Below are 144,179 nucleotides of genomic sequence, written 5' to 3'. Positions count from 1 at the left end.
GTAATTAACTGCGACAATCTATACATGACAATCGGATCATCGAGCAATTTCCTGGCCATGATGTTTTATTTACTATCTCGTCCTATTTCTAAACTCCACCGACTAACCAGTTACAGCTATTATTATGCAAGCAGGGTAAGAACCCACATGCCAAGGGGAAGCAGACCCATCCCCCCTTCAATCTGACACAAAATTTAAAAGTGGTTATTAGATTGTAACTGCTTTCACCATGGTATACGTAATAGCATGGAGGTAGTCTACCTCCATGGTAATAGGAATAACTGCCAGCATTGCAATGTAAAATAAAAAAAAGAGAGAAATTTCACTGTGATGGATTTGCTGGAAGTACATGTAGTGATGTTTAGCTGGGTAGCTTTAGATCAAGGGAAGATTTTTCTTTTACAAAAACATGCCAAGAGGTTAAGGCCATTGGTTACACTTCGTAATTCCGAAGGTTCTTTATTCCAAAGGTTCATAATTCCAAAACACGTAAATTGCTTATACCTCGATGTTCGTTAATCCGAAAACGTAAAACGGTTCGTTAATCCGGACATTTGTGGCGTTATTCCGAAGGTTTGATAATCTGAAAACGAAATAAGGTTCAAAGTTCCGAAGGTTCATTAGTCCGAAAACGAAATAAGGTTTGTTGTTCTGAAAGTTCGTTAATCATTACGTTTTCGGAATAATGAACCTTTGGAATTAAAAACCTCATTTCGTTTTCGGATTAACGAACCTTCCGAATTACGAAACTCGCTTTGTTTTCGGACTAGGACTAACGAACCCTAAGAAATACGAACCTTAGGAAATACGAACCTTTGGAATAACGAACCTTCGGAATATCCGAAGCTTCGTTATTCCGAAGCTTCGGAATTACATATGTATGCAAAGGCCATTACATAATGCCATAATGAAATATTTAGGAGGCTTACATCAGGCTTGAAATCATTGGTGTAATGTCATAAATGATGTTGATGTATTTGGGGTAATCAAGCAATGTAGGTGTAATATTGGTTCACAGGCTGATTTTGACTTTAGCTTTTAAAGGTTTAAGAGATAGATTTGGATAGAAATCCAGCAACAAGATTGCCAAAGAAATGGTTTTCGACAAATTTGTTTACCAATGATTTTATCACTCAATGGAGATATGGAAATGTTTACTGTGTAAAAGATGGAACAAAGTAAAAATTTTATGCACCTGCATATCATCTCACTACAAAGATAATGCATCTTCAAATGACACTGTGATGTGCATGAGTTGTAGTGTGGAACCATCCATAAACTGTGAAGACCATGTCTTAATTGACTGAAACTTGTTTACTGCAAGACCTGCAATTACTATGGACCCCATGGAAGAACAGTATAGTCATGTCGACTAAACTGAAAATGGGCAATCCATCCGTTTTGCTTTTTTTTTTGCTGTTTTTTTTTATACGGAAAATAAATACTATACTATACTACTACATCAAGGAAAGATGCGATGAAAATCGGCGCAAGCAGCATGAAAAGACAATGAAATGCATCGATATACTCATATCTGTTCTATGAAACCTTTAGGCGTTTCATCACAACCACTTACAAGATTTATTTTTGAGGTTAATACAATAGAATCCTTTCCTACTTCTCCCAGTTCCGGCAGATTCATCATGTGCTATTAAACCATTTCTTCAGGGTTGGTGCGCAGTCAATGGAAGGGATGCTATCTTCATAACAAACTAACCGAGGTCTGCTTCTACACTTTGTACTGCATCTTCTAGCTTTCAAACGCAATCTAATTAGCATCTAAATGGAAATGTCATGAAGGAGAAACACAGCCTTGGGCTCATTGACAGTTGGTTAAAGTAGGCCTTCTATTGTATTCAGGTGTCTTAACTTTCCCTGGGAACACATTCAGATTGGAGTTTCCTAGCTCATGTCTAACCTCATACCAGGATTATCGAGCGAGTCTTGAGGTTGCAGTGGTGACAGTAATTGCAATTTATTGCCTGGATGGTTTTATGCAAGACCACAATCAGTTCTTTTCACTCAGAGCCATTACTCCAGCCAAGAATCTCTGCACATTTATTTTCAATCCATATCTGTGAAAGCTGCTGGAAATCAGATCAGCATGTTGCAAACAAGCATTTCTTCCCTAAATTTTACTGTCTTATTATCATTTCTTTTTCATCACTGAACGCTGGTGGCAGGGATCACCTGGTTTTGAATGGCTAGATTTCATATATATTGTAGAGTTGGATGCATCAGAGAAGTCACTTAACAGACATGCAATAATTATGGTGTCAGGAGTGGGATTTGCAGTTGACCTCCATATCCTCTTCAAACCATCTTCCTTCACAAATCAATACCTGCTGATTACTGAACTCTCCTACAATGTTTATTACAAAGTCCTTACGTTTTCAAAGCCAATGAACCATACAAAATGATTCTACGGGTCTCCCAAAGTCTGATTTCTTTTTCTGCTATCTTAAATGTAGTTCGCAACAAACTGCACTAGGGAACCATCATCACAAAAGTTGTCAACTCCAATACACAGTCCTTCTTTGACAGTTACCATGGTAACAGCCATATGCCAGAGCTTCTCAGCAAATGCAAAGTTCATTCAAAACAATGACCAGGAACCTGTAATTCATCACATTTTTGTAATAATACCATCCAGCTCTCAGACATCATCTAGATTGGATCTTGATGAATGTCTTCTTTTTGTCCCCCAATTCAATCAAAGACCTTGCTTTGGGCAAAATCTATAGGCGGTGCTGCACCGTCCCGAGTTTCTCAATCTCGAGATCTTAGCCCGATCAGCCCTCTTCGCGAATAATCTCGAGATTCAAGAAACCCTGTCTCCACAATCGCAAGAAGAGCAATTCCTGCTCGAGCGAAGCATCGATGCATTATGGTCTGATGCCGTGAATAAATAATCTCGAGTGCGTCTGCACCTACGAATTAGTGCGATAATTTGTAAAATAGAATAATCCCAAGTTGACTTGGGATTGCAATCTCGAAATTAATCCTACGAACTAGCGCGATAATTGCATCTCCATTGCAAATAATCTCGAGATTGTTCAGATCGGGATAATTTTCCGGATCAGAAATAGCGCGCTAATTTGACAACTCGGGATGGTGCAGACGGCCTTAGGTCAATAAAGCACTCTTTTTAGCTTCCTGTTTGATCCAGTTCTGTACAGGTACAGTTCTCAAAGAAACATAACAGGTCCTTGATAACTGACTCACTACAAGACATGCTGTGAAGGAAAGTCAAGTCCTTTGATATTGGCTGTCAATCCAGAGCATTATTTGTTACGGAGTGTCACTGCTGATTTCCTGGGCCAAGCTCTATCAATCCATCCATGATACTCAGATTTATGAGGTTCTTGATTCCTTCTGTGGCTCCCTCCGTCTATCCAATCCCGCATGTAGCTCAAATGTACATACTCGTCTCCTTGGCCTATTTTCAATGAAGGTTTACAGAGTAAAACCAAGATTTGAATACCAAATTTTGAAAAATGTTTTGCTAAAATAAAATTTGATATATCTGCCAATGCTTTTATTAGTTCAATTTCCCTGATCCTCACAAAATGTGTTATATTTCTTAAAAGTGCATAATCAAAGAACTGTTATACATGTAACCTTGTGTGACATTATATACAGATTTAAATCATGGTTGAAACTTTAGCACATCATTGCAACTATAGCTTATATGCCGATGGCTTTGTAATTAAGAAACTTGGAGTTTTTTGTTCATTTAAAAAGTAAAAATGTACAGGCCTTATCTCACCTTATCAGCAACATCAATGGTAGCACCTTTATCTTGAAGATACCTGATGATGTCGACATGACCGTAGCCTGCCGCAAGATGGAGTGCTGTTTCTCCATGCTGAAGATAAAACAAATATAGAAATAGACAATTCTGATCAATAAATTTCGAAATGACAGAAACTTGATCAAAGTTTTTGCAAACTCGTAAATTGATGTGGATTTTAATACTCAAAGTTCATTTAAACAGGTAATAACAAAAATATTTCACTGAAACAAAAATAAACCATTCGAACAAAAGTTTATGATAATGTTGAACTATAAATTAATCTACTTTGCGATGAAACTCTGTAAAAGAAAATTGCACCAATGCATAAAAAATGATTGAAAATATCAAGGAATATCATTTAAATTCAGTCAAACTGTATCCATTCATAGGAAGTATTATTAAAGGACTAAGAAAAAAGGTTATCATTAAAAATGAAATCTAACTCAAGTGAATACACATGTTCATCCCTTCATTTACTCACATAATTTATAGTCAGAAAACATATTCCAAAGGCAATAAATAACCCATTTTCAATAGGAAATAAGTTTGCAATACTAATCTATATTTTATCATCATTCTCTGTGTGATGTGCGCTGTAACATACTATCATAAGAAAAATGAACAAGGGAAGGAAATCTATACAATCTCGAGAGATAAAAGTTAATGCATTATTGTCCTACAATCAGATAAAATACCAGAGAATAAATTGGCGCAATATAAGAGACCTTTTGAAAGCTTAATTATTCATAATTTGGGCCCACGTTCAATGAATTCAATGTTATGTTAGCTTTCCTTTACTCTTTTGAGATTTAATCAGGGCAATATGCACTCATTTGAAATTCATGAGAACCTACATTCCATGTAGGATATCTCTTCTTTCACTGTAGTGCTTGAACAAAATGTTCATAGTAATATCAGTTATAGTCTGCATTACAAAGCAAATCTTGAGCAATCTACCATTGCATCAGGATGAAAATTGTTATCTATCACAAGACTTGCAATGGCCATACCAATTGGCAATTGAATGCACATATTGTTCAATGTTTCAAACAACAACAAATAATATTGGCAATGAATGACAGATGTTTGCGGTACATATACAGAGCCCGGGGACCCGTCTTCCAAAGAGTTTTGACTAACCCCATCAACCACAATCATAGAAAGCCAGCAACGTCAAGGCCCGGGACTTTCGGGTATTTTTGTCTTCGGGTACCCGCTGTAATTTTTTGGTGGGTACCTGGATACCCGAAAATCATCTAGCATGAAAGACTGGTGGAACAACCCCCCATAACACAGTGGCATAGAATCGTCATCCAGCCACTGCCGCAAGCAAATTTAAGAATGAAAATATAGTAAGCATGCACATTGCAAGTCTCCCATGCCCCACACAGTATTTTATCAAAACAAGTCCACAATATCACCTCGTACCTAAATCGATCTAGAATTCCACTTTCCTACTTTTTACATGAATTATGAAAGATTTTCTCAGAGGATCCGTTTTCTCACAGATATCACACGGGTAAGCAAATTTTGATTATTTCTTGCTTTTCTATCGAAATCTTACGAAGTGGCGTCGTATTGCACTGTGTTTGTGAGTTTGTAGAATCTACCGCTACATGCACAAAGTCAATTGATTTCCGGGTTTCAAAGCGTCAAATGCGCCAGCCAATCACGACCATGTTACCATTTCGGATAATGATGTACTGAAAAGGGTAACACGAACGTGATTAGCTGGCGCTTCATATGCTCAAGCGGCAAAAGTAACATAGCAACGATTGAACGATCTTAGTCACAACTTGAAAAACTTGTTGATTTATAGATATTCCAAGGGTAATTGGTGAGATTCGAAATGAGACTTGTGTACTTTTGTGATGAGTTACAATCATGTCTTACACCTTGCAATACAAATGATATACATTTACATGTATGTTATATTGGTAAGCAATTTCGGGTATCAGATATTGATTTTTTTACCAAAGTACCCGAGGCTTCCAGGCGGGACCTGGGTTTTAGTCCCAGCCCTAGCAACATCAGCATCAAAAATGCATGTTTGTTCAAAATATTTTCTAGATACGATGTATATTCATACATTGTTTTCTTGAATATTAACTGTGCTTCTCTTTGTTTACTGAGGACTTTGCACAAATTTCCTGTAGAATAAATAATGACATTGATGGATTTCCATATAAATGAGATTGATTGGATCAATCGTATCTCTTTGAAAGACGGGACCCAGCAGGTGTCCTTAGAACATATGAATTTAAATACGTGTCAGAATATATCAAATTTTATATTTATGTTCATGTTGCCAGGAAAACAAACTTCCCTAACTTTGAATGACTTTGTAAACAGGCTTTTGTACATGATGTAAGAAAATATAAACACACTTTGGCATCCTCCTGCTTTTAAAGCCACTGTTATGAATTATGAAATCTCATCTGATTGGTTCACATCAGGGGCCCATCTTACAAAGAGTTATGATTGATCAAATCAATCGCAACTATGGAAAGCCAGCATAGTCAACATATAAAATGCATGTTTGTTCAAAAAAAATTCTAGTTATGAATGGATATCCATAAATTCATTGATTTCTTGACAATTTGGTGTGTTCTCCTTTGTTTAAAAAGGACATTTTGCAAATTTCCTGTAGAAAAAATTATGACACTGATGGATTTCCATAGAGAGTTACAATTGATTGGATCAATCGTAACTCTTCGTAAGACGGGGCTCAGAAGTTCTGATCAAGCCTGAATTGTCTTTTTATTACTTCGATATAATACCCTTTATACTCCAACAGATCAGGAAAAATTAAGTTCAAATGTTTTTTTATAGTATTAAATGGCAGCAATTTCCACAATTTAACATGTTTAACATAATACCTTTTACGCTCTAATAGATCAGAGAAAATTAAGTTCAAATGTTTTTTTTTAGTATTAAATGGCAGCAATTTCTACAATTTAACATGTGAAAGATAAGCAATCGCCACTGCCATTAAAAGAACCACACATAAAGCAAACATTGATTTAAAAAATAACCTTATTTTCCCCTCAGATTCAATTAAACTTGAAAGGTAATATCTGATTGTGACTTGGCATCTGAATTCAAGTGCCTTTCACTCGGGAGATTGTACAGCACTGAGATACAAAAGAGATCCAATATCAATATCAATTTGCTCTTCAATCCACTTAACTTAATCCACTAGATTGATCAATGTTCACAATGGATAATTCATGTACTGTGACATTGTACAAGCAAGACAAGCTGAGAGGCTCTTAAAATTGGTTGCATTATTATGTAAAAATGCAGCTTCTAATTCATTATCATAGGCCTGTTATAATTTTCAAGAATCTACTATGCCCTTTTCTACTCTAGAAATATTGAAAATGCCAACATTTAAAAAAAATCTTTAAGCCCCTAAGTTATGAGATTAAACTCATTGCTTTTTGCTTCTTATAAATGTCATCACCATTATCACTTTTCTATTATATATGGTAGATTTGTAGATGTGGTAGATTTTTCTCAAAATTTAATCAAACTCATAAAATCCAATAAAAAAAGAATAATTAACACCACTCGAAAGTACAATATTGCATACAATCTACATACTTCTCAATGTTATTTTATTTTAAACTTAGAACCTTCTACTATCAAATTCATTTTCCTTTTTTGGCAATATTTTCCATTTTCCCCAATATTTTCTGAGAGCTAAAAAGTGCACAGTTCAAGAACACATCAACCAATGTATTCCGACAAGTTGCAGTATATTTTCCCAAATCAATGGAATGTTTTCACATAAGAAAACTTGTTAATACTTAATACTTTGAGCCAAATTCGTCTCTACCCATATCTTGTTACTGCTGATACGACTTATATCGAGCACTCATGACACAAACCTTGCTGATAAATTGAGCTCTTTACAAGCCAAGTATAGCTATGGGGTAACCACGGAATGAATTACAGTTGGACCTCTAAACTTGTGAACTTTCCTGCTTTTCCAGGTTAGAGGAAGATGATAAATTCTCACTTGATCGCTTGAACCAAGGCAGATACTTTAACTAATTGCCATGCGAAAGGCTATCCAAGAAAGGCTACAATATATGGGGAAGTAACTAGAGAGGGACAGAGAGGAGGGCAGAAATCGTAAATACAAGGAAACACATTTTGAGAGAAACCTTTAAAAAGAATAAAATAAGTCGTCAAATGTAGTGATTGTGAAAAAATGAAAACTGAGTAGCACCTTGTTAACAGCATCGTAATACTGGAAATCACAAAAAAAATACCGAGTTAATTTTCCTTTTTATTCCAGAACCATTTTGTTTATGATTTTAATTATCAATGGAAAGATTTGAACATCACATTTTTTTTCTTATATCCAGTAGATTTGAATTCATTGTGTGGTCAATAAAATTGGAATTTGAATGGACGTTATCTCCAATTGTATCCTACTGATTCAGCAAGGCTATTTTAATGTATAAGCTATCGATTCTCTAAAGCTATCTGACCTTCTGCATGTCATTCATAAGCCAATGCCACCCCACCCCTACCATTGACCTCCATCCCCCTCCAACCCCCTCCCAAGCCCCTAGCACTGCCTATCAGCTGAGAGAGTCATTTTTCCAGGTTCGCTTCCCAGTGACAGTGCAAAGCCTTACTCATCTTCCTGCCCTCGTCTGCCTCTATAGCTGATTCATTCCTACCCAGGCAAACCTGTGTTAACAAGTGTCTAATTTTATTATCTATATCCCAATTGAAGGCATACGCAAAGACTAGAGGCACAATGCTATCGATCGACATGACTATTCAACATGCGATTCATGAGATTCGCCCAAAAGGCATCACATAATCACATAGAGCTGCGAGTTAACTAAATTCAATAAACAAAGTCCTAACCAAAAGCAGCAATCAGTGGACACATTTCCATTCAAACCAGTTGTATTTAATCAAAATGTTTGTCAGTATTTTTTTCTTTATAAATGCAAACAAAAACACAAAAATAAGGTGTATTTTCGAAAGCAAATGCTGCAGAAAAAAACGAACATTAAAATCTGATTGAATGCCTCAATTACCTCGATCATAATTCCATAATGACCTTCTTCTAGAAAAGACATGCATAGGATACAGGCAAAGTTGGTTCTGGGGTCAAACTAAAATTAATTCGGTAGAATTGACACAGAGGAGAGAAAAATGCTTGAAAATGGCTAACAGTGACTGTCTTGTGTTTACATATTTATTTGTGATTCATGTTTGTGACTCAAGCTTTAAGAAGCTTTGTGGGTGCGTCGTGGTCTAGTGGTTCTGAGTCTCGCCTTTGAAACAGAGGGTCATGGGTTCGAATCATAGCCATGGCGTGTTTTTTTTCAGCAAGAAATTTATCCAAACTGTGCTGCACTCGACCCAGGTGAGGTGAATGGGTACCCGGCAGGAGTAATTCCTTGCATGTACTGAGCGCCGGTGATGGTAGCTCCAGCTAAAGCCGGAGTAATAATAGCAGCGCTTAGTATCCTCTGGCAAAAAGTGCTCTATAAATCCAGCTATTATTATTATTATTAAGAAGATTCATCGATTGCACCCTGAATCAGATTCAAACGTCCAAGAAAATACAGGCAACATGTTTACCCCATACTTTTGAAAATTGGACTTCTGTCCAAATGTCTCTTCAATGTCATCTTCATTAGATTAGAACACACCGAACTGTCTTTGTGCAATCAATATGGATAATATTCTTTGCCATTCTTCAAAAAAAAAGAAATAAAATTCTATAATCATGTGGATAATCATTGATGGCAGAGAAAGAAAAAGGAGATAATGGAAAATATTAAATATCTTTTTTGGTTGCTGTAATTTGCTATGATATTCTATAATCTATTTAGGAAAATAGCATTACACCTTTTTATGACTATGAACATGTGCATAGCTTGGGGAAAAAATTGCAGACAGTTTTCGACCAGCATAGTGATGCTGGGTACGCTACACCATAATGGAGTGTCGTACGACGCCTGCTGAAATTCACAAGTCTTTCAAAAAAATCAGTCATGTCTCATCATCATCGTGTGGATAATGAATATTACATGAGGAGAGATGAGTAAAAAGCACAACCACCAGTATCCCAAGGCTCTACAAATGCAATGGAGTAAAGTAAAAGTTAAAGTTGAAATGACTTGGTGAGTCAGTGATATTTACAAAACATGCATCCCCCTCCCCTCCCCCCCCCCCCACTCTTCATGTAAATTTCATTTGGCAGCATATTCAAGTACTTTGGATACTTTTGTCAGTTCGCTTTCTCCATTTTCAAAATGCACGTAGCATAAAACTGTGCACAAGTCCATTTTCCTATGACGAGATATATTTTCGCTGAGGGTATTTTAATCTTCTGTGAATCCCGACTACTAATTCATTGCTCTATTATAACTGTTAACTGATTTACTAATTGGTTGAAAGACTGATCTACTAAGTATCAATCCACTGTTTGATATAGATGCTCATATTATAGAGTGTCTCCCTCACAAGTAGAGGAACATATTGGTTTAATACATGGCAGAGTAATTCTGATGACTTACAAAATGGGACCTTCTTCCTTCTTGTCATGGTAAGGCACACAGCGTTTTGCAATGCAGAAACGTATCAAAACAGGTAATTACAACATGTTAATAATGTAAGGCCACTGGAAGACCGGCTAATAGCTGAAGTAGCTGCTAAGGTAAAACAGAGAGTTGTTCTGAGAAAATCGACTGTACTTACTTTGTTCTTCTGGTCTGGATCATAAGTGGTAAGGTTTTCCACCAGTTCTTTGATACCATGGAGGTTACCCTCCTCTACGGCATGGAAGACTGCCATTAATACAAATGATTCATGTTCATCCTCTATCACATCACAACTCTGTAAAGCAAGAGAGGAGAGAAAAATGGAAACCAAAATGTAACGTTTCTCAAAATTGAATAGCAACAATAAAGGTGATAGATAATATCATTCAATCAAACACTACACAGCATATATATGAAAATATTAGTGACAAAGATACTTTAGTGAAAAACATGAAAAGAAAGAAAAAAACACTTCCGGGCCCTGAAACACAAAGGTTAGCAATTAATCGCTAAATGAAATGGCCTATCAAGATCATCGTTGCATGCGTAGTTTGCTAGGTAGACTGACTATGAGCCAATCAGAATCGTTCTTTCATATAAGCGATTAATCGCTTATCTTTGTGTAACATAGGTGCATTTGGGCATTTGTAGATTTTGTTGATATCTATAATGAAGCTTTTCTCCCTTCTCAACCCCCATTAATTATTTTATTTGTACCCCCCTCTTTATCTCCTTCTTTCCTTCCTTCTTTCTCTCTCTCTCTTCTCTCCCTCCAAGAATCTCAACCTGTTGAATAGACTTGTTATTTTGGTGTAAACTAGGTTAAAATCAATAATATTTTGCAAAGGCTCGAAAGCAATGTTTAGCAGCAGCTGTCAGGATTCTTAATAAGACTTGTTATCTCCCTCTTTACCCTGTTAGTGAGTCCAATACTAACTTGAGAATTGGTTATCTACATTCACAAACAGGAGAGTAGGTACTTCAAATTTGCTTTGCCTTAGTATTCTAAACGCACCAACAATAACTGGTAAAGGGATTTTCATGCAAAAAGGATAATGTGTGTTGACTCGCATGCTACAACTTGTGAGTTGTCATGAGTTGCAAGAAGAGATCTCTGTGAGTTAAACGTGAATGTTTCTCAAAAAGTATAACAACTTTAGACAAACTGCCATAACTCGAAGTAGCAACTCTCTTAGGTGTAAACGTGATATTAGGAGTTGACTGTTGGCCATGTGCCTTCATTGGGGGCAGGAAATTAGGCAGGTGATGTCATAATTGACTCAAAATCCTTGAAGGATGGTGTTTCAGAGCCAAAAGGCTTTGAAAGCATAACATACTGTACCCCTTAAAGCTCATACGCCCTTTTGATACTCTTCAGAGTACTGATTCTTCCACCGTTCGCTCCCTCCATCTAGCTTTCAGACATCCCCCCCTTGTGCAATAGGCTTTATATGAATTATTATGTTGTATTTTGCTCTGATTAGCAATGAAAAAAAATGGAGGAAGAAAATAGAAGAGAATAAGCGGAAGGAGAGGAGGCCGAGACAAAAAAAAATTGGTGAATTAAACAACACTAGATCACAGGAGGTATCATTCCTAAATGAAAAAACAAGCATAATCATTACAAATATCTGACGAAGAGAAGCACTTATAGATGTTACTGAAACTCCTCATGCGGAAGTCACTCAGTTACCATGGTAATGGGATAGTAACACAAGTTACCCAATCCTTCTTACTCCCATACGAGCACCTAGTACAGGCAAAGTATCTCACCCCCGGCCCCCCACTCAGTGTTATTTAGGGTACGCTTATGCTTGTTCCCTCCCTTTACGAGCACCCCCTATCTCATGTCTGCCAAAATTTCTGAACCCCCCTTTCGCGGGCTTTTCCTGCCTTGGAGACCCCCTAAATCCAATCCGGTCCCTCCGACCCCGGAGGGGGGGGGTGGCCGGGATCTCACCCTTTTCTCAATCTACTGAAAGACATATCAGAGAAGATCAAATAAGGGGTGGGGGCATGAGAGAAGCAACAAACACCAAGGGGGTGATGGGGATGGGGTGGAGGTCTGCCACATATCATCAGGAAATAAACATTATTGAATCTGCAATTTAGTCATCTTCAGATGCCAATTTGGTGCATGAATGGTGGCAACTGAACATAATCAATTTGTGTAAACTTCAGTGAGGCAGATGTGTGGCTACCGGAAAGTAGAAGGGAAAAGATCTGAAAAGAAGGATGAGTGGATGACAGAATGAAGAGGAGACCATGTTGAGATGAAGAAAAAGAAATGTTTTCAAAACGAGAAGAGCAGAAAAGATAAAGGACAGAGATCAGCAGAGAGAGAGAGCATGCAAGAAAGAGAGAAACCAAGAGATAGAACGTGGGAGGAGGGGTGGCAAAATTCTTATAAAGAAGTAAAGAAACAGTTGGATATAGAGAGTATAAAGAAGAAATACCATCAAAGCATCTGACAGCATCATGTATCATCCAGGCATAAATTGCTTTCCAGGGTGACCATGGAATGCATCTTTAAGTGTCTTATAATAGTTTGATGAATGAGTACCTCACCAATGAATCCATCTTCTCCCTACTTATTCAACTAAAAGAACAATTAATATCAACTAGAAGAGCAATAAAATAGGTTTCAAAAGGGATGATTATTTTCACCCAGCTGTAATATCGGTAACATGACATTTGCTCCTGCGACAATTTCTCCAGGCTTTATTTTGTCTAAGAAATATGGTTAGGGTTGCAATGGGGTTTTATGTTAGCTCAATGGTTAGGTTTAGGATAGGGTATAGTGTTAAATCCAGGGTTGAAGTTGGTTGTTCCCTTTAATGTGTGGAATTTACAGCAGAGCAATTATCGCCAGAGCAAATATCTCGGAACCGTAATATCATTATACATTTCTGCATAATCACTAGGAAAAACACCGCCATGTACCAAACATTAGTGTATGGAAGAGTTCACTGCCTGGTTACACTGTTAGTTGGTATCAGAGTATTTTGACTTTAAAGGTATTATTTAACTTTGTGAGCAGCCAATTTAAAAAATTCTCAAACCAAGATGAAACATGTGTACAAGTACATGTATTAGAACTAATAAAAATCCCTAAAAACAACCATTATTGAGAATGAAAAGCTAAAAATACAAGGCAAAACCCAATTTGTAATTAGGCGTCTTAAAGATGCTTAAATAGAACACATAAGTGTATGGGATGAAATTAAGATGGTGTTTCCGGTTACTTTATATTTCACTATTTGAAGCACTAAATAATGGTTTCCGGACGCGATTTTTTTCTGGGCTACATTTTGTAACATATCCCCCACACAGGTGACAAGTGTGACCTTCTAGCTCAGATTTTTTACAAGTCAAATCAATGTTAGCCAATCACTTTAATGCTGTGGTCTGTGTTGTGCTCTACCATGTGGAATATTCCGTCTGTTCGTGCCCACACAGTTTCACTCAAAGATAATCATGTACTTGAACATGGGCAATGAACAGAATGTACAAGGAAGCTGCTTAGATTTTAAAGGGATGGAATGACTTTGCAAGAAATACAGTCATTTTGATTCTGGCAGAATGAGAGTTCTAGTTTAGTTTTCAGCTTGTATATTCAATGATTTTTGGAATTTCAAATGGAAGTCACCATCTAAAATACAAAAATATAATTTAAATTATTTTTCTGTACCCCATGCCTACTTTTGTTGCTTTATTTATACAGTTTACCTTATATAACCAATCCCATCCTATAAATTGGGACCTGAAAATAATCTGAAATAAAAAGTTGAAATTCAGAAACTTAACATAATGACTCTTATCAGAGGTTTATGTATTTGTTTTTATAAGACCACGCTGACTGTGTGAGTGCTGGATTTTCCAACCACATACAATCTATGAACAACATTGTTTGGGTATTTTATTCAAGTCTGACTTAAGCGAGTTCAACAGTGTATATTAAGTTAATGCGGATGCATGCAGGTTCATCTTGATGCAGCACCTCACTGAAATGAAAGACGACACCCAAAACTCAATTAAAGTAAACCCAACTCTTAGCAGGTAACTTAATATCTCACATAGATCGCAGACAGAACACAGTCACACATCACTCTCTGTCAAAGAAGAAAAAAATGTCCTTTAAATGTCCTTTAAGGTGTGGTTACAAAATAACAGAATCTGATGTTAGAAAGTCCAGCTTCTCTTTTGTGTCAAATGAACATTCTGAGCTCTATTGTTTTCACACTTCACATTGTGTTTTTCAGTGGCATGAATGTAATATCATCCAGATAAATACTGCAAAAAAGAATGCTTTTGAGAAAAAAAAGCCAACTCATATGGTTCACCAATGTGGAAGGCCTACACAAGGCGCAATCAGAGACCAATGTTATCCACATCAGAATCCTCCCCTGGTGCTCCAGGGCCCCGTCTAACAAAGATTGATCCGATCAATCGCAACTATGGACGGCCAGCAACGTCAACATGTATTATGCATGTTTCTTCAAAATATTTTCTAACTATGATGTATATTCATGCATTCATTATTTTCTTGAAAGTTCACTGTGCTTCTCTTTGTTTTCAAAGGATATTTTACCAATCTCCTATAGGAAAAAAATATGACACTGATGGATTTCCATAGAGTGACGAATGATCCAGACAATCGTAAATCTTTGTAAGATGGGGCCGAGGTGTTCCGGGGGTTTCCCTCTCCTTTTTTTTATGGTTCCCCTGTATTTCTGTATTTCAAATTTTAATCAATTTGAGTGTGCTCATTTTCTGCAAGTAACTGAATTTCATGCATCTGTTATTTTATGACATCAACTTTGTTTTCAGTACTGAAGAAAAGGAAGGAACCAATCTATCACATATGTAATATGTAAAGCACTGACACTGATTCTACTTAAGTTCAGAGATCTGATAATACCCAAGTACTATTAATGGAGCACACATTAATTTCTCTTTATTAGACCAGATTACAAAAAAAAGAGGGTAATTAATAATGTCTCAAGGACCTCATTACATTAAGTTTCAGTTTCCCTTCCACATAATTAAAAAAGCACTTGGCATTTGCATAACAGAACAGTCACTGCCACTACCTTTCCCTAAGTATCTAGAACATTTCTTCTTATGTCTTCTAATGGTTTTGAATATAGATAGGTGTTATGGATATCAATCCCAAGGCTCTACTTATAGTTTCAAGTGATTTGGCCAAACTTCATTTGATGCAAAAAGACACAAACATTTTGACATACCTATTGCAAGCACAGGATTTGTTCATAAAATGACCCAAACTGCTTTTAACATACTTAACATAGGTAATGGGTGTTTCATTAATTGCAAACTCATTATTTTGTTCTTTAACCTTTAGACATTTTGTCGAGTATTTCAATAAAACCTATTTCAAATTGAATTTTTATTTGAATAGATATTAGAGCAAATCACTAAAACAGAATTTTGTTTTTAACAATGAATGTTTTTAATAGGAATATGCACGTTACTTTTGAAGAAATGTGCTGGTCTTTGCAATTCTCTTATTCTAAATGTCAACATCAATGCAATATATACGCTTACAGCAGGATCAACGGCAAGGATTCATACTGAATTTGGTCGTATATCAAATCATTTACAATTTCAAATTTATCACTATTAAGACTATTGAAGATTTGAAAGCATGATGTGCACATGAACATCATCAGGGAATGTAGATCCTAGTTTCAAATCTTGATCTACGATGCATATTACTGTCATGATACTATATTGAGTGCTATAACAAAACAAACAACTAAAACTCTGTTACAGGTTTTAAAATAACAATTGCATAGAACATTAGTGATAACGATTTCCCCTGTAGATCAAAGCTGCTACATTCATACTTGATTTCTTTTTTTGCTGAAGAAATAGTCCCTTCACCATAAATAGTAAAATGAAAATACAAGCCATAATAATCATGAATCTTAGAGCAAGTTTGAAATGGATACCATGCAGGAAATAGATACTGGAAACCACTCATCTTAATACATGTTTATGTAATAATTCCCACAGGACAGCAACACAGGTGGAAGAGTTCTTCTCAAAATAGAATAGAAAATAATATATTCATGCAGCACTTCCAGGCTTTGACAGTAACTGATTTAGGTGGATAAATAGGTTAGTCAAATAAGCACAAATGAAATATTCACTTTGTGGATCTGCTTTGATAAATGTGATATTAAGTTACTAAGTTCTAGTAAGCATGGTAAGTCATCTATATATTTCTGCCTGTTTCTACTTTAATCTTGTTCTTCAAAAAATATTTTTAATTTATGTAATCATAAAATATCCTTGATTAGAAAATCCTTCTGTGCACATGTTCCATGGCTTTGGAGGATACATGCACATACACAGCCTACTCCCATCTCATATAATACCCCCCCCCCAAAAAAAAAATGAATTGGTTTTTCAACCAAGGTCTATTCCGAATGCTATTCTAAAGCCAGACATAAATGATAGCAAGAATGCTTGTCCCCAGCAAGCCATTAGAAGACGTTTTCTCCCCATTGTTTATCATCTCCCATACACAGGTCTTTATTCCTCTAATGGAAGATTACTGGAAGCAACTATCTGCCATCCCACTTTTAAAATGTGGTATAATGTCCAGAAATAGTCACGCTCTGGAATTTGAGTGATCACCGCAAAAGGAAGAGCTTAATTTTAGATGATAAATCCGCTTTTGATGAACCTGAGTGAAAAACACCCAAACACACAGCACATTAAAGGGGGTTAAGCCTTAAATTCTAAACTTCATATAAAATCAAAATTATTTTGAATTTCAATGTTTTATCCCTGGAAGTGAAAGCTAGTTGATCTGTTGTCCTACAATAATGGAATAAGTTTTACCACACCTTCTCTATAAAAAAGAAAATCATCCTTTACATGCAAAACGTCTTCAATGTATTTTCATCAACTTGAACCTCACTTTATTGGTGCCTTGTCATTTTGTGGATCTATGCTAGCTCAGTCTGACATTTTCTATTTGTCGTCTACGGGGCCTAAATTAAGCGGTGCTCAGCCAAGCACGAATGCATTCAATTTCCTGGCGTGGACACAGCCCAAACGCTGAACCCAAGCCCCAGAGAGAGAAAGAGCAGAGCACAATGATATCAATCACAAATTTGATCACCGATCATTTGTGAATAATGAGGATGGCAAATTGAGCGTGCATTACTCCCCGTCCATTTCCCCGGCGAGAAGCTGATGAAGACAAATCGAAAGAAAATCAATGGAGGTTTGCTTGGTTCAGTCGATGTTCATTCTGTTTTCGTTTTGCAAATCGATTTCAACCGCCCTACAAGTACATGCACTGCCCTAATAAAAACCAGGAATTAGAATTTGTTTGACATTTTCTTGTCATTTCCTTTAATTTATAATATTTGAACTGACTTGAACCTTAATGATGTTAACCTTTCATGGTTAATTGGCTCATCAACAACTGTTCCACAACTCTTGATGGACAATCAATATTTTTTTTTAATGCAAAATGCAAAAAAAAAATCGTGGTAGGGAAGGAGAAAATGGTACAGTGGTGGCAAAGTCCTCCCCCCCCCTAGTGTATTGGATTTAAAGTTTATAAACATGGTTCGCCATGAATCTAAAGACATTGATGATGAATCAGGGAGGTAAAGGAAAAGTACGAGGGATGAAAAAAGAAGTGCAAGGAAGGCCACAAATGGAGGCAAGTAAATACAGACAGAGAAGCAGAAAGTCAGGGTAAGTGAGGAAACTAAAAAGTAGAGTTTTTTTTCCTCTATCTCCTAACTTCGTAGTATTACAGTGCTGTAATATTTTAAGACTTCTGACAGAGATAAGAGCTTTAAAAATGCACCCTCAAACTTGCTAACTCACAGGAATAATCGTTTCAATAGGCGGTGCTGCACCATCCCGAGTTTGCTCAATCTCAAGATTTTAGCCCGATGGCCCGGCGATGGGCCCTCTTTGCGATTAATCTCGAGATTCAAGAAACCCCGTCACCACCATCGCAAGAGCGATTCCTGCTTGAGCGAGGCGTCGATGCATTACGATCTGACGCCGTGAATAATCCGGAGTGATGCACCTACGAATTACCATGATAATTCGTAAAATAGTGCGCTATTTTGCAAATAATCCCAAGTTGACTCGGGATTGCAATCTCGAGATTAATCCTACTAACTAGCGCGATAATTGTGTCTCCATTGCAAATAATCTTGAGATTGTTCAGATCGGGATAATTTGACGGATCAGAAATAGCGCTCTAATTTGAAAACTCAGGATGGTGCAGACGGCCCTTAAGATTCTTTGTCTGATCATACATTTCAGCCGCAATGATAAACAATATCAAACATTACAAAAACGTTAAAAGATAAATCTACATGACATTTGTATGACTGTTTGTGATACATGACAATCAGTCAAATTTACTTTTACCCTTTTTACACAGGATTTTCTTAACCCCGGACTATCGCTAACTCCGTACTATCCTTAACCCCGTACTATTTCTTTTCCTTTTCACAAATGCCAAATTGTTATTGCTAACCCCGGATAAGGAATGCTTGCTTTTTACACACGAAACTCGCTAACCCCGGACTAGTGGTTTTTGTCGATCATTCGTAGTACAAGTACTTCACTTGTACACTTTTTACACACGCTAAAATTTCCTTAACCCTGTACTATAGGTGGGGCTAAATTGCCATTTAGCCCTACCTATAGTACGGGGTTAAGGTTAGCCCACTTTCGTTTTACACTAGCGATCTTAACCCTGTACTATCGCTCTTAGCACCGCAATTGCTGGGATAACCCTGCTTTTTTGCAGGGCCAAATAATCCCGTACTATAGGTGGGGTTAGCCCACTTTGCAAAAATGCTGTGTAAAAAGAAAATGGGACTATAGGTGGGATAAATGGCAATTTAGCCCCACCTATAGTACGGGGTTAAGGAAATTTTAGCCTGTGTAAAAAGGGTATTTATATAACACATAGTATCCAAATGCCGTCCACCGTGGACAATAGATAGTAAAAGAAGAGGCTTTAATAGGAGGAAATCAGTAGATGGCAGGTTTGAATCCCACTGGTTCCAATTTTTTCTGACTTATGGTTTTCATTACAGATCGAGCTTAATGATCTTAAAACAAATAGGAGTAATGCCGAAAATTTGTAAACAAATTATAATTTCCTCCTATTAAAGCCTCTTCATTTACTATTATAACACATAGTATTATTGGTATAAGAAATATGAAAAAATACAAGTAAAATGGATTATTGAAGATCCCTGATGAAAATATCTCAAGAAGATACACTGTAGTATTGTACTCTGTTATTGCATAAGAAAATTAAATACCACCAGGGTGGTCAAGATTTAGACATCGCTTCCAACAGTAAGGTCCAATACTCTCCTTGTAGAGTTGATACTTTATGGAGATGTATATGCTGAAAAACTATACATATCAACAAAACTGAAACAAAAAGCAAGTAATCATGACACCGTGTCATACTTACATATACACTGCAAGAGTAAATCCTAAGAATTAACCAAAGTAGAGAACACGACTGTCGAAGAGTGTTTTCAAAGCAGTGAAAATGTGAATTCCATTTAAATGCATTCCAGAGAGAGTTCTTTATCTCGATCAAAAGACTAACCGACACGCATCATTGAAGAAATTGAAATGCAAGCCCGTGCCAATCCAATATACCAGTATTTCCTTGTAATTTATTTATTTGAAGAGAGAAGTCTGAAGTGCAGGTACATGTAAGACCAGTCATATAACCCTTGCCTTTCCTTGTATGTTCTAATCCTCTGTAATTACAAGAGATCCTCTCTGCTTCTGAGGAGTGAAGTCAAAGTGCATGGCCAGCACATGAAGCTCAACTGTGTTCCATTTGATTCCATCAGGCCAGCCACGGCGTGAGGCAAGTGTGAAGTGTTCGTAATCGCTTGAAGCGGTAACGTGATCAGCGACGCTTCTTGTTATTACAATCGGGGCACGGGCAGTCAACACTCTCCACGGACTCACCACTGCTTGGTCACACAGGAAGGGAAATGATCATGGGGGTGGGGATGGGGCATCTGTTGTCATTAAGGAGCAGGCACGTAGGCCAGGGGAGGGGGGGTGGTGGCCAACCCCCCCTAAAAAAAAGTCCCCAAAAATAAAAAATAAAAAAGAAGGGGGAAAAGGGAGAAAAAGAAAAATTAAGCAGAGGGAGAAAAGGGAAAGAGGGTATAGCTTTATTGTTTTTCCTTCATATTTTTTTCAAAAGAATAAAACCTAACTGAGACATTCTTCTCTCTCTTCATACAAAATTTTGTTTCCACGTTCCGTGCAAAATTTTTCTAACCAAGGGAGGCATTTTTTTACCACTTCTGTTTTTCATTTTTATAAAATACTTTCGCTTCCGCGTTTAGCACGGGGAGACAAATAATTTCATATTCCTCAATCTTTTCCCATATTTGGGGTGCTCATAATTTCTGTCGAAAACAAGTTTCTTTTATCTCAGCATTTCAATTAAATTCGGTACTAGAGATGCAAGAGACCTCTTTTCATTTAAATTTGACGAGATATAAAAACTTCATGTTTCGCACGGGAAGGGGCTTACTCCAGCCTCCCTGCACCCCCTACCCCAGGAGCGCACAAGGCAGTTGCTCATAATTTCTGTCGAAAACAAGTTTCTTTTATCTCAGCATTTCAATTAAATTCGGTACTAGAGATGCAAGAGACCTCTTTTCTTTTAAATTTGACGAGATATAAAAACTTCATGTTTCGCACGGGAGGGGGCTTACTCCAGCCTCCCTGCACCCCCTACCCCAGGAGCGCACAAGGCAGTTGTTCAAGAGGAAGGGAAAATTGGGTATGTAATAACAAATACCTTCATTGTGGGAGGGGGGCATGAGACCTGTTGAAATGAAAGAGGAAGTGGGTATGTAATTACAGAAACCTTGATCGTTGGAGTGGGACATGTTGTATAAAGAGGGAGAGGAAATGGGTATGTCATTACTTAAATCTTGATGGACGGGGGGGGGGGGTCTTTCATAATCAAAAGAGGAAAGGGGCTTGATTTGTAATTACAGAAACCTTTATGATGACTTCCTTTGATAAATTAGCTATTTACAGACAAGAAGAAATAGAAAAGGGAAAGGAAGGAGAAATGGGGAACTGAAGGGAAAAGAAGAGAAAACAGGAAATATGAATACAGATGGGTTAAAGAGGATATGATATAAAGGGGCAAAGGTATAAGGGGTGTTACAGGGAAGGGAGAAAAAGGGGGAAGGGAGATAGGGAGAAGAAATGAGTGAAGGAGAAATTGAGGAAGGAAAAGAATGGCCAAAATGTAGAAATGAAAAAAAAGGGAATGTGACAAGGCAAGGAGAAAAGGGAAAAATAAGTAAGGAAAATTAAGAGGGAATGAGAAAAGGAAGAGAGTATAGAGGGGGACGGAGCCAGGGAAGGGCATCAGGACCACAAAAGAGGGGTGTCGGAAGAGGTTAAGGGGCAAACAGGAAGGGGGAGTCACTGGTCCCTGGGAAGGAGACAGTTCTACCTTCACTTAAAATGGTGTCACAGCCAGATCTGGAGAGGCAATGCACTGGGTTATAATAATATTGACTCATAACTACATGGAGGCTACGTGATATGACTACCAAACCACGTTATGAAGCAATTGAATAACCCCTCAACGCATGAAAACCACACAGATCATAATCCCAGTGCTTAAGGCTTTAAGATAGGAATTACGACCCAGCTTAAAGGGAGGCAATATTTCCATATCTGATTAGTGTACGATCTACGAGTATACCCAATATCAAATAAAGCAATCTGATACATACTAGTTGAAGGTTCATCGGGATACACACAGCTAAACATTATGACTGAATTCTAAAAAATGTTTTTTGCACACATCCCAAAACAAAAAAAAAAAAAATTAGTGAGCCCCCCCCCCCCACCTTCCCCTCCCCTTCCCCCACATCAAATTTATGTCATCCATTCTAGATGCATAAATTCTTGGAATAAATAGGCCCTGTGAAGTGTTTTTTATATTTCTTCAGAAAAAAAATATTTTTCTAGCCTTGAAGGCTTCTATTCTTCAGCGCTTTGTTGATATTGTGTTTATATTACAAACAAGTTGGGTAAGCCAAGTTTCTCCTCTTAAAATAAATCAGTCAAATTGACTAGACCAGTAGTCAGCTGGGGGCGACTGACATGTCTAGTCACATTTCTGACATACATTCTAGTCAGGAATAACTCTGTTCTAGTAAAATATGACTAGAAAATAGTGAAAAAATGACTAGAATAACAGTTGCACACAGCTGACCCTATTAACTAGTCATGTTTGATTGATTTGTTTTAATAGTGCACAGGACTATGCTAGTTTACTTTAATCAACTCTCACTAAATAATATAACAGAAGCTATGGCAACCATTATGATAACCACATAAACAGTTAGTGCAAGGGGGGCAGCATGGACAGCACTCTCTCAAAATGCTCATGTTTTTTAGCATTGTACTGATTACGACATAATTATTACATCAATCCATATAGAAGGCCGGACATTCATCAACGGATATGATCAGGGAAAAATAGAACTATGAGAGAATATTGTGCTGATTTATGGCATAAATAGTCGGTCAATCCAGATCAAAACAGCTGTTTCCTGTGGTCAATTATGGATGAGTTTATATCCTTGTCCTTTGAAGAAAAAATGAGAGATGAATTATAGATTCCATGACATTTGTTCCAGCAACAATTGCTCCTATGGGAAATCAGTATTTGATGTAAGCCAAACATAAAACCTAATCTCCGAAATTAAATAAACCAAAATCCTAATCTCTTCTGTTCTGAACAAAAAACTCTATGACAATCCCAACCTAACCCTATTCCCTAGCTCTGAAACAGTAAGGAGCAACATATGTTGTGTCACTGGATAACAGCCCATAAACATTTCTATACGAAGGATTTAGAGAAGCGCAGGGAGGGGGGGTAGGCTCTTTAATGATTATGATTATTTAATTAGGGTTTATATGGTTCAGAAGTTTCTTACAAGCAAAAATGTATACGGAATCCTTGTCGGGTTGTTGTGTTAATTTTGTCCCCATCCCCACCTACTTGGTAACCACCATAGTAATGCGACTTGGGAATATGCTGATAGTTAAACAAGGTAATTGGAAAGAGGAATTCAAAAATACTAATATTGCAAAAAGATACATGGTAAATAACCAACCAAAACCCAAAATGCAGTTGAATTTATGAAGAATAGGCATTAACCACTATCAAAAGAAAATAACGATAAGTGTGCAACTGTACCCCCTCCCCCCCACCCACACACACATACCTCTATCTTCACCCTTAACCTACACCTTCATTCTTTGCAAAGTACAGATTGTGTGGAAAGCCTGTAAAGAGGTGGATTATTGATTATAAAACTCCAGCTGTGATTATTTTTGAAGTACAAAATCAATATAACTTCATAGGAATATTTTAAGCAATAAAGTTGTTGATAAACTGTGAACCTACGAGTTACTTTGGAGTCACCTACACATCACCTCCCTCAACACCGTTGCAAATGTTTGAACAAGGAGGTAGAAATTTCAACCTACATGGTTCGAATATGGAAGAAGTAATTTACTGCCTTTATTTGACTAAAAATACAAAAAAATAAAAATGATGTAAAAAAATTTAATTAAGAAAAAAAACTACCCCCCCCCCAAAAAAAAAAAACAATCTTACCATCTTCTGATTTAAGGGAAAATCAAATGTGATAAATGAGGAGCTGCACATGGGTCTATAATTATATTATACTTACATCTCAGTTGCACTAATTAGCTAATTAAAAATAATTTTACACTCCATATTTTAGGAAACATAATGCAAAGTGGAATGTCGGATGTCAGCTCCCAAGGCTGGGAAAGGAAGCAATTAGTGTCATTAAACACCAATGGAATTGAGGGGAATTAGGAATGTAATCTGTAAACCTGATTATATGATACCATTCTGAAATCAATCCACTTGAAATGAATATCATTTTTTCCATGTTCCTATTTACAGTGTTCCTATTTTCCCCCCAAAGCCCTGATAATCACCATTTCACAGGAATATGCGGGAATTACATGAAAATCACCACACTTGTCATTTCAAATCCCCATCAGCCGGTCTTTTCCCTTTTTTTTGCTTGATGAGCAGTTGCCTATCTAGGGGGCAAAGGAGGGCATGATGTGCCCCTGCTGGCAAGTGATTCATCTTGAGTAAAATAAAGTGAAAATGGGGGAGAGGGAAAACAAAAATTGAAAATTCTAATCTCCTAAACATCTAAAGAAGTAACATCTTCAAAGGTTGGAAGGGATAAAATTTCCAGTTGTTAGGAGGTTGTGATATCAGCACTTGCCTTGAACATCATTTTCACCCAGAAATGCCACTTGTGGCAAAAAAGTTGTATGAAATATATTCTACAGGCAGGGTACTACATAATCACTTGCCCAATTGCCCGGGGAAAGTAAAAGTAAGAGTGGGGCAAGTAAAAGTAAGAGTCGGGCAAGTGTTTTGAAGTAAAGACCAAAACTACTTGCCGCTTGCCCAATTCGGGCAAGCAAAAATTCTCACAGTAGAATGACCAAAATTAGGGTCAATATGATATGATATTGACCCTAATTTTGGTCGTGGCGGGCAAGATAAAATCACTTTGGAAAAAGAAATGCAATAATACAATAACAAGGTAGATCATATCATATCAAAAGAGAGAAAAAGGTCAATGGTTTATACAACCACAAAACTTTCTTTTGAAGAGGTAAAAACTCTTTTTTTCAAGGATTTTGTTCGGGCAAGTGAAATAGATTTTTGGGCAAGTATATTCAAACTATTTAAAAATTGCTAGCCTGACAGGGCAAGTCCTTAAAAAAAGTTCTGTAGCACCCTACCTACAGGCTAAACCAGAATCACTTATTTTATTTGGCCCATTGAAAAAAAATCAAAACAACTACTTTCTTAGAGATTCATCCTATTTCCCAAATAGATCTTACTGAGTACATAATGTGGAGCATTGTGGCCCAGTGGATTAGTCTTCGGACTTTGAAACAGAGGGTCGTGGGTTCGAATCCCAGCCATGGCGTAATTTCCTTCAGCAAGAAACTGATCCACAATGTGCTGCACTCAACCCAGGTGAGGTAAATGGGTACCGATAGGAAGTAATTCCTTAAAAAGCTGTGTGCGCTATGAACACCTAGCTTAGCCGGGTAATATAGGAGCGCCTTGAGCACCTAACAAGGTGGATATGTGCGCAATATAAATACCCTATATTATTATTATAATTCCGCACTTAATATTTGAATTGTTGAAAATGGGGGGGTAGCATATCCCTTAATGAAATGACTTGTCACATGTTTTCTCCAACGAAGTATTTCTATCTTGACAATTACTATGTTAGATCAGAGAACTTGTCAAACCTTAAGTCTGTTTACAGAATTTAAACTGAAGAGCAAAAGGTCTGTGAAGCTAAAAATTACTTGTCCATAAGGATATTACCAGGCCGATCGATCAACACAGAGTAACATGCCTCATAAATTAAGTTTTTGCTGGGACTATATCATTTTGCATGATCATCATGTTAGCTGATGTGTGGCCAAGTGTACAGGAGTGCTATATGGGGCCTCAGGAAAGGTGACCCCCTAGCTCACAGCAACTGCACGTTCCTGATTAAAGGCAGAGTTGAGGATGATTGCTCATGCAATAAACCACACACCGACTAGCAACTGAAATGTATTAATTATTCTCATTCCCCTGAATTGGCCAAAAGAGTAGAGTAAAATATGAAATTTACCTATAACATCCCTTGATGTTACACAAGACAAAAAAAAATTTGGTAAACTTAAGAGATTTTTCCCGTATAGGACTTCGTGAGAAAGAAGTTTGCTTTTGCAAGACTTGTTTAGGTCGTGAGGACAAGCAAAAAATGTAGATGTACATTATAAGTGTAACTTTGTAAATGTAAAAGTTTAGAATCAAAACATATCATGGCCCTGTACTTTAATACTTCTGAATAGAAATATTACAAATGGAAGAGAAAAAATCACACAACAAATCTGTAACCATGCATGACTCAACAAAGTCAGGTTCATGGGAACGGCACTGTATCAGAGAAGAGATTTAATTAACAGGCGAGCCTGATTGACCGACACATATGGTTCTCATATGGCGGAAAGCTAGAGGTCTGACCTCATTATCAAGGAAACAGATTTTAGAAATAGGTGAAAGAAATAATACTTCCTGACTCAAGCAAATTGGAAATGTATTTGCAATTATTGTATTTTCAGAGGGTAGCCATGTACATGTATTGTAGTATTCACTTTATAACAGGCATAGAAAAAATGGACACGCATCCAAACATTCAAACTCCATATAGCTTATAAAGGTTGCTTTGTTTGTTTTTCCAAAAATTGCATTCTAATAGTCGCATTAGTCTTTATTTTCATTTTTAAAAGCAATTTCTCTGCATGCCATAAACTGCACCTAAAAAAAATTCTCGAGCACATTTTTTTTGGGTATGAAATTCAATTATGATACAAAATATTAATAGGTGAACACTTATCCATATCCCTACAATAAAACTGATTACCTTCTTTGTTTTATTTTTAGGGGCGGGGGGTCTTTCATGAAAATATGTGAGTTAACCAACAATGAGGAAGAATAAGAAACATTCATTACCTTGGATTTCTTATTATATGACCGAAATCATTGCTCAAGTTCAAAAGATCTTAAAATAGTGTGGCACTTTTTTTACATGATTTTTCCTTTTCTTTTGTTCACATGCAAAAACAACAACATAAAACGCAGCAAAAGAATCAAAGACAAAGCTCAATTCATGTCCGTCATTCAAGGCAACACCGATTTACCCTCTTATTTTTATTTTGCTCCGTTTTCGACCTAACCTTGGTTATCATTCAATTAACGAACAGACTCTAATACGATAGGTCAAGCACGCTTATCATATCACGTCTACTTGAACAGTGAAGTGCTCGGAAGAGTAATGTTTTCAAATGCATGTCATGATTATCAACAGGCCGGTGCCAGGGGGGGGGGGCAGTGTACTTTCAACGGCTTATGTATGTTTTGAAAATAAACTGGCAAACAGGTTGTTTGATTCCCTCCATATCTTCTGACACACATGCTTTTTTTATTTTTCAATTTGAAATGCTAATTTCCTACGATCAGTTTGTAAATCGCTCAGTTTCAAAAATATTTTGTTCTGAATCCTAAGGTTGTTGTTATGACTATTTACTTGAAAATATTTTGAAGTCATCTTGATGAGGGACATGGAATATTTTCTCAACTATGAGAATGCCATTTTACCAAACACGTTGTAATGAAAATATATAACACTATTGAACTGGCAATGTGAGTATTCAAATTAGGTTTTCTACAATGATTGTCAAATTCTAGTATGCCACGTTCAGTTTGAAGGGAGAGAGAGTATTGTTTTCATGTGAAAACAAGGTACAATCCCTTTCATCTCTTTTTTTTGCATTCGCACATTAATGATATGCAGCAAACTTTGGCCCCAAAATCTGAAAAACAAGCTTCGAGCCATGCAGGGTACGGTGCCTTCAGACCTCGACAGGCTGTCGCGATTCATCCCATTTTCCTCGAGAAGCGCAAAATCACTCAGTCTAACCATCCCGAGGGAGACACTCCCAGTCGATAGACTGACGTAGAGTGTATCCAATCTCAAACAAGAGTTCCAATCTCAAACAAGAGTTCCTCTCAGATGAAGAGATGAAGTTGCTTTGGAAAGATCAACTCGATGATGGTTCGATCAGACCACAGATAGCGTGTCTGTTGCATTTTTGTTTGCCTAGTGCTCAGTGTTTACCGGTGTTGACAAATTGAGATGCTTTTCGAACATCAGTACTTAACAAAAGTTTCTATACTGCAGCGTTTCTTGTATGGATAAGCTGCTGTCATAAACGATGTTTTATAGTGCATGTAATTCACATCTATGCATGCAGTCCTTATGGCATCTAAAATTAGAGTTTGAATATCTGAATACACACAACAGTTTAGGCCTACACTGTATATGATATTCTGCAAAAACTAGAAATCATCCATTTTCAATGTTTGAATTCTTTATCAGATAAAATATTACATTTCAAAGTGCTTTACTTATAAAGAACAAAAAAGGATGATCCTTAAATGTTGGAACACACTGATACCAATAGCTCTATGCTGATACTTTGGTTAGCAAATTATTCAAGCACATGTATTTTCTAACAATTAGCAAAATACATGCAATTCACAAACTAGTTATACAAACAATCTATATCCAATAAGTGTAAAGATCCATTGCATTGTAAAATAGATAAATGACGTTATATGCAGCAATATGCAAAAAGTCGAAGACCGAATAACAAGCTCCAAGCCATACAGCTGAAGACTGCTGATGGGACTGAGCTGTCACGGCTCATCCAATTTCTTTCTTTTTTCTCTGGAAGCACAAAATCACCCAGTCTAACCCTCCCCAGGGAAATACTCCCATGCAGTTGATATATTGAATGTACCAATCTCAGACAGAAACTTCATTTTGGATAATGATGATAAGTTGCTTTGCAAAGCTCAACTATGTGATGGTTCGATCAGACAGGCTATTTATATGTTTCTTGCAGTTGTGGTATTTCTTTAACATAAATTTAACTGTACAAATATTATGTAATTCTTATCTACTAATATAAATAAAATTGATGAGCAGCTCAAGATATATCAACATGAGAATTCAAAAAGAAACAAAGATGGGGAAGACAATGTTCATATCTTCTGATGATTAGCAGTCAGCAAAGTATTCCATAACCTCTAACTATAGGATTCAAAATTTGTTGAAATACAGATACAGAACTGCGACAGGGACTTCTGGTTATACAATGGCAATGGAAAAGGAATACTAATCAAGTTTAAGGAAGTACAATTCATCAACTACTCAGATATAGCTAGCCACGGCAGCAGAAAATGTGTTGAAGATGCATCCCCCGACCCCAGCATCATCACCGCACATGAAACCGATATTGAAAGTGATTGATCATTCGTACAGGATGGCACGGGTGGGCACCACGGAAGATGCATTTCCCCTGACAGCTTTCTAACATTCCTGGTACATAGTTATGCAAGGCAATCAAGGTGCTGGATTACCGTTATGTTACACCATGGTGGCAGACATCGATGTCTTGGAAGGAACCTGAGACAACCATTAACAACAACAGTCCTGCCATTATAGCCCTATCACAACCACCATTACTGCAAACCGATGAAGATCCTTTGCTACAAACATTATTGTCATAGGGCTACACAGTCTAGACTCAAGTCAGATGATTATCAACTGATCTAAGAATACCAAGGTTTTGCCATATGCTGTTTTCTTTTTGCTCTTGATCCTAAAGATGTAGGTCATCATTGCTTTCCATGGCATGCTATTTTCCGAACCCATAAAAATCTTGCAAATAACGCCTTCTTTTACTACATCTATTCACAGAGCTGTTAACACAGAATAGCTCAATGATCTATTAATCTGATAAACTTTGTTAATAAAGAAAACATGGACAGCCCTGACATATGGGTTGCTTGGAGAATGGATTTATCCAGATTAACATTTTAATAGGGAACCATCAATATTGTATACAACAAAAGGAAGAGATTATTAAAACTGAGAGCATGTAAATTACCTAAAATCAGTAAAAACTGACCCACCAATTCATGCATACAGTGAGACCAGGGGCCCGTTGCAGAAACAGTTGCAATCAATCACAACTCTAAATAATCAACTTGATTTTCAACCAATCAACAGCGCCCATTTGGGATTTGCGATTGATTTTTTGGGCTTGCGTTTAAACGCAACTCTTTCTGCAATGGGCCCCAGTCTTTACAGAAGGAAGGGGTCTATCATTTTAAAACTAAGAACAGTTTTTTTTTTTTAACTCAATAAAGAATTCAATATTTCTGGGGGGCAACCTATTGTTGGTTTCGGGGTGGCGGTCACATACATGCTCCTGATAATATAATCAGCACAACAACAACAAAATCTCTGAAAAATAGCAAAAAATAATACCTTCATATTCCCTCCAACTCTTGCACTTCACTTGGCGTTGTTCCATGATTGTATGAGACGAGAACAAAGCACAAGTGATAACACAAATTGGCAACTTGAGCGATAAACCACGGGCTTTCACACCCAAGCTCTATGCTATATCGGTATTTGATTAAGTATCCACTCAGTACTCTGACATATCATGTCCTTGGAGGTGTCAGATCAACGCAAGGAACATGGGGGTGACACCCACAAACAGCTGGCCATGAAAAGGGTTTTTATTCAATCAATATATTACATTTATATTGATAAGTATCACTTGTAAATTAACCACTCTGTCTCCCCCCCAACTGATTTCTGAAGTTGCTCCTTGGAGAGTGAAAGTATATCTGAAAAGAGTGAAACTATCATTTTCCAAAGAACACTGCAAATAAATTGTTATTCACTCCTTAAACATGGCTCTTGATTATCTATAGTCTAAAATAAAAATTATCCCTCAATAGCGTAAAAAATTACAATATTTACACATCGTATTCTGCATATACTGAACATGATCCTTCTTTATTTCTAAATCTGTCTCCTGTAGCCTTAATATCTCCTTCTCTTTTTCTTTCTTTCTTTCTTTCATTTTTCTCTTTTAAATCATTGACTTGCATGCTTGTGGAGCTCCATTTTACAATGAAAAAACAAAATATTTTCCCGTTATCAGTCTTCACTCTCCTATTACCCCCCCCCTCCCTATCCCTTAACCTTCCAACTCTTCCGTTGCCATGGGTGATGATAGAAAGACCAAAGGACTATTCATTCACATACCCCTCTAGGCAGTGCTACACCATCCCGAGTTTGCTCAATCTCGAGATTTTAGCCCAATCGGCCCTCTTCGCGATTAATCTCGAGATTCAAGAAACCCTGTCTCCACCATCGCAAGAAGAGCGATTCCTGCTCGAGCGATGCATCGATGCATTATGGTCTGATGCCGTGAATAAATAATTCTGAGTGCGTCTCCACCTATGAATTAGCGGGATAATTCATAAAATAACATGCTATTTTGCATATAATCCCAAGTTGACTTGGGATTGCAATCTCCAGATTTATCCTACGAACTAGTGCGATAATTGCGTCTCCATTGCAAATAATCTTGAGATTGTTCAGATCGGTATAATTTGCCGGATCAGAAATAGCGCGCTAATTTGAAAACTCGGAATGGTGCAGATGGCCCTTCTGTCGTCCCCGAAACCATATCATCGTTTTTCCCCCCTCTCTCTCAAGTACATGTAGCTATAAAACTCCTGGCATGACACATGACATTATAAAGAATATATCGGAGGCCACATGTGGCCAATTAAACATCCCCAGCAATATGTCACAGGGCATGGGTAATGTGAAATCACTAATAAGTATTAGTTTGAGCTTTAAAGAGATTGTTCAAGTTAAAAAAATAATTTCTTGCAATGTTTTCATTTACTGCTCTTGGTGTAGAAACCTGGAAGAATATAAAATAGTTAAAATCTGTACAGCAAATGAATGCAGTTTTCCCCCCTTCTTATTGTAAGAAGAAAAACTAAAGAAGGTTAAGTTTTTAACATATTTAAATCGATCCAGATGTTGATTTGATGCAAGTAAAACTTACAAGCAAATCAAGTAAGTTTCTCATATTGATAAAACCAATAGATTAGAGCTGTAAATAGACCATGAAGTTGAATATCTGCACAACCAGGCTTCCACATGATACCTCCCTGCATGTGTTACTTTTATTCAGGTCCATACCTTTACCAAGTCATAAAATATCTGTACAACAAAGGTTGAATTCACTTCCATACCCGGGGACCGTTTTATAAAGCTGTTTGTAAGTTAAGAGCGACTGATGAACCTTTCTAATGCGCTAAACCATCGCCAAGTAACATTTTGGTGTATACCATCTACCACAAGAAAGGATCACCAGTCGTTCTTACCTAACAAACAGCTTTATGCAACCCCACCAGGGTTGATGGGGGTTCAAACCATATGGTCAACATACGGGCATGTCTTCTGTTGTAGTCTTAAAGTGAAAAAGTCCATTGCCGAACCATATGCCCTAAATTCTGTCTCTCATTGTTTAAAGGTCAATATGTCATTTCAATGAACAATATATCTTTATCTACTTTTTTTTCATTTTGTTTGTTCATTATTCTGTTTCATGCGGAAGGACACTTCAGTCTACTCAAATAAACTTTCAAAAAGTATAATTAATACCATAATCTTAAAGAGGTTCCTAGTACAGCACATATCTATGGCAACCAATCATTATGAATCCATAATTAGAAATCTAAGGATGAAGAGAAGCACTTCTTCAGTATCAAAACCAACCCAAGGGGGTCAAAGGGTCAAGGGGCCATAAATCCTTCCAAGGAAGCTACTCCTATCTAAATAAGATGTAAACATGTTTTGGTGGGACGTTGCACCATAAGAATCAATCAAAATATGGTCTCATGTCATCTCAAGAAGTTTAAGGTTATAAAAGAGAGACTGGTTTCAAGTAGCTCATATTCTGTTGAGAGGAACTGAAAACCAGGTTTTTTCCATAGGTTGAATCATTAAAAAAACAAAATACCCTTTTTCTCTCAAACAATCCTTGTTATTGCACGCTTTCTTTGTCTCTATCTCTCTTTCTCTCTCTTTACCATCTCTGCTCCATTTTCAATCCTCTTTTTCTTATCCTTCTTCACCTTTGTGAATTATTCCTCATAACTTCTTTTTCTTCCTTACAACCAACTTATTTTTTTTCTTGTCTCTCGCTCTCTCTTTCTTCGTTTCCCAGCCTTTCCATTCTTTATCCCACTACCTTTTCCAACCAACCACTGTCCACCTACATATTCCTTAAAACACTTTTCCTCCTTTTCTCCACCCTCCTTTCCATCCCACCAAATCCTCCTCCTTCCTTCCTTCTTTCAATCTTCCCTCCCTTTCCTCCTTTCAGCCTCTATTAACCAGCATACAAGCCCGATTATAGCAGCATTATAGGAGGCGTTTGTCTTGACACATTTCGTGCATTCTACACAGCTGGAACCATAGGCCAACTCAACTCCCTCCCTACTCCATTTTTAGATGCAGCTGTCCTTCAACTTAGCTGCATCTAGGCCTATGTGTATACAGGCCACAGCGCATTAATTCAACACAATGAAACAAAAGTATTTCATCACGTTGTGGCAAACCATAACAGTATTTTTCTCAGTAATGAGTATCATGTTCAATGTTTTCAAAGAATACTGTCCTATGACTGGGTCAACAGTAAATAACAATGACCATTATAATACAGCACCAACAAGGAGCACATACTTAAAGGGGAAGTTCACCCTGACAAAAAGTTTATTGTAAAAATAGCAGAAAAAAATTATAAAATATTGCTGCAGGTTTGAGAAAAATTCATCAAATAATTAAAAAGTTATTAGATTTTTAATTATTTGATTTGTGACGTCATATGCGAGCAGCATTCCTACATAGCGAATGGTAAAACATCAATAAAATGTAATTTTCTCAGAAAATTGAAAATGGTTTTCACTGTACCTTTTCAATAGACAAATCATTTCACACCCGATAATGAATAGAAAACAAAATTAAGTCATCAGGAACCATACAAAATTTGAAATTCATGCATTTTATATTACATAACACATGGGGCAGCTGCTCGTTTATGACGTCACAAATCCAAAACTTTGAACTCTAATAACTTTCTTGCTCTTTCACGGATTTTCCTCAAACCTTTACCAATATTTTTTACTATTTTTTCTGCTATTTTTACATTAAAGTTTTCTTCAGGGTGAACTTCCCCTTTAACAAAGTAGTATACTACTGAATGCTGTTATTCTTCTATATATAGGCTTTGGATATGATAACCTCATATACCATATCACACAGGTGAATTGCCAATTCGTCTACTGCCAACTCGTTCACTCACCACATGGTCTTCTTTCATTTAGTCTAATGCCATTCCATCCATCAACATTTCGTCTAAACACTATTTCGTCTATGACCATTTCGTCTCCAGTTGGTCTAATATCCATTTCATTTTCATTCATTTTGCACAATTTGACACTTAGTCCAATTAGACCAAATGGTATATGGACTAAATGGCTATTGGACCAACTCGTTTTTACAACGATAGTGAGTGGACGAATTGGCAATTAAACCATGTGGATAAACTGATGTTAGACCAAGTGAGAGTAGAGGAGTTGGTAACTGGATGAATTGGCATTTAAATTGGAAATAAACCATAACACATGGTTGAGATATGATATTTGCATGGGCATTAGTTAATAGTATTAACCCTATGAGGTGACAGGTCCCAACCAATAATCACAGATCACCAATAAATTTTTCTTGGTGTGTATTATTATAGAAGAAAATATATGAATGAAATTTCAGAATAATCTCATTCTCAATTTAGTACTTGTTGTTGGTTAGCAAATGTATCATATTTCTTAATGGCAACGCTATGCATCTTTTACTCAAAGGATGGAAGATTTGTATCAATTATACGATTACTGCACTGGTACGAACAGATGATTACTATTCCCATCTCATTAACCATTTGAGATTTAACAACATCTCAATTTCATGTTTCCATTTGTCCTTTGGTAGGAATAGGACATAAGCAAGCATTACTCAAATCCTATCTCAATTGGCTTTCAAGCTTGATTATGTTTCATTATACCATCATTAATCTAGTATGAACAGGCCTTTTCCAACATTTCATCTTGAAGGCATCTGAGACAGGAAATCAATTTAATATTGCTCATTATACCATTATTTTTAAGTGTGGACATGCCATCAGTATTACATTTCATTCTATCTTATCTAACATCTGAGGCTCAAAAATCATCTTAAATGAAATAAAATTTTCTATAATCATTCACGTTCCAAGTAAAAGTTGCGGACTAGGACGCATGATCCTTAATCCCCCATGACAGGCCTTTTCCTCTGTCCCTTGGATTAAGATATTACAGATTACGACAGAAGAGGCAGGTTAATGCTGCAGTGACCAAAGTCTTAATGAACGATGATTGACTGACATTAGGCAGAGAGTGTGTGTGTGAGAGAGAGAGGGGGGGATTTGGCAATTGGTATTAATGAGTAGACTATTGCAGAAATCAAAGTGACACATAACAAATGCATGGACTAGATACTCTGTTGCTTTTTGGTCAATCAAATCACAAATTTTGACAATTTTATACAGAGCAAATAAAGCTGCATGACATTTTTGAAAGCGAGAAAGAGGAAGAGAGAGAGGGGGGGGGGGACTTTCATCAATGCATTGGATAAGACAATGAAAAAGGGTTTTAAAAAAATCTATTAGTGAGTTATCTTTACTAGCTTTCAAATTATTCGACTGCACTTGTACATGTATATGCATAAAGTTCAGGAAGGTAATTTTTCAGTAATTGCACAAATTAAAGTCAAAGATGATTAGACCTACACAGCACCTTGCTTGCTCTAGTCAATGCAATTCACACTACTCAATTAGTCTTCATCCAAAGATTGTAATGAATAAAGTATTAATGAATTACAAAAAAATCTCTCCAGCTGCCAATAATAAGGCATGTGTAATATTTATGTTCATAATCTAGAATGCATTACCCTGTAAACCCCAATTAGTATAATTTCTCATATGCGGCAGTGAGGGATACGGCACCAGTGTATTTTCACAGGATGTTATGATTTCTATTGCAATGATAGAATTATACACCTGCCTCGTTCTGATGGCCATTAGACAAAATTATTAATTAAATTATAAAATCACCTGTTCTTATCTTGAATTTACCCCCCCCCCAAAAAAAAATGGCCTGTTTGCATGTTTGTAGATAATCTGCAAAAAAGGCTGGTAGCACTCTCAATGGTAGTTTTATTCACCCCTGTTTAACTTTATAGACCACTATAGACCACTTTATGGAGTAATGATAATGATAATAATATATGGAATTTGTAATGCACCAAATCCATACAGCAGAGTGCCTAAGGCACAGTGAAAGAAAGAAAGGAAGAGAAAAGTACAAATATATTAATAATAGATTCAGGGACAATTACCGGTAAGAGTAGGAAGCATTGAATAGACGTGTCTTAAGGTAACATTCAAATGTGTCATTGGAAGTGCCAGTTATAAACTTATTCAACTAGTTCAAATTATTTGAATCCTACATCAAACAGGAGAAAATAATTGAGTTGTGAAAAAAGCATTAAACTTGGAATGCTAGATGAATCCCTCAATGCAGTCAGTATAACAAGAAAATCTTTGAATATGACAACTCTCCTAGTATTTCATGTTTTATTTTGATAAAATTTTCAACAATACACTAAATCTCTTAATTCATTCATAACCTTTTTCTGGGGGGTGGACTTGAGGGAAACTTGCGGAGATAGGTCTATATATCACACAATGGAATATCAATATCAATCATTTTGATCAACGCGAAAACATGACTGTGAATATTTCCCAAGGCTCATCACCAATACTTCAGCATAATTCTTTTATTCTCATGATTATAAAGCCATTGCTTTTACTTTATTCAAGAATTTGCACGTGGCAAATTTACAAAATTCATCGGATAATTGATCTTGTACAGGTGAGGGCATATCCCCTATCATATCAAGTGGGAAACAGATCATTTGTAAATGCTCCTGTGTAATTACCGACAGAACTGCAATGAAATACAACACAGAATGAGTGATGCAAAAAATGGCTTTGCTGATCAGTTGAATAAACAGGACCAGGTGCAATGATGACATGTTTGCATTGTTCTATTTGTTCTATTATCAAAACGATAGCTCTATTTATGTGTAAAGGGATGACTATATTGCCTGCATTAGAGAGTATTGGAGATGAAATATAATATTTTTGGTATGTAGTCTTTTTTTCTTCAATAAAAGTCAGAAATGGATATGTTTAGCTTCATCTCAATCCAAGAAATATGAGACATTCTGTACAAAAAATGAAAGAATGATATTGATAATGGTAATTATAATAATAAAAATAATTAACAGTAATAACAACAATAATAATGATAATAATGATGATGATAATAATTATAATAATAATGAAACTGAAAATGATGATGACGAAAATAACAATAATGATAATCAAAAATAATAAAATAATCATACAAACAAGTATAATTCATGATATTCACGATGATATTATAATTATTACAAGTTGTTTCTTATCAATTTACCAAGAGGATTATAATTAAAACAATTCAGAATAGACCTAACCAGCTCATCTGTCGAAAGCATTAGCTTGATCTCAAGCTAAAGTTGACCAATAATGAATCTTAGAAAAATATATATTTGTTCATCAATATTCATTTTACTATAATTACCACTGTTGTTACTACTACAATGCACAGCAATTTTCAGTGGGGGACAAGGTGATCCTATCAATTTAATTAAATTCATCAAACTATCAGCAACATCGTTTTTCTTTTCTTTTTACTAATATTTATATTATGATCAATATCATTGATATTAATAGCACTGCCATTTTGATTAACATTAATTATCAATATAATCATTATTAGCATTATCATAATATCGTTATCATCACCACCATCATCTCCAATAATAACCAATGATTCTACTGAATATCAAATATGCATACCTTCAATAATGACCACGAATGAACCTCATCAGCTGACCAAATATCTCTCAAATTACTTTACCATCCACTAAAGATATTAGCAAAGTTCCAGAATAAGCAACGATGCGTAGCAAACACACACAAACTGTCTGTTGACACTCGAGTTAACAGAATAGCATTCAGCACATTTTAATAAAATTCATACACTAAAGCCCATTGGAGAGCGCATCCGTAAGTGATTTACTGCGAATCTGTTGCTTCTGTTTACTTGGGAAGAACGTGGCACTCATCATCCAGTGAAGTCGGCAGACCCCTGAAAGGCTATTTGCATGCTGCTTCAAAATGATTGCTAATGATGAGAGAGGGAGAGGGTCGAACGGGCGGACGTGCCGTGCTCCATAAACAATGTTATCCCCGACTCACATGCATGTAATGCCATTGCAATCCAATAGACACGGCGGTAGTGCAGTTACTTGAGTATGAATATGCAGAGGAGGAACTTGTGTGTGCACCACAAACGTGTTGCATGGTGTGTGTTTGGGAGAGTGCCTTAAATCACTGAGGATTATATTTACTCAGACAATGTATACAAACAATTATCATCATAAATACCCATTTACTCTGACTTGTCACATCTGTTTTGTTTATTTTTCTGCCCAAATAGATATGTATGTCTGGGAACCATCTTTGAAAAGTAATTTACATATCAACAGATAAAGAATAAAGTACAGTATATTGGTTATCTTTGTGTAATTATTAAACATCAAACATGAGTTTGTTCTTCAGCATTTCACAATATGACATACTAGGTGGTTTCAAACCGCCTCGATCACAAGAATCCCCGTTAAATTACGAGAACTTTTTTTTGGCTAAAAAATACCATTAATTATTCCTGCATTCACACCGCCCCGCGACGTACCCTTCGGGATAAGTTCCCGAAGTTACGAGCATGCGCAGTATGGTCTGATAAGCAGGCAAGGCGCGAGATTCAAAATCACTAGCCCAGCAGCCACCCACGCTGCCGCGCCCAACGACACGCTGGGCTAAAAGTTCCTGTAATTTGCTTTCACATCGCCAAAATACCTGCGACCTTGGAAAAATCCCTGCGAAAGTTCTCGTAATTTCGCCAAGTACCTACTATTTAGCGGGTATTTTCTTTCGGGGAAATTACGCGTAGTTTGCTTTCACATTACCAAAATACCTGGTATTTTCTGATCGGGGTAAATTTCCCGATCAGAGAATACCTGGAACTGGCGAACTTTGAGGCGGTCTGAAACCACCTACTGATCAACTTTGACTTTAAGTTCTTGGTGAGGTATAATTCCATCGCAGACTTATAAATTATTTATAAAAAAAAGGGACCCTTAACACAAAGCTTAGCAATGATCGTAGAACATTTTTTACGATTGATTCCATTGACTACAGAGTACAATCAATCGTGAAAAACGAAATACGATCAATCGGTAACCTTTGTTTTACGGGACCCAGATCAAAATTAATACGCAAGTTAATATGAGGTCCCCTGGAGAAATTTATGGGGGAAATCATAATTGAAAGCAGAGAATAAAGAATCAACATACATGTAGGGCTTAATTGAAACTATCAGATGGTTCATCAGGTTTGATAATTGTGAGATCTATAAAAAAAAATTACATTGAAAGGTATGAATTAACGGGGTTGAAGAATGTTGACTATTTTCAACAGTGGGCACTGGCATTAACTATTTCTAGTGGCAAAAATGAACTAAATGAAAATGAATGAAAATAGTGTTTGAGAAACTTCAATAAAGACAATTTGTGGTTACAATTTCAAAATGACTTTGAACAGAATCCAATGATTTGACCACCCAAGCGTCTGTTGTATAAAAATATGTGCCCAAGGATTCTAGAAGAAATTGCGTAATTGCTGAAAAATATGTAAAATAATTGTTTGATTTTTCCCACCAATAATAATGCACTGTCCGACGTGTGCTTGTCAGTGTTGGCAATCTTCAGTGTGATCGTTTTTCAGGTTAGATTTCTTGACTTCACAAAGTTCAGTCTACATAACTGTAACAGATCTGATGAGAAATAACTTTGGTTTTATAAATTTCTCATAAAATCTTTGTTTACTGCAATTTCTTCCATTTATCTTTATTAAATGGTGAAGCATCAATTAAAATAATCTACATTGTGTGATCGGTACGAAAGAGGATCCTATGTGTGCCATTCACAGATTAAAAGGGTACATTTCTCAAAATGGTAGACTCCACCTTCAGAAATAAAAGAAGAAATTTCCATATTTCAACATGCTGAAGATCGAAAATCTAGCTTACGAGTTGCATAAACTAAAATCTCTCAATGAACTGTAGATAGCAAATTTAGAAGTGATGTTGCATTTAGGTTCCCCCTGATCATGTTTTTCATCAAAAAAATCCAAATGCAATATGATCAACATTAACAAGAATAGAATAGGAAACATATTAACAGTGTTTTGAGGTGAACACATTTCAAAATCTTTTTCACTGAAATGAGATGAGCATAATTTGACACAGCCTTTTAATAAAAGATGGTTCAATACACTTATAATGAAATTGAATGTAAGAGCATGACTCGCTGAATTATGAAAATGGGGGGGGGGGCTCCCTAATGAAACCAAAAGCAAAGAGGCGGGTCGCAGTAAACAAGCAACTGAGCAAGTAGAAATGTGCTATGTGAAATATTTTGTGAATGAAAAACAATGGACTGAGAAGAAGTTCAATATGAACTAATTTTGTCATTTTTTACATTACCCCTAAATGTATCACACATTAATCAGCATACTGTAAATAGCGATTTTCTTTTTTTTATCTTGGCTGCATGGGCGGGCATGAATGAATAAACACCTGTAAGTCCTCTCCATCTAGTTCTCCACGTAAGTGAATATGAAATAAATCAATTCAAACCTCAAAGTTTTGAATTCCAGGATCACCTTTTATTGCATATATCATTGTTAAAAATTACATACGTTTATATGTACAAAAGAATGAATGAATTTACAGGATTATTTAAAACATGAAAATCATTATGTAAATAATTACAGCTTCCAACTTTATTATAGGGGAAAACAATAGAACTCAGAGAGAGAGAGCACAGATACACAAACGTGTTGCTAAGGATTATAAAAATAATAGCATCAATAAAATGGAGAAATAGTAAAAGTCATATCACAATCCTTTCATGATATACAACTAAAAGTATATTTGGCCATGCGTTTTAAGTTGGGCCTGCAAATAGGTGGTATCGTTACATTTGCACGACAAGCTCAGAAATAATTAATGGTATAAAACTTGAAATACATGTGCTACATGGGTATATTTGGTATCATATTAAAGGGAATCTTTATACCAATTACTTAAAAGAAAAAGAAATACTTGAAATTACTTCGTTTACCAGTAATTAGCAATTATGTAACATCAATTGGCCATTTTTGCATGGTGGTAGACGAGGGGAGCATGACGAGGGGAGCATAAATTTTCATTTCATTAAGAAACTACATGTGTAACATCACAGTACCTAAATATGTAATAGTTTGGGGGCTCACTATAGCTTATTCTTCAATCATAAGTGGGTCAAATTTGAACTTTTAAAGTTTAAAGGGTACCTAATTAAGCTAATTAGTATAATTAATTGATGTAAAACATGAAATTAACATGATTGAAATTGTGATTATCTGATGTATAGGAAATAAGGAGAGATAAAATACATGTACAGTTGTGGGTTACACCTGAATAAAATTTAGAAGCTGCATAAATTTCAAAAACACAAACTAATTAAAGGCTTCAGAGATAAATCAATCTACATGTATTGTTTTAATAATTATGACCTCATGGTTTCAATATTGACAGCGTAGACTGATAGTGATAACTTTGTGTCAGAATCTTCAGATTACTCTGGTAACATAATAGATATAAATACACATTTTATGCAATTTTAATTAATGAAAACTTGTTTGTTGCAATAAAGTCCTCATCTGATTCTATTTACTTTTTTCTTAATGTTACATCACACTACTTCTATAAATCAGTAAATGACACATATTTGGCTGGCACAAAAATGTTCAGAGAATATTTTTCCAAATTATAAAAAAACTAAACAAAAAACTACTTGAGAATGAAACTGGTACAAAGATTAAACTAAACAGCTCTAGGCAAATGTACCCATAGAAATATGTTCTGTGCATTGACATTCAATTGACCCAGTACCAAGAGACCATGTCCTGCAGAATGTTGAGCAAGAGGGTATATTTAAAATATAACACTCTAAAATAACATAATCAAAGTATTTTTGCCAGGTGTCTGGATTTATTTATAACTTGTCAGTTGTTTTTGTTCACACTAATTTTAAATAAGCTTAAGCAGTAATGAGAACTTTTCATTGTGCATTCACATTTTCCTATATTTATATGTTAAACCTGACTCTCAGTTGTCAACCTGTGGTCCACCGGTCTTTGAGCCAAGAGGTGACAAATCCCACAATTTGAGTCAAATGAAATCATTTTTTATTCATAATAACCACAGTAAATATATTATAATATACTGGTTAGTGTTTGCAAGTGTATTTATGCAACTAAAGGCAAGACTAATTAATATTTTAGGGGTAAATCAAGCATTGATACATATTTACCCGCAAAAATTGTGATGTGAAATTTGGTCTTAAAAGATGATTGCGCCCAGTTATTTTGGTAGAGTTATCCCCAACAAGTTATATATCACTGGAAAGGTCTCACTCTAAAGAGTTGAAATATGTATGTTATTTCCCTATAGGGTGTAAAGTTTATCTGATTCTCAGATTTATTGGGAAGTATGTTTTTTTCACAGTTTTCCACATATTTTGACCTTTAACTTTTTATGACATTACCCTATGCCTTTTCTGATTGCATTTTTGAATTCCTCAGACAATTTCCTTTCAGAATATATATACTTTTATGGGTAAAGGATGTCAAACATAAGAAAAAAATACAATTGTATAAAATGGTGCGATTTTCGAGGAAAATTTGAGTTGTAACAGAAATGGGCCCAACTCAAAACGCATGGCCATTTACATTAATAATCTAAAGAAAAAAATGATATTTTACAATTGTACATTAATTTTTAAAGAAAAATGGTAAGTGGGTGAAAATCAATTCACAGCAACAAAATCAATTTATTGATTAATAAAACACCTCGATGCAGGCAAGGATCCAGAATGGCTGAGCAGCAGGTTTTGGCCGAAAAAAATGTATGGGGGAAAATGGATACCATAAGCGGTAATAGTTCTTTCTTTTTTTGTCAAAATAATTTGAATTGGAAAGTGATCTTTAAGTTGAGATAAGATAATGTTTTTTTCAACAACTCATTTTTCTTAAAAAAAGGTGTCCCCTTCCCCCTTTCAGGTAAATCTTGGATCCATGGCTGCCTGCATGTTGAGTTGTTTGTGGTTTCTTATACAAGAAATAATATACACAGAATTATGTCAATTCACTTCTGCTATTTACATATCACTAATGACTACATGTATCATTATTGATGGTGATTGAATCATGTCATTGTAACATTAATGAATTCATTCCATGTTGAAACATGAACACACACATCAATAATGATAAAAAAAAAATCATTTTAAAAGTAAAAAATTACTTTTCTAAGAACTCTATAAGTGTTCATTGAAAAGTTTGATAATGATGGAGATACTGGATATTAATGACAGAAATATGAGAATTCCTTTTTTTTTTTACTTTATCTTTAAAAAGAAGCGGAATGAATAAAAGGTAATTGTTTAGGATGTTTTCAATAAATTCTTTTTTGCTAAATTGGTTTTGTTTCAATAATGGTACCATTTTCAAATACATCAGATTTTTTTTTAACTTTTTATGACTTTAGCAATAAGCTCTCAATTTTATTTTGTATAAGACGGGACAAACTAATTACAAGCCTTTCATAAGAATTCAATGATTTTGATTTTTTTTCGCAATATCCAAAAGTGCACTCCAAATGTCTCACAGTGAAAAATATATTATCAAATGTACTCAATGTACTTCAATATACTATTCAAAATTTGTCATTCCATATTTTTCAATCCTACTCATCTTTCCAAATTAAAAATCTTCTCTTGGAAAGACATGCTAAATCTTGAAAATATTGTAATATTAAGCTTAAACCTACACCAAAACATAAGACTTGGAGCAATCAGAAAACAATAATTATATGCAACTTTCGATGACTGCGCTGCAAAAACTCTGGTGTTGATATCCACACCAGAGAAATGAAACAACACCAGTTTGGAATCAAACTGATGCTGTTTTAATACTAATCGGTGATGTATAAACACCTATCTAGTGTTAAACCAAAACGAAACTGGTGTTGTTTAACACTTCTCTGGTGTGGACATATATAGATTCTGGGCTGGTGTTAAATCAACACCGGAGTTCTTGTAGTGTACTTTTAGGAATATTAGTATTACGTAAAACCAGTGAGGTGTACAGATTTGTACTAACAACTAAATAAGAATTAACTGGTTGACATATATATATTATTGTTATTAAAACTTCCCATTATCTGTCCATTTGTAATGGTATTATGTTGGGTAGAAAACTCCCATATCTTATACTCCCCTCTACTCATCTCACCTTAAAAAAAAAAATGTATTAGTTTCTTCCAAATATTTAATAACAGATTCCCTTTTTCGTAATCATATTCTTTAATTCTCACTATATTCTTCAGAAAGGGTGGTGTGTATTCCTATTCTGCTTTCAAAAGGTTTTACTTTTCCATTGTTTCATTTTAAAATTTTACACGAGTATAAATATATGCATTGTAACTTTATCAAATAAATGAATGATATGCAATAAATGCATGACATTTTCTTGAATAATAGAAGGTATACATTTTCTGTATTATTTGAAGACTCAGTCCAGGATATAAATTCTACTTTTGAACTGGTACATTCAACATATGTTTGAAAGTTAGTTTTCATGTTTTTAGTATAAAATTTGCAAGAATAAACATTTTGTATGACTCCTTTTCAATAAATAATATCTATAATACTAATTTTACCAAAAAAGTGAATCTAAAAGGATATATACTTCCTTACTATAGTGAAGCAAAACTTACAATTAACTTCACAAGAATATAAAGAAGCATTTAACTAATGATGTTTGTTATAAAATATTGCAAGTGTATTTGATTATATACATTACCTGAGCAACATAAAAAACATTATAAAAAATTGCACAGTATAATGATGTTATTCTTGGTTTTAAGTTGTGCAAAAGATGTGCATTTCGGTGGGGTTGTTGATTTTGTCTAAAGGAGAAATATTTTTCTGCAAACTAATTCTATTCTCTAATGTGAGCAAGCATTGTGAGATTCAAATGATATTGTGTATAACTTTGGCTGAAGTTTGGATCTCTATACAAGTATCATGTCAGTTTTAATACTACTTTGGGAGCATGATAAATTAAATTAAAAAACGATTTGTCACTGTTCTCAGAAACTTTTCTCAAAGGGTATCAGTGGACAGAAACACGGTTGAAATAAACATGTTTGAAACTTATATTTTGGTATGTGGTAATCAAATGAAAAAATATGTGTTTGAATCTAATTCTTGGTACTATGAATAAGTGCAATATGTAAGAATGAGTGAAACCCATCAAAGCTCAGATTTTTGAGAATATAGACATTTAATACTTTAATTCAAATATATAATTTAAAATATCATTAATGAGTGTTCTGGGAACATTTCATGAAAACCTTGAAAATGTTTATTTTTTTGTTTTGCTTTTTCTTTCTTTTTTTAACAAAGAATGAGGTTGCTAAAGTTTATTGGTACTTTGCGAATATAATATGTAGTTAAACATTGTTTTTGTGTTCGTTTACAGCATATACTAATGGTTCATCACAAGAAAATGAACATGTTTCCTAATATTAAAGGGGGAATTAGAAATAAATGAATTGAAAATTCTCATCATATAGAAATAAATGAAGGTGGAAATGGGACAAACAAACAGATCCTAAGCCCCCCATAATAGAAAATGTTGAAAATGGCCCTCACAAAAAAAACCCGCAATTAATAGAATTAGGATAAATATCCCAAATTATACAAAAGTGAGTATAAATTTCCCAGCCTGTACTTGATTCAAACCTCTTGCTTTTAAACATATTGATTAATTCCTCTATAATGTCACATGTAAATTATCTGGGGCCAACTACTAGTATTATTCACTACATGAGGCGTCTTTTGTCTCTGCAATATTGTTTTCATTGCTATCGGTGGGGAGCTTTTGTTTCAAAATACAAAAGACACATCAAGGTGAAGGGCAACAAGACAAGCAGATGGTTGATATTGAGACAAAATATATATATATATAGTAATGGGGAGAAATAGCAAGAGAGAGACAGAAAGAGACAGAGTGGGAGAGGAGAATGGAGAGATGTGAGATGGTGGTGAGGAAAGGGGAGAGAGAGAGAGAGAGCAGACAGGGGTAGAGGACAATGGAGAGAGGGAGAAAGGAGATGGTGAGAGGGGGATGGGAGAAAGAGGTAAGAGAAGGGGAGAGGGAGAGCAGAAGGGGACAGAGGAGAGGAGAAGACAGGAGATTATGAGAGAGGGAGAAAGGGAGAGTGAGGAGAGAAAGGTAACAAAGGAGGGAAGATGGGGAGATGGGAGGATGTGAGGGGGGAAGGGGAGAGGGAGGTATGACAATGGAGAGAGTACATATAGGAGAAGAAAGGGAAGGAGGCAAAGAGGGGGATAGAGGAAAGAGAGAAAAAAAACAGTGTATATAAAAGGAACAATGCAAAATGAATAGGCAAGAAAAGAGGGGAGAGAAGGGAAGTATAAGGGAAGGGAAAGAAAGTGAAAATAATGAAAAGGAAAACAATGAAATATTGTCGCTTGGATACAGATGAAATACAGGGGAAAATACAAATTAGAAATATCACAGATACAATTTTCATGGAAAGTAATAGAGAGGGGAATGTTGGAAGTATTGCAGGAAACAATCAAATATGCATGACATCTCAACAAAGTTAATGTCAAAAATACATTCATGTAGTCATCATGATATAACACAATGTATGATATGGGATAACAATAATATATGAATATCAAATCAAAATAAATGGGTGATGGAATATATAAGTGAATAAATGTGAGTGATCATGTGTCAGGGCAACAGTTGTATGGTTGTAATAGGAAAAATCATGCCATTTTATGTGTCAAAATTTATGAATAAGTTGGGGGTATCATTTAGATGAGGCATGCATTTGGTATTTGTAATATTGATATAATATAAAATTAAGCGTGAGATGAAAGAAGCTTAAAGGTTTACAAAGGATGACAGGTATAATGGATGACAAAAATTAGATTCAATTTTATAATGTAACAATATTAATCATTATTGTTCATTCCATTAATTTTTGGGGGGAATGGAAGCAGTATAGATCATAATGGGTATTTTTATGACAGAATGAATGATTGCATAAATTTGCAGTGAGTTGGGGATGGGGGTAAAGATGATTTAAAAAAAAACAGAGAAAATACACAGATTTCATTCCATGATGGCATGAAAGAAAGATTGGAAAGAGAAAAATATTGAAAAGATAGAAAGAGGGAAGTTGGGAGAAAAGAGAAATAAAAACAAAGTAAATCATGAGAAACAAGGCAAAACATCAAGCTGAAATACGTAACATTTTACAATGAAATGGGGAAATTCACAAAACTTTCAGCAAATTCTTGTGGTTGTATTTTATAGGAAAAATACAGGAAGGGACATGAATAGGAATAAAAGAATCATATTTTTCATTTGAGATTCCGAACACATGCACCATGTCTGTTGGATACTAGAGATCTCCATTCCAAAATTAAGAAAATATGCAAGCATCCAGTATTTGAAAGTCTTTATAGGTATTTAACCTTATAGTCTTGATAGCATGAAGAAGACATTTAACTTTCCCACACTAATCATATGGTATTTACTATAGACAATTCACAAATGTCTTGTCATTCACCATGAGGTGGCATATTCAGATGAAATGGGATAAAATAGTAATTTCAGGTTCAAAGGGAACAAATGCATGCTTATTGGAAGGCATGAAATGATAATAATAAGGGATTATGATCATAAAATGACAGAAGATAATACTCATAGCATCACAAAAAATGTAATCTAACAAAATATAAAGGAGACTATGTCCACATAGTTCATGTGAGACATGCAGAACTGCATGCAAGACCAATGAGACTTTCCTATGAACCAAATTCAAAGTCTTGCTCATAAATTCTGAGTGTAAATAAATGACTGTGATGCAAAGATATTGGGGCATCATATACCACAATAACTCTCCTTTGAGCTGACTAAATCTTATAAATTTCAGTCAAACTCTATGCCTTGAATTTGTAGGTGGTTTAGGTAGATTAAAGATGTCAAGTGTATTTAATTTAGAGTCAGTGTATTCATAAAGAGTTTAGAGATGGCTTTGAAAACTAGAATAAATCTTTGACTATTAATACATGTTTTACAAAAAAATGTAAATCATTAATTTTCCACTAAGAACAAGCAGGTTCTCATCAAACATGAAAAGATATGTCGTGTGATGGTGTAAACAATATTAATGTTTGAATTTGAATTTCAAATCATGTGTTTTGACTCTCCTCCCTGTATGTGTACACATATACTAGTATAGAGGTAGTGATAATCCCAAAGGAGGCCCTCTACAGCTAAAAACAGTATATAGTACCAACAAGAATGAACTAGGGAAGAAACAGTTTTTGCATTGTTTGGTCTGTGTGTATGGGAGGGCGGACATGTATGAAAATAGACCCTTCATGTATATCCAGTAACAAGATTTAATATTTTCGGTTTGTTTGATTATTTTGCACCTAGAAAAATCCTTTGGATCCTTACGATTCTGTCCATTGCAGGCTGTATACGTATGCGACAATCAAGTGACACACACCAAAATGTAAGTGCCTTCTCTTTTTTTTCAAATTCATACAATGTCTATTATATCTATTACAATAATTTTTTTTCATTCATGCCATGGACAAAATACTTCAATTGGTAAAAGATGAAGATTCTGTCCATTGCATTAACATTCATACTAATAGGATTTCCCTCAGGCTCTTCAATTTCATTATTACAGGCGAATGCTCAAGTATAGGAATCGGTTTAAAATTAGAAGTTTCTTAATAAAAATAACCCACTATGCTTCAAGTACTGTCCGAAAGTGGAAAGGAAGTTAAGAAATACTTGAAATATAATGGAAGAGGATTCTTCTTTTCTATATCATGCAATTGTGCAATTTTCAAGGATCATCTTCAAGAGTGATATTGATGTTAAGATGTTCATCTTGTAAAAAGTAACAGATAATTACATCTTTTAAAGAATCAGTGATCACATTTTAACAGCATTTTGCATAATGGATTTCACACTCATCTAATAAATTATCATTTTCAAACTGATTGCTAAAACTATCATAAATAACATTTGAATTAAGAATTAAGAATGATTTATACAAAATTATTTCAGATCTATTGACATATTTGTGATCACAATTCAAACTTTTATCAACTTCAATAGAAGTAATTGCATGATTTTGATTGTCTAGTAGGATGCTGATTATTCCTTTTTCTGAACTTAAACTATAAAATTCCATCTAATAATATACACGTACCCACCAATTAAAGTAAAAGTGCAATTCATTCAAAATTATGTAGATTATTCACATGTGTTATGACAGCAAAATTTTATAACAAAAAAAATATATCCTATTTACATAACAAATAATAACCTTGCATTATAAGGAAAAAAAATGAATTTCATTTCCTTCTTTGTACTATCATAATTTACTTTCAAATTTGTTCCACAAATAAAAACTGATTGAAACTTAATAGTAGATTATTCTTCTAAATTGACTCAATTATTTCTCAGAAAATCAGTATAATCTGTTTATTGTCATGTTATTTACAAGATAGAACAATGCATCAGACATACACTCCACTAATTGGCATTAATCAATCAAGAAAATGAATTACACACAAAAAAAATATTCATCACTGAGCAAAAATATATCAAATATAATTCACTTTATACAGCATACAGTATTAAGGATCTATCAAAACCATTAACCTCCAATAAAATATTCAGTATAATTCATGAATAAATTAATCCGTGGCCCTCCCATATCTGTGTCGTTGATCTCTGATCTATTATACCACAGGAAGAACACAAGAGCATATGTATTTGTGTGAAAAATGATGACATGGAAGTCAAAATAATGGTGTTCCATGGACTAGGCATACATGTAGGACATAAAAGCCTAATTAAAAGATGTACAATTTATCAATTTCTATCACATATACATTTAGCAAGGAGCAATCTGATTAATTTTACAATAATAATCATTACGATTAATATTTCAAGCGATAGAGTGAGTGACAGAACAAGGCAGAATTATACATGTAATCTACTATTGTTAGTTCAACTCTGGAAGACAACAATGCAACAAGTGTTCTATCCAATACAAATGAAGTTTATTTTTCCATATAAGCACAAAATAGACATCAAAACACACATTTCTTCAAAAGTGGAAGACAAACAATACTTCAGTTGTACGTGCATTTATTGAAGACAAGATTATTTTATTCATAACATATAATTATTAGATTCTTGAGAATTATTTCCCCTCCTTGAATCTATCAATTGATCATGGTACTGAAGAGCCAGGTAAAATATAATCTGCACATAGAAAAAACATGAGTTTTATAATGAACAACAGAGGGCTCTATTCAACTTTTCATTTATAAGATATTGAATGCTATAAAGCATAGCTCCATGTTGTTATTAATGAAATCTAACTTTTCAATAAAAATAATGTTTTTTTTAGTCAGCAAAATAATAAAAATAGATTATGACAGTCATAATAATTCAATAGGAACCCAATCTAAACATTGTGAAGACTTTTTTCCCCATTAGAAAACTCAGACTTGTGCCTTACACAACTTTCAACAGTTATGTACATGTTTATTGATGATATATCAAATATAAAAAAAATTAAGAAAAAAAATAATCTGCAATTGTTATCAACAATCAAATCTAATGGCCTTCACCTTTTAACAAGGAATCTAGGCATGAACTACCAAGAAACATCCAAATACTACAACAACTCCTACCACAATCATCAATATCTCATCTTCACTCAGTGCCTGTGTGTTGGGTTGTAACTCAGACATCTTCCCAACTATCTCTTTATCTTGTTTTTGCTCTAAAGGCTCCGATATCTTACATTCACCCTTCCCATCATTCATACTTTTATCGGTCTTACGGCTACGTGCATAGTTAGACAAGTCATTATTGCTGTTATTGTTATTGCTATCGTTAGTCAACACACGAGATGGAACAGTAACATTCATGGTGTTAGGCTTGAGTGCAGTGTTATTACTGATTGACACTACCTGTGCCTCTGGTGTTAGTTGGGTGCTCTCAGAGTGCAAGGCGTTCTCTACAGAACTAACACTTCGTTCTACACTTTCTATTTTGGTGGGTTTCCCTTCTATCCCCACCTCCTCTTCATCTTCATCTTCCTCCTCCACTTCCTCTACAATACTATCTACAATCCCAGTGCTATCATATTCATCATCAGTTGACACCGGTGCTTCATCAAAAGGTGTTAGTGCCATGGAAGCCTGTTGTTAGAGTGCAGTCACGTTACACCAAACACCAACACCAAACGTGAGAGAGACCACCACCACCCAGATGAGCATTAAGTGTTAAGCCACAGCAGCCATTGCAAAGCAGAATAATAATTTTTTTTTCATGATTTTCATGGTTTTTTTTTCAGATGTTTTGCAGAGAGATGCAAGGAGCGAGAGAGCCGTGTGCGTGAGCAGCCAAATCATAAGACATGGTGTGAGAAAATATAAAAGAAACAAAAACAAAATAACTAATAGCAATCAAATTATATGAAACATTTGAAAATCAAATGAATAAAAACATATTAGAACATCTGAATTGGATGACATTAATGAAAATGGATATAAGAAAGAAATGTTGGCTTCAACAAAAATGAATATTGAATGAAAGAAAACCAAACTCCCACAGAATGTGACTTAGACCGTATTCACTCAAATTTTTTTTAGGATGCATTCATACACGTCTTTCCTCTTAGTTTGATAATTCAAAAAAAATCAGCTGCTCACAAAGTGAAACGATCCCTTTAATCATGACTAATTAAGAGCACAATAATTACAAAAAAAATAGTTAAAGCTTTTTATCAAGGATGTTTACTTTTTTTACTTCCTGTTTTCCTATTATTTGAGAATTTTTAGAAGTTCTACATACATGCCCCATGAAGCAATTATGTAACCACATTTCCCACATATTGATTGAAAGGGAGCCCTTTCTGACACCAGCTTATAGCATGTATATATGCTTTGGAATTTGGAATGGGGGCATAAGAATTCTGGTGATCCGCTTTTCACGTAAGTCCCAAAGCATGTAACTGCAACACCATGTAATTTTTAGTTTGTGAACCGATGAGTGCGTGAAAGGGTGATGATGTGTGATGATAGTGTGATAAATAATGAACATTGTATGAAGAGTACAGCCAATACACAACTGAAAAATCAACTACTACTGGATTTAAAAAGAAAGAAATACCTCGATAACTTTGGTAATATTTGGGGGAGGGGAAGGGGCTCCTTAATTTAAAATATATATAATATCATAGGATTTATGCAAAGTGGGAATCTTAAGAAAAGAAATTAGGGATTTTTCAATGATTCATTAACAATTTTCAGAAGAAGTTTTAAAGAGCTTTTGCAAATATTTTTCTATTTGACATTTAATTGAAAGTATAGTAAATTTCCCTAAATTTCAATGGGAAATAATCAAGGCTTTTATTCAAGAAAAAACAAAATTCAAGCATTTGTAGAGTGGCTTGTATAGAACTAATGTTATGATACTTTCACTTTGGGGAAGTTTGCCAAGTTTTTCATAAATTTCTTTCACAAATCCAGTTGCAGCTAGGCTGTGACGTTTGTTGTGGTCTTAATAGTGAATTAACATCATTTCTAAGTGAAATTTGTTTCTATTGCATGACTTACACAGACTCACAAACGGAGACTGCCAGCTCCCGCCAAGCATAAACAAAACAAATAAAAACACAAAATCAGATGAAGAGAAAATAACATAAATATGAAAGGATTTGAAATGAAGCTCTTTTATGAAATGGTTGCAAACAATGCACAATAGCAAGGCAATGAAAGCACAAGCAAACTAACAAGCAAGCAAGCAAGAACTTTTAAATGCATGATTACAATGCATAGGCATAACCATGCCGGACAGTTAATGATTTATACGACAACTATTTCTCTTTTAGAGTCATATCTTTCATGACTAGTCCCTCTTGATGTGAAGCAATTTTACTTAGAGACTGTGATGTGCATGCATTTGTTTTAGAAAAGACATTAAAATACCAATACTTACAAGTTTTAATTTTCAAAACACATTGGCCCGAATTCACAAAGATGGTTTTGAAAACCCACGGTTGAATTCATGGTTTATGCAAATTTCCTGTATAAATTACGCTTACGGGCGCGTGTATAAAAAATGTCCAATACTGATGCGCGCTTTTGTCAAAGTGCAAAAATTTGACACCTGTTACCATGGTTAGACACGCTATTTTACTCATAAGTCCGCTGTTTGAAGAGTGGACTCATGAATAAAATAGCATAGATAACCATGGCAACAGGCATCAATTTGGCGCACTGTGACAAAAGCGTGCAACAGCATTGGACATATATTATACATGCGCCCGATACGTGGTTTATCTACATAAACCATGGATTCAACCGTGGGTTTTCAAAACCACCTTTGTGAATTCGAGCCATTCTGATCTGATTCTATTTCTCATCAAAACTTCAATAAACACTCATCACTCCCTCTTTATAACTTATAATACTGTTCAGCAAGAAACTGTTGAATAACTACCATGAATAATAAATGAGGAGACTGTAAACAATACTATGTGACACCCCACCAGAAACTCACACCTAAATTTCATTGGTGTTGCTGCCATCTACTGCTGACAATCTTATAGTGAGTTCCCTCATTCACTCTTCTAGAAACGACAAAAAATTAAAACATACAGACAATGCTCCGAGTTAAAGTTACAACCAGTAGGATGAGAAGCTTCTGGAATTGATGACCAGCAATTATACTGAAGTACCTTCAAAGACCTTTGCTGTAGAAATCATCTCTCGTCAAGTAAAACCAATACAGTACATGTATATGGAGCTCCAACCAGATCAAGGAAAATCACACACTTTTCTTTATTCAAGAAGAAAGCGGGTAGAAATATATCTCCTCAAAAGCTTTCATGGCAGGACTACACTGAAGCTGAAATGTATTTTCCTTTCCATCCCTCTTTTGTCTTTTTTTTCCTCTCAACTTTTTTATTTTCTCTCTTAACTCGACCTCCCTATATCTCTCATTCGCTCCTTTCTCAATCTTCTCTTTCTCTCTTTTTTTCCACTTTCTATTTTAGCCACAATTCATTGCCTTGTCACTTTATCTCTCTCTCTCTCTCTTACTTTCCTACTTTAAACCATCCTTATTCATTTCTTGAAGACAAATCTCATAATTCTAGCACTCTTTCAGTTTCCTTGTAACTGCCCAATGAAGTTTGAAATCAATAATTCACATTCTGAAATTGTGATACAATAAATCCAATGTCATCCAATGCACTGAAATCTAAATTTTCTCCTGTACATGAATAAATGATGCTTTAATGATAGCTATATCAAAGCTAATAATTCATCCCACCCTCATTTGTTTTGCTAAAACTAGTTTAATTGCTTTCTTTATTTTCCCAAAAATAGCAACTAACATATAAAGAGCCTCTTATTTTGGCAAGTTACAGTATGCTGCAAGGATGTAGCAGTCATATTAGGTGCCTTAAATCACAACATCATCATGGGATATCTGTTTAACCAAAACATGACTATTACATGGATAATGCCAAATTCTAGCCTGAATCCTGGCTTCTGCTTACATCCTTGTTTTAGCCAAATTACCCTCTGGTAGCAATGAAGCATTATTTCCAGCAATCAATCTAATACACCTGACTTGAAAGAGGCTACTGTATACAAAATGTACATTTATTTTGTAAGGAAACCAACAGGCAGCTTGTGGAACATAACCAAATTGAAAGCATTCAGCTATTAAAGATATGAATAATTCAATACATCAGATACAAAACAAGTCAAGATATGAATTGCATTTTGAACGGCCACACCTCACAAGTAATGTTGGCTATTCATAAGCTGCCTATTGTAAAATACACTTTTTTTGTAAAGGGTGAATGGAATTATGACATTCAGGCACTTTACAGAAGCGTCAAGTATTGGAACATTACCAAAATGGCCTGTAGCAAATAATACACCTACTGTATGCATGACAAGCAGTTAGATTCAAACCAGTCCCAGAGTAATACTAATAATCATCATCATAACTATTTCTATCCAAGAGCTTTCTGAATGCATTAAACAAAAAACATACCTTTCTCAGAACTCGGATTCGTCTCTACATAAAAACAAAGCGGATGATGCGAAACAATTACAGATGAGAGGGTAGATTGGACATGATGTAATGACAACTTTTATTATTTTCTTGTACCAAAGGTATATTTCCACGAGAGATCCACGATGCAAATGGACTTGGGCAACTCAAGATGCAAACATCGGTCATGTTGTCAGGGGATTTTTCATGACAGAACATAAATACAAACACCAAACAACAAAGACAGAACTAGAATTACAAACAAGTTTGAAGTATAAACAAAGACTGATATTTACTTATTACAAGCACTCTTTTCTTGTTCAATATAAAATATGCTGTCAATCCCTAATCACTCAGTTCATTCATTTCTATTTGAGAGTCAAAGAGGAGTGAATGGAGATTGCGGTTTGCTGAAGGGATCGGAACTCTAAGCCTTGTCGGTCACCTACTTCACCTACTACTGGACCATCATATGATGTATATGATATGTCTGAATATGCTCATGATCAGTCAAATGAATTTGCAATAATGATAGCAGTAATAATCGATGTGACTTTTCCTGTGCAAATCCACTCTGTAGAGCCCTCAAGGTACAATTAAAGGAACTCCTATATAAAGGACTAACAGATTTTTATGCTTCTAAGGAATGGTGCCATATTAGCTTTTAATAGCAAAGAAGCTTAATTTGGTGGAAATGAAATAAACCTGCGGAGTTCAAAGCAATGTGTTACTCACAAACAGTGGGAGAAAAGAGATAGCACAAAAATCCATGTGCCAATTCTTCACTTGTCAAATAGATCGGGAACTCCCTCTTACATCATCAAACCTTGCAATGCTATATCAAGAACATGACTAAATGGGAATGTGTGTATGTGGCAATTATACCGTGGCAAAGCACCCAAGCCAGGTTGCTTGCCGGGCCAATGAATAATTGGAGTATCCTACAAATGTTGGCTTGAATATAACGGTAGTTAGTTAAAAGAGGAACTTATGTTTGCTAAATCACATGGCCTGACACATTATCCTAGATAAGATAAGACTTCTCAGCCATGGATTAACAAACATTACAAATACTAGATAGGGTATACATGAACATTACAATACTACAATGTACTTATAAAGTTATATGTATAACATGAATGTAGAATACACTTGCAGTTAACTGTACTATAACAAAATGAGGGATTCCACTGAAATGATCTTGAAGGTACACTGGGAGGTAGGAACGACTACAGAACAGTGTCAGAACAACAGACCGACTACAAGACATACTATAAGTTGTTAGACAATACAACATAGAACAATTGATGTGCATGGAACATTTGGTTATACATCTGGAGTGTTGAATGCATATCTGTGCAAATCTGGTAGATTTATGTAATGTTGTGTATTTCTATTATATGATACTCAATTATCGTTCCTTATTTGTGGGAAATGTCATGTAGGAGAGATGGATGTTTTTCAGTTAGATCTAATTCATTGAGACAACACACTCACAGAAATTCCAAGACAGGAATTTTCTAATGGCGCTCATCAGTGACCAAAGCTACATGCTTAGTATTCTCTACCCATTCTAAACCAAACCCACCCTCTTTGCCCCCCCCCCCCCCCCCTCAGTTAAAAATCTGAAAATCAACAATTGTGAATTCTGAAAAAAATGATATACCTGCGTAATGTTCATGATTTTATGAAGTAGTTCTTTGTTTCATATGGATTTTATCAATATCGGTTACCCTATAGGAATTATATTTTTGGGGGCCAGTCCAATTGAGGATATCACTAAAAGAAAATATCAACTGACAACCTGTCATTGAGTAAAACACTTGTAAAATGTGGATCTGATGATTCTTTTCATGGACAGTCATTGCACTGACTTCCAATGAGAAAGTAATAATATTTTTTGCAATGATAAAAAAAATCTACTCACCCCATTAACATCCACTGCTGTGCTGGCACTTCTTAGCCTGGCATTCTTGGAGAGTTTATTGCATATCGATACCACTTTCATTGATTGCTAGGGAAAAATACAAAGAAAAATAGAGGAATAAAATAATCTCAGTGGATTAAGCTTCAGCCATCATGAACAGGTTTTTCTATTTCTATATGGAAATGGGGCATCTAAATGGCAAGTTGCATAAAACTCAGGGAAAATGTATGCAATTTGATTTCTAGCCAACCACAAGTTTGCACTGGAAACTTGAGTTTGATTTAAGTTTTGATCAAGCCTATAATTCCATAAAGATTCAATAGAATAAGAAAGGAAACTGCTAAATGTGGACACTGTGGGGTCCTTGTAAAGGAAAGTCTCCTAAAATAACAACTGTTTATGTGGAGGCTACTTCACATATCATAATAATAATATGAAAAAACATCAGTGACAAAAGTAAGGGGTGACGAATAAACTTTCACTAATTATCTTCTGACTGTATAAAGTCGTAATAAAATTTAGTAGAGCTAAAGTATGTACCATCATGTCTATTCGACTTAACTTTTCTTGTTGGTTGGGTCATCCTCCATTCCCCCCCGCCTACATTTGAATTATAAATTATGTACAGAAGCCTATGGGAAGGGGTCATCTCATCGTCGCCCCACCCCAGATGACCAAAAATCTCATAAAACCAATGACATATTTTAAGAGCAAGATATGCCACAAGACTGTCAACTCCAGTGTGGCCCCGGCTAGCTATGATAAGACTTGGTCCGGATCTAGTCTAACTGGACTACCTTCCATCTCTTCTTTGCATTGAATTTCCTCAGGTTCTCCATGTTGAGGTGTGAGGTCTGTCGCTGGACCTTCTGCTTCGTGCTCCGAGGCTGAAATCAAACAAAAGGAAAAGCGATTGTGAAGATGAGTGGAAACCAAACTTTACACATGTTACACAGCCCTACAAAATGGTGGATGCATGGTCAGTATGAACTATGATAAATCATACTTTTTATCTCTACCACTTTCTTTTGTAAATTCCACTGAACTCAAAGATCTATCTACAGGGCCTATAAGTGGTATTGGTAACAGTTCTTCCTCTCTCTTTTGTGCATGGTATCCCAGCATCGCTATTCATCCCAACATCTCCTCCTCCTCCACCTCGCTACCTCTTGCTCCTCCTCACTTCTTCCTCATATTTTTTCCATCTTTCTCTAATTCTCCTTCATACCCCCTCCATATTCCCCTCTGCCCCCTTCTCTTCCTTCCTCTCTCCTCTTTAGCCCATCCTCATTCCTCTCCACCTCTTCTTGACCCTCTACTCTCTTTTTCCTCTTCCCGACCCTCTCTGTCCTCCCCTTCCTCACCTATTTCCTCACCCCTTTCCCTCTCCTTCTCCCTCTCATCCTCTCCTACTCCTCTTACCCCCTCCTTAATCTTCATCCCTCTCTCAACACAATAATACTCAGTTGTCCTTTCTACAAATCCTCAGACAAATCACCAAAACCAACATTCAATTTCAGCAGAATCAAGTTTCCCATAGCCAGTTTTCAACAATCCTTTTTTACCCTGATCCTATAACCACACCCTACTATCTCCAGAGTACAATCCGGGGCAGCAGGTAATCATGATCTACATCATCCACATGACCGCAGAGCCATCTCATTCAACAATCAAACAAATGTAAGGAAATATCAAATATCCAAAACAAATCACCAAGACATTACTTTGGGTGGTTGTCCATTTTGTGGTAGACTTTCTAATCTAAATATATTCTGTGATTAAGTTTAGCCACAATGCAAAACAGCTGGAAAGTGGGATTTGATTTCTCTCGCTTTGACTTGCCCTCCTCGAATAAAAGGAATTACTATAGCCATATGTACTTTATCATATGGTAAATTTCTGAAGATGCTCCAGCAAACTGAAACTTTTGTTTCTTTTGTTCTTGCTTTTATATCACAGTCAAATTTAATTTTCAGGTGTTGATATTTGAATAGGAAAGGTTCATTTCCTTTAATACTAAATACACCCTGAAGATAGAATTGTTTTTCAACTCTGCAACTATATGTCAACATCTGACAATGCTTATTTCATTTTATAACCTCTAATTTCTAAGAAGTACATGTATAACAAGGGTGTATATTATAGAGATTATGCCATTATGGCTTTTAAGGCTTGCGCAGCTAAAAGTATCTTTTTTATATTACTAGCTAAGACATGCTACTTTAATAATTATCTTACCATAATCCATGGATGCGATAGGCACTGGTCAACAGTTGCACGTTTTCTGATTAAATGAGAAAAGTAACAAATACATCAATGTATGAAATAGATAACACAAAGTAACAACAAGAAATTATCATTATCAAACTTATCTAAGAGTACAATACATACATATTTGGTGTGTATAACTGCAAATTCATTCAATTTGCATGAACTTCTAATTTCCCAAGGTGGTGGGTGGAAACCACAATCTAACAATCTACGTTTGACCAACCCCACACCTTTCTAAACAAGAGGACAGAGCTGGGGCTTGAGGATATAAATCACAGATTTTTTTCCCCTAGACCATCCTCGTAATCTAAAATAAGAGTGGATGAGAACGTTTCCTCCAATTATGGTCTACCCAGGGGCTGTAGATGTGATAGGAGAAACAAGGGGTATGGGTGCGTTCAGACATGGTGAAAAAGGGCTCAGTATCAAAACAAAGATCAGCATAATTTGTGTACAAGTTGAATGGGATCAGAGATCTGAAGTGACCACCCCCCCTTAAAGGGATTGATTGATTAATTGATTATTGTACACAATCAAATATATATTACTTCTACAGTTTTAATGGATTGAGTGATAAACCGTATCTATTTCTTGTAAATTAATCAACAAATTCTTTTTAAAAACTTAGTGCAAAAAAGGGAAAGTGAAATTGCTTTCTCATATTTCTGCTATGGGGCTCTTTTTTTTAACACACGATATTTAGGTTTGTTTGTGAATTTGAATCAACATCATTAACACTTTCCCCATGAAGGGTAAACAGAGAAGCAGTAAAAAAAAAGAAAGTAAAATGTAACTTAAGAATTAAAACCTTGGGTCTTTGATGAGCAGACGATCGATGAAATCTTTGGCAAGCTCGCTGGTGGAAGAAAAGTAATCCTCGTCAAAGGAATAATTGATGGCTGTCACATTCTCGTATGTCTCTTGTTGGTCGTCCCCGAGGAACGGTGACAATCCACTAAGTCTAAAAGGGGTCAAGGAAGAGAGAAATTGATTTAATGATAGCATCGCTCATTAGAGTGACATTAAGATCGATATCCAAGAAGGGGGTGGGGTAATGTTGTGATGTCGGGTGAGGTACTAGGATAGTGTAATGTCACCATGATTGGGGAAGGGGTTGGGTATACCTCTCTGAAAAGGTAAGAGGAAGATATAAACTCAGTCCAATTTCCATGACATCCATTTTCACAAATATCAAAATTCACATCAGAGTGTAGGAACAGTGACGGTCACTCAATCCGACAGAGGTCATTAAATATAATGAAATTACAATCGATACTCAAGACATTATTTTCATCATAACTAATGAGAGTATTCTGCATGGGGGGGAGAAATTGATCCATTAAATAATAGTAACATTTATTCTAAAGTCATTAAAACACATATTCAATGAGTGGAGTAACGGTATAACTCGAGGGGGGATATTCTGTAAAAGTAAAGATGGATAATTGATCAAATGAATTGATTTACAAACAGAATAATTCATCATATTAAAGGTGATTAAAATAATGATTAAAATAACAGTTCAAGAAGGATTGGGATATAAAAATGATAAGGGGAGAGAGATATTCCTTCTGACAGAGAGAGTGATAAAGATACCAGATTATAATATTATAAAGATATTTAGATTTGTTCAATAAAGGGTCAGTCACTCATTGCCAAATGGGTAAGAAAACATGGAAATTGAATTAAAAGCTTTATTTGATCATAATAGCATAAAGATCAATGGAGGGGTGGGATAATGTTTCTTTGATTGTGGTTGGGAGTATTCTATTTGAGGATAGAATGGGAAGTGATGAATTGATTAAATTATAGCATCATGTATTCCAATGACATTAAAAATCATCATTCAATAAGGAGTAGATTAATGTTATGACTGGCTTGTGGGCGGGGGTATGACAAGGTAATAGAAATTGATTTAAAGGTATCAATCTCATTATAATAACATTAAGATGGATTTTCAATGAGAGATGGGGTAATGTATCATGACTGGTAGAGAGGGGAAATTCAGAATGAAAGGTGAGAAGGAAATGATAAATTCAATTCGATTTCCATGATAACCCGTTCCATAGATGTTGAAATCAATTACTCTTGAGGGTAGGAAAAGGTCGACTGGAATTCTGCTGACAGAAGTGAAAGAGGACTCGGTTTGAAAGGGGGGAGGAAGTAAATCAAATTAATTCATAATGGGTGCATTTATCAACTCCTTTCTGGGGTAGAATTTGTTGTGTCAGTGCTAGAACGCCCTTAAAACCACACTTTTGAGCATCCTATGCGTGCAAAAACGCCCTTAGCAGCTCGCATAAGTGCATTGCGTAAGGGTGTTTCTGTACTGATGGAGTGCATGGAAATGTTTTGCTAAGGGCGTTCTTGCTCCGACATGACAAGGTTTTTAAAACATATCAAGGTATATATTGCACATGACAAAGTCCTCCGGGATGTGGTTTCGGGAGCGTTTTCACCTGGATGCACAAAATTTATCAGAGATAATCTAAAAGTGAGCGTGCTGAGCTGCGTGGAGCAGTGAACAGTTTGAGAACAACTGGATAATTAGCGAGTTTAATTGAATTATCATAATTAAAAGACTTCCATGCATTTTCGCCTGTAAGGCTTCTGTGCAGAGATACTGCACTGCCATAATCACTGTACAACACACTTCACTTAAACGTTTAAAAAATATTATTTTGCCAGATTTAAATGAGTGACTGATACAATTATGAAACCATAATATGTCTCCATATCTATCTCCCTATAATGACTGCCATTTGCAATCATGAGAAATGTGAAGTAAGAAAATACTTGCGAAAATGAGATAACATCCTAGATGAAATATTCATTTATTAAACAATATTTCAATAGGGTGCCCTTTCAGCAAATGCTGGTATCAAAATGGGCCCTAAAAGCATAAATATGAATAATGAAATGAAATATTTGGAGTTCAATTGATCCATGCATGTACTTGTTTTTTTTTAATAAGGTGAACATAGCCTGCACTTAATACTCACAATGTTGATAATACTGACTAAAATCATAAATGAATGTTAAACTACCTCAGATAAGGGGATATGATATGATTTCCTGCTTCATGTGCCTCATTTACATTCCCATTAAAAGCAAGCTATGCAAGTGAGACAAGAACACAAGGCTGTCTGCATGCAACAAAAACACATCTTTTATTCCTAATCTCCTTTTTTTTACAGAATAAAAGAGCTGAAAGGTAGAATGTTACAAATATTTTCAACAACAAAACACCATTCAAGTACTTAAATGACAAACAAAAAAATGTGTTTCAATCCAGCAACTGGAAAACATGATGTGATTTGAATTGGAAAACAGACACAAATACTTCCAACAAATAACATAAATATGAAGATCAACAAAGTCAGGAAGCAATTCATCATAAACAAAATGTAGCTGGAATGCTTTAAACTCATTAATGGTCTTTAACATCAATCGGTGCATTCATATCCACCTCATCACAAAAAAATACCTGGTTCTTTCTGATTCTAACCAACCAGAAATAAGCCCAAGTAAGTGTATTTTGCAAGTTTGAAAGCAAATACAAAAATATCTTAGAAACTAAGTGGCTAAGTTCCAGGTACTTTCCAATATCAAGAAAATCTTTCCAGGAATTTCTTTAAGCACTGTCACAGGAATATTTGCAGAAGGAATAAAGTGAAAGCAAATAACAAAAACTTCAGATGAAAAGCAGGAAGAATATAGATCCATTGTAATAATGATTGTGGTTTTGTTGGCTCATAAGTAAAAAAGATTTGTCGGTTCCAGGTAGGTATGAATGCAGAAAATAATCAATGGGTATTTTGATCCCCGAATAAGCTCCCATAATCAAAAGTATTTTTTTTTTGGTGGGTGCGAAATTAGATCAGACAATCAGGACAAAGCATTGAAAGTCAATGGCTGCTGGGCTAATGGTTATTGATTTGATGACAAACACCATTGACACTAATGAGAAAATGAATGGTTCAATGTTTTCTCATAATGAGCAATACATTCTTGCAAAACTGAAGAAAAAACATTATTGTGGGAGGAAATTTTATAATGTACATTTGAATGACACTGCAGTCTTCTTTAGAAAATTTTTAAGGGCTTTTCTAGGGGATTTCTGGTGGGGTGGAGAATGTTATTGGCATTTGGTTTTGAAAGAAATTTTTTGTTTATTTCTTGGGGTCTGAAGGCTTGAACACAAACATAATTTGGAGCAATGGGAGTAATGATGCAAGCAATAGCATACTAGTATTAAAAAAACAGAAACCCCAGCATACAAAAGCATTGAAGCAACCTATCTCTACAAAATACTTTGTAGACATCCCCCACCCACCCCAATCTCAACTTCCCTTTCTTTATTGATCAATCATTCAACCTATCAATGATTCTTCTTCTCTGAAGCTAATTGTTAAAGTCCAACCCAAAAAAAAAAATAATTTAAATAAAAAAAGAAAAATCCAACAAGCATCAAAATCGGATGTAAAATAAGAAAGTTATGACATTTTAAAGTTTCGCTTATAATTTAACAAAACAGTTATATGCACATCCTGGTTGGTATGCAAATGAGGAGACTGATGATGTCATCCACTATTTCTTTTGTATTTTATTATATGAAATTTTTATATTTTATTATATGAATTATTCTAATTTTCTCCTTATTGTCAAGTGAAACAGTGATTAATTTTCTCCTTACTGTCAAGTGAAACAGTGATTAATTCCTCCCTATACATGTGGAATTAGCATTGTTTAATACTATATGGTTCAGTCAAGTCGGTCCCTATGGTCATATCTGTAAAAAATGAAATATTGTATAATATTAGATAGCCAAGACAGATAGCCAAGCGCGATTGGTCAATTGCGCGTCACGTGATATGATCGAAATCCGTGTATTTTCCCAGCCGGTCCACCTTCGATGAATATATTGACCAACCGGTCCGTGAATATATTTTTCTACGTGTATCGCGCCCTCTTGTGGATTAGATGTTACCAACTACACGGAAATAAAATACGTGGGACGAAAGTATCTGGACTGGACTCTAACTTAGATCTAGGGCTAGGCCTAAAACAAACTTGAGTTGATTAGAAAAGGGCCATTCACTGCATTAGAGTAGTAGTAGTAGACTAAAGTTACATCTAGATCTATACCAGTTCCATCAATCACTGACTATCGTAAACAACAGGCTGCACGCATCGTTAGGCCATTTCTTCATCATTAAAGGCTATCTAATATAACAGATATTGACTGATGGGATGTGTAAAAAAAAAATTCTTTGGACCGCCTAAAGGATTAATATTTTCCCTCGTGATCATATTTTCCCTCAGCGCTGCGCGCTTCGGGAAAATATGACCCCTCGGGAAAATATAAATCCACCGGTCCAAAGAATGTTTATATTACACACCCCATTAGTCAATATCTGTATAATAATTCAAACAATAAAAAACAAAAGAAATAGTGAGTGATGGACATCATCGACTGACTAATTTGCATGTCACGGAGTTGTGCATATCAATGTTTTGTGAAAATTAAGCGAAACTTTAAAATGCCGTAACTTTCATATATTACATCCTATTTTGATGAAATTTTCAGCGTTTTGCTAGTTTGATTTTTCTCTATTTATTCATATCAACATTTTACTGGGGTGGACTTGACCTTTAACTATCCAAAATATCACCTGACATATTCCCTCTTGCACTCATTACCTCCCTCCCTTCCCCCTGCCTGTCTACCCCCTTACTCCCCCTCCCCTCCTTGCCCCCCCCCCACATGTCTCTATCTCTCTCCCCCTCTCTCTCTGAATCCCTTTCAAACATCTTCCTCAATCAAGTACAAACAGTACTTCCCTGGTACAAGTATAGGATTGTGAGTTCATTACGACAGACCTGACATTCATTTTGACTTGATATTAGGGTTAGTATAACAGGATTAAAAGAAGACCCCGGCTCATGCTGGATTATTGGATTATATCTCATACAACAGCATGCCTTGTCTAGCTGTCGACCCACAATTTGGCATCGTTTCCTCCGCAATGGTTTGAATACTGATACTATTATATGACAGCCTATACTAGACCGCAGAATGCCTCAAAAGGCACCGTAATTGGCTTACGAGTCATTAAATTGTGTAGCCCACTTGGAAAGGAAGTCTAATGTAATATGAAGATAGTGCTAATAGAAACAAACGAATAGATAGTGCAACTATTGAGAAATTTATTTTAATTTCTTTTTCAGGTTTTATGTAGACTTCTTTCAATTCCAATATTTTCATTCATTTTTTTTCTTGAAGGGGATTGTCATTTCTATTCTTTGTATTGTTTTATCTGAATTAAATTTGTAATACCAAGGATGAGTCCCCCCCCCCCCTCATAACAAGACTCACCAATGTTTCAACAATGGTATGTTAAACTTTAGGGAGTTATCTACTTAGGTGTAGATGTATTATTAATATCATCCAACAACAATCTGTAAGAAGATTGACACCAAAATGTAGGACTCTAAAATAAAACATAATTTAGAAAATGGGAATGAAATTGGGTAAAGTAATAAAGGATGTTGTCTGGCACATTTCATAATAATAATTTATCCAGGGAAGCCACTTCAGTTCCAAAACTGTTCTACCAGCGGGCCCTGCTATTATTATTACCCCGGCTTTAGTTATTCTGTATTTCACATATAAAGAGAAACCATGAGATATGCCACTCATTATTTCTGACTTTGTCCTGCAAAACATTATGATCATCTGTTTACAGTGAAATTCTGAAAAATATGTAAGAAGATAGAGAGGTTTACTTTTCAGTCTCGTGTAAGATGAACAAAACATAAAAATAACCATATCGAAAACTTGCATACAGTATACCGGACATATAAAAACATAGCAGACGACGTTTGCAGACCTCGCGATCATCGTATGACTAGTGGTGCAGAATGTTCCATTGCGGCTTTATGGGGGAAATAGCATTACAGAGGGATAAAACGTCTTCGCAAATAATGTTTCAGCGTTAATTCGCAATATCTTATGTCGATTTCATAAATTTTCCTTACATTTAACATCATTTAAAGTGAAATGAATAAGCAAACTTAAATTTCAGACTTACCAATGCAGTGATCAGCTAGGATGCACCCCCCGTATACATAATGGACCCGTCACAACATTCAGAGACATATCCAATTCAGAGAATAAAATTGATTTTTGTTGGCAAAAATAATGGTATCTGATATATTTATATCCATAGTTCGGACTGACAAGGTATATATATTTATATATTCCTAATAAAACGTTCAGCACTGCAATGGAAAGAGCTAGAAAACCGCTGTGACTCGAACAACACACCGACGTACACAAAAGCTCTGTCCAGCCCTATGTGTTGAATGCGCGTCGAGTGTAGGTTGCTCTTCGGACATCAGTATCACAAAGAAAATCTCCTCTGATTTGATGATAAAAGTGCACTATTTCCTTGTTAACCAATCTCCATGGTTCTTTCATGAGTATTTGCCTTATAATGTGCCCTTTATTATAATCTGGGCGGAAATTCTTGATACCATCACCCAACGATGTGACGACGGATGTAATCCACCCGGGTACTATAAAAATGTCCCACTAACCCATTATCCCAATACATATTCCTGACTATGGATGGTTTTTAGTGAGTTTAATGTAATAAAGTGCCATATTTCCCACCAATTGAATGTAAAAAAAATATGGTCATCTGATAGAAGAAGTTATTAACATTCATTTCAGGGGGGCGGAAATTCTATCTGAATCAACGCTTGTCCTTGATACACATTTGTTTGTGAAAAAGGGGTATGATGCAAGGGAATTCTGCGTGTTATAAGGGTGCGCGCGTGCAGCGAGGACCTTCTGTCCGCTAGTTTTCCATATGCCCATATATTCAGAAAACTGAAATACATGAAACATTTTTTTTTAAAGCATGAAGCACAATGACACTCAATACTTGTGGATAACTCCTTTACGTATTGAGACCAATTCAGTTTCGTGAATGCCAGCACCGACCATCCCGGACAAAGACGGTCCTTTGATGACACAAGAGCATTGTCACTGTTCATGGAGTACATCATCAAGTTTCAAGGAGCTGTACCCTGTTACTATCCTCACCTTGCAAGCATCTTACTCACACTGAAACGTGAGCCGCGACTAATTGGCAAGCTTATAATACAGATCTACCACCGGCGTACGGTTTCAATAGCATGCTAGATAAGTCATCGTAATTGTATTAGCTCCTTTGTCTTGTTTTTGGAGTATCACTCGATGGTGACAGGGTTTGTAGTGCTATATTAGTTTTGGGAGAACTGCTGAAAAATCATGAACTGGCATTCTGGTGTAATGGTTTTCAATGGGTATTTTCTATCTCATATCTTTTTAGACACTGTGGTTCATTAGTTATATTTACCCACTTTCTTAAACACTCATTCACTCTCTTATCTTTTTTTTCAGCATATCAATCTTCATTTTGTTCTTATGTCTCCTTTCTAATACCCGTCTCTTTCGCCTCATTCTCCCAGTTTCCATCTCTTGCCTTCTCCCACCTGTTCTTCCCATAATTCTCCCTATACCAGAACCCCTCCCTCTCTACCTACTATCAATCCCTAATGCCTTCCTTGATTCTCTGATTCCCTCCCTGCTCTCTCAGCTCTCTAAGACACTCCTAACCACTATCCCCCCCCCCCCTCCCTTCCATCACCTCCAACTCCACCATCATCCCCTTCATCCCATCTCCCCTGTCTCTCAACCACCACCTTTTCTTTCCCTGCAATATCCTTTCAATTCTCCCATTCACCGTTTACAAAACACAACCATCCACCTCTAATGTTCATCAGGGAACATTGAGGAAGGAAGAGGAAAAGCAGTATAAGCCATTCTTAGATTTCCTGCTGACAGCCAAAGACTTCCGCTGCTAGCCTTTCATGGATCTAGTGGATTCATTGATCACCACACTTCCTGAAGTGGGGCTCCCGTTGCGCTATGAGACACTGGTGAAGCCGTTTCCGTTCAGATTACAGAATCTAAATCCTGTTCGGTAAGAGTATGGTTTTACACGATTGTACTATGGTGGTATGATTAGGAAAGTTCATATGACCTCTGAGATCTTGTTCCCTTGGGTTCCTTGTTGGTATGCATGGAACATAACAGTTATCTGTTATTCTTATGCAATCCCACATCCCTGTATGGTACACAACTCAAAACTGTACCTGACTATGATATATATATCTGTAGGAAATCAGGCAAGAAACTCCTAAAAAAAAAGCAAGTCCATGTGGCCAAAAAAAAAATTTTGGTTTTCAAAAAAGTTTAACATTACCATAAATCCCCTGTTCTCCTGATAAAAATTACTTTTAAAAGTATTAAAGTGTAACAAATTTATTCTGGATGCTATACTTTTCCACACAGTTGAACTAAATGGGCAACATCAACAGGGCATTAAAAATGAAATACAGACTGATCTACCTTCTTTCCATTAAACAAAATTTTATAATCATGGAATAGATGAGTTTGCTTCATTAACTCATATTTTTTCTAATGCAAATAGTACCTTAAAATGTGTTGTGTATTGTGCATACAAATAAAAGGAGAGCAAATTTGCTCAACGGAGTATACACCCTGCATTAAATACAGTATACAAATAGTTCACATAATTTGACAATGAACAGTAAAAATAAACAATAAACATAATAATGGCGTTTAAATTCCAATACTTATTGCTTGTCATAAAGCACTTTTTGTTTAAATGCGGCCAAAGAAGTCTGGATTACATCTAAAGGTATAGAATAGTCTACATGTACTTCTATTAAAGAGTAAAAGGCATTTTGTAATGAGGGATTATACTTCCTATTCTTATTACAGAAAATCCAGATTAATCTAGTCCTACAGAGATGAAAATCAATCATCTTTATACATTTTATATAGCACTTAAAATAGCTATATTACTTCTGTAAATACTTGCTGAATATATAGATATTTTATATTTGACAGAGAGCATTTATTATTTATGTTAGTTCAGTGTTGTGAGATTATTGAAGACCAATCCCAACTGAAACATTGTCGTAAACATACATTTAAAACTATGAGACATGCCTGTTTATATATATTGACGACCCTACGCTTTTTTTTTTAAATCAATATTGTGATTGATTGCATGATTATCAATATTGCAGTGGGGAATAAACCCGGATGTTCATTGATTTCGTACGTTCTGTGCGTAGCCGTGCCGTACCTTGTATTGGCCACCTCTCACACGCCCTGAGGGTGGGCGGGCAGTACGCGGATACTGCTGGCCTGGCAGAGCTACATGGACGATCCAAGATGGCTGGATATGGAATCCAGTTCACGGGCAAATTCATATCATCCCCAAGGTCTGAGGATCTATCTACAGTACTGTATGTTCGTATGTGTATAAATTAATACTTTCATGCATGCAAATATAAGCGACAACAAAAACGACCAAAAAAATTCCGCCTTACCTACCTAAATTTTCAATGGCCTGTTATGCCACGTCAACTTTTTGGGGGAGCCTAACTTTTAGTCATAATGATTCAATAAACAAAAATAATGCAAGAACCTGTTATACAAAATACTTACAATATATACGTGATCACTCCAATAGCCCTGCAGAGAAGAGGAGAGATATAGGCAAGAGAGAAATAAAAATAAGTAAATGGGAGAAGGAAATGAATGAAAAACTATATTAATATTCATAAAGTATGCAATGTTCATTGTAACAAAACAGACAAAATAAACATTATTCAAATGATTTCCAGTTAGAATGGTACCTTTTCACAAACAGGATGTGTGCCCCCTAAGTAATTTTAAAATCACCCACTGAACAAGCATATGAATATTAATCTAACCTAAAAAAAACTGACATCTGCACCCCCTATTTTTCCGATTTGCTCTTTGTGCCTCTTCAAATCCTGGATCCACCACTGAAAATTGAATAAAATATGAATAAATATCCTATGTTGAAATAAAAAAATCTATATATACTTCACAACATGCATTTTCCAGTTCTATGTATAGACTTCTGTCCCAAAGAATGTTTCCAAGTTCTTGCAAGGTTTTTTCTTGATGTCATGTCATTCAACAGTACGCCGCTCTCAATTCAATCTGTGTTGTTTCCTATTCATCTACCTTTATTCACTTTACCCAACCTGATGGAGACACCTGTCTTTGTTCTGGGGTGTCAAGCCCAATAACACCAAAATTGATTATTGCACCGCAAAATGATACTTCTCGGCCTAAATTTAATATTGCTTGGCTCTGAGTGAGTGGAGGACAGGAATACACTAGGTGCTTTCGAATTTCAGTGAAGATATTGACAGTGCTGATAGTACCTGCATGTCAGGGCCCTCCTGAGCTTACTTTCCATACTTTCTCTCTAAAAACAAGTAAAAATGTTGCGAATACTCTTTTAGGAGTGAATGTTGAAAAAATGGATTTAGCATGGATCTAGCATGAATTGAATGCTTATTTTTCATCTTAAAATCTTTTCAGCATGTGATGAAATGAAAATCATTATATCTGTTTTACACAATGAATTTGAACAAAAGAGTGACTCTCACATCAATTCAGAGATATGAAGGTGGTACTGAAGCAATTAAAAAAATAATAATACATATTTTTACTATAGTTAATCAAATCATAATATTTTCAACTTCTACCCCTAACAGATTACACATTAACCCTAAAGCCAGATCTTGTACCCTCCAGTGGAAAGGACTTGTGTAGTGATCCCGAGAAGAACACAAATCATTTTAATTCATTAATTCTTTTGTTAAAAAAGTATAGAAAGGGAATCCAGGAGGAGAACTCTATGTGAAAACATCATTTTTCCATTTTACATGTCTAAATATAGCTATGAATAGGTTGATAATAAAACCAAAGTCTCCATTTCTCAACAGACAGAAAATAGAAACGGAAACTAAATTAGAGTTCTAGACAGGAAAACTGCATTCGCCAAAGATTCTGCTCTTATCCAAGAATTCTCATACATTAGAATAAAACTGGAAAAATAATTATTTACAGGGAAATAACATTATGACGGATTGAAAGAAACTAGGAATTTCAGTCAAAGAACACTATAAAAAAATAAAAGTGAAGGGAAGTAGCTCAGATGAAAAATGGAAGTTCAAAATGAAGAAGTAGAAAAGGGATTCACTGGTCCTGTATTAAAGTACCTTCTCTCTTTTGAAATCTGGATCAAGTGATTTTTTTTCTTTTTAAACGGAGGAAAATGATCAAAACCACGCAGAGAGATTCCATGACATGCACCAGTATGCTGCTGCTGCTGACATAGCGCTTGGATGCCTGCCTTTCATAAGACCAACAGTGCATGGAATAGAGGATCCGACCAACAGTGGCGATAACCTTTCCCGCCAAACGTCAGATCACACGGACCGTTGGCTTCGATAACAATGGACTGTGAAGAGACCTGTTCAGGATATTCAACCGACTCAACGCTAATGTAAAATCAATAGAATAAAGTAGTGGGAGCCCAGATTGACTTGGGAGATAGATTTTGTGTTAAAGGCCAGAATACACAATTCCTTACATGATTAGACTATATTTATGTATTACAATGGAGCCAAAATGGTGTTGCATCTGTGTAAACTTGTTTGACTTGACACTCTTTTTGGCTCCAGACATATTGTCTTCCAAGTATTGAAAGCTGATAAATGGATATTTAACTTTAAAGAATATAAAAAGGAAAGAGGAGCTTATAATATTATTGTATTTTCTCATGATTGAAGATGACAAGAAAATAAGACCTCAAAGGTACCTATTGTGAGAAAAATGTGGAACTAAATGTTGCGCAAATAGCCTGCACATGATTAAAGAAGACAACGCATGTAAGTGTAAATTTTAGGGGTTCCTGTAAATTCCCAATCCAAGTTGGTAATATAATGGAATAATCAATTAAGGAACAAATGTCTTGTACATCAATCTCAGTTTCAAAAACCTGAAGATGGAGAAGACGACGGCACAAACATTTGACATTTGTATTAATCACTATTCAAAATTCCTGGAACAAAACTAGAAGTCCCTTTTAAACAGAATGTGTGCCGGGCATCTCAAGCAATCTTGATTCCATGTAAATTAATGCAGAAAAGGTCAACCGCATAACATTGCTAATGGGAACAAATCAGAGTGTAATGAAACATGCAGGCTATGATCTTATTGGATTTGAATTCTTTCTGTCGCCAACACCTGCAAAGTTTCAGCATAGAAACAAATAGATCAATTTTAGAATCAAATGGGATCTTTCATGAATAAGACTATTCTTATGCTGATGGATAAAATGTCTATTATATTTTGCACTCTTTTTTTGGAAAGTTCATAACTAAGTGGTTTATTTCAAAATCTATTTTTAACAGGTTGATCCCAAACCCTGAGATAAATCGGGCATAGGTTTTAATGAAAACATCTTTTATATAAAATCGTGTTCAATAGGTTGAAAAGGGTTTATAAGTAACTAATAACAATCAATAATCATCTTGATTCTCTGAGCAAAGCATCAATTTTCATTTTATAAAAATGAAATACAACTATCAGAGTATCAGTTCTATAAATACAAAATTGATACTGCACATCCATAATAGAATGCGCAACTTTGCAAAGTTGTACATAATCTTTCAAAATGAATTGAAAGCGAAAAAAAGTACTTTCAGTTTCAGCCCAAATGCTAAATTATTAATTAAAGATAAGTATTCAGTTTTTGGTATAGATCTACATTTGCCATTGTTAACTATCTTGTTTCATAAGTGAAAACTTCCTTTTAATATACCACGTAGGCCAGCTGTATATGTATACTTTAAAACTTTCTCTGAGAAACCTGAATATAGTAGTGAGTGACTAACTACACGTTTTCAAGACGTGAGAATCAAATAAACATCAAAAGTGCATGTGAGTCATGAATGTAAATATAAAAAGTCTGTAAATTTCTTTTTGTGTTACGAATCTCTTTAGATTTCACAACCCAGCTAGGGCCCCTTAACACAGATTAGCGATCAATCGTTAAAAATGACATGGCCTATCAAGATCAACGTTGCATATGCATTTTGCTCAGTAGACTGACTAGGAACCAATCCGAATTACTCTCTCAAATTAGCGAATAATTGCAAACCTTGTGTTACAGTGCCCAGGAGGACACCATGCTGAGATCACGCCCCTGTAATATAAAACTCAACTTTCAATGGGTTTATTTTATTTCCACTTCGTCTAATGCCAGTTCGTCCAATATCCACATGGTCTAATTGCTAAATCATCCACTCACGAGTTCACATTCTACACACAGTGTATGGAGTAGCATGCTCAAAATATGCGAAGATCGCTTCCCGAAAAAAGATGTGTCCTCACTTACACTAAAACCAGTTTAACGAAGCACAGCGATCTTGAAAACTACATCGCAAGATGGTTTTATGAACCGCTTTGGAAGATCGCTTCGACCGTTCTCATAACACATTAAACTAGTTTCCAGTAGACAAGTTTTAGGAAGCTAGTTGGAACAGTGTCTCTGTAACAGGGTTCTGGGAAGTGTTTCATGAAGCATCTTGTCTGTGATTTTCACAGACAAATTTGCTCTGAGCCAATTGGATGCAAGGATTTCAGTAGCTTATAGCAAATAGTTAGTGAACGTCTATCAGTGAAAATCACTCACAAGCCTCTTCCATCTGTATAAATTGCATTTTGAGAAAGACCTTAAAAAAGGCCAGTGCAATTAAATGAAGCAAAGCGATTGACTGTGGGGTTTATTTTTTATGATTGATCATACACAATATTCAGTGGAGGCCCTATGTGCCACCAGGCATCTGGGCCCCGTCTTACAAAGAGTTACTCTATGGAAATCCATCGTCAAAAAAAATTCTACAGGAAATTTTCAAGATATCCTATGAAAACAAAGGAGAACATAGCAAATTGTCAAGGAATCAATTTATGGATATATATTCCTATCTAGATTTTTTTTTTAACAAACATGCATGTGATATGTTGACTTTGCTGGCTTTCCATAGTTGCGATTGATCGGATCAATCACAACTCTTTATAAGACGGGCCCCTGGGGGATAGGTAAGGTATACACAATAATCAATGGAATCAATCATAGAAATCAGCCACATGATCCATCACTAAGCTTTGTGTCACAGGGCCCCCTGGGAGTGTTGACTTCGAAAATCTTCTCAAACATTTATTCAGAGAAACATGAAAGGACCAGGAGTGTCAAGAGGTGTAAATAAAGAGATATGTTCAAAAACTTCAGTTTTGAATGTGTGCTTTATAAAAACATATGTCCTTCAAAAATGAAAGTGTGTGGTATCAATAGACCAACCTGTGTTAAACTGGAAAAGGTTTGAAAATGGTACTTGCCAACATCGACTACCTTTTCACTTCTAATGGAAAATATATGCTATTCAAATATTTATTCATGCATAAACATACTTTGCCAAAATTAAAAAGGTGTGTTCTTTGAATAAAATGAACTTTGATCTTTCTTAGAAAGCTACAAGGTTGATTTTCAGATGCTGATGTGCTGTGACCACTAGTATAATGTCTTTGGACTTAATATCACAAGGTTCACAGTTCTAATCCCACCACCATACTTGTGTCCTTTAGCAAAAAAAAGATCAACATTTGCCACACTCAACCCAGGTGAGGTAACTAGCCACCCATGTACGGATTAAAAATTCAGAAGCACCTATACTAGCAGCTTTGATTATAAGCTGGGGTGACAATTGTGGCGCATCAAGTGTGTCATGTCTGAAAGACATAGACTTACATATAAGACTAAATATTACTATTATCATTAATGATCATTACTATCATTATTATTATTAATTATGCATAATTTTCAGGTCCTTTATGTTGCAATCAAGCACAATAATCCTCATAAGATGTTCATGTGATTTTCTTTTTACATTGGTATTTACGAGATGCACAACTTTCATCTTTTAACGCTATACCAGAAATCAAATGCTCGATCACACCTTCAGAACTCTCTTGTTTTCTTTTTTCTATTTCTTTCATAACATGCATGTTTGAAAAAACACAAAAAAGCTCAACATATCACTCTGTAAATGCCAAAAGAACAGCATCATCATTCCGAAACATGAATATGTGTCAACTATGACATCAGCAGTATGTACAGAAATAACGCATCCTCCTAGATTAGGAGCAATCATGAAACGTTTCCAGTTAGCTTTCCGACTTTTGATTCTTTTTCCGCACCCTGTCTGAAAAAACAGACCTTCGGAGGATTACGACATTAGCCTCCTCAAGAAATCAAGATTTGTCTGAGTTTATTTCTTGATCTGATCTTGATACAGAACATGGTTATCTTGACTTGGCATACATCAATGTGGGTAAAACCATAGATTATGACTAATATTGAAAATGATCATGTTTTCTGATCATCCACCTCCCTGTGAAAGCTAATGTGAAAGATCACCAGTTGTTCCTTAATGCCTTAGTTTCACATCCCAGGCTCCAAAACTAGGTCAAAGAATAGTAATCATTGCTGAAATAAAACGTATGCAGAACTATGAAAACAGAAGAGTTTAAAAGTGTTGTTATGTAACCATTAAATATAGATTAAGTGTCCTCTGAGTACATTGACATTTACCTCTACAGATCTATAATGAACTTTTCAGCTATCTAAAGCACTGCCTTAATCAAACTATTCCCAAGGGCCATATTTCATTGAATTTGTTAAGGTACTAATTGAAGCAAAAAAAAAAAGCTACTAATGGTGAACTACCAAGATCCTGCCATTTAATTGGATAGGAGCAAATTTGCAAGATAATTTCAGCTTGTGACTGGTAATGATTTTCATGGAACTAGGCCCTTAAGTGTTTCTTATTATGAAGAATCAATAAAAAAATATGCAACATGTTCATCATACTCAACATAAAAGCATGAGGGGCCTCTCAGAGACTTTCTTTTTCATAAACCTGAAAGCTTTTTCATTTTTTAAAACTTGTAATTGTTTTCAAGTAAGTTTCATACAGGAACCACCAGTTTCACATACACACTATTCGTCTTGTAAGTATTGTGTCACATGAGGGTTTCACAGCTCCCTAGTCAACACCAGGGCTTTAAGTAAGTACTTGGCCCAGTACGGGTGGGCAAAAAAGGGGAAAGGTTCTTTGAAAGGGAAACATTTTTATCCTGTCAACGGAAATATCATGTTCCTGTTTTCCTCCTTCACATCCAAATGGTGCATGACAACCTGCACAAGGTCTGCTGAACATTGAATGCACCAGGAAGTCTTTGAGTGATCACCAAGGAGTTCTTGTTGCCAAGTCAACAGCTTCTTCACCCACTAAAAAGTTCTTTCAAATTGAAGTTTACAAGCTATGCCCTAAACAAACCGGGAGAGGGATGGACTCAACAGTTTGATCAGGTTCTTTGAAATGGGGAACCATACAGAAGGTCTGCATTAGGAAGTCTTTGAGCAATCACCGAGCTGTTCTTGTTGCCAAGTCAACGGATTGATTCAAACCATGTTCTAGTAGGATCTATGTTCAAGCTTAAGTTGTCCTACATCATCAACAAAGCCCTGTCTGAAAGAATCTCTTCTCAGTTATACCTGTCCAGTTATACATGAGGAAACTATTTGGAGAAAACAACATGATCACATTTTCCTCTCAAACATCTAGATGCATGACAAACTGGAATGTCTTCAAAACATCATCAAAGATATAAAAGGAAATGCTTTATGTTAGAGGTTTTGTTGACAAGTCAATCTGGAATCTCATTCTCACATATTGTTTCTTCCAGATGGAAAAAAATTCACAATGTTTGGGTGTAAATCAAATTGAATATTAAAGAGCTGAGTACAGGTGCTGTGGATATACAAGCTATTGGATAAGTTTCAGGACTTTGAACCACAAGGTCCAGAAGTCAAATCTCACAGCAGCACTTGCATCCTTAACAAGGCATTTATCTACAATTGCCACTCTCCACACAGGTGTAATAAATTAGTACACCAGAACAGGGTAGTCATGCTCAATCCGAGGTAATAGTATCCAGAGCTTTATATAGTATTAAGTTCCCTATAAATGTTGCATATGAAGCACATTAATATCATTACCCAGGATTAAATATGTATATCAAATGTGTGATCAATAACTACAAACATGAAGTGATTGACTTGCACTCTACTTTCTCTGTACTATATTCATATATCGATTCCCCTATGAATCATACAAGGATAGATCAATTCCCCTTTAAATTAGCAATTTATCACAATTCGCATTCAAGGTGCATAATGGACAAAATGGCAGAAGAGAATTTCTAAATGGAAGTAGGATGAGACAGTACTATAAAGAGGATTATTTCTCTTTCTTGAAAGCGCACTGAGCATTCTTCAGCTCTGATACTAAAAGCTGTCTGAGGCTTTGCATTCAATCTGTCAGTATGTGCTCCTAATGTGTGAGTCGACCCACCCACGCGCGCATGAATGTGTCATGTGCCTTATCCGTGCATCAAAATGGTGACGGTTCCTGCTTTAGGGTGCATTCAATTGAAGTTCTCGAGACAAAATCACAAATCAAATACACACACAAAAACACTTATTTTGGAGCGGGTTCAACCGCGCTACTGTCCCCTTTCTTTAAAGCCCACCTACCACTCATCACAGATCAGTGAGTTCGACCCAGGAAGTACAGGTCAACTCTTGAGTGTATACACTACAAACCAAACTGAAAAATAGGTGTTTTGGAGAATATTTAAAATCTCTCTCAAGTTGAATCAACTTAACACCAATGGGTACATGCAGAATCATTGTTCAAAAATGCATCTTTTAAGTATTCTATTTGTGTTTTGCACGATATTTATTTTAAGACTAATGGTAACTTGCTTGAACACAACCATGGTTTAAAACTAGGACACAGTTCTCACTACCATCCTGAAATTAGTTTACTGGAAACTAGTTCAATGTGTAATGAGAACAGTAGAAGCGTTCTTGGAAGCGATCTTCCAAACCAGTACGGAAAACCACCTCGCGATGTAGTTTTCAAGATTGCTTTGCCTCGTTAAACTGGTTTTAGCATAAGTGAGGACACAACCGTTCTTCTTGGAGTGATCTTCACACATTTTGAGCGCTACTCCCCACACTGTGTGTAGGTTTCAAATTTCACATGAAACGTGTCATCCTGAATTAGAGCTTTCCCATAGCAACAAGACCACTTTATGTGAAGTGGTTTTGAAAACCATTTTTGACTGATCAAATGGAAACGCTAGCAAAGCGGTCTTCCAAACTGGTTTCCTGAACCGATTTCCAGTAAACTAGTTTTAGAAAGTATAGTGAGAACTGTGTCTAGTTTTGAAGATTGCTTTGCCTCATTAAACTGGTTTTTGCGTAGGCCTAAGTGAGGACACAACCGTTCTTCATGAAACGATCTTCGCACATTTCAAGCGCGTTACTTCACACAGAGTGTGTGGAATGCCTACACAGAGTTTCAAATTTTCGCGCGAAACACCGCACTGAGAGTGTTCCCATAACAACACGACCGCTTTACGTGAAGTGGTTTTGAAAATCACTTTCAGGTGCTCAAATGGGAATGCTGGCAAAGCGATCTTCCAAACAAGTTTCCTGAACCGGTTTCCAGTAAACCAGTTTTAGAAAGTATAGGGAGAACAGTGTCTAAGCATGCATCTCATTCTAAAGTGAAATCAAAATGAAAGAACTAAAGGCATGGTCACACCGCCGCAGCGTAGTTGGAGCGGTCGTGGAGAGGAGAGAAAAAAATCATCACCGCTCGCTACCGGCCGTTCACTATTTTCGATTTCGATTGTTTTTTTTTTTGTTTTCAATTTTTGTTTTCGATATTTTCCCCAATTTAAATTCGACCCTCTTTCCCTACCGCTCCACGACCGCTCCAGCAACGCTCGGGCGGTGTGACCATGCCTTAAGCCAGAGACCATGAACACTATCAGGGATGGGATTAACAGCTCTGCCATAGTACTTCCCCTCTCCCACTTTTAGGTAATCCAGATTTACACCTGTAGCTGGAGTGGGAGAAAAGGGGTACTGTGTAATTTCAGGATAAAGATTTTATTTGGTAAATTTGATAAATTGATAATTAATTTCCTTTGAGCAAAGAGTACCTTCATCACTGAAAATATAATCAGAGTATCAAGTAATCAGGAAGATTATTAAATTGAGTATCTGATTTATATTACAAAGACTAATAAATTCTTATCGGGATGATAGAAAGAGGTGCAGGGGAGGACATATGTACATGTATGCACAACAACATCGTGAGATTTTTTTTGTCACTTTGTCACTCCACAGATCAATCAAGTAACAGACAAAATACATGTATACAGTATCTAAAACTGGAGCTTTTAACTCTTAAAAGATAAAATCGCTGAAACCAAATCAGTTAATCACCAATAACAATCCCATGAAAATATTTCTTCTAGATTTTGTTCATTAAATTTTCAGAATTGCTGAATGAAAGACCAATAGTAGTAGACTGATGAACTGGAGAGAGTGGCACCATTAAAATAAATTAGATTAATAAAAAATGAAACATGTTGGGATGGCAGCATGCAAGCAGACGCTCTCTCAATAGGTGTTTTCAGACCGCCTCGAAGATCGTCAGTTACAGGTATTTTCTGATCGGGAAATTTACCCGATCAGAAATACCAGGTAATATTGGCAATGTGAAAGCAAATTACATGTGATATCCCCAAAAGAAAATACCCACTAAATAGTAGGTACTTGGCAAAATTACGAGAACTTTGGCGGGAATTCTTCCAAGTTCGCAGGTATTTTGGCTTACTGGAACTTTTAGCCCAGCGTGTAGTTAGGCGCGGGCGCCGTGGGTGGCTGCTGAGCTAGTGGTTTTGAATCTCACGCCTTGCCTGCTTATCAGACCATACTGCGCATGTTCTTGACTTCTGGGGCCCGTTTCTCAACACATGGACAAGTTAGTCATATCTTTATCCACCAACCACGGAGTTAGTTCCAATCTTACTAAACCTGTTTCACGAAAGGCTTCCTAACTAAAATACCTTGATATCGATACTATCGGTAAAAAGAGCAGACGAGACGTAGCCTTAGTCACAAAATAGCATTATTTTCAAAAAGAAAAATTATGATGAAACTGCAAATATTGTGACGAATTGGGAATTTCATCTTTTAAAAAATAATAGCACAGGTAAATTATGCATAATACATACTTATACCATGAAGACTGGGGCACTCAATTGCTGAAAAACGGAAATATGAATAATTTATTTCATGACTAAAAAATCACATGTTTACGTAGAGATGGGTACCCCCGGAATATCCAATTTTAATAGTTTACGAAAGTAAACCAAAAATGGTTTTATTTGTAAAATTATGATAATTATACAATGTTTTACGATTCCAAACATCATCGAAATATAGTTTAACATTTTTTTTATAAATCTTTGATACCGATCTTACGATTTGACAAATTCTATGCATAAATTAGAGATTAGAATTTATCCAAATGTCAATAGGGTCTGAAAACGACAAATACAAGTCCAGTTATGGATGGCCTGACGTGGTAGAATATTTATCGATTGAATTATTTTACCATTTCAAAATGAATGGTTTTGTGGCGTTTTACCAACAGTTTTCATAGTTACTTTGTATTACAATGATCATTGAATGCATTATCCCACTTATTTTGGGATGTAATTTCAACCTCTATGATTGATTACGTAAGATTATAATTTTCAAATTTATCGGCACTTTTGCATGTCGTAGTCTACCCACGTGATGCCACTACGTCATTAAGAAAGAAGTTATGACAGGTTCGGAGGTGTCATAAATATTTAGTGAGGTTGTTGTACCCGATCTTGGTAAAGAGGGCTTCGTGAAACGGTTAGCGGACAAGTAGCTCACTATCTCCGATTTAGTCAAGAAGTTAGACTTATGACGGTGTTGAGAAACGGGCCCCAGGAATTTGTCCCGATAGATATGTTTCGGGGCGGTGTCAATGCAGGAATAATTAATGGGTATTTTTTAGTCTAAAAAAGTTCTCATAATTTAACGGGGATTCTTATGAATGAGGCGGTTTGAAACCACCTAATATGGTTGAGAGTTATGAATGTTCAAGAGACAGAGCTGTCGCAGGAGGATGCCCAAATTATCTCTCCTCCATCTCTCATCAAATGAAATCGGCCGGGAGGGACGGATATAAATTCAAGTCACGGATACAAATCCCTTCATCTAACAGCAGCAAACTGTCCTTCAGACTGATAGATTTTATCGTGCAGACATTAAGGAATCAATTAGCAGAAAGGATTAAGTAATTTAGATTCCCTGGTGTAAAAGTCACATAAGAAGTATTGTGGTATAGTGGTTCTCATTTTTTTTTTTGGGGGGGGTAAAACTTGTGTTTCATCCATAGGTAGCTTGTATCCTACTTAAAGATCTTCATTTTCTTCTGCATAAAGTTCATCAACATTGCCGCTCTCAACCCAAGTGAGGAAAATTAGGTCCTGTAGGGGATTTATTCCTTAAAATGCATTGAATAAATGATGCCTCATAAAGGTACAGTAAACAGCTGTTCAATAAAGTCTATCATTATGAAGTTGAAGTTGCTTGAAACACACAAAGAGGGCCATCATTAAATCGATCATGATTAAGCATCTCATTCTCACTGTAGTTTAAAACTCTTTCACTAAATGGGAATGAACCATGACTTCCAATACATTCTTTCTTCATTGAATCTTTCCTATTAAATTTGTATGTATGTTTTTCCTTTCGCCTTAAAATTTTCAACACAGCATTGTAGAACAAATCATGCAAAATCTTCCCTTTTTATCATTTCCTAATTATCGATGTGCCAGAGGCTGAAATGGTGTTCCCATCTTCATATCAATCCCTGTACATGTACCTGTTAATGGGTAGCAAGCTCATCCGCTATGAATACCAATCCTACACATCCAATGCCCTAGTTCTGTTTCTGGATGGATTCTGCGTAGACCTACAAGATTACTTCAGAAAATATCACCCACTTCTTGTTTCTTTTTCTAGCAAGGTAAACTCCTAACATAATTTTATACTGTAATATCCTTTATTATTGATATCATAAAACAATGAAATTGAATCAAATTAAAAGGGCAAAGTGTTAACACTTCAAAAATGCTAATGCTTAATAACATCAATAGTTTTTTCAACATTTTTACATACATGTAAGTGATTATCAGATAAATGTGACCAGTCACCCCAAAACAATAATTTTCTCAAAATGAATTATGAGATTTTTACAGAGAGTTGAAAAAAAGCACATCCTAAGCTCTAAAATGTTACATAATTTGTAAAAATGATCAACAGCCCACACAATTACTTCATTGAATGCAGAAATAACAGTGAGAGCTTCAAAATAAAGAAGAAAACAATATTTGAAGTTTGGTGTTCACTATTAAGCATGAGATGTGCACATTGTGCAATCTCGAAATAACTTCCAAGTAGTCTGGAAAAATGCTGTCAAAGAAACCCTTCTATCTTGTTGTTTAACATTGAACTTTACAACTTCATTTTTTCAAAAATATGAAGGACAATTACTTTTTCTTTTAGGGAAATTTTTTTTTTTTTTTTTGAAAACCATTTACAGACAAACATCCCAGGCGACTTATTGCTTCTCATTAGGTGGCTGGTAACAAATTGTTGAATCCAGAAAGACTTACTCTGTGACACTGAAATCGTAGTCACTCCATGAAAAGGCTTGGTCCCACTGCACAAACGGATGCAAAAAGGGTGTAAAATGGAAAAAAATCTTGCCATCCATTGGAAAAACGTTATGTATCCATTGCGGAAGTCTTTGCATACATGTTTCATACGCTATATATCCATCGAGCATCCGTCCACTGTGATTTCATTGTTCGTTCATTTTGTCCATTGTCTGGTCGGGAGCAGATGAAAACGGATGGAGCCACCCCAAAATTTTGCTCGTCCGATGTAACCGTTATGGATACGTTTTGTGTCCATCGGCCAGTGGGACCAGGCCTTTACAGTGATTGGTTAACATTGGTTTGACCTTTAAAAAATCTGAGCTAGAAGGTCACACTTGTTACCTGTGTCTGTAATATGTTAAAAAAATGAATCCCAGAAAAAATTGCGTTCAAAAATAATTATTTAGTGCTTCAAAAATTGAAATATAAAGTGACCGAAAACACCATCTTAATTTCAAATTCATCCCATACACTTATGTGTACTATTTAGGTGTCAATAAGATGCCTATTTACAAAATTGGGATTTGCCTTGTAGTTTTAGCTTTTCATTCTCAATAATGGTTGTTTTCAGGGTTTAATAGATCTAATACATGTACTTGTACACATGTTTCATCTTGGTTTGAGAATTTTTTAAATCGGCTGCTCACAAAGTTAAAATTATTATTAAACCCTTTTTGCTTTTATAGAGACTAATTGTTACTTCTTCAGATTTTCTCATTTATATGAATGTTGACAATTATGTACTCTACTACAAAGTTGGGATTTTTGCCTGTATATCCAACCTATTTTTTTCTTCTTATGGGTTATTTGGGGATTTAAGGATCCTTTTACAAGCTCAGTGTTTCAGCACAAATCTCAATTTTGTTTTTCTCCTTCTAGCTAATACGAAAATGAAGAAAAATATTACAAGTGTTTTTTCAAGACAGGTTTGCTTATTCAAGAATTATCGATTGATTCCCTACAGAAAAATCATTTTCAAATCATAAAATATGTTTTAAAATACATGTTTGCCTTTCACAGCTTTCCGCTGCCAATTTCAAACAAATGCAGATAAAATCACGTTGTTTTTCTCCAAATAATGATCTTTCAGCAACAAAAGAATAACCCCTTCATAACCTCATATTGCAATAATAATTGGTCACAGTTGGATGCTAGAATATAGAATGAATTCATACAGCCAGGTCCCGGCGCCTTGGAGGATATTAGTTACCCTTATAGTATTAAGGTATGAATCAAACCATGAAAAACATTCTGACATTTCTTTTCAAGTTTGTTTGTTTCGCACAACAGTAAGAGTTCACCACAATACTAAGAAGCAGACGGTATACTTGAAACATTACACACTGGTAAAAGACAGGGCCATTATGCTGAATTATTGATTAAAAAGGTTGAATATTTGAAAAGAAAAAAGACACAGCTAGTTGGCGTAATTGTACCCTAGGTTTTCAAAAAGAAACAAGATGCGTGGAAAATGAAATTTGCCTGCAAATACAGACCAGGGAACCGTCTTACAAAGAGTTACGATTGATCCAATCAATCGTAACTCTATGGATATCCATTAGTGTCATAATTTTTTGGTACAAGAAATTTGCAAATGTCCTTTGTAAACAAAGGAGAACACCCCAAACTGTCAAGAAATCAATGAATTTATGGATATACATTCATATCTAGAATTTTTTTTGAACAAACAAGCATTTAATATGTTGACATTGCTGGCCGTCCATAGGTGCGATTGATCGGATTAATTGTAACTCTTTGTAAAACAGGCCCAGTACAATGAGCTGACACATTGTTACATCTCATATAACGGTAATTGCTATTGCATACTCCTCCATAACAATAATCAATATGAAAAACAATGAAATGCCTTTCTTTGCCTCATAATAGTTCATGAAAGTAAATAATTCCATTTTCAATAACATCTTGATTTAATCTCTCTTTTTTTTCAAAGCAAGTAAAAACTAGATAAAACAAAATCAATTTTGAAAAAAAATGGCGGTATTATTGGAATTCATTTCAAGCTCACATTGCTATTTATTTGTCCAGAGCCATTTTAAGGACACTGAATTTTCACTGATAATTATTAGTCATAACATATTGCAAATATCATACTAAACTATGATGTCAATTTTACAAAGCTGTGCTTGCTTCAAACCATCAATTTGGTAATTTTCTTGAAGCGCCATGAGCACTGAAAGGTGGACCTTTGCGCTATACAAGAAGCCAACATTATCATTGTCATCATCATCATCATCATTAGTATTAGATGACTGGAGAAATATCACACCACTCAACTTTAACCCCCCAAAAAAAACTAAGAACTGTACATCATCAAACATTCTCAATCATAAGCCAGAGCGTTGATGTTATATACCTCAAATACTTCAAAAGAAAACAAAATCCTTCCTTTTTTTTCTCCACCTCCATTGGAAGACGTCAGAGAATGGTCTACTTTCCCTGGGAAGCAATGAATCATGACGCCAAAGGAGCGATTATCGTCCTCCGCTTCAATTTTCATTAACCCTGCGCTGGCAGCCGCAGAGTGCGAAATCATGGATATTTCAGAATCGACCGTGCCAGATCCTCACGGATGAGTAGTCAGTTGGTGGAAATTCCCAGATGTACCCTCACACTGCCGCCGTCGTCAGATGATGGGATCGTGAGCAGCGTGACGACATCATTGCATGGGACTCGGAAAGAGCCGAGAGAGGAACCGTGAACTGGATATTATGGCTGATTACATTTCAAGCAAATAAAGAGGCAAATGTACTGAGGAAAATTACCAGTGCGGTACGTCAGGAATTTAACCAGTCAGGGGCCCGTTGCAGAAAGAGTTGCGTTTAAACGCATACCAAAAAATCGATCGCAAGTCTCAAATGGGCGCTGTTGATTGGTTGAAATCAAGTTGCGCATGACTTGTAGAGTTGCGATTGATTGCAACTCTTTCTGCAACGGGCCCCAGGTCTGAAGTTCCCTCAATCTAGCTGGTTTAACCCATCAACAACTGATCTTACGATATACATAAATGGGCATTACAGGAAGGTAAAACATTTTCTACATAAAGAGTCTGGAATTCTCTCGGCAATATAGTTCAATGATATGTTTCTTATCTTCATCTGTATGCTTTATCAACCTTATTGGAGACAAAAAAGAAGAGCATAAAGCCTTACGACAAGCACTATATGAAAAATGGCGTATCATTCTCTTCTGCTTAGAAACTGAGGACCATTTACTATATGCACCATCATGCTTTCAAATAAGAAAACGTAGTAAATATACTAACATGAAGTGCAATTTTCAAGACCTTCTCAAAAAGATTGGGTTAAAATGATACATGAGCATCTGCTTGTTGAAGGTAAAAATCCTGAAGTGCAACTGATGTAATTACACATGACAAAAAGCTTGGCATGTATGGGTAGATATTCTATTTAATAAAGCCATAATATGCAAAGCTGACAGCATTAATAATCGGTAGGCGGCTTCGTCTTTCAAAGTCCTGTAATCAATTTGGGGTGTTCTAATTATCTTTTGACAAAGATAATTCACTGTCGCAGGCTTTGTTTCTAACTTGATGAGTCATCTATCAATGATTCATATCATTTTCTGTGTTATGATATTGTTTTTTGGAATCTATTAGTGTCTGTATGAATAAAGATTAAACCCTAATGAAGAGTTGTGCTATGTCTTGTCTAGTAATCAATTATGGATGAACTGACTATAATGCAACAAGACACAGGCATTAGACAGGTCAGAGACACACCGGTAAACCAAAGAAGTGGTGATGACATCAGCAAAATATAAATCAAACAGTAGAAAGGAGATGCATTGTAATTTGAAAGCACTTCTATGTTTCATTGATATTCCAGATCTTTTGAACAAATCAAAAAAAATATTGAGATTCAAAAGTCTTGCAGGTACCGTTAACTAATCCAAATTCTTAAAGGACAAGTCCACCCCAACAAAAATTTGATTTGAAAAAAGGAGAAAGATCCAACAAGCAAAATACTGGAAATTTCATTAAAATCGGATGTAAAATATAAAGAAAGTTATGACAATTTAAAGTTTCGCTTATTTTTCACAAAACAGTGATATGCACAACTAGGTGAGTCAGTCGATGATGTCCATCACTCACTATTTCTTTTGTTTCTTATTGTTTGAATTATACAATATTTCATTTTTTTATAGATTTGACAATAAGGACCAACTTGACTGAACCATATAATATTAAACAATGCTAATTCCACATGTTCAGGGAGGAATTAATCATTGTATCACTTGACAATGAGGAAAAAATTAGAATATTTCATTTTTCATATAATAAAATACTCATTTGCATACCAGCCAGGATGTGAAAAAAACTGTTTTGTGAAAAAAAGCAAAAATTTAAAATGCCATAACTTTCTTATTTTACATCATTTTAGACCTGTACATTTATACCATTGTGTGGGCAACAAAACAATCTTACCACCCTCCCAAGTCCCAACCCCATCTGCCATCCTGACCTTCCCACCCTTTCCTCTCTGGAGTCTGGCCAATGGCTGCATCCAAAACCACTCACTTTGTCCAAACATGGACCCTACTAAGAAGGGTCCATGGCATCAGACAGAATTGATGAAGTCAATCTTCTTGCATTCACTTTAATAACACATCAATATCTGCAATCATGTGCATCACTGGCATATACATGTATGATTGCTATAAACTCACACCAAGCTGTTCCCTTGCTGCAACTTCAAAAATTAAGGGGAATCATTACAGACATATTTTTGCTCCGATGGAATTCTCACAATCAAATGAAACTTCTGATTTTAGCATTATTAGCCAAAATGGGAGTCCATTTGGGGGAATTCTTAATGCCCCCCCTTCCTTTAGCATTATCAGCCAAAATGGGGGTCCATTTGGGGGAATTCTTAATGCCCCCCCCCCCTTCCTCAAAACTCTATGTCCTATCAAACTGAAGTGAGAGGATGACTTTACATTGTTCTTCATAGTGAACTACCTACATGTACATGTAACAACCAACTATTCTATTTTTTGTTCCAGAAGCTTATGTCAAATGGGAGTTTTTCCTAGGCAATATTCCTGTAGCCCCCACCCCCCCCCATCCCTCCAAATGAACTGAAACAAAAGAATGATGAAACTACCTCACAACTCAAACTTCTGGTTTCAGCAGCATCAGTCAAAATGAGAGAATTCTTCTGCGACATTTCCTGTAGCAACCCCCCCCCCCCCCTCCGCCCCCCCCCCAAAAAAAAACATATGTCTTAATGGACTGAATCAAGATGATTACAAACACTAGACACGCATTACCACCTTATCCTCCAGACAAATCACAATCCTATAATGCAAACAGCAAATCCCATCAGTCCGTGCCTCCTTCCCCCTCTACTCCGAGAGATATCATATTACAATCATTTTTGCTGGTGCATCTCACATGTCACTGTCCACTTTATACAACCCGAGATCTATCATAACATTTCATGCCCCGCCACTCTTTATGTCCACACCTTTAATGGCGTTTGCTCTCGCGATTATCTCACGAGGCGCTTTCGTACTCATCCGATCGAATACCAGGTATTTTATGATCGGAAGTGAGAATTCTCCCTCGATCAGATTATGCCAGGTTTTTGCAGAAAGTTCATGTTCCTACACAGGTTTAGAAGGTACTATTTTTGCAATGTGAAGGCAGATTATGTCAACTAAAGATATGCAAGAAGAAGCATATGAACTGTAAACATGTGGTCTTCTTGCTGACTTCATAACCAGAGGATCTTTATCAGATTTAGGCTGGTGTGAATACAAAAAATAAACTATTTCAAGGGCTATATAAACACGTTCTTGGTAACAAGGAGCAATAGTAGATCATATTTGCTGTAATGTTTTGAGCTCAATGATTTCCAAAATTTTGGAAAACGAGTCCACTGCTAATAGACTCAAATGAAATAAAGCATTCATGTACCACCCTGTGGCAAAAGCATCATCATCATTGAAACTTATGTCAATTATACCTGCTAAATCAAGCGACAAAGAAAACATGAAATCCGCATAAACCATGTTTAAACCACAGATTCAAAACCACCAATGTGAGTTTATACCAACATGACCACCTTAACCTTCTTTGTTATTTATTTATTTTTTATTGCATTTGAGTTGGTGTGCATTAGCCTAATGAAAGAAAAAGAATATATGCATCTTCATGGAAGCATATGGAGCATAACGAGTAAACAAGCCATTTGTTTTAAGTACCCCTACTGGGATACATTAAAATCCCAATTATCCATAATGAGGTCCAAGAAATATCAATTACGCCCATTGGCTCAACTACAGTACCGATGTAATGATGCACATAATTGCTCATTAGAACAAATATTTTATACTCTATAAATAAATTACCATAATTAAAATTCAAGGAATTCTTCAAATATACAGACGTTCATAGAATAAGTTTCTCCTTAATTTTTAACATTTTTTAGGGGGGGGGGCTTTCTTACTCTAACAAAAAAAAGATACTTTTATATCACATATATAAAAAATAATTCCTATAGCAAACCTACATCTGAAAAATATGGATGCTGAGTCCTTAAAAAGTGTGTGTTATAGCGGTCAGCGAGTGTCCAATGTATTGATAAATTTGAAAAAGAATGAAAGAGAAGAAAAATCTCCTGCCTTGACTGCATTCTTTTTTCTTTTCTTTTTTTGGGGGGAGGGATGCCTCATATTCCATTGACTTTGTACATAAAATGTTGCTGGTCTTTGTGGATGAGCTTTGCCACGCCATGTCTGTTAAGAGCCTTTCTAAGGAAACATGAAGAGAAGTGCATAGATGTCCTAAGGGCCGTCTGCACCAGCCAGAGTTTCCAAATTAGCTCGCTATTTCTGATCCGGCAAATTATTCCGATCTTAACAATTTCAAGATTATTTGTTATGGAGACGCAATCATCGCACTAGTTTGCAGGATTAATCGAGATTGCAATCACAAGTCAACTTGGGATTATTTGAAAAATAGAGTGCTATTTAACAAATTATTATTTATTCATGGCGTCAGACCATAGTGTATCGATGCCTCGCTCGAGCAGGAATTGCTCTTCTTGCGATGGTGGAGACAGGGTTTCTTGAATCTCGAGATTAATCGCGAAGGGGACTTATCGGGCTAAAATCTCAAGATTGAGCAAACTCGGGCTGGTGCAGCATCGCCTTTAGATTGGAAAGTGAGCATATATCCTTACCACATATCCGTGTTCAGACTCAATGGCTCAAAGTTGATGATCTCGGGTGCTGAGGAAAAATAAAATTGGAATAGGATCATGAATATGAAGATAGATGCTGATAAAATCTGATTGAAAATCCAAAACAGACTTTCATCCTATGAAGGCAAGACATTTAGTTCTTGGAACTTGTAATGGAAGCCATAAAAAGCCAGTGAATAACTATTTTTGGATCAAAAACTTTCTGTTTCAAAACAATCAAACATTTTTCTAACGGTTTACATGCATGATTGGGGGTCTGTCAGTGTTCCTTTTTGACAATCACCCAATCAAAAACTACGCAATGAAAAGCACAACAAAAATCTCTATATAGGAGAATATAAGCAAAAGTTGAATCCTTTCTTACCGTGTTTACACATTGACTCGGCTCGCGTGTTGAATCCGCGAGCCGAGTTGAACACTGCGAAGAAGGGATCAGAGATCGCGTTTATACGTACATATAAAAAGGCGAGTTCAACACGGCTCGCGGATCTCGAACGGAAGAATTATGACGTCGCAAATTAAACGCGGGAAATTCACCGCCGGAATCGAATCTTGTCCGTGCGAACAACAACAATGCCAAAAGTGAAAGCGCGCGCAGTGACCTGGTCAAGAGAGTTCGACACGGCTTTCTGTTTACACACGAAAAAATTGCCGAGTCTGACTCGGCTCGCGGGTTGAAACCTACGATTTTGGCGGATCAAAAAAGCCGTGTTCAACACGGCTCGCGGATCACACTGATCGCGTTTACACAGCATAAAATTGCCGTGTTGAGCACGGCTCGCGTGTCGAACCCCCGAGCCGTGTCACTGTGTAAACACGGTACTGGAGAGCCCAAAGTCTTAATGGCACGAAGTTATGAGTGCTCCAGCCCCCCCCCTTCCTCATCATCCCCTCTCCTCACCCTCTCCCTATCCAACTAAACTCTTTGATCTGCTCTATTCTTATCTTCTGCTGGTTGTATCCTCCTTGAAAGCCAAAAGTCTAATACCCCTTTCATAAACCCCATTAAAATGAATTAGGCGGCTAATAGCAGCATAATTTGGTCGTAAAATTGGAGGAGGACAAGAGTTATCCGCATTACTCTGATGCTGCTATTATCCGCATAATAGCAGCATCGGGACAAGATTTTGAGTTTATGAACGCATTTCCAAATAATGCGGATAATTGCCATGGTGCGGTCACAAGGTCACCCTTTTCCAACACAACCGCATCGGAGGGGGCGTGTCCAGTTGTCATGGCGATTATCCGCCTTTTTCAGGACGGGCGCTCGTAAACATAATGCGGCTTATTTTCAGAGTTTATGAACGCAATTTTCATTGAATTATCCGCATTACTCTTAGGCGGCTAATTGGAGGATAGGTTTATGAAAAGGGTATTAGTGGCATGATGTTATGGGTGCTCCAGCCCCCTTCCCCCACCCCAACCATCCCCTCTCCTCACCCTCTCTCCCTATCCAACTGAACTCTTTGATCAGCTCTCTTCTTATCTTCTCCTGGTTGTATCCTCTTTTTAGAAAGTCCAATATCTATATCACAGAATGATGTTCTGCCTCCCCCCCCCCCTCTCGCTTCCTGGCCCCCTTTCTTTAATACCCCTTCTCATCAATTAAAGGTATTGCTTAACTTTGTGAGCAGCCGATTTAAAAAATTCTCAAACCAAGATGAAACATGTATACAAGTGCATGTATTAGAACTAATAAACCCTGAAAACAACCATTATTGAGAATGAAAAGCTAAACCTACAAGGCAAACCCCGATTTTGTAAATAGGCGTCTTATAGACGCCTAAACACTACAAATAAGTGTATAGGATGAAATTACGATGGTGTTTCAAGTCAATTTATATTTCAATTTTTGAAGCACTAAATAATTATTTTCGAACGCAATTTTTTCTGGGCTTCATTTTTGTAACATATCACAGACACAGGTGACAAGTGTGACTTTCTAGCTCAGATTTTTTAAAAGTCAAACCAATGTTAACCAATCACTTTAAAATCCTTAATCTGCCTTCATACTCACCTACAAATTCTGCTGTACCCATGATATCTCTTATATCTTCTCCCGGTTGTATCCCCCATGAAAGCCCAAAGTCTTATTTGCATTATGTTTTGGGTGCTCCAGCCCCCCCCCCCCCCATCATCCTCTCTCCTCACCCCCTCCCTATTCAACTGAAATCCTAGATCCCCGCCCCCCCCCCCTAAAATTACCTATAAATTCTGCAGTGGTCATAATATCCCTTACTTTCTCCTGGTTGCTCCTAGAAAGCCCAAAGTCTATAAGCATGAGGTCCCGGTTCCCCACCCCCCCCCCACTTTCTTGTCCCCCTTTCTCACCCCCCTTATTCCTTATTAATTAAAATCTTTAATCTGCCTCCATACTCACCTACAAATTCTGCTGTACCCATAATATCTCTTCTCCTAGTTGTATCCTCCTAAAAAGTCAAGAGTCTATAAGCATAATGTTCTGGTTCTCCCCTCCCCCATACTTTCCTGCCCCTTTTCTCATCCCCCTTCCTAATCAATTAAAATCTTTAATCTGCCTCCATACTCACCTACAAGTTCTGCTGTACCCATGATATTCCTTTTATCTTCTCCCAGTTGTATCCTCCTAGAAAGCCCTAGTATTGTTTGCATTATGTTCTGGGTGCTCCAGCCCCCCCCCCCATCATCCACTCTCCTCATCCCCCTCCCTATTCAACTGAAATCCTTGATCCCCCCTAAACTTACCTATAAATTCTGCAGTGCAGTGCTCATGATATCTCTTACTTTCTCCTGGTTGCTCCTAGAAAGCCCAAAGTCTACAAGCATGAGGTCCTGGTTCTCCCCCCCCCCCTACACACTTTCTTGCCCCCTTTTCTCATCCCCCTTCCTAATCAATTAAAATCTTTAATTTGCCTCCATACTCACCTACAAATTCTGCTGTACCCATGATATCTCTTATATCTTCTCCCGGTTGTATCCTCCTTGAAAGCCCAAAGTCTATGAGCATGATGTTCTGGGTGTTCCGGTTCAGCAGCATCACATTCTCAGGCTGAAAAATAAAGGAAATAAAAAATTAAAAAAAGTTAAATACATCTTGCCTTATAGAAGGAATTTCAGGGTCTTTACTTTGAAAGATTATGGTGCAAGATGATAACTTTGCCATGACCGACATTTTTACATTCTCTTAGTCAATCAAAACCAAAGATTTCATTAGAGAGTACTGACGACTTTCAAGAAACAGTTACTCAAAAGCCTACTAGACATTCAACAAGAATGCTATGAAGACACAACATTTGAAATAAAATACAATTACAGAAATTGATTTGGTATGATCTTCGGTCAGGCTTGTTGATTTCTCCTTTTTCTACAACATCAAAAATACCCCTTTAAACATCCACAAGCCCATATTTCAAAAATGAAAATAGTACCATTGCATATATGCAATATAATTTATGACATACAATTAAATGTGGATGTCTTCTTTGCATTTGAAAATGAATCAAGATTTACATGTTCAGTCTGTTCTACATATTAACTCTTAATACTTCACATAAATTCAAACACAATGGCATCTTCTCTAAGGATCTACATATTTATGTTTACAGCCTCAAGTGATGATATGACTCTTCTTGTGTCAAAATGCCCCTTCACTATAAATATACACATTTCTCTGCTGTGTTTCGGGATAAAGTACATGTATCTGTATCTGCATAGGCCAAGCATCTTCAAGAAGATATCAATATCATTGGCCTTACACTATTGAACCAGAGACAGTAATAAAACCTGGTGATACTGGTATGAATATTTTTATGCCGGTAAAATATGCCGTAGTTATGAGCTCGATCTGCTCCTCGTGAGGGGGATATTGAATTTACAACAATGAATGATAAGTCATTCGTTGGTGAGTTGGGGATAACGAATACGAAAATAAATTTTCCCATCAAAATGAAAACCTAGCCCCAAATAATAGGTCAATATTGATATGAAATCAAATGGTCTGTTTTAATATCTAAAATTTTGGAGAGGTAGAGATGATGATGATGATGACAATGGCGGCTGTGGCGACGACGATGATGATGATGGTAATGATACAAACAAAAATGATAATACATAAGACTTGTGTAGTGCACTTTCCTCCTTCATTAAATCCTAAAGGCGCTTCAGAGCATTGGAAAAAGAGAAAAATATAGTCAAACTTACATAGAATACATGTTCAAACTTTATCAATGAAAAGTATGGGATAAGATTTAGACAGAAAAAAATAAATAAACCAGGTGACAAACACCTCACCTTTTTATCCTGATAGATTGATAGCATAAGGGATAATCCTTTCAGGAATTTCAAATAAAAATATTGCTTTACAAATATTGCTATACTTTTGTCATGGACTTTTATTGACTGCTCAAGATCAAATCCAGCATGAACAGAGTGCTATTTCAAAGAAAGAATAGCTTCATATATATGTCAGTAAAAGGAGGGGAAACAATACATTTCTGTTCTGTGGATTTGTTAACCTTTTTCAGTATAAAAAAGTCAACTTTCATATTTAACACAAAAGCAAAATGCAGACACAGAGTTTCTTTTGCAAGTAACAAATGCTCTTTTTGAAATATTTTTAGAGAAATTTTGTTTTGTCTCATTTAAATGTCTGTAGAAAGTTAGATACTAACAACAATTTTAATAACAAATTCACAAGATATGGTTCAGATCTAAGCTGACAAGTAATGTTGCAGGAAAAATGTTCAAAATCAGTGACTCTATTACATTGTGTGTTGCCAGGTATTGAGTCGTTATCAGGAAGTTCAATTTCACATTCAATAAGCACTATTTTTACACTGTTCATGTACATGTACATACATGTATTTTCAGTACAAAATCAAATTCAAATTGAACACAAGAGAAAAAATTACATACATTCATTAAATTTCCCTTTGTCTAATTTTCTAAATATCAATAAAAAACCCTGATACAACAATTTCATCACTTCTTCACAAGCTATGTTTCAGATTTAAATTGATAAATAATTTTGCAGGAAAAATGTATTTAGAAAATCAGATATGCACTGACAAGTAAGGGATTGTTATCAGGAATTTCAATTTCACGATTGCTAAGTGAATATTTCAAATAAATTGCCCTTTGAAATTAAAACCCCCAACTTTTCTCATTCAAACACTTTAAATCAAGTTCCTCCGAGGGACACACTGCAATAACATGTACTTATAATCTGATTAATATGGTCCGGACCAGTGCATTAATTGGGCTGTGACGGGGAAATCTATAATAAGGCAGAGACTGACGTGATATCGGGAGAGTATTATTAGCTCGCCTGCTGGGAATCAAGTAGTGATTTTAATCATTACTTTATCCCTCTTATTTATTCCCTGTATGCGGCAACCTTAAAGGGAATTTTACAAAGTACACATGTAAGTATGCATTCAAATTTTTTAACAATAATCCTTAACAATTTTCCAAAAGAGGAAAAACCCATCCACTCTCTACCAACATATGTAGTTTATTCCTCTTAATTCACAAATTAAATGATTAAAGTATATTGATGATGGCACATTGCCACATACATTGTAACATCAGTACTATTATTTTCCAATGCTATAGACTTTAAATAGTAAAAATGCCATTATTGGATTTGGGAGGAAAACATTCACAAAAATACTGTTTAAAATTCTGCAGAACTAAAATGACTATTATTCGAAAATACAATGTAAAAAAATATATTTTGGCAAGCAATTTCACAATACATAAAGTAAGCCTTTTGTGATGAAAATACAAAATTTTAAGTCACCTCCCTCCCCCCCCCACAACAATTCCTTCTTTCTTTATCTATTATTCTTTTTTGGAGGGGGGTACTTCTTGTACTGCCTTAATCTGCAACATTGGATAAGCTTTAACACTGCAATTAATGGGGATTTTCCAGGCATCCATTTTTTAGTTTCCAGGGATTTTTTTATTATGGGGGGGGCGAAATCGTCCTGAGCCCCAATAAATTGTTTTTCCCTGGTTTCAACGATTATTAAAATGTCTAGACAGCATTTGCTGTAATTTGTGAATTGCTGCTGCAACTTCCCTTTGGAATGCCAGATTAATGGAGGGAAAGCTGCATCAATAGTGTATTCAGACCGACTCAATCACCAAAATACCTTTTAAATCACAACTCGTTCATGCCCCTAATACCCAATAATTAGTTTCTGAAATCGCATCCACCCGTAGCAGACCATTTCATTGTGAGCATGCCCAGCATTGTTTTGATTAGCTGGCACGATGCGCGATTCAAAAATCGCTAACTCAGCAAGCAACGGCCACCTCACCTTCACCCAGCTACTTGCTGGGTTTAGAAAGTTCTTGTAATTTGCTTTCACACTGCAAGAATACCTGCAAACTTGGAAAAAATACCTGTGAAAGTTATAGTAATTTTAACAAATACCTACTACTTTATATTGATTTTTTTTAGGGTATACTACAAGCATTGTGCTTTCACTGGCAAAATAACTGGAATTTTCTTATCGAGGTAGATCAGAGTAAATCTCCCATCCTGAGAATACCTACTATTCTCAAACTTTGATTTGAGGCGGTCTGAATACAGAGAGCAGAGAGTGCCTTGTACAGAGAGATATCTTTCTTTCTTTTAAATGCCTTGTTGACATTACTCTTCAAGGTTCTTCATGATAAATAGGATGGACAATAGGCCGAACAGAATAGTTTCTGATACAACCATTGTCGTCATGAGGCCACATTATACTGCATTTATAACACAAGTCATTTTAGATAATAAGATGGTATGTTTAAGAGCAAGGATTTACCCAGAAAGATGTCATCACAGATCTAGGTTTAACATTTTTGTGATGCATTAATCTCTGTTGACTATTGTTGATTCAAAGTAAACTGATTGTGCTTAAATCTTCCTTGAAATGATGGAAGGAAAATCATGTAAAGCCACTTCAAAAAGTGGACACACATACGTATAGTATTTAAAAATGTAAAATAATAAACAGCCTAAATCCACAATTCCATTTTTAAAATATATTTTTTACCCATTTTTCATGATACTACGCTACATATTCCATTTTTCAGAGCATGTTTCCTGTGATAAAAGTGAAAAACATGTTGATGATTGTACAATGGTAATTGTTTATTTGGCCATGAATGCTGGTTGACCAGGGTTTATTGGCTGACAATTTAATCAATTTTTCATGGATAAACAGTCCATGTAATATTGTAAAATATGAACTGAAGATAGGGCTAGACTACAGTATTATTTTCTCGGCCATCCGATCTGTGCAACAAACAGCTTGCAAACAAATGTGGAGCGTTGTGGCCCTGTGGATTAGTCTTCGGACTTTGAAACAGAGGGTCGTGGCTTCGAATCCCAGCCATGGCGTAATTTTCTTCAGCAAGAAACTGATCCACTGTGTGCTGCACTCAACCCAGGTGAGGTTAATGGGTACCGGTAGAAAGTAATTCCTTAAAAAGCTGTGTGCGCTATGAACGCCTAGCTTAGCCGAGTAATATAGGAGCGCCTTGAGCACCTAACAAGGTGGATATGTGCGCAATATAAATACCCTATATTATCATTATATTAACAGTGCTCAATGTTCAGGACGATAAAACACTCTCCGGGCTCATTTATAGGCTGAAATTAGATTTTACACTATAAAAATAAAACAAGTTTCAACAAAGGGTTCAATGCCATTCTTAACCAAAAACCCTTTTAAAATGTAAAAACCTTTTAATAGTAAAGATTCAACAGCGTTTTTGATTTTCATGAAAACATACACATACAAATAAGATTTCATTAGACATTCCAACTGTTTCCTATACCATGACTTTTGATAAGATCAGTACCTATAAATCTTGAAGCTTTCTCTTTCTGTCAACTGATTAATATCAAAACCAGACAATTCTTCAACAAATGAAATATGGGAACCTTGGAAACGAAATATAAGTCTGGAAGAATTGGCATCTGCCAATTTGCCTCCTTTATTTGGTGCGGGGGGGGGGGGGGTAGGGTAAGATGGTTGCGCATATGCTCCGGTTTTAATTGAGGAGTGATCTGTTTAGCTCTCATGAGAGCAAACAGCTTCTTTGTGAACTGAAGACCCCCATAAAAGTAAAATATATCCATGAGGCATGCCACATACTCTTTTTTTTTTCATTTCAAATTCCTACCATCTTTTCTTCATGTCTAAAAAAAAAAGAGAGAGCATTGTAAAATACCCAGTACCCCCCCCCCCTCTTGTGTGAGCCCAGTCTCTATGTGCGTGTTACCCTGACGCTGATGTAGCATTGATGCTGCCCATGCTCTGAAATCAATGTGTGTATATCAATGAAGCATGACTCCCTCATTACCCACAAATGAATAATGATTAGGATCACTCCTAAAGCTTGCGGTTTTGACCCGACTCTAGGAATAGAGAAAGGTGGTTCTGCTCCATTCATTATTGACTGAGTACTGTATTTTTTCTGATATTCAAAGCAGACTTCACACAGATGAAAGAAGATTGATATTAAATTGCAATTGAATAGCAAAAAAAATTAATACTGTACCTACTGTACACGGCAGATCCAAGTCAATAGGCGCATGAATGCCCCAAATTTAACTTTTATCGTGGCAAATTTGCCAATCTGCAATAGATAATAGACACAATTTCCATAGCGCTCAATATCTAACATCTACTTATGGCACTTCATTCTATCCCTATCCTAAGCAGTAGGCACACCCACTTAAGAAATCATATTAATCTCAACATAAAAAACCTTCCAGAAGTAAGAACTTACAGATTGGTATTTATTTTTCATTTTTGTCTATGTTCACTGGCATCAATTCTAGAGCTCCCTTGATCACTGGGACATCACAGGATTAGAGCGTCCCATGCAGTGTTAGGATAATTGATACTGATGTCCAAATAGCGATGCTGTCATAATCAATGTGTCACCATTAATCTGCGACGAGCCTAACGGTCTTAATGACGTCACAGTCTGGGTTTACTGCATGATTATGTAGTGTGTGTTACGCTAAGATTTTGTTTGTTACACATGACCTGTAATACTTCAGAGCTTTTTCCCCAATCTATTTTGGGATTTTAAAACTAATTTACAATATGCAATCTTTTTCATTCTTTCATCGTTTGTTTCATGAGATTGCATGACTGAGGAAGTTTGCAAAAGCCAACCAAAAGAAGAATGAAATATCATATTGATTAAACCAAAGAGAAAAATAGGCAAGGGAGAAAAGCTCGTTATTACATACTTTGAACCCTTTAAACAGAAATTTCAGAACAATTTTTTTATTCTTTTCTCAATAAATAGTAAAACAAAATAATGTTTTGAAAAAATAAGTGGTAATAAACAGACAGAAGGAAGGTGCATCACTAGCACAATCTTCTGAAATACAAGTACTGTAATCTTACTTATACCCTTTTCATAAACCTATCCTCCAATTAGCCGCCTAAGAGTAATGCGTATAATTCAATAAAAATTGCGTTCATAAACTCCGAAAATAAGCCGCATTATTTTTACGAGCGCCCGTCCTGAAAAAGGCGGATAATCGCCATGACAACTGGACACGCCCCCTCCGATACGGTTGTGTTGGAAAAGGGTGACCTTGTGACCGCACCATGGCAATTATCCGCATTATTTGGAAATGCGTTCATAAACTCAAAATCTTGTCCCGATGCTGCTATTATGCGGATAATAGCAGCATCAGAGTAATGCGGATAACTCTTGTCCTCCTCCAATTTTACGACCAAATTATGCTGCTATTAGCCACCTAATTCATTTTAATGGGGTTTATGAAAGGGGTATTATTTTCCTTTGCCATTTTCACATAAGTGCAGAGACCAACAATGTATGTATATTTCATTGTAACCGTAGTAACACAATGCAGGACAGTGCTGCTTGACCACCAATTTTCATCAATAAATAAAAGAGGCCTGAATTGACTAAACGACAGAATGGAACAAATTTGTTTAGCGGTTTGACTTTCTTCACACCCACTGTTGGTTTTGATTCCTCAAGGACTGTTTCCTTGATTTGTTTGATGAGCACTTGGCATATTTTAGCAGGCAATGGATGTTTTCACAAAAGGTGGTTTCAGACCGCCTGGAAGTTTGTCAGTTCCAGGTATTCTCTGATTGGGAAATTGACCCCGATCAGAAAAAACCAAGTATTTTGGTAATGTGAAAGCAAACTACGCGTAATTTCCCTGAAAGAAAATACCCGCTAAATAGCTGGTACTTGGCGAAATTACGAGAACTTTCGCGAGGATTTTTCCAAGGTCGCAGGTACTGTATTTTGGCAATGTGAAAGCAAATTACGGGAACTTTTAGCACAGCGTGTCGTTGGGCGCGGCGGCGTGGGTGGATGCTGGGCTAGTGATTTTGAATCTTGCGCCTTGCCTGCTTATCAGACCATAGTGCGCATGCTCGTAACTTCAGGAACTTATCCCGAAAGATATGTTTCGGGGCAGTGTGAATGCAGGAATAATTAATGGGTATTTTTTAGCCTAAAAAAGTTCTCGTAATTTAACAGGGATTCTCATGATCGAGGCGGTTTGAAACCACCTAAAATGATTCCTTATTAAAGTGTATGGCCAATAAAAATTGGTAGGACTGACATCTTGATAGAACAGTCGCAAATCCTGTTGGCGCTGAAATTTGGGGCACTGTACCTCAGCTCTCACCATAAAAGGGGTAAGAAAAATTGAAGGTACCTTTATTTAGTTAGGTTGGTTCATGGAGGGTAACATTTTCAGTACAAATAAAAGGAGAAGTGGGGCAACAGGTCATTTTAAGAGCCCTTGAAATGTCCAGGAACAACCCCAGTATGATTTGGTCCTATACATAGTAACAATAGACTTTTAAAAGAGCAAGAAAGAAAATACATAGCATCTAGGGCTAGCAGTAGGCCTACTTGGTAAATCAATCTTTTAAATAATGCCCCTTATATGTTATTCATACTTGCAAAGATCAAAACTAAATTCATTTTGTACATGTATCTCATAGGCTAAAAGATGGAAAAGTCTAAATTCATACTATTAATGTGAACATCGCTTTGCACAGAACGTGTGCGTTGTACATTCTCATAATTTGGGGAATGGAATGGACTGCTAATATGTGATCTGCAAAACCGATAGTAACCACATGCAGGCATGCCTTTCTCTTTCTCATCAATGGATGACTGTTTACTCTCTTCTTCACTGTTGTTATTGGTATTTGTTTGCAACAAACCATCCGCTACACATTTCCCATCATTGCCATAGTACAGTACACATACATGTATGCAAGCAAAAATTTCACACATCAATTATCCCTTTTTAAAGTTTGTTCAAGTGGGACGCTTCCCGCTTTTCCCTATAGAATCAACATTTTTTAAATTCAGTTTTGGAGATGCCGATCAAAAATTAATGTGAACAGAGAATCTTACAAAATGGTCAACCAAATGATAGCAAAAAATCAAGAACAAATCTGTGCAAAGTTGTTATGGCAGAAATAGAGTAAATGCCAAGTAATGAACAGAAACAAGCCTGCTTGTTGATTGAAAAACTGCATGTTCTCATGGACCTGCATCATACATCATGAATGAATATCCCTAAGAGTTTCTCATGTTTACTTTTTATGAAATTATAATAATAATAGTAATCATAATGGTATATTTACCCAGGGTAGCCACTTCAGTTCCAAAAACTGTTTTCCAAGCAGGCCCTGCTATTATTATTACCCAGCTAAGCTAGGCTACCTATTCAAGTACAGCTTTTTGAGGAATTATTTCCTGCCAGTACCCATTTACCTCACCTGGGTCGAGTGCAGCACACTGTGGATAAATTCCTTGCTGAAGGAAACTACGCCATGGCTGCGATTTGAACCCACGACCCACTGTTTAAAAGTTTGGAGACTAATCCACTGGGCCACAACGCTCAAATACAAGGTGCATTGTGTTACCCAGAAAACTCCTTACCAATTTCTTTGATTCTACTGTTTGGTTTTCACATCATAAAAATATTTCTACAGAATAATCTTGGTATGATTGTGTAAACAATTTAGCTTCATTTCAGTGTTAATAATTTCTTCATACATCCATGTCATCAAAGGAAGGTGATGCAATTATACACAATATCTGCATTCCATCATGTTGAAGAAATAAGAATTACCTTTACAAAATATTCCCTAAATCAAATAAGACTTTGAACATGCTCATTCTTCCTCGATAATGAGATTTGTGCATTATCTCTTTAATACACAACCAACTGTCAAATTTGGAATGAAGATAATTACAGACTTCGCTATATCCTTTGATGCATCGTCACACAGAAACCCCATTCTCAATGAGGAAGTTCACCCTAAATTCAAGCAGGGAGCTTTCAGGAACAATAAGGCAAGAATCATGCTCACAGTACACTCGTGAATAAAGCCTTTGAGCATGGAGGTTATACTTTGGGCAAAAGTAAATCCTACATTTTAAAGGAAAATAAAGTAGTTGCAACAAAAAATTATTTCATCAAAGTTAATTGCCATCATATTGTTATAGATCTGGATCTGGTACATTGAAATAAACTTATCTTCATTAAATCATGAAATCTTAGCATAATTTAAATCAGATAACCGATAATTGTGATGATCACTATTAAACACAAAAATGCATAATTGGGAGAGTGTAATAATATTGCTTTGAAAAATACTGATATTTCATGAAATTCCATGCCTATTTTGTTAATTTCTCAGCGATTACATAGTTTTTTTCCAGAGCCATTTGGCATATTTTTATTCATACATATAGACACTTCATTTTATTGGATTCTGTTCAAATTCATTTTGAGATTGTTACCACGACTGGCATTTATCTTTAAATCAAATCGATGGTTCATTTCTTAGCAATATTTATTAAGATAATCTTTTCCTTTTTGACTGATCACAATCAATATAAAAAATATTTCTGAAAAAATTAATTTGTTTATATTAGAGTAGGGGAAAAAAACTTTGTTGGCCATAACCTAAATGGCCCTAGTTGAACCCACCAACTAATTATTATTTATTTTTCCTTTATTTTTACACAAAAAAGTTGACAGACCTGGTGAATATTGCAGTATTCAATACCATTGATCTTGATATATACATGTACACAGCTCTAAAATAAATAATGAATGTCAGGAATCCCTCCCGCAAATACAACAGAAAAAATAGCTTTTACAAATCACATTTAATATAAAGGTATATTTCTTTTTAAATACCAACTGACCGACCCTAACATTTCTTCCTTTTAAAGCAAAAAAATTAATATCATTTTCTTTAATAAAATACTTGCTTGTACCTTAAGATCAAGGTGGCATATATTCCTTTCGTGCATATGTTTAAGAGCTTCCAGGATCTTCTTGACAAACTGAGCCGCTACCTCCTCATTGACATGGTCCTCCTCTGCTAAATAATGGAAGAGTTCTCCTCCAGTTACTCTGGATGAAAGATTAAAAGAAAGAATAAAATATGAAATAATGCTTTTTGAAGGACAAACCATGTTGATTAGCATAAGAACTACATATTTCATAAACTAATTTGCCTTTCTACATGTGTAGTGAAGTTGTTCTATATTAAAAGAATCAACCAATTTCATAGGAACTTTTTATTAAACACATTTGAAGTTGGTCTGTATTCTATCAACACTTTTTACCAAGATACTTGGTTTAATAAGTTAATTCAAACATGGTTGCCTTCAATTAATTTTTTTGATAGTCATAGATAATATATTTTGTTCCGAAACACAAAATAAAAATATGCTGAAAAAGATGCATTTTGGAAGGGAATTTTGCAGATCCATGGATGTTAAAAATTTGATGAATGCAACAGATTTCATTCAATCAGGATAGTACCATGTAGTCCTTTCAGTTTGGACATATTACATAATAAAGGTTGGTCTCTTCTTCCTGTATACTGATCTGAGATACAAGATGGATGGATAAAATTGATGGGAAACGGTGTGATTTAAGGCTCTTCCAAAAATAACCGTCTTGTGTTTTCACTTGTGATTCTTACTATAAAACACAGATACTGTTCAAATTATTGAAAGGAGGGGGCATACAGCATGGAAGTTCATTTTTTATCCTGGCCAGGCCATTACATATTAAAGATCATGACTGAAAAGTCATGGGAGGATAAACAATTAACATTTTCTGACAAAATGAAAACAAAACAGAAAAAATAGGCCTCATGCATGTACAATTATATACAGACAACAATAGAATCCAAAGTGACTGTATACAGATTATTTTGTTATCTTGATCATGATGATAATATCATCATAACATTACCAGCAGCTTTCCCTCATCTTTTCTTCCTTCTTTTCCTATTAAAGGCGAATTGTAAGGTGCAATGTGCTATACAAAAACTGTTCTATTATTATTATTATCATTATTAATAATCATCATTATTATTATCATCATTATTATTATAATTATAGAGATATTCAAAGGTCTGAGTTTAATCAACCTACAATTCCTGACACTGACAGTCATACAAAAATCTGTCATGTTCAGTGATAAAATTGACACCTCCTCTTCTGATGAGAATAGGGGAAAGAGCAAATCAGAGGATATCCTTCTCTTTACAATACGGAAATCTGTTATTTAGACAAGAGTTATCAAACGCATCTCAGCTACTGTTTTTAGTTTTTTTCCTTTACAGTAGTTCCATTTGTACTTTCCATTTATTTCCTGCTTGGCTTCAGCTGTATTAGGGAATGTCATTACAGCATAAAACAGTATGTTCTTCAGACTGTCGATTATGTGGCAATGTCACCACAGACACCGTTCTCACCACCATTTCAAAACTAGATTACAAGAAACTAGTTTAACTTGTAATGAGAACAGTCGAAGCGGTCTTGATAGGGATCTACCAAACCGATCAGAGAACCACCTCGCGATGTAGTTTTGAAGATCGCTTTGCCTTGTTAAACTGGTTTTAACGCGAGGACACTACCGTTCTTTGGGAAGTGATCTTCGCACATTTTGAGCGCACTCCTCCACACACTGTATGTGGAATGCCTACGCTGTGGATCCAAATTTCACGCGAAACATGTCACCCCACTGAGAGTGTTCCCATAGAAACAAGACCACCTTTTGAAAACCACTTTTGGGCAATCAAATTGGATTTGTACATGTAGCAAAGCGATCTTCCAAACTGGTTTCCTGAACCGGTTTCCAGTAACAGTGTTAGAAAGTATAAAGAGAACAGTGTCTTAAGAGCAGAAGGGGCAAGTTCTCTGGGCAAGTGTCAATCTTAAAGGCTCTAAAAAGGGAAAAATTAACAAAAATTTAAAAATAATACAGTATAATATTGATAAACAACCAGAGATTTCCCACTGGCATCTGACATTTAAAAATGGCTGTTTCATCGCTTGCCCTCAGTTGCCCTATCATGTTTCAGTGCTTGGACCAGTGTCAGGACTCAGGACTTGCCATCTACACTCCCCAGATAAACAACTGGATTATCGTCAGTATTATTATTGACTATATGGAACTAATGATTTTTAGGAAGACAATAATCATAATGCGCGTCTCTCCATCCAGGCGTTCATTGCTATTAGAGAGAGATATAAAAGGGAGAGGGAACAAGAATAAGGAAAACACAAGAGAGATTAATACTTGTATAAATAAAATGAATTAAATCAAATTAGATTATCAATGAAATAGAACAAAATGTTTTGAATAAGTAATGATTAGTAAAACAAGGAATGAAATATCAATAACCTTTATTTCCTTGTATTGTAAGCAGAGAATCACATACTGTAGACTATCTTTTACACAATTTTTCAAACGGGATATCCTAGCCTGAGGACTTTAATAATGTAAACTCCCAAAATTATTTGGTTGTGCTTGTTGGGCGAGATATAATGACTGACATCTGATATCTTTTCAGACATCAAAAAATCCTTCATAGTATAAACCACAACTAGTAGCTTCTGCTGGTATAAACACTGAAACTTCACACTTGTCAATACACCCTGTATGCTCATTCCTTTCTCTTTGTAAATTATCAAATGAAAAGTGTACAGTACCAGGCTCTTGGAAAAAAAATCAAATAAATTTAAAAGCTCATCTTCAGGTAATGTGTTAAAATCATTGACAACCAGGACTTATCTTTTCTGATACCCCAGACAAAATATGGAAATTAAAAATGAAATGTCAAACCTTCATGAATTAGCAATTTTAAACTTTCATAAATTAGCAATATGTGTTGCAATCAATGTCAGTGGATACATCTTCAATTGAATTTGAATGCACTTCAAAAGAGACATAGAGGACTATGTTACTTGTACTGTATTTTGAAGAATATCTTGTATCCATGATCATTCTATAATCCCTCTGTCTATACTCCTTCCATATACATGTATCTTTTATCAATCTGTACATCATATCATCTACATGTACATGTAGATATCTATCCCTAGGTGGTTTCAGACCGCCTCAAAGTTTGTCAGTTCCAGGTATTTTCTGATCGGGAAATATACCTTGATCAGATATACCAGGTAATTTGGTAATGTGACAGCAAACTACGCGTAATTTCCCCGAAAGAAAATAATCGCTAAATAGTAGGTACTTGGCGAAATTATGAGAACTTTCACAGGATTTTTCCAAGGTCGCAGGTATTTTGGAGATATGAAAGCAGTTTGTTTACAGGAACTTATAGCCAATGTGCGTAGTTGGGTGTGGGCGCCTTGGTTGGCTGCTGAGCTAGTGATTTTTAATCTCGCGCCTTGCTTGCTTATCAGACCATACTGCACATGCTCGTAAACTTCAGGAACTTATCCCGAAGGGTATGTTTCAGGGCAGTGTGAATGCAGGAATAATTGGTATTTTTTAGCCTAAAAAAGTTCTCATAATTTAACAGGGATTCTTATGATCGAGGCGGTTTGAAACCACCTTTTATATCTTTTTATTGGTGTACCTGTCAATCTGGAATCTCTATCCAACTAAATTTATCTATCTATGTCCTCTATTTTGTACAAAGTTTGAATATTATAATGTACAAGTTTTTACTGTACATTATAGATGTTATGTATATCATAGAGTATAGAACCTCCATTGTAATATGATTTCTACATGAATAACATTACAATAGAACTGTCAATTATAACTGATTTTGGCAGTTCCGTTTGTGGTTATTTCATGACCATCCTTGGGTATTGTCAAGGACTCCAGGTACTGATTTTTTTTTGTTGGTTTGATTTCTTTTGTACCTCAAAGTTATCAAAGTAGCTGTTTAAATAAAAATAGGGGCAAAAAAAAGGTGAATTGTTGGCAAATATTTAAGTGACCTGCAAATTACCTTTACACTTAATATTTGGCATAGTTATTTCCTTGAAATAAAAAAAAGGAAATATTTACTTGTGAAAAATTGTTACTTGTGACTTCAGACTCTACATTTCTATTAAATCTTTCTGATCTTTCCAAGTACTACAATTTACCACATTATTCTTTTTCAATTTACCACAATTTTCGTGCACTGCCTGAAGAGGTCTTTCATACTATCGGCTGGCATACTTTTGAAGAACATCTGGCATTCAATTATATTCTTCCTTCAATACCCAATGCAAATGTACATTGAACTGTCAAACAAATATTAGCACGGTGTGAATTTTTCCTTGGCCTAATTAATTTTTCTCTCATTACCTTTTTCTTCAGTTTATCACAAGTATGCTTAATGCTGTAAATGAGGGTGAAAATGTTTGTAAAATTATCAAAAATCTGTTTTGACCATGTGCATGCATACATGTAGGAGTTTAAAAGGACTGTACAGCACAAAAGCAAGTATGACCAGCAATGAATTTCATTTCTAAAAGAATGAACTTATATTAAAAAAATATGCCGTATGTAATAAATAACATATAAATAAATGAAAAATATATGAATATATACATGTAGAGTATATATAAATATATCAAAATATATAAAAATAAAGTATACACACTAGCGAATATATGAAGCAAACTACCTGATTACGCAGTTTAAAGCAGTTAGTGACATCATCTCAGTGAATGTATTGCCAAAGTTTACAATATGACACTGAATGTTCACCGAGGTGATTACAAAACCTAGAATATAACAAATGCGATCCTTCCAGGCATGATCACCAGAACGATATAAGGTAGTGACCTACATGTAATATCACTGATTCAAATAAATATATGAATAGATAATGTTTGAATATGAAAAATATGACTGAGTAGTAGATGATTATACTGGTGCATATATATAAAATATAAATATATATACTACTCACAGTTCAAGGATGAGGACCACCTCTTTCTGTGTCTCAAAGGCATCATGCAGTGAGATGATGTTATCATGTGACAGCTCCTCAAGGATGCTGACCTCCCGAACGATATCCTCTCGCTTGACCCCTCTCCTGCTGGCAGCCGACCGCCTCTTCCGGATGAACTTCCCGGCGTAGTCCTTCCCCGTGCTCTTCTCGGTCACCCTCTTGACCTCCGAGAACTGGCCACTGTCAAAGAGATTTAACAACAAAATGATGAAAATATTTTTTTTTAATCGTTGTGTCTGGATTAAAGGTCCCAGAAGGATGTTTTCAAGCTTGTAAAATCATTGTGGAGAAACACATAGGGCCTACATGTAATCTTCAAAATTTTCACCCCCAAAACGACACTGAAACATTTATTCCATTTTCCGATAAAACTTCAGAGGAACTTTACTTTATATCAATGATATGTAAGTGAAACTTTGAGGAATTTCAATAACAAAATAAAACAGAAGTCTTGTTTTTTTTTCATTTAATCAAAATGCTGTAATCAAAAATACTAATTTCATACTAATTATAATTTGAAAAAATATTATGAAAAGCACGAAGGTCACCACAATATTGTAATATATGAATATGACATTTGTCTGATAGTTCTTGAAAGATAAACCAGTGGTGGTAACGATCTCAAAATGAGTTCAAACAGAATCCAATCAAATTACCATCCAAGTGTTTTTACGTATAAATAACAAAAATATATACATGTATGCTAATTGAGTGTGGAAAACCATGTGCAATTGCTCAGAAATGAGAAAAATATACAAGGAATTCCTTAAAATGACAGGTATTTTTCCGAGCATAAAATTGTCCCACGTATGCTTTTCTGTGTTAGTGATCATCACAATTATCTGTTTTCAGCTAAAATTTCAAGATTTCACAAAGATAAGTTTATTTCAATGTACCAGATCTAGATCTACAGTATATGATATAATGTTGTAGCAATTAACCTTGATTTCAAAGACTTTCTTATGAAATAAATGTTTCCTGCAACTACTGCCTTTTACCTCTAAGCTTTCACTTGCAGGTTGATCTTCCATGCACTCAAGCACACTGTAATGGATTGTAATTTATAATCATAAACACATCATCCTCCCACTTGTTTAATAATGATTAACAAGCGTATGATTGACATCAAAATGGATATTGATTTTGCTTTCACTGTGTAATTGCCATTCAAGCACTTTGCAGTGTGTAGGAACTCTCATTTTATAGAGCACTTCAACATCTGTGGGGATTTTATGCAAGTATACCTGTATGACATCGTTTACACTACCGTACCTTCCTAAAACTAGTGTACTTGCAACTAGTTTTAGTGGAAACTAGTTTAACGTGTAGTGAGAACGGTCGAAGCAATCTTCCAAACTGGTTCAGAAAACCACCTCACGATGTAGTCTTCAAGATCGCTTTGACTTGATAAACTGGTTTTAGCGTAAGTGAGGACACAACCTTTCTTCGGGAAGTGATCTTTACCCTTTTTGAGTGCGCTACTCCACACGAAAGGTGTAGAATTCCTACGCTACGTTTTCGAATTTCGCGCAAAATGTGTCATCCCACTGAGAGCGTTTTCATAGCAACAAGATCGCCTTAATGTGAAATGATTTTGAAAACCACTTTCATGGGATCAAGTGATTTTTTAATACATTTTTTTTTCAAAAATGGAAGGCCAAACAAAACCAGGACTGAATAAACACACAAAAGAGAAGAAATCAAAAACTTTCAATGTACAACCTTACATGTAGGCCCTATACCCAACTCCCTTGTAGGCAGGGTTCATATTGCAAGAGCTGCCAAATCAACACCATACATACTGCAGCATCCCTCCTCGTGCTAAACTGCCGCAAGACATGCATGTACACACATTGGCCCAATCAGTTTATTTAATTTAATTCTAATGATGTCAACACACCTACATGTAATCACAAGTACTACGGTATGTGTAATTGCTGTGTACCTTTTTCTTTCACTGTACATACTAAGTGGGTGAAAGTTACAAAGAGTGGGAGGTAGAACTTCTGGACCCCTTGTGTGACAGCATCAAATTAAATCAATTTCCAGTCCAGCTAAATGTAGACTTGACCAAGTCAGAAAGCATGTCAAGAAGTCTGCATTTAAAACGGGAAATGGAGGAGGTACATCTCAATTGACATATCTTGACTAATTTAATCGGGGTTAGATCCAGATCAACCCTCTTTCTCCCAATGTGGAAGGGGTATACAGAGCTTGGTCTATACCGTGTAACAACAGAGTTGCACGTATCACATCCACACACCCTGGCTGTCAAGCCCTTTCATAATCAGACGCCAACCATTCACGAAAGTGACAGATGAGACAACACATTTAGATATTGATCATCTACAAACTAAACACCATCAACTTGCAATGCCCATCCAATCTATCGAAAACTTCAATCATCACATTCACAACACCACGCTCATGGCAATTTCATTTCAATTCCAGCTCTCAATTCAAGAAAAACTTGCAAATGAATCGTAGTACAAATATGGAGATGTGCATGTAGTTAATGTACATGTAGATATTTATCATCTCTAAAATAAATATACATGTACCATCAACTTGCAATGCTCACCCAATCTAGTGAAATTTCAGTCATTAAAGGGGAAGTTCACCCTGAAGAAAACTTTGTTGTAAAAATAGCAGAAAAAATAGTAAAAAATATTGGTGAAGGTTTGAGGAAAATCCGCTAAGGGGTAAGAAAGTTATTAGAGTTCAAAATTTAGGATTTGTGACGTCATAAACGAGCAGCTGCCCCATGTGTTATGTAATATAAAATGTATGAATTTCAAATTTTGTATGGTTCCTGATAACTTAATATTGTTTTCTTTTCATGATCGGGTGTGAAATAATTTGTCTATTGACATACAAAAGTTACAGTGAAAACCATTTTCAATTTTCTGAGAAAATGACATTTCATTGATTTTTTACCATTCGCTATGTAGGAATGCTGCTCGCATATGACGTCACAAATCAAATAATTGAAATTCTAATAACTTTTTAATTATTTGATGAATTTTTCTCAAACCTTCGGCAATATTTTTTATTATTTTTTCTGCTATTTTTACAATAAACTTTTTGTCAGGGTGAACTTCCCCTTTAAGACAGCACAATTACAATTCAATTCCAGGTTTCAAGGAATCTCTAAATAAAACAGAAGCAAGACAAAAAACATTATAATAATGTGGATATGTACTTCATAATAGAGTAATTCAAAATTGAACGAACTGTTTAAGACAATGCAATGGATCATTCTATACACAAATACTTAAGAAATTTAAACAAATTCCAATCTACCAAACTGACATTCAAATACAGCCTCTTGCTCTCATAAACTTGTAGCAACCCCTCCCCCCCCCCCCCCACCTTCTTCTTGTCCAAGTCGTCAGGATCGGCAGGCCCGCTTGATTGAGTATTCAGCACACAAAACACTCGGCTATAGTTACCTAGCCTGCATCTAGCCTCTCAGCAAGTCAAATTGCATTTACAATGTTCAGCGATCAATAGTAACGTCATCACTTTCCATGTTCTTTGACTGTCCTTAATATGAAACCTTGATGAATATATGGTTCTAGAGTGGGGCGGAATGGCTTTAAATGTTCTAATGGGAGTCAATTAAAGTCCATTATACATGTGCTTTCAATTTCTTGATGCATTTTTATCATTGGGAATGGGTGACTTTTAACTACGATTCATATTGGTTCAATTTTCATATCTTAATGATACAGAATACCGGGTATATGAGAATATTCATGTGCATATTATTCCATTCATGCTGATGGAGTAGTTTTCAGGAGTAGTTTTCTGGACAACCAGATTTCTGTATGCATGACAAAGTGTCAAAGAAGATGATAATCAATCAATAATTGTGAAAGAATTACAAAGTGACAAAATTCTGAATGCTGCAGATTTAAAGAATTCCTGAATGAAAAAGCTGTCATTTATCACAAACCCAATCAAATACATTCCAATAATGGGACACATGAATAAACTTCTTTTCTGAAGGTTTATCCTTTATTTGAAAGACACTCCACGGCTTTCATGGATCCCTGTGTGCATAAGATCCATAACATGCCCGATCCTCGCCATCGGCACTTCTCCCTTCAAGTGCGACGGGGCCCCTTGTTATAGGATCCAGCCAGTCGACGACGCACACCCCTCGTGCATCTGCTCTCCTTCCATGTTTAACATTCGCAATGTCTTCTCCTACTCAAGAAAATGGTATTGAACTTTGCTCTGGGCTTGAGTAATATGATCAGGGAACACCTAATTGTCTTTGTGTCTAGTTTGAGTACCCCTTTCGGTACCCACAAGGTGAAAATATGATAATTTTACATGTGAATCAAGAATTTTTAAGCTCTTGGATTTCATTGATTGATTCCAGCTCTCATTTATGTTAAAACTAAAAATGTGTTTTTGTTTTTTCAAAGAATGAAAGCTCTAGAAAAAATATTTTTTAGTTACTTTGTATCAATATATGCCAATAATGCCATAGACTTTTAGAAGAATATAATATTTCAAGGCCACAAGTAGTACAAGTAGTACAAGAAGTACAAGTTGTATACATGGAGCAAACACATACTGTACATCCTCAAATCAAAGCATCTAGAAGCATCCGCAATGTAGCAAAAGCAACCTTTGATAAAGTTTATGGATAAAGACATCAAATGGCCCATACACATTAATAATCTACTCATATGCTTTGATAAGTAGATAAAACACTGACATGTTTACACATGTATGTTTATCATCTCAATAAAATATGTACAGACATGACAATGCCATTGTCTTCCAATATTTGTCAGGGCTCTTGAAGCAATGACTGTCTGAACTCTGAAAGTTAAATAACCCCAACAGACAATTTGACACATACATGTACATGTACATAAATAACACAAAATGAGTACAGATCTACAGTAGAAAGCAATGCAATGTACAGAGGCCACTTTATTTCTGAATGCAAGATGGTAATCCGTTATGTCATTTTTATTCAAAAATTCAAATGTGTTCTAGAATGAAACTTACATGATCATGGTGAATTGATGTGCATTGAAATTATAACATGTACTCATATAGAAAGCATTTATTCTGAGTATCTGGGCACCAATCTTTAATGATTATCAATGAAAAGTTGAAAACCGTCATATTTATAATCAATTATTCTCATTATAACTATTGATCAATTAGAGAAGAGAAGTACTATAATTACTATAATCTACAATTATTCATGAAAAAATTATCGCCATCTGAAAAATGCCATTCAATTGCATTCAACATAATCATTAAGTATCATCTGGACTGGTCATCATCTAATATCATCATCACAATCATCATCACCAATTATAATCATCATCCACATAATGATCCCCATCATCACAATCATCAACATCACCATCATTATCCCCGTCATCATCATAATAATAATCATCATCCTCATCCTCATCACCATCATCATCATAATCATCGTCACCATCATCATCATCATCATCTCATCACCATCATCATCATCAATCTCATCATCATATATCATCATCTACACCATCATCACCATCATCATCATCACCATCATCACCATCATCATCATCATTATCACTATAAATAAACACTGCCTCCATCACAGCCATCATCATCACCACCATCCTCATCAGCTCCATTGTACTGTAGGTATTATTATCACAACCATAATCATAATGATTAAAACATCTTCATCAAATTACAAACAAACAAATTTCAACAACAAATCAAGGTGGGAAACACTTGCAATCAACCCAATATCTCCATCAAAACAACTTACATACATGTACACTGCACTAATAGTGTTAGTATTACAAATTTCTGATCATGGCTAGACAGAAATCAAGCTCCTTGGTCATGCTCAGTTCATCTCAAAATGAGTCTGTAGGGAAATTCAGAGGCAAGTTGGTTTGTTTTATAAAGCCAACCTGAGTCATCGAAATATATGTAAACTCATAGCCTGTTTCATGCTTTGACATTCAATAAGAAGTACATGTACTTGACAAGTAGCTTGTATTGTTAAGCAAGTATGAAAATCTCCAGGTTTAACCCTTCATTAACTGAACAATTCCTTTATATCGGTGTCATGAAATGGCGATTAGCCAAATTGGGAAAAAATCAAATTCTACTTTTTTAATGTAGATATATCTTCTTGGAGAAATAAAGGTTTTTATTTTGCTGATGCAGTATTGGCATACAGTACATGCAAGTAAGAACACACATTGGACCTCAATAATTAGGTGAATATTTTTGACATTGTTGACATCACCAAATACTCTAATTTTTTATGATAAACATACAACAGACAATCCTGTTTGAGATTTGTAGAATATTGTAACATTTGACATTTCAAAGCGAATGCCAAATATTGTCATGATGTAAAGGAGCAATTTACTTGGAAAGTCTGCAACACCAATGAAATGTCAAATTATAAACTTACTTATCATGCGGCCACTAATTAGTCTGCAGGCACAGACCCTCATTGGAACTTTGATCAACAAGTGTGCCTCCACGCAAAGACTAGCACATACAAAACTTGCTGTTCCAGCGAGAGAACCTTCAGTACTTATTTCGAGTGAAGGGTTTACCCAGCACACTAGCCACTAATGACACATTTTATGACAAAGCATATGTGTGCTGCCAGTGAACTATGGGCAATTACACTTATACCCTTTTCATAAACCTATCCTCCAATTAGCCGCCTAAGAGTAATGCCGATAATTCAATAAAAATTGCGTTCATAAACTCCGAAAAAAAGCCGCATCATTTTTACGAGCGCCCGTCCTGAAAAAGGCAGATAATCGCCATGACAACTGGACACGCCCCCTCCGATGCGGTTGTGTTGGAAAAGGGTGACCTTGTGACCGCACCATGGCAATTATCCGCATTATTTGGAAATGCGTTCATAAACTCAAAATCTTATCCCGATGCCGCTATTATGCGGATAATAGCAGCATCAGAGTAATGCGGATAACTCTTGTCCTCCTCCAATTTTACGACCAAATTATGCTGCTATTAGCCGCCTAATTCATTTTAATTGGGTTTATGAAAGGGTATAAATATTTGTACCTTTCCCTTCAACTGCAAAAGCAGTGATCTCCACTGTCCACAGTACCACTCTCCCTCCTCGTCCCAAAGACAACCCCATTCTTATCAAAGTGGAAATGCCCTACCGGAAAGAACACAGCGTCCCACAGTGTGTGCCACAGTGTGTTCACAGTGTGGAACAATTAAATTTGAGCATTCCAAGAGTGTAAATCACATATTCACATAGTCGACCATGTAAACACGCTGGGAACAGTCACATTGTCGAGGTGTCCACAGTGTGAAAATATCTCCACACTGTTCAAATGTGAGCACTTTAGCAGTGTGAATAATATTTCCATACAGTCCACTATGTGAACACACTGTCATCACACTGTGTGACACTGTGATCTTTCCAGTGGGGTGATTAGGCCTAATCTATCAATCCACCCATCAGTACCTACATAATGTAAATGAATAATATAATAAATAAAACATGATGAAATTTAAAAAAAAATAAATAAAAATATTTGTTTGCAGTTCTACTGAGGAAGAAAATACAGGTCAATTGGTCTGATTTTTTTTACCAATATGAAAGCAACATGTAGAGTATAGCAAGCATCCCTCCTCCACCCCCCCCCCCCTTTTTTTAATCTCTCCTTTACATGTACTCTTCTTTCCATTCCACACTCTCTGTTCTACTGTGGTGGGTTGTTCTCATACCAAAGTAATAGATAATACATGTATATGTACAGTAGATATATTGCTCTGTTTGTCATCATTGTCACTCTGAGTCATCCCACTTCATTGCACTATGTATAGACTATTGCTGTGTCACCGAAACTTTCATTTTACAGTACAATACAAGTTCATTCAATTTTCATTCATTTTCTTCTGCTACTACATGTACACTGTATTTTCTTTTTTCTACAGTTCAGTATCCAAAACTTTGTGTAACATAAAGTGAGGTGTTCATACACGTATGTGTATGATGTAACGCAGAGCAAGGAGCTTCAGACAAAAGCTCTTTGCTTAGAGCATTAAATGTAGGCCTATGTACATTTAAACAGAACAATCGATTAACAGAGGAACTGATTGAAGGCTAAATTATTATACTTCCATTGAAGGGGAAGTTCACCCTGACAAGAAGTTTATGGTAAAATAGCAGAAAGGATAATAAAAAAATATTTCTGAAGGTTTGATAAAACCCAATAAAAGAATTAAAGTTATAAAACTCTTAATTATTTGATTTGTGACATCATATGCAAGCAGCATTCCTACATGTACATGTACTAGCGAATGGTAAAACAAATATCATTGAAATGTAATTTTCTCAGAAAATTGATGATGTTATTTAATACCTTTTGTATTTCAATAGATAAATCATTTCCCACCCAATCATGAATAGAAAACAAAAATAAGTCAGCATCAAGAACCATTAAAAAACTAAATTCATGCATTTTATATTACATATAAACATTTGGGGCAGCTGCTTGTTTACGTCATTACAAATCCAAAACTTAAATTCTAATATTAAACTTTCTTAATCTTTTAACAAACTTTCCTCAAACCTTCATCAATAACTTTTATTTATTTTTTCTGCATTCTTACATCAAACTTTTCTTCAGGGTGAATTTCCCCTTCAATATCAGATAATTTTTTTTTTCTTTTTTATAGCTTTTGTACAGGTAATTACAAAATAATGTGTGCCATCAATGCTGAAAAAGGTCAAAAACATGCTGTACATACTGGCCTATATGTATGACTGGCAAGAAATTAGATTACTTTTTATTAGCTAAGAAACTGTAAAGAAAAAAATTGTCTGTAATAATCTGTGAAAATCAAAATAGACCTACATGTATGACCAACCAAACTGAAAGCAATGTACAGTTGTGCCCTGCGCAGTAACTTTTACTATTTAAATAGTCATCATGTACGTGTATACAAGCTATGACCATGGACATGCACTTAAGTAGGCTACTCTGGATATATTTCATTAAGATTCATAAATCCAGAAGTGCAGATCAGATGCCATTAGCCGAGTCTAACTGTCACCATGCATGTAGGAAGTCACGTGTGACGCACAGAGTCATCCACCGCAAACCCTCAATGTACGTTATGAACCTCGTAAAATTTGGGCTTAATTCATAACACGATGGCTTAGTCATGCTGCGTAGCGCTGAATAATAATCATTTGATAATTCATTTCAATAGCCGATAGAGCTAAATGTATATTAAACTAATGCCCAAAAGTCAAAATTGCCACGATATTGAATGGTAAAATAATCCAATCACACATGCAGTAGATATTGTCATAATATGATTATCTTTAGTCATTCATAAACATCAAGACATATATCAAACTGGAGCAGTAAGGATGATCTGTATCAGATTTACAACTGTTGTAACTTTGCCATTTTGGCAACTACCATGACAACAGGGCTCAGCAGCCAATCACAATCAAGGTTATCATGGTAGTTGGCATAATGGTAAAGTTATAATAGTTGTAACTCTTTATGAAACAGGTAAGAATTCAAAAAAGGGGAAAGCCTACAGAGACAGAAGCAAGGGAGGGGAGATTGAGGGAGGGGAGGGAGGAGGAAGAGAGGAGGAGGAAAAGGAGGAGGGGAGGAGGAGGAGGAGGGGAGGAGGGGGAGAAGGATAAGGAGGACTGGAAATGGGAGAAGGAGAGGAAGAATACATAATGGCTCATCAAAAAAGTATAAGGGAAAATACAAGGGAAATAAGTTGATAATGAGGTGGTCGTGGTGGTGATGATTTCTGATGATTACAACAAAAATCTGGTGATGTATATGTATTATTTTAGAAAGTATTTTTAAAGGGGAAGTTCACCCTGAAGAAAAGTTTATTGTAAAAATAGCAGAAAAATTAATAAAAAATATTGGTGAAGGTTTGAGGATAATCCGTCAAAGATTAAGAAAGTTATTAGAATTCAAAGTTTTGGATTTGTGACCTCATATGCGAGCAGCATTCCTACATAGCGAATGGTAAAAAAATCAAAGAAATGTCATTTTCTCACAAAATTGAAAATGGTTTCTACAGTGCCTTTGTATATCAATAGACAAATCATTTCACACCCGATCATTGATAGAAAACAAAATAAAGTCATCAGGAACCATACAAAATTTGAAATTCATTGATTTTTTACCATTCGCTATGTAGGAATGCTGCTCGCATATGACGTCACAAATCCAAAACTTTGAATTCTAATAACTTTCTTAATCTTTAACGGATTTTCCTCAAACCTTCACCAATATTTTTTATTAATTTTTCTGCTATTTTTACAACAAACTTTTCTTCAGGGTGAACTTCCCTTTAAAAGGGCTACTGGATATTTATAACTTCAACATGGCATGGTGCATTTTCATCATTTACCCATCTTGAACCTCTCTCTTGAGTGTTGCTGAACTTCAAACAGAATACTTCAGTGCTCTGTATGGGAGATGCTTTGCTATAATGTTCATGCAAAATCCTGTCTCTGGCCCCATCTCCCTCTTGCCATTTATTCAAGTAAAAATAGCATATCCATTAAGAAACTTGTCGCCCAGTCTCCTTTTCTTCAGAAGTAAATCACTGTCCGGACAAACACTATCAAATCCATCTTTACTAGATTTGGGGGCATGTCATCATTGGTGTAATCATACCATTTTGAAAGAGTTTTTTTTCTATTATATTAGTATTTCTTTTTATTTTCAAAATATCCTAAAATTAATTGATTATCTCAACAATACCATTCTGTCTGTCACAAGACTCCTCAAAATAGAATCCTCCATCACAGACAAGACAAATAGAAGGGTGCCAATTATGAATTCAGTCATTCAAACTACATAAAAATGTTAAATATATCTGAGAAGTCTGAAATTAATAACAGGACTTGTTAGGAAAATGGATGTATGCCTTCAAATTTCAATACGTTTATTGTGAATGAATTTGATATGTTTCAACTCTCTTGAAACACCCCTCCAGTAATCTCAACTTGTTTTTTAAACTCTCTTCTTCAATTTATTCATCCATACCTGGATTGCAAAAATAACATCACTTGACGCAACAAAAAGCTCTCCAAATTACATTCCTCTTGGCTAATTAGCCCTATAACTGTCACACAGTACTCATAACATGGTCTGATAATTTTACTTTTTTATAGATTGATGACTCTGTTTATTTATTTTTATCGCATAAATAATACAGATTGCCAATTCAAAACTATTTCAACCTTTTATAAAGTCTATTTTACCCCTGATAAACTCCCCATTTCCTGTAATAAATTGTTTATTCAAAATTCAAGTGATAAAACACCTACACAGTTCTGATGACAATATTCAATTCACTTTGATCCAGATTCATATTGAAAACAGCTTGAGTATCATAGAAGTATCATCTGAACTTATTGATGTATGGAACGTTTTATTGGGAAATCCTTGTGAATTTATATTTTCACAAAAAACTCCCACACCATCACAAGTTTACAGAAACACTCGGTTTTGGCAATTTTTTAATGTGAAAGAGAAATATATATGCAAACTTATGAGTGTCTTGAATACATGTATCTTATGGACAACCAGTTTCAACATGCATTGCAAAGGGATATTATTCCCTTGTTCAATCACTTGAACATTTTGAATAGACCTCAGTATTGTACATGTATGCCCATTTTAAAGATTTGTCTATTTCCTTAGGAGAAAAACAAGAACAGAACGGTTAATGTTTGAAGGAAACAGAAAAGGAAGTTATAGCTGTTTGAGGAAAAAATGAAAGAAAAAAACTCTCAAATTAATTTTGACAAAAGGGTATAGGATAAACAACTTCCTATTGGTCACTACTATAAATTTTATTAAAGGCATTTAAATTTTTGATTGTGGTTTTCTCCTCAGCCTTTTACATTTGCAGAACTTTGATTAGCTGATTGCATTCTGTTTACTTACTCTATTAAAAAGAAAATGGTATTTTAGTTTTGTGCATTATCATTTGTAATGGAAAAGCTTTAATAGACCTATCACGCCACATTACATGTACAGTAATGTATGTTATTAAAGTGGTCGCAAATTATTGCAACATTTGTAATTTTATTGTTTTTCAGATTTTTTTCTTCAATTTTATATCTAGATTATATTTTAATCTGATATTTTATTTTCTTTTAAATCAACTTTCCATACATTGATGGACCCTCTCCACCTCCCCTTTAATGATGAAAATAAAATAATACAAAGCATATTTGACTACACAGTGAAAATTAATCTTCTAATAATTTAACTACGCAGTGAAAATGAATCTTCTAGGCAGGATTCATTCAATTCATTGTCTCACTTACATTGCAAAGGAATTTTATCTCATCCCATTGAACAAAGTCCAATTCTATACATCTATTTCAATTGCATGTGCAAACATTGGCAGGGATGGGCATACTTTAAAATTCCAGTGTAAACCTGTATAAAATGGGTACGTCAATGCCTCATATTACATTTTAGCTGCAGACGTTTTCAAGACGTTTTCATTTCTACAGAGGATCCGGCTCAAAGGGGAAAGGTAGTTCAAAGAAAGAATATCTCATAAAATATACAATAACATTGGAGAAATATTGGTTGCTTTTACCTTTTATTTACATTTTATAATCATCTAGAATGATGTTTGTTATATGAGACTTAGTAAAGGGTGACTTAGTACAGCAGTTTCAAAAGTAGTCAACTCTGAAGTTTATGTTCATCCTTTTACATTACAATTTTTATAAAGAATTACAATACATACAAAGGTTTATATTAGGTAAACTAACTGACCAACACCAAGTACCTGTCTAGCAATCCCTATTTTGCATTCTACATGTAGGTGTCTTGTTACAACTTTTCATCTACAAAAGCTCCCTCCATGTATCAATATGCAATCAAAACCATGTACATGTAAATTTAGATACCATCACATTACCATTTCCAATCCATTCCTTTTACTGTATTTTAGATTTACCATATCAAGCCAGATTTACCATATCAAGCCAGATGTACATTACATGCTTTATGTACACTGTATACACATAAAAGACCTCTTCCAATCAAAACAACATTTCAAAAGAATCACTCAACTGTCACTCAATCAATACATGTACTTGCACGCAGACAGAGAATTCACAGGCATAAATGGGGTAGAAAGAACTAAAATCCCAGACAGACAGCTCTACCAAAAGATTTATAACAATTTCCAGCTTAACAACAATAATTCAGGGGAAGAATTACTGAATAGCAGGGCCATTTACCATTGCCTGACAAGGTCACTTTATGAACAGTAACACAAAGCATTCCAAGAAAAAAATATGACCCAAAAAAGAGGGAAAATGATTTGCTGAGAGCATATTGTGCATATGCAACAGGCCTACATTTTCAGTGTTGTCAACATTCAGAGGAAAATGTATCATTTACATGAAAGAGAACCTAAAGTAGGGTTGGTGGATGCAGGAGCAATGCCACAGCCCTACTTTCACATATTACCTGCAGAACTGTGCTGTAAATCTACACCCCCCCCCCACCCTACATGTACATTCTATTTCATATTTTCATTCATTTCCCAAATATTGGATCACAAAAAAATAGTGGTAAGTCATACACTTTGTAGGCTATATCCGAATCATACAGGTATGTCTTATGCACATAGGCCTACATGTAAAAAACCATGGATGTCTACATACATTCATGGTGAGACAAATGATATGTTCAAAGAAACACTAGCTTTATAATGCCATTTCCTGCAATGCCAGTGTAAATTCAGAAAAAAGGGGAACTTGTTTGATTTTAAATGTAAGCTGGGAAAAAGCCTACTGAGTATTGAGTAATGACTTGATAGGAAGCTTTATTTCTTGAGTGGAAGAGAAATATCATGTCATTGAACAGCTCACAAGCCATATCTGTTCAATGTTTCTGATTAAATCAACTTAAATTAACTTCATACAAATGTAGGTTTAACAAAATAAGGCCCTACTCTTTATCAATGTGATATAGTGATTTTAAAAAATATTATGAGGATGGTGATGATTCATGATGATAATGATGATGATGATGATGATGATGATGATGATGATGATGATGATGATGATGATGATGATGATGCTGATGATAATGATGATGATGATGATAATGATGATGATGATGATGATGATGATAATGATGATGCTGATGATGATAATGATGATGATGATGATGATGATGATGAATGATGATGATGATGATGATGATGATGATGATGATGATGATGATGATGATGATGATAATGATGATGATGATGATGATGATGACTGGTGGTATCAAATGATGATGCTGTTGGTGGTAGTGGTGGTGGTTGTGGACGATTGGTGATATTTGAGATGACTATGATCATATAAATTCTGATGTCTTAATGATCATATTGATGGAGGTGATGAACATGAAGATTGTAATGATTATTGATTGGTGATTTATGATGATAATGTTAAAATTTAATGATGGAAATATTGGACTTGATGACATTGATTTAATAATGTTGATGATAAGAATAGTGGTGCATGGTGGTGACTGATGTTGAATCTCGTTGGAGATACATACTGCTCAATATCTCAGTAGATGTTGGTGACTAATAATGCTGGAGGTGGTGGTGGTGGTAGTGGTGGTGCATGGTGATGATGATAAAGTTGGTAATGGTGAAATGTCAAAACACATCTCAACACTAAACAGGCACTCCCCCCCACGAACAAAACAATGTTTGTGTGTTTACTGATGTGATGATGGTGATGATGATTGATGATGATGATGATGATGATGGTGATGGTGATGATGATGATGATATTGATGAGGATTGGTGATGATAGATGATGATGGTGGTGATGATTATGATGATGCAATGACGTTTAATTCTCTGTCATGTAAATGAATATGGAGCCTCAAAATCAAGACAAGTCAATCATAAACTTAGTCAAATCAAGAGTCAATTTCCAAATTTTAATGCCAAGAATAGATGCACAAAGACGATTAAAGTAGTTCCTTACATGTATCTCTAACGTTAGATGCCTTTTGAAAGAAGCGCCACTGCCGCGCTGCAGCAAGCAAGCAGCTGTACAAACGTTTATCAACATGATCAATGCATGCACAATACATTCACAATTGACAGCTAGTCGCACAACAGCGCATCGCAAGGCCCCATGATCGGGAAGCGTCGGGTGAGACCCGGCAGCCGGTTCCGTTTGCACTTACCTGCCAATATCTTCTCCAATTTGGTAAAACTCTTCAACGGATTCGTTCCTAAACATCGCCATTTCCAAGGACCTTAATTGTCTTTAGTAAATAAATTTGGCGGAAATCGGGAATTTCAGTATTATAACCATAGTGGTAATTCCAGTGATACAAATCCAGAGAGAGCGTGCTGTTCCAAGCACCGCTAGAGACCACCTTGCGAGTATGAGAACTAGAGAACTAGCTATAGCCAGTATAAATGCAATTCGGGTATACGGTACACACGCGTAAATACGGGCACGTCCCAGGATCCAACAAAATTGGGGGAGTTTCATGGTTTTCATGGAGTTTTCTTTCTTTCGTTTCAAATTACATCAGTTGACTTCCTTATTTACTCAAATTTCAAATATGAAATGATTTTTTTATTGTAGCCAGGGGGCGGTGGGGGCGCCCCCCCCCCCCGAAACAAAAAACGCCCCCATAAAGAAAAAAAGGGGGAATGAGAAAAAGAAAAAGCGAAAGAAGGAAAGGGAAGAAATGTATTGCTTTGTTGTTGTTTTTCCGTTCTTTTGGGGGGTCAAAATAATTAAAACCTAAACGAGACGTTTTTCTCTCTTCATACAAATTTTTGCTTCCGCGCGCGCTCTGCGCGGGAAAACCATAAAAAAAAATGCCATTCCCTTTTGTTTCCCACACTTTCTTCTACTCCGTTTTTACCCTTCCCGGCTGTGGGAATTGTATATTCTTGCCAGAAGTTATGAAGTATACATAGGTACAAAGAGTATAACTTTTTTTTTTCATATTGCATTGACTCACAATTTTGGCTCTTCTGTTTCGAGCGGGCTAACATCACTCCATGAATCCAGAAATTCTATTTTTCTTCCGCTTTTCAGCAAGTAATCATTGGCAAATCATCTGCTCAAAGGGGAGGCATTAAATTCGTGCCGTGCTCTATATGCAAAAGTATGTACAACACTCATCTTTATTCCATATCGCTGCATATCCATGTCTTGTATTGCGCCTTTGATTTGACATTTTGATTATTGCTTAAACAAAGTTTCTTAAACAAAAGGAAGCGCTTAATATGAGAAAAATTACACAATTTTTTTTCTTCCGAAATAAATCACAGAGGTTTCTGTACTTCGCGAGCATGGGAAAGGAAAAGTCCCTCTTATAGCTTGCACCATCCCTTCCAGATTTCGAGCACGTTTTTTTTTCTTAATCGAGTTATATATAATCTATGAAAATGTCAAACTTAGAACAGGTTAAAGTTTCCTAGAAATTTCTAAAATTCAGAGCTTCAGTGCCATTCGCGGGAAGTAATATGGCCCATTTCCTTCCTTTATATACCCGTCTTCTACTGTGTTTTCGCGACTTGAATTAACGAAATTTAATGTGAATAAACTTTTTACAATCAAATCTGATGTAACCAAGGTAGGCACAATAATTGTAGGCCTATCATTTCTGTTCTCTATCTTTATAAAACGTTTTAAGCTTCCGCGCTTCGCGCGGTAAGAGGTAAGAGGAATTATTTCAAATTCTTCAATCTTTTCCCATTTTTAGGCGCTCAAAATTTCTTTAGAAAACTATTTTTTAAATCACAGCAAATCAATATTCGAGTTGAGGGTACTAGAGACGCAAGAGTAAAATGTAGTAAAATATTAAGAAATGAAAAAAGATCTAGCCAGTCAAGACAGGTGGAAGGATGCTTCATTCATTTGCAGTCACCCCCCCCCCGTCTTCTCATGTTGGATATTGCTATTCATTTGAGCTTTGTTCTATTGTATTTCTTTATGTCTACAAGTTTTATATATATATTTAAATCTGGTCCTGTCTCTGCAAGCTTTCGACCCTATGGCCTTTATAATGGTACCCCCCCCCCCCCTCACTCTTTCCCATGCATCAATTTCAATTCAAATTCTTTCTCATGTATTGGTATCCGAACCCCAAACCTCCCCCCCCCCCTCTCTCTCTCTCCCTCTCTATCTGCTCCCTGCATGCCCAGTGGCGGCACCAAGGGGAGGGCACGGGGAGCATTCCCCCCCCCCCAGTCAGGATCGATGCCCCCTCCCCCAGAAATTTTGAAAACTGAAAACAAATGTATAGTAATGCGGTCATAAAGCATCCTACTCAAGCTGTAGTAGTGCACCCAAAACAACATTTACATTCTTCAAATTTTGAAACTGTTGTCATCCAGTCACTGCCTCCAACAATACTGGTTACTAACATAAATCTTTCAGGTCAATATATAAATTTCGCTCGCGCTTCGCGCTCGCAGTGGCTGTTGATTGGATGGATGGATGATCTGTTCAAATCAATATGATAACACGGGGCTTTAAAATCCAGTGTTTAAGTCATCGGCCTATATGCCCAAATTTATTATTCTTCTCGTGATTCGATTTTTCATTATTATCTATTTATTGCGAGATACACATCCTGCATGATCGTGATTCTTAAAAAAGGACTGAATATTAAACATTTTCAGCTTGCGCTATCCATCACATCGATTGTTTAGTTTGATACCCGTCCTTTTAATGAATAGAAAAAGCACTAAAACGTCCAGTTGTTATCAGAATATTGAACAAATTCATATCGAGCTTCGCGCTCACATTACTTGTTTGACGAGATATCATTTTCAAACTGTTCTTAACGGGTCACTTTTCAAGTCAGTAGGGCATAAAGTAAAATGTTGATCTCGCTGCATGTTCGCGCTCGATTGTGTGAAGCAGGCAAACAAATATTTTGTCTGCCTATATGCCCCCCCTAAAAAATGTTCTTCTTCTCCCCTTGTTTAAAATCCTAGTGCAGACATGCACTGTCTGCTCCATTCCCAATCTTCGGATTCAATCTATGATCAATATTGATGGCAAGGAACGGGAAGCGGTGGTACACTCTACCCCAACTCTGGCTGGTCAGTTGCAGGGGCCACGGTGAATGAATTTGAAAGGGGGCACCTGAGGTGAAAGTGGTGGGGTAGACATAATACATCATGATTTGCTGGTAATTTAACGTTTTTTATATGCCTAAATGCTGAAAAATTCAAATTGGAAGGCTAAAGCACCCCCCCCCCCCTGATTCGTGGCCCGTAAGTTGACCTCCAACTCACAGAAGGGGGGCACAGCATAAGAAAGAACAGACATGAATGCAGTTTATACGATGGTCGTCGTTCTGACAAGCCGAGATCAAACTAAATCATCCATTAACTGCTGTTTAAGGATAGTAAGCTGGCGCTGTTCATTATGAAATACGACAAAGGTTAATCGTAAAATGCAAAATATAAGACATTCGTATACAAAGCAGTCATATTAAAGCAACTAGTTGGTACAGGGATATTATTTCTTTTTCGAATATGCCCCCTTCTCGACACTCGAATTTAATCCTGCAAAATAAATTACTTATAATCTCCCCCAAAGGGTTATCACTCACTCTAAAAAAAAGTAGTTAAAGGTCAAGTCCACCCAAGAAAAACGTTGATGTGAATAATAGAGAAAAATCAAACTTCCATAATGCTGAAAATTTTATCAAAATCGGAGGTAAAAATAAGAAAGTTGTGACATTTCGAAGTTTCCCTTATTTTTACAAAACAGTAAAATTCAATTCATTGACATGGAAATGAGACAGTTGATGATGTTCTTCACTCACTATTCATTTTTTTTTATTGTTTGCATTATACAATATTTCATTTTTACATATTTGACAATAAGGACCAAGTGAACTTAATTGAACCATACAATATCAAACAACATTAATTCCACATGTTCAGGAGGAATTAAGGAAGGAATTAATCGTTGCTTTACTTTACAATGAGGGGAAAATTGAAGAAAAAAAAATAGCTTTCAGTGTTATGCTTGTTGGATTTTTTTTATTCAAATCAACTTTTTGTTGGAGTGGACTTGATATTTTAATCACTATTGAATATTCTCTATTCAAATTTGATTACAACTCAGTCATTCTGACTAGAAAATGATATGGTTATATATAAAAATGACCAAACACATACGCTGCACCCAGCTGACTACAAATCTAGTCATTTTGATTATTCTGTTTCTTAACATATTTATATACCCACCCCCATGCACAAACGCACATCACCACATGATTAACATTGAAAAATATCATAGATTTTATTCGTTTATTCCCACCCAAACTTTGTGAAATAATACAATATACTTTAAAAATATAAATGACAAGATTATGTGAAGGGAAATGCATAATAAAAAGTGAACGTCATTTTAAAAAACCGAACAATAGAGTGTCCAACGTAAAAAAGAAATGATAATAATTATGATAGTCCTCTTCACGTCAAATGATGTAGACGTGCATGGACGGACCAATAAGGAGCCGGGGGACACGGGAGACAGGCCCATGCACAGTTCCCCATAATTTTCTAATTGCTGAAAAAGTATATAAATTCTTGGACATGATATTCTTTAATGCGTAAATAAGGCATATGACAAAGGCTTATAATATATAATATATGCATAAAATCTAAAGTTGTATCTATAAAAGCCTACTAGTATTATCTTCAGGCAAATAATTATTAAGTCTGCATAATCAAACTTTGCAAACAAAATATAGATTATTAAACATGCGTAGACATCTACATTTACATAATTAAATGATCATCAGTAGATAAAAAAATGTTCGTATTCAAAATTAGCATGAACATGTTTATGAACATACTGTAATACAAACACACAAGTTCTTGACTTTATTGTATCCGCATGATAACAAATGGCAATTGTTGTATTGTTAGAGGAGCTGGATTATTGCCGCTATTATACGAATATTTCGCATTACATTCTCGATACATTTATTTGTAATGATAAATTCATTTTTCGTATGTGTCCCATAAGAGAATTTCTACTTTGATATCATTTTTCATTTATTGATGTATTTTATACTTTCTTGTGATATTATCTGGAAACTTTGTATACAATTCAATTTATGCTGTGAACCAATCTTGAAATAAAAATACGTATTGTTACCCGTCTAATTCAGAAAATATCTGTCAAACATTTGTCAATATGAATTAAATAGTGGCTTTAATCAGTTTCCAGCATTTACAATATTACAGGCAGGCGCGGATCCAGGATTTCGTAGGGAGGGGGGCCCAAATTCGACCTGATTTTGGCGCCCCTGTGTACTTTTCGGAAAAATGGCGGCCCCTCCCTCCCCCAGGCAATCATAAGTGCGTTAAATGCATGTTAAATTATCTTATTTCATAGGCACATGAATCAGGGGCAGATCCAGCCTTCGCCAATAAAGGGCCCAGAATTTTTGTTTAGCCATAATTTCCCCGATCGGCCGCTCGAAGATGTTTTTTTTTTCGTTTGTTTATTTGAAGGGGGTAGTCTTCTAAGTCATTTCTTAGCTTTATTATTTAAATCAACATAAATGTATAATATCATAATCCTTATTTTATAATGCCTGCGCAAAGTGCGAGCAATTTTTTTTTTGAAATTGTATGTATTTTTTCCTAAAAATTTGTAAATTCTGAAAAAAGCAATAATTACTGCGAACGCAAAGCGCTAGTAGAAATTTTTGATACACGTTTTGAACCGATCCGAAAGGTAGGCCTACCAGTCCTGTTAAAGATTGCATACAGTTAGCTATGAAGACGTTATATATTTCAACAATCAAATAATGCGAGCGCGAAGCGCGATCTTAAAAATTTTGACATTTTCTCCATAAAGAATGGAAAATTTTTAATTATTTTTGTAATCATGAACACGATAGCTATACAGTATAACTAAACAATTGATGCGAGCGCGAAGTGCAAGCGGAAAAATTCTAGATTTAGACCTAAAACGGGACACTCTATTCATGTTTCCTAAATCATGAAAAAGATGAGTAACAGGGGATCTTCCTACATTAATAATGCGAGCGCAAAGCGCGAGCAGAAAATGTTTGTATACGTTTTGAACTGATCAAAAAGTTCCTTTTAAGGACTGCTTGCATTTAGCCATGAAGACATTAGATATTTCATCAATCAAATAATGTGAGCGCGAAGCACGAGCTAAAATTTTTTGACATTTCTACATAAAGAATGGAAAACTTTGATACAATATATTTAATTACAGAAAAAAAAACAATTCGAATCTGTACTGATTCCCAATATTATCACACACAAATCCATTATTCTATAAACTAAAGACTCTAACAGTATTTGACATAAATACACTTCAAAGTTTACTACTTATGTTTAAGTACGTTATAACATGCTCCCACCTACTTTCATTCCACAATTTTTATTACCTGAATACATCTATTCATTCATACTCTGCCTGTAACTCTTCAAAATTCCATTAATCAACCCCAAACTGCTTATTGCGCAGAGATCCATATGACACCATGATCCAGATTTGTGGAACTCTCTACCAGCAGAGTCTGTAAAACAAACTTCGTCTCTTCATTCATTTAAGACAAACGTTAAATCTATGTTATTTTTAGAATATTTGAAGTAAAATTTTGTGTCGTATCCTTTTTATCGTGAATTTATTCCTCCTTCGATTTAGTTATTACCAATATCTTCATCATGACCACCATCATCTCCATGGCCTTCATCATCATCATCATATCACCGTCACCCTCAGCTTTATCATCTTCATTTTTATGCTATAATATTGCATGAATTCATGTTTCGTATTTAAAAATAAATGCCAATTCTGCTTTATAAATGTATTAATTCAATTAGTATAAGTTTGGGATTGTCGTTTTTTCAAGCAATTTGCTTATGATGACAATCCTTCTCCTGCAAATTGTGAATATCATATAGTTTATCATTTTTGTCTAGAATTATTTATTCAGTACTCTTTATTTATGATTGATGCCAAAAATGCTAACATATTATGTTTATTATGTTGTGAAAAATGTATTATACGAATGTTATGGATGCAGAAGAAAATAATAAATCAAGTCAAATTCTAGATTTAGACCTAGAACGGGACACTCTATTCATGTTTCCTAAATCATGAAAAAAAATGAGTAAGAGGGGATCTTCCTACATTAATAATGCGAGCGCAAAGCACGAGCAGAAAATGTTTGTATACGTTTGGAACTGATCGAAAAGTGCCTTTTAAGGACTGCTTGCATTTAGCCATGAAGACATTACATATTTCATCAATCAAATAATGCGAGCGCGAAGAGCGAGCTGAAAATTTTTGACATTTCTACATAAAGAATGAATAACTTTAATCAGTTTTTGTAATCATGAACAAGATAGCTATATAACTAAACAATTGATGCGAGCGGAACTATTCTAGATTTAGACCTAGAACGGGACACTATTCATGTTTCCTAAATCATGAAAAAGATGAGTAAGAGGGGATCTTCCTACATTAATAATGCGAGCGCAAAGCACGAGCAGAAAATGTTTGTATACGTTTAGAACTGATCGAAAAGTGCCTTTTAGGGACTGCTTGCATTTAGCCATGAAGACATTAGATATTTCATCGATAAAAAATGCGAGCGCGAAGCGCGAGCTGAAAATTTTTGACATTTCTACATAAAGAATGGAAAACTTTAATCAGTTTTTTTAATCATGAACAAGATAGCTATATAAATAAACAATTGATGCGAGCGGAAAATTTTAGTTTTAGACCTAGAACGGGACACTATTCATTTCAAGACATTAGATATTTCATCAATCAAATAATGCGAGCGCGAAGCGCGAGCTGAAAATTTTTGACATTTCTACATAAAGAATGGAAAACTTTAATCAGTTTTTGTAATCATGAACAAGATAGCTATATAACCAAACAATTGATGCGAGCGCGAAGTGCGTGCGGAAAATTTTAGTTTTAGACCTAAAACGGGACACTATTCATTTCAAGACATTAGATATTTCATCAATCAAATAATGCGAGCGCGAAGCGCGAACTGAAAATTTTTGGCATTTCTACATGTAAATAAAGAATGGATAACTTTAATCAGTTTTTGTAATCATGATCAAGATAGCTATATAACTTAACAATTGATGCGAGCAGAAAAATTCTAGATTGAGACCTAGAACGGGACACTATTCATGTTTCCTAAATCATGAAAAAGATGAGCAAGAGGGGATCTTCCTACATTAATAATGCAAGCGCAAAGCGCGATTAGAAAATGTTTGTATACGTTTTGAACTGATCGAAAAGTGCCTTTTAAGGACTGCTTGCATTTAGCCATGAAGACTTTACATATTTCATCAATCAAATAATGTGAGCGCGAAGCGCGAGCTGAAAATTTTTGACATTTCTACATAAAGAATGGAAAACTTTAATAAGTTTTTTATAATCATGAACAAGATAGCTATATAACTAAACAATTGATGCGAGCGGAACTATTCTAGATTTAGACCTAGAACGGGACACTATTCATGTTTCCTAAATCATGAAAAAGATGAGTAAGAGGGGATCTTCCTACATTAATAATGCGAGCGCAAAGCACGAGCAGAAAATGTTTGTATACGTTTAGAACTGATCGAAAAGTGCCTTTTAGGGACTGCTTGCATTTAGCCATGAAGACATTAGATATTTCATCGATAAAAAATGCGAGCGCGAAGCGCGAGCTGAAAATTTTTGACATTCTACATAAAGAATGAAAACTTTAATCAGTTTTTTTTAATCATGAACAAGATAGCTATATAAATAAACAATTGATGCGAGCGGAAAATTTTAGTTTTAGACCTAGAACGGGACACTATTCATTTCAAGACATTAGATATTTCATCAATCAAATAATGCGAGCGCGAAGCGCGAGCTGAAATTTTTGACATTTCTACATAAAGAATGGAAAACTTTAATCAGTTTTTGTAATCATGAACAAGATAGCTATATAACCAAACAATTGATGCGAGCGCGAAGTGCGTGCGGAAAATTTTAGTTTTAGACCTAAAACGGGACACTATTCATTTCAAGACATTAGATATTTCATCAATCAAATAATGCGAGCGCGAAGCGCGAACTGAAAATTTTTGGCATTCTACATGTAAATAAAGAATGGATAACTTTAATCAGTTTTTGTAATCATGATCAAGATAGCTATATAACTTAACAATTGATGCGAGCAGAAAAATTCTAGATTGAGACCTAGAACGGGACACTATTCATGTTTCCTAAATCATGAAAAAGATGAGCAAGAGGGGATCTTCCTACATTAATAATGCAAGCGCAAAGCGCGATTAGAAAATGTTTGTATACGTTTTGAACTGATCGAAAAGTGCCTTTTAAGGACTGCTTGCATTTAGCCATGAAGACTTTACATATTTCATCAATCAAATAATGTGAGCGCGAAGCGCGAGCTGAAAATTTTTGACATTTCTACATAAAGAATGGAAAACTTTAATAAGTTTTATATAATCCTGAACAAGATAGCTATATAACTAAACAATTGATGCGAGCGGAAAAATCTAGATTTAGACCTAAAACGGACACTATTCATTTTTCCCTAAATCATGAAAAAGATGAGTAAAAGGGATCTTCCTACATTAATAATGCGAGCGGAAAGCGCGAGCAGAAAATGTTTGTATACGTTTTGAACTGATCGAAAAGTGCCTTTTAAGGACTGCTTGCATTTAGCCATGAAGACATTACATATTTCACAATCAATTTATGCGAGCGCGAAACGCGAGCGTAAAAAAAACCGAGATTTCACCCTTGTACGGGATACTCTATTCATGTTTTGTAAATCATGAAAGGGATGAGAAAGGGGATCTTCTTACATTAATAATACGAGCACAAAGGGCGAGCAGATTTTTTTTATATTGTGATCTGAAACTGGATAACTGAATGAAAATGCCCGGGCGTGTTTCAGATTAAGACCTAGAATCTAGGCATTCTAAACAATCTTTTATCATGAAAATAAAAGCGAGCGCGAAACGCGAGCTTAAAATATTTGATATTCCGATCTGATATTTCAAACACTTTGTAGGAAACTTGTAAGGTGGATATAAATCGCATTTGATAAAGAGCTGATATGTTTCATTATTACTTTAATTTTGAGACATAGGACCTTGACATCCTTAGGACATGTTATCATATGAATATGATGACTATATCTCTTCCTATTCATCTTGCTAAGCGCGAGATCAAACAAAAGTGACAATTTAATTATTAAATTGATATCTTAGTATTAATGCATAATGAGGGCGCGGAATCTGATGATATTATGGCCTGAACACTGCACCCCTAAATTTCAAATTGAACCCCTAGGGATGCAATTTTGAACCCACATGGTGCAAAATGAACCCCAACCGCAGGATTCAATTTTTGAACCCCAAATCAGGGGTTCAAATTTTGAACCCATAGGGTGCTGATTTTGCATCAACCTTTCGGGGTTAAATTTCTGAACCTTTTTTCTTAGTGTGTGCAAGTAAACTTCAAAATTTCTGTAAATAATATCTATCAATATATCCATCAGTGTTGTAGTCAAGGCTGAAACCTCCAAGGCCAAGGCTTTAATACCCAAGACCAAGGCTTCAATCCCCAAGGCCAAGGCCAAGGCATGGAACCCCAAGGCCTAAAAACCTCAAGGCCAAGGCATTTCAAACTTTCAATATATGGGACAATGAGCCAACAACAAGGCGGCAGTTCGAATATCAGTTTTCGCGCCCCTACATGTAGGTCGATCATCAATTTGGCCCCCCCCCCCCGTTCGAACATCGATTCGGCCCCCAGTTCGAACATCATTGGCATCCCTTCGAACTCGATTTGCCTTCCCTAGTTCCAATATCATTTCGCCCCCCTAGCTCGAGTATCAATTTGGCGCCCCCTAGTTTGAACATCAATTCGGCGCCCCCTAGTTTGAGTATCAATTTGGCGCCCCCTACCGCGAATATCGATTCGGCCCCCCTCCCAAGTTCGAGTATCAATTTGGTGCCCCCACTTCGAACATTATTTCGGCGCCCTCCTAGTTCGAATATCAGTTCGGCGCCCCCTACATGTAGGTCAATCATCAATTTGCCCCCCCCCCCCCGTTCGAACATCAATTCGGCCCCCAGTTCGAACATCATTTTGGCATACCTTCGAACTCAATTTGCCTTCCCTAGTTAGAATATCATTTCGCCCCCCTAGTTCGAGTATCAATTTTGCGCCCCCCCCCCCCTAGTTTGAACATCAATTCGGCGCCCCCTAGTTTGAGTATCAATTTGGCGCCCTACCTCGAACCTCGATTCGGCCTCCCTCCCTAGTTCGAGTATCATTTCGGCGCCCTCCTAGTTCGAATATCAATTCGGCGCCCTACATGTAGGTCCAACATTAATTTGGCGCCCCTACATGTAGGTCGATCATCAATTCGCCCCCCCGTTCGAACATAAATTCGCCCCCAGTTGGAACATCATTTTGGCATCCCTTCGAACTCAATTTGCCATCCCTAGTTCGAATCGCCCCCCCCCCCTAGCTCGAGTATCAATTTTGCGCCCCCCTAGTTCGAACATCATTTTAACATCCCTTCGAACATCATTTCGGCGCCCTCCAAGATCGAATATCAATTCGGCGCCCCTACATGTAGGTCCAACATCAATTTGGCGCCCCTACATGTAGGTCGATCATCAATTCGGCGCCCCTACATGTAGGTCGATCACCATTCGGCCCCCCCCCCCCGTTCGAACATAAATTCGGCCCCCAGTTCGAACATCATTTTGGCATCCCTTCGAACTCAATTTGCCTTCCCTAGTTCGAATATCATTCCCCCTAGCTCGAGTATCAATTTTGCACCCCCTAGTTTGAACATCGATTCGGCCCCCCCCCCCCCCCAGAGCTCGAACATCGATTCGGCCCCCTCCCAGTTCGAACATCATTTCGGCGCCCTAGCTCGAGTATCAATTTGGCCCCCTAGTTCGAATACCATTTCGCCCCCCTCGCTCGAGTATCAATTTGGCGCCCCCTAGTTCCAACATCAATTTTGGCGACCCTACGTCGACCATCAATTCGCCCCCCCCGTTCAAACATCAATTCTGCCCCCAGTTTGAACAGCATTTTGACATTCTTTCGAACATCATTTCAGCGCCCTTTTGGTTCGAACATCATTTTCTTTCCTCCTCTTCCTCTTTTTTCTTCTCGTCCTTCCCCTCTTCCTCTCCCTTTCTTCTCTTCTTTCCCCCTTTCTCTCTTTCTTTTTTTTTCTCTCTTCTTTCTTCCATCTTCCTCTTTCTTCTCCTTTTCCCCTCTTCCTCTCTCTTTTCCCCCTCTTCCTCTTTTTTTCCCCTCCCCTCCCTTTTCTTCTCTTCCTTCCCCCTCTTCCTCTTTTTTCTCTTTCTTTCCCTCTTCTTTCCCCCTTTTTCTTTTTTTTCCCCTCTTCCTTTCCCCTTTTCTTCCCCCTTCTCTCTCTTTTTTCCTCTTCTTTCTTCCCTCTTCCTCTCTTTTCTTTTTTCTCCTTTTCCCCTCTTCCTCTCTCCCCCCCTCTTCCTCTTTTTTCTTCTCCCTCCCACTCCCTTTTTCTTCTCTTCCTTCCCCCTTTTCCTCTCTTTTTTCTCTTTCTTTCCCCTCTTTTCTCCTCTTCTTTTCTTTCCCCTCTCTTTTTTCTTCTCTCTCTTCCTCTCTCTCCCTCCCCTTTCTTTCTTCTCTTCCTCCTTTTCTTTTCTCTTTTTCTTCTCTTCCTTTCCCCTCTTCCCCTCTTTCTCTTTTTTTCTCCTTTTCTTTTCCCTCTCTTTTTCCTTCTCTTTCTTTCCCCTTTTCCTCTCTCTTTCCTTCCCTTCCTTCCCCCTTTCCCTTTTCTCCTTTTTTCCCCCTTTTCTCTCTCTTTTTTCCCCTCTTCTTTTCCTCCTCTCCCCTCTCTCTTTTTCCCTTTTTCTTTTCCCCCCTTTTCCTCTCTTTTCCCCCTTTTCCTCTCTTTTTTCTTCCCTTCTTCTTCTTTCTTTTTTCTTTTCTTTCCCCTCTTCCCCTCTTTTTCTCTTCTTTCCCTCTCTCTTTTTTTAGCCGAAGGGGGGGGGCCAAGGCCCCTCGGCCCCCCCATGGATCCGCGCCTGATTACAGGTACTATTGGTTGGTGATATAAATACTACAATTTATTTTTAAATGTTTTGTTCTTTTATCCATGTGAACATTTTTCGACGTGCCATCCGTTTGGCATGAAACGATTATCATTGTCTTCAGCTTGAATAAAGTCATGATTAAACAATTCATAAAAATCTACATTTTACGTGAAAAATCTTTAAAAAGGGTCAAAATTAATTTTAGGAATAAAATTGAAAAACAAATTGATAGCGGGTGATAGAAAGATCAGGGAGATGGACGGATAATGAAGAAATAAGAAAGAGAAAATGAGAGGAATTCAGAAAAGATGGGTAATTTCAGAAAAATTAAAGGATGGCAGAGAAAATTGTTGATTAAAAATATTAAAAGTCGTGCAGAAAAAAGAAATGGGCGTAGAATGCAAGTAAAAGGGGAAGGTAGTGGAGAGGGGGATAAAGAAAGAGATAGTGCATAAAAAAGTCGATACAAATGAATAGCATAAAATGATATACCTTTTGTAACACCAAACACCTTTAAAAAGATTCGTTAAAGCTTAAAATTATGTTCAAAATGTTAAAAGAATTTACAGTGAAAAAAAACCCCTCGGATCTGGGACGGTCATAAAATTTCTTCCAAGTACCACATTAGCATAACACATGTACATATATGATGCATATACGATAAAGGCTTTCAGTATATGCCACAACAAAATTGATAAGATTTAATTTTAATACACAATTGGGTAGTTGGAAACCAGGGGGGTGTTTCACAAAGATTTAAGTTAGGTCGCACTTAAATGTTGACGCGTACATGATATGCAACGCGCAATCTTATTGATCAATACGCAGAAGTGCGCGTCCTCTTGGCATAATCTGACCAATGCTGTCATGCCTTTTATACTGCACGCAACTAGATATTTAAGTGCGACTCTAAGTCATACTTAAATCTTTGTGAAACACCCCCCAGTATAGGCTTACATCATGGGTTGAGTAAATCGGATTGATGGATAAAAGATTTAGTTTGAAATCCATTCTGGATTTTTAAACAAGGACGCTATACACCTAGCCTATTTTTGCAATCGCTTCCCAGAGTCTTTCTACAGCGCACCAATACCTTTTAAAATGCAAGTCAAATCACAAAGGAGAGCTGATCGAGAGGTTTGTGTCGAAAGTCGATGGATCGGGACAGCGACAGATCGTCCGAAGATTTGGTCGGAAAACTGTTAAAATGTCGTTTGTTCAGAGTGCAGGATGACACTGCCGTTTTGATTCACCGATTTTCGACAAAGGCTCTTTTGTCATTGAAGGGCTTTTGACAATGGATTCTCTGCATTATAAAAACGTCTGCGTAGTGTTTGCGAAAATGCCCTATTTCCTATACTATTACTCACTAGAATATCGACAAAATGTATGATATGCACTGATTTCTCACTTGCTATTAGGTAATGCACTCTAAAAAAAAATATTGGGTAAAAGTACTTCATGAGGGTAATTATGTGTCCCACCAACATTTGGCATTTCTTTGGGGCGTTTTTATTTATCAAGCGTGACGAAAATTTTGCCCATTCTAAAATAATTGGTGCTTATTTTTTACCCTTACAGGACAATACGCTTCCCGCGTTGGGTAAAATACTGCCCGAAATTGGTTCGACACATAATTACCCTCGTGGTGGTAAAAACGTTACCCGATATTTCTTACAGTGTGGGTATGACTGTGCTAAGTACACATGATTTTTTTTTTACTGACCCTCATGATCTTTCAACATTTTGAGGTGTGCGTAATGCCCTCTTCACTAAAGATTTTGAACTGTGTGGGGCTGGACTCGGTTGAAGCGGGAATGGATTCTGATGAGACCAATCTTGATTACTCGGAGTACGAGGAAGAGGACTTCAAAGACACTGATGAATGACATTCCGATGTAGAGACCCATTAGACCTCCGACACTACCAAGAAGACTCGGGATCTAAGGAGATAAAATCAAATTGCACATCAGTAATGATTGATTGGTTCACCTTTTTATTAATTAATTATGAGTCAATTAAATAATTATTCATTTATCTATTATTTTTTTGTTTATTGATTGATTGATTGATTGATACATTCTTTCATTCATTTTATTTTATTTCTTTATTCATATATTCATTATTTATCTTTTATGTATTTATGTAATTATTGAACACTCGATTGGTCATGCGATTTATTGATTAGTTGGTTGGTGATTAATGATTGATTTGTAAGTTGGTTAATGATTGATTGATGGATGGATGGATGGATGGTCGGATTATATTTGATTTTGTCTGATTGATTCATTTTACAAAGAATCGATTGATTGATCACTTTGATTGAGTGTATGGTTGGATAGAAATTTGCTTGGTTGATGCCCATTATACGAGGAGCTATTTGAATGGTTTGTTTACTTGATGGGTTATAGTTAATTTATTAATGATTGATTGATTGACTGACTGACTGCAGGGGCGAAATCTCTCCCAAAAGGGAGGGGGACAAGGGGCTGGAAAATTTAACAAGCAAAAAAAGGCTATCACCCCAAATTTAAGGTCATTTCGACGAAAAAAAATGTTATCATCCAATAAGTAAGATTACCTCGTCCTAAAATACATGCTTATTTCCATTTTGACTGTTTTATTTCTAACCATCATAAAGGACCACAAATAGTAGGGGGACATTTTATATTATGTCCCCCCCCCCCGTGATTTCCGCCCATGATTGACTGACTGATTGGTTGGTTGTGTTTTGTTAAATGGTTCATTATTGTTGTTGTTGTTGTAGTTGTTGTTTGACTGCACATTTTTAATGATTAATTATTGGTTGGATGGTCGGTTGATTGATGGTTGATTCGTTGATTGACTGAATTATTTATTGTAATCATCATTATCATCATCATCAGTCTATTAATGATGATATGATATTAGAAATAATGATGATAAAAATGATAGAATAATTCACATCAAAATTATTACAAATACAAAATCAAACACGAAAACAGTTCATTTTACAGAAATGTGATAAATCAAACAGAAGAATCTTAAATTACTCGTAAATATTCCAATCGATCCTCCCCGGGTGTGAAAGCAACGGATTCCTATTTATAATATTCATTCATTTATTTATATTTTGGTTAGTTAACTGGTTCACTGTATGATGCATTTATTCCTTCTTTTAAACACTTTAACAAATAAAGCAAGAAAAGTGGTTGTTTCATCACACAAAAGAAGGTGTCGTACAAAAATATAGTTGCCCGAAACGTTATAATGATCTTGATCATAATAATTTCGTAAAAACCAAGATTTTGATTCCTATTTATAATATTTATTCATTTATTCATATTTGGGTTAGTTAACTGGTCACTGTATGATGCATTTATTCCTTCTTTTAAACACTTTAACAAATAAAGCAAGAAAAGTGGTTGTTTCATCACAAAAGAAGGTGTCGTACAAAAATATAGTTGCCCGAAACGTTATAATGATCTTGATCATAATATTATTCGTAAAAACCAAGATTTTGATTCCTATTTATAATATTTATTCATTTATTCATATTTTGGTTTGGTTTAACTGGTCACTGTATGATGCATTTATTCCTTCTTTTAAACACTTTAACAAATAAAGCAAGAAAAGTGGTTGTTTCATCACAAAAGAAGGTGTCGTACAAAAATATAGTTGCCCGAAACGTTATAATGATCTTGATCATAATATTATTCGTAAAAACCAAGATTTTGATTCCTATTTATAATATTTATTCATTTATTTATATTTTGGTTAGTTAACTGGTTCACTGTATATGTATTTATTCCTTCTTTTAAACACTTTAACAAATAAAGCAAAAAAAGTGGTTGCTTCATCACAAAAGAAGGTGTGGTACAAAAATATAATTGCCCGAAACGTTATAATGATCTTGATCATAATATTATTCTTAAAAACCAAGATTTTGAAGGCTGATTGGCAAGGCAAGTCAGGTATTATTCTCATTAATGCATGAAAAGGCTTGTCATATTATGCGACACACAAAATTGCTGTATTCAGTTAAAACCATACTTACTGTGTACACAGGGACCATTTCAACTACTTCGTAGTTCAAGTCTTCATAAAAGATCTTCAAGCGAAGGATATTTTTTCTGTTGATAAAATAGAGAAAAAAAATAGTTTTCACCAAACTAAGTTAATAAACAAATTTATGTGCGATATAATACCATCTTCATTGAAATCCATACGCCAAAGGGAATCACATATTTATAGGGAGAAAGTCCGGGTTACTAACGTTTTTAAATGAATATAAGGCTCGAAAGAACTAAAAAATATAACAAGATGCATTGAATAATATCCCAATTCCCCCAAAATATAACTAAATGAATAAATATCATCAATAGGAATCCGTTGCTTTCACACCCGGGGAGGATCGGTTGGAATATTTACGAGTAATTTAAGATTTTTCTATTTTATTTATCACATTTCTGTAAAATGAACTGTTTTCGTGTTCGATTTTGAAAAAAAATCTTTCTATGAAAGAAAAAGCGGGAACCCTAATTTTGTGCTTGTTATGCTTTCGACTGATCAATTTCATTTCATTTTAGAAGGGATCTTAAATGAGTGGTGGTCGAGGTATACACTCACCTGCTTAAATCATTGCTCTGAAGTATATGTGTGAGAATTTCATTATTCGTAATATTCAGCCGACGGAATATATGTTCCTAAAAGGGGGTTGAAAGAAAAAAAGAAATGTCATTTAGAAAATGAAAGAAAATGTCAAATACTTTAAATGGTAAAAATGTATCTTAAGGGACTTAAACTATGATTGTGTCTATTCTGTTATAGCCAAGAGATGTTACGTCAAGGACCAAGTTCCGCCCGATTCTCAAACCCCTTGCGGAAAAGTTAATACCCATAGATGATAAAATGTGTAGCTTTGCCGGACAAATTTCGAGAAGAAAAAAAAATGACGATGGCCCATGCATCAAACATCCATTGACGGTCATTTTGTCGACGAGAATAAATTTTGGGCAAGGTAAACCCCCTCCAAAACTTTTGTACTCATCATCATCATCATCTGGTATAATTTTCAAAAGGCTCTGCAGCCATCTCGAAGATGATATGTACTAAATAAATGTCCATCCATTATCTATTAAGCTTCTAGTCTCAAACTAAAATACCCTCATCAACATTCGTATTCTGCATTCACAATTCCAGGACTGATTTTCCAATATATTGATTAAAGTCTCCCCAAAATTATTATTTTGTCAATGTCACAAAGTAAACTTTCTTTATGCAAACAGTCAAATAGATTTTTTTTTATTTTTGAAAAAAAAATGAAATAGACGTTAATGGCGTTTATTTCATCATGCACACAGAAATGAATTAAAAAAAGAATAAAATGAATGAAAACTAAGATAACAATAATAATTGTGATGATTATGATCAATATTACTATACTATTATTAATGATTAACATCTTACCTCATAGCGTTCAGAAGGCCAAATGGAGGATGAGGGCGTCCTTAAGTATTTGAATTCCCTATAAAGAACAAGAATGATGAACAATCAATGAACAATTGGAAAAACAGAAAGGGAGAGTGGTGACTTGCTGCAACCCAATTAAAAAAAATAGAAATTGATCATTTAACATGTTTCAACTAAATCTATTAAACAGTTACAATAATGATATTTAAAAAGACATTTGAGAACAATAATTCTGGTACAAAGAGACAAGTAAAAATCATCTCATCTCATCAGTATTTTAAAAGATCGAGTGACCTCATGTGAACAACTCATCAATGCAATATTGCAATAGATGGAAATCTTTGCAATGGTAGATGATTTTCGTTACCATGGTAACATTCAATTTCAAGCATCCAAACATTGTTGAACAATGATAGGAATTGCCTGTATCTTCAGTCGATGTATGATTCATCAACTAAGCCTTTAAGTGCAAATGTCTGTAGGATTAAATAATTTGGGAATTTTAGTAAAACTGGAATAGTTTAGGGAAACTAAAATGCAATTCAGAAGTAGTCTACAAATGTAGACCCACATCTGCAGTGTGTGTACCTCAGCTGATTCAAGGAGCCTGCATAGCAGACTAGGTCTACTGAAATGGCTCGCTTCGCTCGGCCTTTCAGGCTGGATTGCTTCGCAAACCAGCAGATCCCACCTCACGAACCATTCAGAGTCTGCATAGCAGACTAATTCAGAAGTAACCCTGTGTCCTGTCGTTTTCCAATTTTCTTCAATGTTCTTTGGAATTCATTAATCTCAGGGAGACTCTATAGGACATAAGACTCTTATATCAAATTTGCATTGAATAGGATAAGTTTAGAGGCCTGAGTATTGGATCCGAGCGCGGTATAGCTGAGCAAGCGAGCGACCCCTCCACCAAAACAGAAATGTATAAATAAAATAAACCAATATTATAGCGATGATAGTAAATATAATAGTAACAATAATCTTTCAATATTTTGTTCAAAGGTTCTATGAACAAAATATTTAAATATTATTACTATTTTGAAACGGCAAGCAAAGCATAGGGATTTATCAGTACATTATTCAAAGAATTTTTATTAAACGACGTGATGTTTCCAATCCAAATAAAACATAAGTGTTCATATTTTTTTAAATGAAGAAAGTTAGGTAATTATTCCCCTCTCCCATCTCCCTCGCCAGTGATAAAAAACTTACTCGCAAGGAGAAGGACAGCTGCATCGTAGTTTGTCATCCAAGTGCATCTCTTCTACAATTTTTCGACAGACCTCTGAGAAAAAGATAACGGATGACAATGATGTAAAAAAAGAAGAGAATTAACGCTTGATCATTATCAATACATCCATGGTGCCATATTTTTACTGTACAGTTGTCTATAAAGGAAAATTCCCATTTTCATTGTTTTACACAGATTTACAAGAAGCTTAGCATGTGGGCCATAGGCAACCGAC

General features: G+C 35.8%; 3 protein-coding genes across 7 annotated transcripts in view; all 3 read right to left on the bottom strand.

Annotated features, from left to right (window-relative positions):
* The window catches only part of LOC121415603 (death-associated protein kinase 1-like), a 36,751-nt gene extending 16,752 nt beyond the window's left edge, over positions 1 to 19,999 (bottom strand). The window contains exons 1-3 of the mRNA XM_041608881.1: positions 19,880 to 19,999; positions 10,535 to 10,672; positions 3,770 to 3,868 (exon numbers count right to left, since the gene is read on the bottom strand). Of these exons, the coding sequence (XP_041464815.1) occupies positions 3,770 to 3,868; positions 10,535 to 10,630 (195 nt within the window). The 5' untranslated portion in view covers positions 10,631 to 10,672; positions 19,880 to 19,999. The remainder of the gene's footprint in view (positions 1 to 3,769; positions 3,869 to 10,534; positions 10,673 to 19,879) is intronic.
* A 25,523-nt stretch (positions 20,000 to 45,522) lies between these two features.
* On the bottom strand, positions 45,523 to 124,547 carry LOC121415602 (death-associated protein kinase 2-like). 5 transcript variants are annotated; one of them, XM_041608880.1, is made up of 11 exons: positions 124,329 to 124,547; positions 109,018 to 109,239; positions 104,057 to 104,195; positions 93,665 to 93,788; positions 90,740 to 90,788; positions 70,386 to 70,412; positions 60,600 to 60,752; positions 59,759 to 59,804; positions 58,318 to 58,407; positions 57,521 to 57,607; positions 45,523 to 46,311 (listed from the first exon to the last, which is right to left on the bottom strand). In XM_041608880.1, exons 1-11 carry the CDS (start codon positions 124,388 to 124,390, stop codon positions 46,249 to 46,251), a joined length of 1,062 nt encoding a protein of 353 aa, XP_041464814.1. In that variant the 5' UTR covers positions 124,391 to 124,547; the 3' UTR covers positions 45,523 to 46,248. The 5 variants fall into 5 exon arrangements, with proteins under 5 accessions (XP_041464814.1, XP_041464811.1, XP_041464810.1 ...); XM_041608877.1 differs by lacking the exon at positions 45,523 to 46,311 and adding an exon at positions 50,279 to 50,772; XM_041608876.1 differs by lacking the exon at positions 45,523 to 46,311 and adding an exon at positions 50,679 to 51,719.
* A 13,760-nt stretch (positions 124,548 to 138,307) lies between these two features.
* LOC121415601 (degenerin unc-8-like) overlaps positions 138,308 to 144,179 on the bottom strand; it is a 12,204-nt gene continuing 6,332 nt past the window's right edge. Inside the window, exons 6-10 of the mRNA XM_041608875.1 lie at positions 143,926 to 143,998; positions 142,708 to 142,765; positions 141,868 to 141,944; positions 141,296 to 141,371; positions 138,308 to 139,202 (exon numbers count right to left, since the gene is read on the bottom strand). Of these exons, the coding sequence (XP_041464809.1) occupies positions 139,032 to 139,202; positions 141,296 to 141,371; positions 141,868 to 141,944; positions 142,708 to 142,765; positions 143,926 to 143,998 (455 nt within the window). The 3' untranslated portion in view covers positions 138,308 to 139,031. The remainder of the gene's footprint in view (positions 139,203 to 141,295; positions 141,372 to 141,867; positions 141,945 to 142,707; positions 142,766 to 143,925; positions 143,999 to 144,179) is intronic.

Source organism: Lytechinus variegatus, chromosome 5, assembly GCF_018143015.1.
Source record: "Lytechinus variegatus isolate NC3 chromosome 5, Lvar_3.0, whole genome shotgun sequence".
In the NCBI taxonomy this organism is placed as follows: domain Eukaryota; kingdom Metazoa; phylum Echinodermata; class Echinoidea; order Temnopleuroida; family Toxopneustidae; genus Lytechinus; species Lytechinus variegatus.
The sequence above is the reverse complement of the archived record's forward strand: the minus strand, read 5'-3'. Positions and strand labels throughout refer to the sequence as shown.

Bases quoted from the DNA above. Each gene is read 5' to 3' on its own strand.
- LOC121415602 (XM_041608876.1), bottom strand. From the start codon at position 124,390: ATGGCGATGTTTAGGAACGAATCCGTTGAAGAGTTTTACCAAATTGGA. The intron at 104,196-109,017 runs GTGAGTAGTATA...TCTTTCATCCAG, and splicing joins GTGGTCCTCATCCTTGAACT to AGTAACTGGAGGAGAACTCT. The intron at 59,805-60,599 runs GTTTTAATTCTT...TCATTTAATCAG, and splicing joins CTGCTCATCAAAGACCCAAG to AAAACGTGCAACTGTTGACC.